We start from the raw sequence: 125,596 nt of genomic DNA, 5'->3' as shown, positions 1-125,596 counted from the left end.
AGCTTCTCCTCTGCTTTGAGGGCAATAAATGTCATTTGTGCCTACTCTGAAGCTCTCAGAGCTGTACACAGGCTCCCTGGTGTAAGCCAGACCCAGACCTTCACCCGGACAGTGGGGAAGGGTGACAGCAGACACAAAACTGGGTCATTGCTCACACCAGAAGGCACGATCAGATTCAGCCAAAATATGGGGCTTTTTTCATTTTGTCTTTCGCTTGAAATTCCACCAGTTTTTTGAGACTGATTAAAATAAAGCCACAGAAAAGAGCAGCAAAATGCATTACATTGGCAGGGGAAAGAGCCCCAGCTGCCCAGGAGGCTGGAGGAATAAGCAACACAAGTTCAAACCCTTCCTCTACCTTTTCTTAGGAGAGTGCCCATGTCATGGATCTGTCCAGCCTGTCACAGTTACTCTCTCTTTCTAGCCAAAAGGATAACTCAGCATCTGTTAGGGTGATGAAGCATCACCTTCCCCATGCCTCAGACTAAGACATCCTCCTGCAGACAATGAGTGCAAATCCCCCATGTAAAGGCAGGGGCTGAATCTAGGTCTTCCACATCCTGGGTGAACAACAAGCTACTGAATAGAAAAAAAAATATATAGAGAGCCAGTTACTCCTTCTCCATCAGGTTGGTGACCTCAATGCTTGGTTTCCCTGTTATGAACAGGTAAAGGTTTTGTATCTATGTGCGCGTGTGTGTGTGTGTATATTCGCTAAAGAAATATCTGACATATCTCTATGTCAAATATTATTCTTTGCCTGTCTCTAGAGGAGACTTTGCCAGCTCCTGCAGCCACTGACAGACAGTTTTGTAGCAGCAAGCCCTTCTGGAGGCGGGAGATGGAGACCTTTCCTTTCAAACACAGACCTTCCCACCATCAGACATCCCTCCAGCCTGTCCAGAACAGACCATTGTAACTAATACCCTCCCTGGAGAACATTAACACAGTCCTGCAAGGGTAGCACAGCCCTTCTTGCAGGAGCTTGCTAGCACAAGAGCTGAGCTTCAAGGATAGCCTGTATCTCTCTGGGGCGAGGTGGAGGCCCTGCTCCAGGACCAGCCCACTGTGAATACAATGTCTCTCCTGCCTCTTTACTGACTAGACTGTGATCGTAGGTCACAGAGCACAGCCTGGGAGAGCAAAGGGACACCTCGGGTCCAGGCTATTGCTGAGTACTTTCCAGTTATGACCCCTGAGGTCTTTGAAACTGGGGTAGCACATTGCCTGGGTGGAGGTGGGCAGCAAGGGGTTTGCTGTTGCTTTGATTTAGTGGTGGGCAAAGTTAATTTTTTACTTGCTTAATGGATATTTCAAGTTGGGTGAAATTATTTGTCGTCCCTAATAGGGCTGATTAACATAGCCTTCAGCAAAATTAATGTCTCACCTATTTGGGAATTCTAACTGCTGCAGGGTGTTCCTTGCTTCATTACTATGCATCTAATTAATTGCTAAGCTGCCTGAAACTTTTAACAACTTTAAACTTATTTTTTTCCTCTTAAAAACTGCAGTTAAGAAATTTAGATCCCACTGGGCTGTGGCAAGGAGATTTTATCGGCAAGCGTGTACTTGGGCTACTCATGATGGATTGCTACCAGCAAATAGTAGAGAACATTAGAGAAATAAGTGCCAGACACAGGCTGCTGGTCCCGGCACACCACCAAGGCACAGCACTATGGCAAAGAGTGAAAAGTGAGTAAACTTGGGTTTTATGAAGAAGAAAAAGCAAGCCACCTACGCATCAGGAAATCTCTCCTCTCTGTGTAGGTGGTGGAGGCCCCAAGATGAGTTATCTCTAAAGGGCGACTCTGGGGATACCTAGAGATCTTCATCAGCGTGGATTCAGCTTATGCAGAGGAGGAAATATCAGCTTTGCCAGCTGGGGTTTTTGAGTTTTGCATTTTTTTGTTGTTGTTTTTTTACAGCTTTTTTGGTAGCTCATTTTAAAAATCAATTAAAAAAAAAAACCTCCTCCTCCACCTCCCCCAGTCATTTTTATTGACTTATTCTCACAGCTGTCATTCTACCAGACCCCCTCTTGGGATAGGGCATGTTACAATAGGTGATTTTACCCTTTATCCCTCCCCTGCTTCTCCATAAGGCCTATTCATTGCTCTGAATTAACAGCAGGACCATGGGACTTCCGAAAATGGGGCAGCTTGCTTTTGCTGTGAGCGCGCTTGCCAGCTCCCCCTTGCACTCAGCAGCCTTTGGGGCATGGCTGGGCAGGGCTGGGCTGCAGGGATGCTCTGAAGCGCTACCCCATGCTTTGCCGGCTAAAGCCGCCTTTCACAGCATATCTAGCTGGAAGGCTGCCTGGTAATCTACCATGCTTGTTGTTTGCACCTGGTTTGTGAAAGGCAGAGGGTGCAAAGGCTCCTCCAGGGATCTGGCCTTTAACTGTCCTTGTGTCACTGAGTAACTGTCCCTTCTGCCAGCATCCACTCCAGCCTCCGATCTCTGCTCTACCAATTGCACCACACTCCCTGAAGACCGTCAGTATACCTGGGGGGTCTGCAGGGAGCGCAGCTGCAACAGCCCGGAGCGCAGCACAGCTGAACTGCCAAGCCTTGTGGGTGGGTTTTGCATCCTGCTTTGAGTTTGCAAGGTGGCCTGTTCCTGTTCGCCACGCCAGCATGCCCACACTGCTCCAGCAGAGTGGCAAGGCTGCAAGAGCAGGCTCAGCTTGCAGCACCTCAAGTACTGAAGCAGGCCCTTAGCCGCTGGGCTTACCTCAGCTCATGAGTTCAGTTTCGGAGAGGTCTGTTGGAGAGGCTGACTAGCACAGCACCTGACAGAGCACAAGGACTACATGATCTTTCACTGTCCTTTTGTCTAGGGTTTTCCAATACATAAACTCCTACTTCTTGCAGGTGCCTGTTAAGCCACAATCCACCACAGGCCAGTTCTTCTCTGTTATCACAGTATCAGTCTTTTTTTCCTCCTACCATCTTTGCCATCCACATGCATTTTTCCCTATCAAGAAAATGAAGGGAAGACAACAGGCTTTGAGGCTAGGAGCCCAGGGAGGTGCAGGGCCCACAGGGTCCAACAACTCCTCTTGTTGGCCGGTGGATCCAGCCACCTCTGCTGAACATGACACAAGATCTGCTGCAGTCTCCCCTGGGGCACATTCATCTTACAGTTCCTCTACCTGTGCCTTCATTTCCCAATGAAGAGATCTAACATCTAATGCAGGCAGGTGAATTTGTTAGCCCACACTCATGTCTTGCTGCTTACTAGAGCTTGAGCTCAGAGCTGCTTGAGCAAAATAGCTGACTTCACCCACTCACAAGTGGACAGAGATCTCGCCTGTTTCTCCTTCAGACACATCCCCTGACAGGGACAAACTCAGCTTTGAGCCATCCAGCCCTCTGTAAACAGAGGCCTTTGCTTTGTGTGTGTAGTGTCCCATATTCAAAGTGGAAACAGTTCCCAGGATCCCAAATTGCAACTGTTTTGCTTGGCTTTCTCCGTCTCATCAGATTTCTGCAAATCCCCTGGCTTCCTCTGACTCAGCTGCTATAATTACAGGCACTCCAGCCCTCCGTTTTCTGAGAAACAAAGTGACTGCAGGTGATAGACAATGCTTTATTGGTGCCATCCTGTCATTTCAGCAGGGGAAAGTACAGCTTAAAAGTCTAACTCTGCAGCTGTTGCTGGAAATAATGTTAAAACTTTAAAGCTGTTTCTCAGGGACCTTTTGGATGGAAGATACTGGAGACCAGCAGTCATAAGGCTAAACCCGTTCATGAACCTGGATAGAGATTGTCTTCAGCTGCCATAGCCCTATCAGCTATTGCTGCTTCCAATACTCTTCTCTACTTATACTGATCAGGGAAGGCATGACTACTGGCTTAGCCTTACTAATTTGTAGTAAGGCTGTCTCAAGGAAGCAGGAGTAAGAGCCCGGAATGATAAAAATCAAGGTGATTACAGATAAAAATCCCATATGCTGAGTCCTCACAGCTGTGCAGCATTGCTAGGAATCCCTGCCTGCAGGACGGACAAGGCTGGAGTTTGTTTTTAGCCAACACACCACATACCTACACTGACCCAGCCTCTCCTAGATTTGTGCTCAGCTTTCAAGTCATACATCTGAAAATGAGGAGGGTGAGGCTGTGTTTGCAGAGACATAGGAGGTTTGCCAAGCACCTTCTGCAACTGCAAGGAGGGATTTGCAGTGAATTTGAGTTACCGCCTATTGCCATATATAAAGATGTGAAACTCTTACACCCACACGCTCAGGCAGAACCTCTTTCTCTGCTTAAATGGTCTGACATTTGAGTTTTAGCGGCACTGGGTTACAGCTGTTGATCATAGGTGTACAGACTGCACCTGTATCCTCAGGGGAGTAGTGTGCAAATAAGATTTGTGTACCTTAAAAGCCAGGGGCCTTCTCAGGTCCTAAACTCTTCAGATTCGCATGGCATGAGCGCTCAACATCTTTGCTTGCGACTTGTTAGTTTGAGCCTCAGTTTCCCAGCACAAACGACCACATCCTAGAGTCTCCAAACCCCTCACCTCTCTCTCAGGGTATTTACGTTAGTGCTGGTCTCCACCTTATCAAAGCCTTATTTCTACTTGCTTAGCTTGAGCCCGATAAACCTTGCTTTTGTCCATTGCTGCTTGACACCTTTGGTCCTGCTGGACCAACTGCATTGTCTCAGCTCTTCCCAAGTCCTGATAACCTCACCATTTTCCTCAGTTGGTGTCTGTCCGTGACCCTACTCCAGTAACGGTCATCTTTTCCCCTGGAACTATTGCGACATAAGAGCGGGTCTGCCTTTTCCCTCTAAGTTTCCGCTTCCCTTTACAACATCTGTTTAAAAGCATCTCTTCTGTCTGTCTTGTTTCTTAGGAGGCAGCACTGCACAATGCCAGGCCAGTAGCACTGTTCCAGAACAAGTCCTGAGTTTGCTGAACTTGATCAGCGTAACAGCTAACTCTGCCAGTGGCAGGAAGAAAGCAGCCTTCTCACTTTCTTCTTTCTCACAAGCACGCATAGCTTACAGTGCCAACGCAGAGAACTATTTCTGTCTTTATGAGTTGCCCTTATTTCCCACAAGCCCTAACTCTGATGAGTTTTGAGCAATGCCTCCTGCACTCTGATTATTTTCTTTTTGCTCCTGGATTAGTGTGGGGCCCAGGAATTACTCTGAGCCCAATGAATACAAAAAAATTTCCCTATACTTGCCTAAACATGTGCCTCTGCACCATCCCTCCCTTGAATTTCAGTGACTGGGAAGCAAAACCATTTAAAAGGCACACAACATGTATTTGGGGACAACTTACTGAGGACAATATCCTTTCCTTTGCACAGTTACCTTTGCAAGTCACCCTTAGATGCTAAAATAAGTTGAAGTAAGCTCAAACTAAGGTGGAATAAGCCAGCGTAGGTAGGTTTACTGTGCAACACTAGCAGCTCCACTACCTACCTGTTAATGAGATGATCCATTGTGTATAGGGTTAAACACACAGGGTAAGACTTTGTCACACTGACGTTCAACCTTGTACTTTTCAGAATGTTTTATGAAGCTGCATTATGAGCTGAGGTACCAAATAGATACAACTCTCTCTCTCTATATATATATATATACATACACACAAATATATATATATATGTGCGTGTGTGTACATTAAAAACTTGAGCCTGGTAGGGATTTTTGCCTGGATGGGGAAGAGCTGACTTCAACCCAACTCATAAGAAAATTACAATAAGGAGGAGAAAAAACATATAGCATTTAATGTTTACATTTCCACCAGCTACAAGTAGGCTTCTCCAGCTGATCTGCTTCATGGTGCAACTTGCTACAGCTGACTTGTTAACCAGCTGTTTCATATCAAATCTGAAGGCTTTCCATATGACACACAAAGCCTAGACAACAGGCAAACCATACTGCATTAAAGGGTAATCTGAGAGTAATTTGTCATAAAAACATCCAGAAGAGCACCAGCTGCAGTTAGATGCTTCCTACAGAATCACAACACAGACTTCATGGTTCTTAAAGCAAACACCCTGCACTGCTGATTACTGAATGACATATAAAAAGTGCTCTGAAAACGAGGAAAGAGTGGCATTACTTGACAGATGGATACACTGCTGCTCTGTTCACACGAGGCTGCTGCTGGGGTTCCTGAAACACCAGGCAGGCTGATAGGCAGCTATCGAGCCAAGACATATAGCACTACTTCCTATGGGAAGAAATTAATCTTGGGCAAGTTTGCTCTTAAACAGCAGCCTCAGGGGGAAGACAACTTCTCAGAGAAGAGAAAAGCTAACCATTGCTACTGGCAAGAAAGTAATATTCTAGTGAGACCCCTCACGTGAATACCAGAGGAAAATATAAAGAGCTTGGCATTTCCATTCCTCATCCATGGCTGGTTTCCCTCTGAACACCCAGCTTTATTAACCTGTAAAGCGTGTCTTGCATGCTTTGAAAGGAGCAAAGTCACAGGAAGGAAGCCTAGGGACAGTCTTTGCTTTTACATTCAAAATCTGTAGCTATTAAAGGTAACATTCCCAGTAGCTTAAAAACGTGATACCTTCTTCCAGGAGAGGTTTCACCAGGTTTCTCCAGTCTTTCAGATAAAGATGGACTGATTTGACAGAAAGCTTGGGAGAAGCAAGTGTCAGGATGAGGAAGAAACATTCTCAAGCTTTGTCTGCTTTAAATTTAGACAGAGAGAGGGGAGACCAACTCAGCTATGCTTCATCTCTTGTTCTTTACAGAGGTCAACAGGCAGAAGCTTTCCTCCTCTATATCACCTCTCACAAGAGCAGCAAGGTAAAATTAGCAGTGCCAACAGGTGCGGTGCTGAGTTTCTGAAGAGACACTAAAATCAGTGGAAAAATGCTTCATTTAAAAGCCAACAACCCAAGCGGGTTGAAGATAAACAAACAGTGTAACAGTAAAGTACCGAGAATGACACATTTACTATGGTCAACCCTCCCTTTTCTAGTGTAACTTGATTTATAAAAACAACATAGCAAGCATTTCTCAGTATCTCCACATGCAAATCAGCTTACAATTTCAGCTTACTGTGAGGGTATTTTCCTTCTGTGGTCCCCAGGCCAACACACTTTCTCAGAATAGCAAACCATACGAAAAAACAAACTATACATCCATGTTTGTGGTAAGTCTCAGCTCTTTAACCAAATATCCCATTTCTCAGCATCTAGGCTGTGTATCAAATAGCTTGTAAAGTATTTAGTTTACTTATCCAACCGCCCGACATTTTTAAAGTTTAACAACTTAAAGCAGAACGTCTAACAACATAGACTTCCCAAATGCAACAGCAGGCATAGATTTATGAAAAAAACTGTTGTTTGCCACCCTCTTGTGGAGAGATGTACAAGTAAAAGTCATGTCTCTACCTTACTTGGGGTTTTTCACAGCTGATCTCAGTACCTTTTATAAAGAACTCATGAAGTGAGTCACTGAGGCCATGGGACACATCCTAATGAACTGACTCTCAGTGGCATCCAGGGCCAGTGGGGCACAGGGTCTGGTGGGCCCTGTGCCATCACCCACAAGGGCTGGGCCTGCAAGAGCTGGGAGATGTGGCAGAGATACCAGGCAGGGAGGCCCTCAGCAACGGAGTTGCTGCTTTCTACTTCAACAACACTTCCAAGTACAGCTAGCTGGAGATCTTCTGAAAAGCTTTAAGTATCCAGTTGAAGACATCTCAGATATAACGGTCCTTTGCCTCTCTCTACAAAGCCTTGTGGGGATACTTGGACAGTTAAACCCCATGGCTGGAGCCCTGAAGCCTCCTACCAGCCACTCTCACTTTTCTTGCTGCTCCTCTCACTTACGCAGCTATTTTCTGGGAAGCTTCTGTTTTACGAGAAAGCGTTCTTAAAACATTGCTTCTGTTCCCATTCAAAACAAAACAAACTACAAAAACCACACAGGCAGATCAGAAAGTTTTGTTTCCAGGCAGCTCTGTCTTTGAGCTGTTGGGGCCGTCACGAGAAGATGAGTGAGGGCCCAAGCTGAGCCCTCAAGATAAGACACAGTCCATAAAGGACAAACCAGAACACCCTTGCCCACCTTCCAATGTCGGAGCTCCTTCTTCCTGAAGGGCTCATCTTAGGCCTTCTCCAGCAGTGTCAGGCTTTCAGTTCCTGGGTCACCAAGAGAAGCTTCCCCGTGCTAAAAAGACATAAGCCTGTGGCTTTCAGCTAACAGGTGAAGCAGCCAAGATGCTATACACACCTGTACGCTCAGAAACCACCCTATGCATTTGCAGCCAAATTCTGAATAACGTGACTCTGAATTTCTGCACTCAGTCTTAGAGGACATTATTGTTTTAAAAAAGAAATGTAACTAAAATTAGTTTGAGGTAGCTGTAGTTAAGCTCCTGTGCTGTATGATTATCCCACTAAAAGGTAAACTTTGAGAAGAATGAGTAACGGGGAAATTACTAGTAAAAATGTGAAAACAGCCCAAAAGAATCAGAGGGAAGTCAAAATCTTTTGGAAATTAGGCATATTGGTCAAAATCGTATCTGCAGTAAAGCTGATGCCAGAAGCCTTTGATCAGCTGTGCCTGTATTTTGATAATATCCACAGCCAGTGTGTGTCTCTTTTTTTTTTTAACCTTAATTTTTTTAAACTTCTTCCCCTGACTGTTGAGGGGGACACAGCTGTGGGATGCTGCATAAAATACAGACAGATAACTAACTCTAAACTCTTCCTTCCTGACAAAAATTTATCCTTTCTTCTACCTCTCTTCTCCCTTCTACAGTCTACCAGAGCAAGGCATGGGCATAAAGGATTTTGTAGAACAAATCAGCAACAAAGCTGAAATGGTACTTCTCAGGGCAAATTGATGTATTAATTTTAATAAAAAATGAGTGTATATTTCCTGTGCAACAATAGATGTGTGTATGTATACATATAGAGGTGTGTATGTGTTTAGGTGTGCATGTACATATCTCAATCTACATTTTTCCTCAAGCTATTTTCGTTTCCACCTGCAACAGCGGTTACAGCCCTTGGATGTTGCTCCAATCACTCGATATAAAGGCATGGTAGGTGTTTGGGCACTGCAAGATGATACCGACAGTTCAGACTTGACAAAGGGAAAGTGCAACCCATGCTATTTTTTTAGGGTTTGAGGCTGGGAATTAATGTTCTTTTTACTATCGTTTTTACAGGTAGGATGCTGAGCTGCTCCCATCTATCCAAAAGTTTTAAAATAGCCTCCTCCCTGCTGATTAAACATCCCTTTTTTTTCCTTTCTTTTTCCTACTTTCTTTATAGGACTAACAGTCAGGACACCACATGAACATGATTATGCAGCAATATCAGAATAGTTGAATCTCATTGCTCTGGTACCGCAGTAAGCTCCACCTGAACTGACATTTCTGAGCCCCCTCCGGGAGAGCCAAGTGGTCTGTTACAGACTGCAGTCTCAGAGATGAGAATGACTATCAAGGCAATAAGACTTCAGGCAGAAACTGAGATCTCTATCCAAATTCTGCATAAAAGGATTAGATCCACACATCACTCTCACACAGCTTGAGTGAAAAGGAATTGGAGGCAACAAAGTCACACTAACAAAGTCTGAACGCTGCTGATTTCACATGCTGTGCACATGTGTGAGTACTAATTTCCCCAGAAGGTGGCATGTAGTGCTATGGGCTCTTGTATTTCCCATACTTTATCAGCCTTATTAATCACACCAGATACTGTAACTCCTGGTTACAGCTTCCCATTTGAGTCACACCCAGTAACAAGGCTTTAAGAGAAGCATCCTAGTGCCAGGGAGCGAATGCCCAGACAAGCCTCACTTCTCAACAGCAAGACGCATGTGATGCTATGAACAATCCATTATTCACGGATTGTAAGGCATTAACACAAAGCACTGCCAACTGTCTGCATACAAGGAACAAAGCCTGGTAAGTATTCACTCGTCAAGATCAATCAACAGCTACAAAAACTTGAACGAATGCAGTAACAAGCTGTGGTGTGCCTTTTAGGCAACCAGCCAAATTAGCACCTGCTCTAAGCAGATGTAGCTCCTCTGAACTCCCTCTAGCACACAGCCATTACCAGCTTGCGAGGGCTCTCCTTGCAAGCCACGAGGTGGTGCAGTTAATGCACTTTTGCCACTGAACGGGACTCCTGAAGAGGAGAGAGAAGGCAGGTCAAGACACTTGGATGATGACAGGCAAGAATCCAGCCAACAAACACTCAAAAGTGATAATAGCTTCTAGGCCCCAGAAAAAGGTTGCAGAGACTAGTTTTAGGTGCAAACCTCAGCTTAGCAAGGCTGTGCATGCCCAGGCTAAAGGATGCAGAGTAACAGAAAGAAGGCCACTCTGCAGGAAGGGGAGCTCTCTCAAGAGAGGTGCTGCCCATCTGTGCCATCACAAGCTACAGCCCATTTCTGCCTCTGCAGTGCCTGTAGACCGTGTTCAGCCCCAGCTCTTCCTGGTGTCCTTTTGTGCGTTCAACTGCAAGAACGAGTACGTTGAACAACTCTTAGAGAGGTGGCAAACAGAAAACCTCCACCTAAGATGTTTGCATAGCATGAGCAAATGCAGACACATTAATTCAAAGCAGCAATTATGCTCTTTGCTCCTCGGTTAAGAAGGAAAGCCCAACTCAGATGTCTCTGTGGAGCTGCTGGGTTTGAGCTGCCCGACAGATTTTTTGGGGGAATTTGTGCAGTTTAGGCAAAGGCTAAGTTGATTTCACATTTAGCATTTGATAAAATACCTATAAAAATCAAGCCAGCCCCATGCAAACATGAATGACTGACTTGCACGGCCAGTAACGATTCAGTATACTAGTGCATTAGCCACTGTAATTAAGAAACATGTAGAAATAGATTTTAAGAAAGGGGGAGGGGACACTTTTAAGGGATGCTTCTCTGGAGTTTTCCAGGGTGATGCGCCTGGATACCATAACACGATATTCTGCGACATTAAAGGAAAACTTCATGATGAGCAGAAAACAACCATTCAGATTACAGTAAGGAGAGATCTGCCTCTTGGTTTTGCCCATGTCTCTATAATAATTTTGGTGTGACTGGTCAGAAGTGAATTTAGCAAAAGTGGCAAGTGTGACTTAAGCTCTATCTAATCTAAATCTAATCTGCTAACCTCAGTTTCTTTCAACTTAGAAGTTCCTAAGAAAAAGAGTAGAGCAAAAGGGTTTTGAACGCATACGAGCCACAAACCTCAAAGATTTGCAGTGACAGCACTCCGAGTAGCATTGCTCATCTGCACTTTTGTCTTCTGAATGACTTGAAACAGCATTCCCCTCATATATTTATTAGTTACCTGCAGGTGGCTTGGATGGCTTTTTTGGTGAACAGGGACCACAAGACCGTTCTCTGTGACACTCCAGATAGCTGACTTGGTCTGATCTTTAGCAGAACCATTGATACAGCTTAAGTTCTAGCTGGATGCAAATAGTCAGCCAGTCTGCGTAGAGGTGGCCAGTACGTTTTGGTGTTTTAGCCACCTAATCAAACAAGAGAAGGGAGCACTCAGAGATCCTGGACTTCAGATACAGGGGGAGGTGTATACACATTCGTAGGTTCTGTGAACACAAAGGAACAAAGAAATCTCTACTGTTGCAACAATAGAAGTATTCTCTGCTAATGCAATCCCTCCTGACAATGAAAGATAGTACTCAGCTTTTCCAGTCTAGATGAGCTACTATTCTCCTTTCTACGTTAGTGCTAGGAGGAAGAAAAACAAACACAAAAATCAATCCTCCAAACCCAACAACACACACTATCATAAAACATCTTTCACCCAACACAGGTGTTAACAAACCTTATAGGTCCCGAGGAAGAACTTCCTACCAAGGGGTACGTTCCAAATAAATAAAATTTTAAAAATAGCTGAGGAAGGTTGTAAAGATTAGTGACAACTCATGTGGTCTCATAATGACAAGTCTGTCAGCCTCAGAAATCCACCTGAGGCAACCACAGATCGGGAGCTTCTTCCTTGTGTTAAAAATATTAATGCTATTTATACAAGGTCCCACACAACACCATGCAGAACAGTAGGGCAGGTGATTTGTATACATTCAGAAAGGATCTGCTAACACACAAAGGGCAGAGAAGGCTGTGACTGTGACCAGAGCAAACTGGCCCGCCTCAGGGTATAAATGAATCTGGAAAGCATGCCGTTTCTGCAGTCCTTGAGGCCATCTAGTTCTTCCTCTACAATATCCCAGCACTGGAAATAGTGCTTAGCTTCAATGATAGCATTTTCCGATGGCACACTATTCTTATTGGAGGCATAGCTCCTAAATACTAGGGAATCAAGCCCGGCACTGATTCCTAGCAGCTTTCTTCTAGCCCCAAACTTCTCCTATTAATTTCAGGGAATTCCTCTTACAGGGCAAGGAGGAAGAAGGGTTCCCTTTTGCTCTTCCTACAGGTCACCAATGCTTAGCTTTCATCATCATCTGCACTGATGGTAGAGTACCAGCAAGGGAGGGAAGCGCTGCTAGCGATAGTGGTTTGCTAAACACATCAGCCAGGTTCTCCCAAGCTCTAGTGCTCTTATGCTTGCTCTGCATTTAATATCTTTGTGGCTCTCCAAGCCCTGCAGGATTCACCTCCTTTTTCTGCCCTAGGGGCAGGAGAGCTCTGTTTTCAGGGAATTAGATAGTCATAGTAGCCCATCCAATAAAATAACATCTCTTTTTCTATTTAGACCTTTGGCAGATAAACTACTACTGATAAACACAATAAAGTCTAAGTGTTCTAGATTTAACAGAGTGTTAGAGCAAAATCCAGTACATGAAAACCCTCTACACCAAATTGTTTTGGTACCACAAAAGCCAGGATTACAGTGGCTGAGTTAAAAGTACCAAAGGAGATCTTTTTGCGGTGAAAGAGCCAGACTGGCTGACTCCAGTATAACACAGCCAATACAGACTCCAATATTAGCAGAAGTACAGGCATCAACCAGATACCTCTGATGTGCATGGCAGAGTCAAGCTGTAGGAACTTTGAGGCATCAGCCCTATCCAAGTCTTCCTCTCAGATGCTCCTGCAATCTTTTGGAGTCTGCAACACTGGTTTTAACAGTGGTGCTTTCCAGGTTGGAATTTGCACCGTTTTTCACTGCAAAAAAACATTCACATTAATCAAACATCTGCAACATCAACTAACTGAAGTGCAAGAATCCACTCAGAGCATGAATATGAGTTTCCTATTCATCCTATATAACTATTTTACGCACTGTTGAGCTCTCTGTATCACAGAATCCACGCTATTTTATTCAACTGCTGCTTTAATGAAAGCTGAACAGTTTGTTTCCCTTGCAGCATACCTTCCCAGAAGGCATCCAGCCTTGCTCTGAAGCAAGTTGATCCATCATTGTCCATTGTACCTTGTTCCAATAGTTAGGTCATCTGAAATGTCTGGCTTTAGTTTCTGGGTACTAGTTTATATTATAGTGTCCTTCACTAGATTAGGGAACAAGTAACTGCCTAGTATTTTCTTCTTATAAATGCACGCCAAGATCTTGGACATGAGTCAAAGAACAACAAAAAAAACAACAGTCCCCTCCCCCCCCCATCAGCCATCTAAACGGACACACTTCAGAGCCCAGACTGCAAAGCAAGTCTTTGTTGCAGGGGAAGGGAGGGAAATAAATTAAACACATGAAGCCTTGTCAGTCTGCAGCACTTAAAATTGCTTGAGAATTGGAGAACTTACCTTCTTTTCCAGCTTAAACTTCTTACCTGAATCTCTCATAGTAGCACTATTACTGATGCTGGAGTCAGATGTTAGAACATCTTTGTCCTTATGCTCGACATCAATTCTTTCTGCCACAGTAACGTAGCAAAAGCTAACGTTGAGCACCTGATTTAGCAAGGCCCTGCTAAAATTTACTCAAAGGCCTTTTTCTCCACCATACAAATCCTTCTCTCTGATTGTGGTCTAGATGCTTCATCACACGGCCTTGGGATAAGCAGAATGCTGAGCACGCTATACAGTCTGGTTTGCTCAATAACGCCAATGTTTTTGCCCAGGCTTTCATACGTGTTTTCACCGGGGAGCACGGGAGGAGGAGTGCAGAAAAGAAAAAAGGTCTATGCTGACCTTAGAATTGATCTATGGTAAAGTTCCTTTTACGATAAAAAAGGACCAAACAAAAAAACCCCCAATAATCAGTCATTAATTCCCTCACCACAATGTAACCTCTTAACTCCCCCCCCAAGTGCACTTTTCAACATGTACAAGTTTTTTTCTTTTTAATTGCTATGGCACACAAGCAGCTTAAAGACGACAAATCATTTAACTGGTTATAACCAAGAGACATGAAAAAGCCTTGTACTACATGACTTATTTTCCACTAAGTCATGCAGGTTAATCAAATAACATTGTAATCCAATAGCAATTTTACCATTTGTTGAATGGACTAACCCGACTACAATTACTCCAGTCTCTCCAAGAACGAGAAGTGCTGACTCAGCCTTTTGGTAGTGGCCAGCATGCCAGGATAAATCTGGTATAGTAACAGCTTTTCATCCAAATCTTCAGCAGTCTAAGTTTTTCTTTAAATCAGCCTGCTGATTTAAAATATGGAACATCCTCCATTACAAATGTAACTAGCAAGTCTGCCTGCTTCTTTCCTAATAAGAACAGTTATTAAATATGTCTTATCATTTTTACTGTTCTGTTTGAATTTCTCTTATTTCCTACAGAAAATCCATCCTCCTTGTGCCTACCAACCATAGATTTTTCCCTGACAAAGTCTAGAAAATTACATGAGTTCATTTTCTCTTAGCCTGTATTATACATCACTTCACTTTCAATTGCTGCTTTTACTTGCTCTCTTAGAACATATTCTAGAGTCTTCCATGATAGCATGATTTCAATTTCCTGGGGACTTTTGGAATTACATTCAAGTTTCCAATGACTTGCTCCTCCTAGAAGGCTCTGTTCACTATTCTTCACCTTGGGAAAATGTATCCTGAACACCTCACACGTTAAAGAGCAGCCTGCTCTTCGCTTCACTGGATTACATTTATACCTGTATGTTTGCTAGCGTCTATACAAGATCTAAGTATTGTCAACATATTTGGTCTGAACTCAGTTTTGATCTTGTTTGAGCAGGAGGTTGGACTAGATGACTTCTTGAGGTCCCTTCAACCTGAATGCTTCTAAGATAATTTTTTTTTTTTTTTTAAGATCAGAGATGAGGTTGAGAGCAATTATTTTATATGTACAATATTTTTCATCAATTTTTTATTATTTCTAAGAATATACAACATATTATTACAACTATAGACAATCTCTGAAAAGCCTCCATCTCCTCCTAATTTAACTTGCCTGAAGCTGGACAAGTTAAATTAACATTTCATCTAGTTTTCATAAAGTTACTTTACTTGTTTTTACGCAATTTTCTTCACGAAAGCATAGAAAGACTCAAGTTACTAGTCCTGACATTGACCCTAAGAACTTTTATTTTTAAAACAAGTGATTACAAAAAAGGTTCACATACATGAAATTCCACTCCTCAGTAGCATGGTGAACTATACGCTTATTTTCGTGACCGTTTGTGTTCTATAAGCAACACAACAAGTCTGTTCCGAAGGAATTTTATTTCCTTCGCATATGACCTGCAAAATAAGTCCTTCAGCTTTTTGCGCAAAACTCCCAAAGAAGGAAGGCTATGGCAGTTTGGTATGTTTAGGATGCTGTCAAAGAACTCTTTCCACAGTTCGGCATTGGCAACTCTACAAAGCAACAACAAAACAAAAATAAATGACTAAATTCAAACAGTTAAAACACTTTCCTCTATTTACCCTTTTACCCCCCAAGTTACAGATTGGAGGAACCGCAGAGCACACACCAGAACAAAATGCAGTTTCCTCTGTGGCATGCTGCTTAGTGAGCCAGTCCAGTTTTTCCTCACTAGCTGTAGTTTCCTACTTCCAGCTATCAAGAAAATAGGGATGCCCTCCAATTCACCATATCCACTGCTGAAACGCTTCCTGTACTTAAATCTGTGAAGTCTATGAAGTGGTTAACATGTATTAAACCCACAGTTTTTAGAGCATCAAAAAGGCAAGTGCAAGCAGTACGGAGAGCTATGTCAGAAACTAACCTCAAAACTGAAATTAATGATATATCTTTCTGTTAAAGGGAAGTTTCTGAAGAGATTTTTGACACCAACCTTCTGAATACTCCCTCAGGCTTCCAGATACCATTTTCATTCTTCACTTTCATGTAGGTACCAAACAGCATGCAGTAGACAGTTGCTGCAATGCCAAAGTAGTCTGTCTAAACAAAGCACACACAAGTTTCATATGAAAAACATGCATCCAGCCCACTAACAGTTACCCCCAAAAACTTCAAGGAGCCAACTGGGCAAGCTCCACAAGAAGGTTGAGGATCATTTCTTTAGAGCAAAGAGCATCAAGAGCTGAACTGTCACACTAGTGCAAAAGACTAATATTTCTATACTCCATCTATTCATGTCAGATGCACTTTTTTTAAGCTCCAAGAATTCAGACTGTCTGTACAATCACATACCTGGTAGTTCCATGGTTTCTGTGTCAGCATTTCAATACATTGAAACCCAGATGTTTCACATCTTGCAGTAAATGCAGTTCCTTCAGGAAAGAGTTTCATGTCTATACTCTGTCCCAAATCAATGAGCGTCAAGCCATGACAGAGACCATCTATATCACATGTATCATTGTCCAGAAACCTGCAACCAAGATAACAAGCAACCAGCACTTAAGCATCAAGATTGTGATACAATGATATGCCGGCACCTCAGGGAGTAAAGGGAAATACTTGCTTTTCTCCAAGTATGAAATTATCAGGTTTGATGTCACCATGAATGATCCTGCAGTTGTGGAGCTCTTCTACCATATAAAGAATTTTTACAGCAAAATAGATTACAAGTGCTTGAGGCATCACCTTTTCAGGAAGCTTTTTGTAAATGTTTATGGCATTCTGTGAACAAAAGGGAGATAGGGAAGAACTATCAGCTACACGGAAACAACTTAATATGGATTGCAGGTCCACGTTGCTAAGTGCAAAACATGTTCACAGTAAGGTTCTATAAAGCTGACTGTAGAAGAGATTTCTGAATATTGTGATATATAACAACACTCTAAGAGGTAAGAGCACAGATGTTTAGAGCAGAAGCTGAGCACGCTTACCAGCAACGTTCCATAGTTGTAGAGTTCACCAATCAAAATGCTTCCGTTTTGAAAGAAATGAGCAGAATAAAAGTGGATGTACAGATGGTGTATACTTGGATTAAGTCTTTCTACCAATTGCGTTGCTATATAGAACTCCCAACGACTGGCAGGTTTTTGGACCTGTAACCAAAAGGTTGACTTACTAGGTAAATCTATTGGCATTAAGGAAAGCAGAAGATCATCTCAGTGTTTTAAATGACAGACTCAAGTACTTCTCCTTTTAATCAAGTAGAATACTTACATCTACAGTGATTAACCTCAAAACAATGCACTCGGTGATTGATCCTCTTGAAATAAGATTTCAACCAAGGGCCACAATTCATTGCAGCTTCCTGTTAAAGTTTTTTTTTTTCTTCCCCCTGATGTCTCAGCCTCTTGCTGGCAACATTTGTTTTGTTTAAGAGAGACTGTTTATGACAACGAGGTCAAGACAGGAAAGCCTTTCTGATTCCCCCTACTATTTCCCCCCCACTACATTAAACATTGGATGTTCAAAAAGAAACGTCTTAAAACGGCCACCTTTACATACTGGAAAATTCCCAGCTAAGATGTTATACTAAAATGATTTCTTTGCTGAAAAATCAACTGTTGCAGGAGAGCTCCACAAAAAGATTCCAAAGGTAGGAAAAAAAAAAAAACTTGATGTGGAGAGCTTGAGGGGGGCACTCTGTCACACAGCCACATTTCAACTGAGCTATACTAACTATATGATCTAGTATAACCCTCTTGGACTAAGCTGACTTTGAAGTTACATACGCTTTCCTTTCAGAATTGGTCTTGGTTTAAACATCCTATCATCAGTTGTTTGTTCCTGCACTGTGAAGCAGCCTGGAAGACAACTGCAGAGCAGAGGTGGGAGCCGCTCAGTCTAGAACTGGCAGGTATGCTGCTATCAATAGGGCTATGAAAGCGCAAAAAAGCCAGTGGAAAGGTAGTGGGCACATATCTGCAAGAAGCACTGGCCCCTTCAGCGCGAGCTAATCATTTGAGCAACTTTATCGTCAACCCAAACAAATTTTCATTTGCAGTGGACTAAGAGCATGTGCACAAATAACTGCCTTTGTTCAGGTGAAAAAGAGCTTGCTGTAATTCTTAGTCTTTAGGATACTTATGACTACTTTTAAAGAGAAGATGAAGAGGTAAGTTGAGTCTGACGGTTAAATAACTTCCCAGGTGGAAAACGCATCAGATATCAAAGTGCTCAGATTGAACAAGGCTTTGAGGATAGACCAAAACGCCTTACTTGATATGCACAAACACGGAAACTCAGCAGAATCCATCCAGGGTGAGTGTCAGAAGGTGTCAGATTACTATAAGACTCCAGAATTTTCCATTTTTCTGAATCAACGCTACTTACCTTCAATATTACTTTCTGATTGTTTCTAGGGTTATTTGCATCCAGAATGGAAGCCTGATAGACTTGAGCAAAAGCTCCTTCTCCAAGCAAGCAGTCCACATGGAATGAGTTGGAACCTTTTGTAGGGGAAAAAGAGATAAATAGCATTACATGCCGCTTGCAAACTTCACAGAAGACATTACTACTCAGGAAATTAAAGTAGTAATTTGTATGCAGGCCTTTCACTGCAAGTCTCCTTGCTAGCCATCCCCTCCCATAAAAGGGGCCTGTAACCACTCTTGAGATAGAGAGTTCTGTGAAACTAAAAACACCACACAGTTTAGAGTCTGACTCCCCACAAGTAATGAAATTCCGAAGTGAATTCCTTAAAAAGTAAACACTAATGTTTAAGTCATGTAAGTATGCTGCAATTACTGTCATACAGATTTTGTTGAAACAGGACTGCTGCTGTTCTATGCAAAGCTTGGAGCTGTGTTACGTATTACTAGAAAAAGGTTTCTGTGTTCCCTTCTCAGAATAGCTAATCAAAAATTGTTATGCTTCAGCTACAGAAGACAAAAAAAAAACAGGTCTAATTTCAAAGCTGAGGTTTAGATAATCGGGAAGCTTTTTCTTGAGCACATTGTGAATATATGCATAAGTAAACTGGATTAGGAGAGTACTTTAAAGGTCCCCGGAAAAACTGCAACAAATGCTTCAAAGTGAAATGTTTGAAGTAGCTCTTACCCAGTGGGAGTTCAGCCTTCAGTTTGATGGATGGAAGAATAGAATCCCATTCAAAATAGTTGGCATAGGTACTGAGTGGTTTAGGAAGCTTTGATAAGAATCTGCAAATCAGTTCCTCATCCCAAGGGTTCTCAACAAGGACTTCATGGAAAGAAGACAGATATTTAAGCTATAAGCAAAATGTCATTTAAAAGAAGTAATACAAGCTTAAAAGATCAAAGAGGAATAAGTTATGTAGGCATTGCTTTTCATAATCGATTTTGTCAAATGAACAGGGAAGGTGTGGGTATAAATTTGTTCTGAATTTTTTTTAATCACAAGCTGAAAACACGTTTGTCAAGTAAAGTCTTTGAGCCTGAACTAGCAAAGAATCTTTAGGTATTCCTGAATACTCCTGCGCCTCAGAGTATCGTTGGCATCATATAATGCAGGTATTGCCCGCGCTTGTCCTTCCATATGAAATTATATCATTGTGCATAAACAGCAATTTCCTTGCAGGAGCCACAAGACACTGCTCACTTCAGCGACCACCTTCTCGTTCCATCAAACCACTGCTCCAAGAACGTGAAACTGCTCTCCAGTCTCTGACTTGAGAGAGGAAAACTGTAGCCAATGCTCTATACCTGAATTTCTAATGCTCCTGTCTGTCCTGCCCGGCCAAGTTTCAAATAGCTCTTCATGGGAAGTTTTGTCCACCCCAGCAGGCAAGGAATATTCAGTCCTATTAGTTGCAGTTTGCTCATGTAGTCTTTGAGAAACAATTGTAGAGATGGCATTTCCTTGAAGCTCTCCTTGTTCTGCAATGCGTTCAAGAGCAGGGCTACATACATAAAACAAAATATTGTTAATTGATAGTACTGCCATGGCATTTTTTGCATCTCTAGTAAGACAATAGTATGTCAAAAGTTGCTGCTTGCAAACTTGGCCGTAAAAGAAACTAAAATGAATATAGAGGACATTTCTTAGGAAAATAAGATATGGTCATATCCTGCTACTCATAGTCTAATAACTTTTCAGTTCATTGGCCAACAATTGAACAGTTTCCCATACTAAGACACTAAAACATTTTGGACAGTTAAAAACTGACCATGGCTGCTTCATGATTTTCTAAGATACGAAGCACAATAAATTTAACATCAGAAAAGCTTGCGTTAGGATTAAGGTACATCACGCAAGTGATATGAAACTTAAACTCTCCCCTTTTCAAACAATGCCCAAATCTATTAGCATTGTGAACCTCGAGAACGTGACCGTACTGTACATTTTTCCCAATACCAAACATCATTTTTTTGGACAGGAAAAAACCTCTGGGCATGGTTATTCATTAAAAACACACCAAAACCAAGAACATAACAACAACAACCACCACCCCACACAACCGAAACGCTCCACCTCTATCTACATCTTTTACTTCAAACGGTGAATCAATTTGTACAAAGGCAGAATCTACCAAACTAATCTTAATCAGCATTTCATGTTTGCTTCTAGGGTTCCTTTACATATTGCATTCATTAACTCCTCACCAATACCCACAGACTGTTTTCCACAAGAACTTCTGCGCCCGAACTATCCAAGAGCTCCACACTGAAGCTACTTCTCCGCTTACCTAGGAGCGGTTTGGCTCAGCCACTCCAACTAACCTCTGTATATCAATAATATACTGAATAACACATCTCGTGAGAGTGAAGAATGCTAACAGAACACTCGAGACGAATGCTGACTTTAAATTCACATAGCGTGTACTCGATTTGATCATGTCTCTGCTGAATCACTCAGAACAGCTCCTCTTCCACTTGGGTGTGAAACACGCACTACAGAAAAGGCACTGGCTGAGCCTCTCTGGGAAGCATTTATGAAGGGTGCTGCAAGCAAGTTCAAACTGGCACTGAGACTCACTAACTTTAGCCATCCAATTATTGCAAGTCAGACATCTGCTGAACCTCTCAGTTTCATCCACACCTTTTTGCAAACACTGCTTCCTCAAATGCAGCAGTGGTACTGTCAACTAGCTGTTATCACCACTGCCCCCAACATGCGATACATGTTTAGGGAATGAGCACAGCAGTTTGAGTCCTTGATGTTCGTACAAGGTGTCAGGCAACTTAAATCATAAGAGCATTTTTAATGTAATTATGCCCATACCCAGATTCAATTAACTCCACAAAGTGCTGTGATATTCTAAGCAGAGACAATCTAATAAAAATGTGCATCAGTTCCAGATTGCTCGGAAAATTGGCACCGGCCACAGCATAACAGACCTGACTACTCAGACATAATTCTGAACCTGCGTAGCAATCTAAAATCTTCAAAATCTTAGCAAGTAACGCCATACCTTAGCTTCTTAGTTTTTGCCTGCTTGTTTGGCGCTTCCGAAGGCTCCAAATCCATTTGCAGCAAGTCATCCCCAGAGGCTGTACAAAGAGAGCAACAATAATAATACATGCTTGTTTTTCCAAAAGGCAAGTACATTATCAAGTACTCATTTAGAGTATTCTTACCAAGAGAAGAAGGCAAAACACCACCACAACACAAAAAAACCAAAACAACCTCCCTCCACATGCATTGCACCTGCAAAACTTGCTAAGGTACCACAAGAACTACAACTGAACAAGCCTGTGTTAAAATACACAAGGAAAGACAATAGGTTGATTTATTTGGGGAAGAGTACTCCAAGCCTAAAAGAAAGGCACACAAGCATAAAGGTCCTCATAGAAGAGGGCGCTGGGGCTTAAGTCAATTGTTTGACTACCCATGGACTTCTGAGGACCTTTTGGAACAGTTCAGAACAACAGTTCCAACAGCACCATCTACAGCTCTCTTGCCACCTTCTCTTTTCCCCCCCAATTATTAATTCCTGGAAAGCTTACGTGTGGGGCAAGCACATGCTCCCACCTGCTTTTCTGTAAGGCATTTGCACTCAGAGGGGGCAACACTGGCAGCCACACCTATGACGTATTTAGCAAGCCCTGGGAAGTAACCAGGGCACAGAAATGGAGTTACACCGCATTTGATGAGAGGCACTGAACCTCAAGTATTCGTTATTTTACTGTGACCTTTTACCTTTTCCCTCCAAAGCTTGATGCGATTGTTTTGATTGGTAATTAAAAGGCGTTGATACAAACTGGGCAGCTCGTGCAAAGTCTCTTGTGTTGTTTGGACTCGAGGCCAAAGTTTTATTGCTGTACGGTGCATACCACACTGTATAATCATCCTTCAAGAACTCTGATGTCTGCGTTTCTTCCTAGACAGGAAAATAAATACATAGGTTTAAAACCAAGCCAATCAAAACTGTCCTGTCAGACCTGCACTATAACCCAGCAGCAGCCTCTACAGTCAGTCTCAATAATATAGAGTTTACGTGTACCAACTTAGAGTACTAGAGAAACAATTAAAAAAGGTAACCCAAATCACAGGTTTACATAGTTTGGTATCACACCTGTGTGTTGGCAACCATCAATTTCACAGCAAAATGGCAGACAGCAAAAAATTGCCATGGGAGTCTGGAAAAGCCTATTTAATTACTTAGTGATCACTTACATCTAAGCAGAACATAGTTTTATATATCTCCTTGGCTATGAAACCTATTAGGTGGTTAACAGAACATTAAGTGTCTCTTGCTCCCTGTCTTTCCTCTTCCAAGCAGCTGCCAAATCTACTCAACTGCAGTCAGATTTGTCTAGGGATAGAGGCCTCCACCACTAAGCTCCTTGAAATTTTATGAAAACTAGCAACCGAGAAAGTTCATCCCCTCGGCAGGAAAGGGCATCTAGACTTCAGCTAGATACAGTTTAAAAGAACGGTGGAAGACTGGGATAGAATGAAGATCGCTGCAGGACGCTACTAAACACAACCACCTCCAATACTCCTTTCTAACTACATAGCCCATTTCCAAAGCTAATTCTTACAGTAAGACCAAGCACTCACTTGTGTACGTGCTGTACAGTCAGTCAAGGGACGTTCTCCAGTAGTTCTGGGCTCTTCAGGCTTGTTTCTCTGCTGCGGGATCCTGACAAAACAAGCAGTTTAGAACAGCTTTTCCCCCAGAATCTTTCCAAGGCAGACTAACCATAACTACGAATTTTTAAGAACCATATCTGCCGAAAGAGAAATTTCGATAGCTCAAAGACAACAAGCTATTCACAGTATTATCCAGAAGATTAAGCATCTTAAGCACACTGTCCAAATGGGAAAGTTGTGCAATTCCAGATAGAAGCAACTAAAGCTTTCTCTCATGTCACCTCCCCACAGTTGCTGATCATTTTATTCAAGCCAATCTCAATACTGCAAACGCAGTCACAGAAAAATTACATGGCACAGAATCAAATCTATATGTAATTCTTAATAAAGAGAACTCAATTCGTTACTTGCTTCTCTTACCGGCTGTTCTCTTTTTCATTCTCATCTTCAAAGATAGAAAACACAGGCACAACAGGGGCAGGGTCATTAACTTTCAGGCTTCCATCTGGCTCTTGAAATAAGAGATCACTGATATTATCTTCACCCAATGAATATCGTACAAAAGAGCCACATTTTTACCCCAAACAGCTGATAGGATTGAAGATGTAGCTTTTCTTTTAGAAAACTGCATGCTTATTTTCTATATAGGGCACAGACATGCTGGAGTAACGCACCTTTTAGTATTGAAGGTTTCAAGCACTGAAGACGCTTGTTTTGAGGAAGGTCGCTGGTCTGACAAAGTGACTAGTTCTAGCACCAAAGGTCTTAAAACAGATTTAGTATTTTCTTTCCTTCTGAACCTCAGAGAGGCCTAACAAAATTGACCAAGAAAAGCAGACAGACTAGACAGACACAAAGACCTAGAGCGAAGCAAGGCAGGACAGGACAGGACAGGACAGATGCGTCCTCAGAATTGCCACTCAATTTATCTTCGCTATAAGCTCTTGAAAGTGAGGAAGATTTTTCCATCTCAGAAAAAAGAGTGGCCAAGAGTACAGAAATCTCCCTGCTGGCCTGCATCTGACCAGCTGTAACTGAGATATATCCGTGCCCACTGTAGGAAACCAGTGCTACTGCCTGACTTTCAGACCATCTTAGCTGTTACTGACAAGCCGGCAATTCAGACACTAACACCCAATCTGCAAGCGACCTGCTCTAGTTTGCCTCTGTATTCTCCTTTCTTGGCTCGCGCTGCTTGTGATGCTCAAGATTTACAAACAGTAGAGACAAATATTTCAGAAAAAAAGCTTTACTCATATGAAAGCACACTCAGATCAGCTCCGCCCTTTTCAAATTCAGGTTTTAAGTGCCAGAGAATTGTCTACAGAGAAGCAATTTGTTTACTATACATATTAATAGGCTTGCTAACAGTAAAGCACTTCTGCCTTTCTTAGGCTGAGCATCAGAATTTAGAACTTATCAGTAAATTAAATTCATTATCAGGAAAGAAGTTGCTTCTTCATTCCACACCTAGTCAAACAACTACCTGTTTCAAAATTACACAGGGACTGGCTGGGGAAGTAAAAGGGAAATAAAGTGAAGTCTTACAGACTGACATATCATGGACTGAAGAATAACAGTACATACCACTTTTTCTGCAAAAGGCTTCAAATTGCTCTTCGCTTTCCTCAAGAGGAGATGGTTCAGGCAAGATGGGTGTTTGAAACATATCCATTAGAAAGCCTTTAAAAACAAACAAAAAACTTCTCAGATTTCTCACCATGTAGGAGTCACTGATAAAACAAATCAAATGTTAGCCATCATGTTATTCCTTGACTTTGCATTTAAGCACTCCAGATAATTGAGTAAACACAGGAAGGTCAGAGACTTAACGAATATATACCTGCTGGTGCCATGACCTTGTTTTCATTTTCTTTTTTAAAAGTGAGATTTAAAAACTATGTCAAAGTCTCTGATTGTGGAGTAAATTTTCCTTTTTCTTTTGTAGACAGTTGCAAAACTAATGAACACCACAAGGTTTCTTTCTGTTTTCTTTTTGCAGATCTATATGCTGCTGCAGGATTTTGCTACGTGGTAGTGGTTAACAAGCTTAATATCAAAATAGAAGGATATGGCAGGTAGTAAAGCATACAGGAGGGATAAAACAGCATCACAATATTAGCGCTTCATGTCTGACATCAGAAGTGCAATTGCCATTTCCCTTTCTTTTAGCATTTTGAAAAAGCAACGCTTAGAATTGACAATCTCCATTTGATAATCACAAAGACCTTTAGCATAAGTCACTCTTGCTTCAGCTTTGGGGAAAGCTCAGCATCAGCAAAGCTGAGTTATTAACTTCCTATCATTCTGCCACGTTAGTCTGTGGTAGGTCATCACCTCAGAAACAGGAATCACCGAGTGACAGCGCAGACAAGAGCGGCTCAGAGAACACGTTGCCTAAAGAAGCCTAGTAGGTGTAACACCAGTGACTTCTCCAGGAATTTCCACTATGTGGCTGCTGGAATGTTAGCTTTAGAAATAGAAATTCTGCCAAGTTTTAATCCCACTGTTTTCAAAGAACATGATCAAAGTTTTGAGTCATCCAACTAACTGCAAAAGAAGAGTGCCAATACCATGAATTTTCTTTTCCTCTTTGACTAAATTGTGCATACACATATACACATATCACTAGGTAGCCTCAGGGAATATTCAGCTCCACTAAAATTACCAGGCAAGATCCTGTTAACTCCAGTGAAACTAGCACTTCATTCCAGATGCTTACCCAATGCTTCCTTTGTATGAACTGTAGGTGAAGGTTGCACTTTGAATGGCGTTGCCTGCATTGGTCCTCCCAGCGAAGTGTTTGGTGTAGCTTGAGAAGCATTTCCAGAAGCAAAGGAAGAATTTCCAACTCTAGATGCTAAAAAAAAAAATAAAAAATAAAAAATAAAAAAAAATAGTGCAATGACTACTAAAGCTTCTTCAAGTAGCCTGGGGATGTCTACTCATCTTTCAGTAGTTAGTGAAAAGTTACTGAGAGAAGTAAACAAGATGAGTAACAGAACCACAACCCTGAATTTCAAGAGAGCAGATTTTGACTTGTTCAGGGATCTGCTTGGCAGGTTTCCAAGGAAGACTGCCCTGAAGAGCAAAGGGGCCTCAGACATCTGAGTGGTCTTTGAGAACACCCTCCTCAATGCACAAGAATGGCCTGTTCTGACACGTAGGAAGTCTAGCAAAGGAGCAAGCAGGAAGCCAGTGCAGATGAACAGGGAACTCTTGACTAAGCTCACAGACCAAAAGGAAGCTCTCAGAAGGTGGAAAGAGGGACAGACGCTATCGAAAAATTAGAGAGCCCAGGCCTGTAAGGATGGAGCCAGGAAAGTCAAAAAGCTCAGATAGGACTGGAACTAGGAAGGGACAGGAGGGTCATCAGGAAGGGCTTCTTTAAGTACAGAAAACTAAGGAAACTCTGGGCATGCTGCTCAATTGGGCAGGGGACTTAGTAAGAGATGACATGAAAAATGGTGTTTTACTTTTGTTCTTACTTTAAATTCTGCCCCCAGGTCCCTGAGGCTTGTGGCAAAAAATAGGGGAAAGAAGCATTACCTCAGAGGCCTCAAGAGCTGGCTGTCAACCTAGATTAGTTAACAATTCTATTGAAATACAAACAGCCTGTAAGGGCTAACAATTCAGAACTGAAAGGTATTAGCAAATCACATAGTTTGTCTCTCTCTGGATAGGTCACCGTTTCAGCCACGTAACTCCTATATTATGTTTCAATATTTTGGTCTTATTTTTCTGTCACATTACCTTTACAGGTAAGTACAGGAAGACAAAAGATGCTCCCAGTAACTTTGTTAGCTTAACCTGAGAAAAATTCCCTTCCAAGGACAAACCAAGTCATCATTCAGCCACTTGAAAGATACTATCCCCCCAAAAAAATCTGCAAAAGGACCAACTTTCCTGGAGAGCACGGCTCCATCAGAACCATTGTCTACTGGTGGTAATTGGTCACGATTACTAGTGTTTGAGGAAAAGGCAAAGGAATCCACAGAAAATTTAATTAGTTATGTATTAAGATCCCTACAGAAATTTATCTGAATTTGAAAACATGAAATATATCGATCATCTTAATGCAAAAGTAGCATGCTGTAATGGAAGTTCAAGAAATCATATGATCCACTCTTTACTCTTAGATCTTACATACTCTATGTAATTTCAGATGTGAATTTTCTGGAAAACACATGTCATTTTCTGGAAATAATGAATGAAGAACCTGTAACATCTCTAGTCTACAGAATTTCTGCTAGAGATCAGATTAGGGGATCTCAGCTTAGAAAGTTTCTACTGTTCGTAGAACTCATTTGGGAAGAAGTTTCAATAGTTGAGTCACCTTTGTAGCTATGAGAAAAGTGAGTCCTATTTAAGATGCAACGGAAATAAAGATACTGGAAGTATGCCATTCCATGCATTTTATCCCAGGCTTCAGGCGTAAGTTAGAGAACTACATGGTAAAGCCCTCTACGTATTTATGTTGAATATTAGTAACTTTCAGGCATGACGTTCTAGATTCACCAATATTGAAAAGCCACATGCTATTCATTCCCAGTCAGTAGAAGTCATGACAATAGCATCAACCTTTGTCAAAACGTGGTTTATTACCTTCTTTCACGTCCACAGTAGCAGCTAGTCCAGTAGACCTCTTGTTAGAGTGCCTTCAAAGGAAAGATCAAGAATGTGAATGTGAAGTCAAAGCCATGTCTTAAATTCCAGCTTCAGTTCAAGTAACACACTTCAAAGAGTAAGGAGGTCCTTCCCAGTCTAGAACACAAGAAACATCCCTGGGAGACAACAACTAGCGATCCTATTTTTTTCCCCATGTGGGACTACCTTTTTTACTGCAGTTTATTTAGTGTGAACCATCTCTGTTTTAAAAATGCAATAAAGCTACCCTACCTGTGACAAGAGCGTGACAAGGAATACACATGAACAAGACTGAGACTTTGCAATGCTACCGCACCTGAGCGGCCCACGCTCCAAAAGTAGAACTAAAATCCGGTTCACAACGCAACATAGCAAACCAGAGCAGGCCATTAATCTCAGGCTATGGCTCACTCTCACATGAGACCAATCAAAAAAAATGAACTCAGTAAAACTGCCCAAACAGATCTTCTGCTTGGTTAGTGAGTTGAAGTGACTCACACACGGGTCTGACAAGCTCCAGAGCTGTAGTACAAGACTGGCTATACTGTACAGGCACAAATGAAACATTCTTCCTGTGCACAGCTGTCAGATTAACTCAGATGCTTGTCAATTTGTACTCTTACTGTCCCTAAGCATTACTATAACATAAACATTTGCAGCGTGAGCAGTTGCAAAGCACTAAGCTCTCATTTTCTGTTAGTCTGTTGCTTACGCACACCACGGAATTTGGTCAATCTAATCGCCGTTACAGCATTTGAACTACTCTTCATCTTAACATCATGCCTGTTATTATTTATTCATATAGATTACGTCAAAGACCCTTTAGAATACTATTAGAAAATGCCCAAGTTTCTCACACAGTTACCAACAGGCACAAATCCTAAAAAGGCAGGAGACAATCCTTTAAAAAGGGATAAAATGCAGGGATTAAATATTCTTCTTGGATTCAGTTTGCCTCCAAGTAACTCCATCATAGAAGTGATTGACAACTGTTTCTTTCCTCTATCTGGCCGAGTCTACTCGACCATGCTTATTTTTCTACTCAACCATGCCAACCTAGCTTATCCACACCTTCCCCCCAGTTCTGTGCCCTGTATTAGCTCAGTCACACAAGCCAAAGTACACATAAGTGCAATTTTTTTCCTCTTCCATGGACCTTCACTGGCAAGAGGCAACATGCAGGATTAGCATGAACTGAGCATATCCCCTTATTGTAGGCATATCAAGGAGCAAATGCTGAATAATCCCTTCAATGACACAGCGAACTGACCATAATACTTTAACCCTGTGTTTAAGTTGTAATAATTGAGATTAAAGGAATTTAAAATCCAAATTAGGACCTTCAGTTAGAGAAGTCTTATCTATGGCTGAACATCGTTATTTTGTTCTCATAGACTACTTTAACTAGTGAGACCCTTAATACCATCATATTAGTCTTTCATCCTGACCAAGAGAGGATCCTTGTGTTTAAAGGCAGAAAGCTTGGGCTGACACAGACCAGTTACACCACTAGAGGCTTTCCTTAGGAAGCCTAGCACAACCTCCTGTTGTGCTAATTGGCACAAACACTGTCGTTATTTTCCATAGGCTACTTCAAATTTCTTTTAGAAGAAGAAAAAAAGTATGCCTTTTTTAGTTAATTCTCAGCTACAGCGTAGATACTGAAGACTGCACGCTTGGCAGAACAGGAATTAGCCTGGTTATACATACTGTTCTCCAGTGTTCTGATTATGAGTCAAGTCCGGGTGGGCCCGTTCCTGAGCCGAAACATTACTGAATGGAGGGTGCAATAAACTGTTCTGGAGTCCTCCAAGCTCTAGCTGAGTTTTGATTGTATCCTTCTTATATGTTGCTTCCAACATGCAAGCTGATGTCATCTGGGGGCCAACTGGTTCAATAGACTGCGATGTAAGAACAGTAGATGATAAAGTACTTGACTGAGGCTGGTCAGACACCAGACCCTTGGGGGTTTGCAGATCTGAGCTTTGACAAGATGTTGTCCAGTTCTGCCACAGAGCTGCTCCGGGTGTCACATGTGCATGTACCTTTAGAGATAAGGAACATACTTTCTTTTACACATAAAAAATGCAAGAACAGATATAATTATTGCTCTTTTACCTTTTATTTCTGGATAACTAGAACAGTTTATCACGCATAAGAGACAGCTGTCACATGTAGCTAAAACTGAACTGTAGAGTAGCAAAATCAAACTTTTGGAATTAACAATTAAAATATATTTCACTATGTATTTAAAATTATGCCAGGTATCTATACTAGTTAGATATTGCAGTCTTTACTTCCAGATTTGGTTAATGCACTATTCTGGCTACAGTCTAAAGCATACTTAAATTTTACGAGGTTATGAGGGTCGTGCTACTACATACTTACCACTGTCTTATTTGGACCAGCGGACATTGAAGATGACTGTTCCAATCTAGTTTCCTCCAAGCTTCTGGTGAGCTGAGTGAGCTGTTCCAGCCTCTGCTGCAGAGCTTGCAGTTCAAGGAGAGCTGATTCTTTTCTCCTTACGGAGTCTCTCTCTTCTTCTTCTAAGGAAAAAACCATGATATTAAGTAAAACCAGTATCCTGGTTTTAAATTCCAGTATCCTCATATTAAGTAAAAGCAGTATCCTACTGAGTTTCTCAGCACAGACACTACAAGCTGCTTGAATGTAAAAGACATATAGTCTATATGACCACAGGAGGTACCCACTATCCCCCCCCCACGCTCTGGGGGGGATAAAGTTGGGAGAAGCAGAAATTTCTCAGGACTCACTATGTCTAACCTCTCAGTCCTGTTTGCTCAAGGGAGAGCTACACAACCTCATCTCAACACTAGCCGGGCAACCAGGGGCGGCCCTAGTGCTTTTTAGCAAGTGGTGACTGCCACAAACATGGTAGAATTCATAAACCCGTATACCACCAGGTTAGTGTGTACTTCCTGTGGTGCCAAGCTCAGTCCTGCTGCAAGCACATCAGTGGCATCCCTCCTTAGCACAGCGGGAAACTAACTCTGAAAGATTCTATCCTAATGACCTCTTGGTAAAGTCTGGGTAGGAACAGACCTTCCTGTCTCCAATGGAAGAGCTTCCCCTGCTGGGAATTACCATACATAACTACTGGATTGAAGAAAAAAAAAAAAAACAAAAAAAATCCAGACTCAGAAGCACTTTGTCTTCCCTCCCTCCACTCACTGAAACTTTCCCTGTTCCACTGACTCCTGTTTATCCATTTTCTCCTTTGTCAAATGAAATGATTACTTTTTTACTTCAGCAACATCCCCTCTATCCCAAGGATAACTACCTTTTTTTTTTTTTTTAAATGGTCAGATACATGACTAACTTGCTTCTGAGTGGCTGATCTTTATAGGCACTTAATGTTGGTTTTGCCTCTTTGAGATCTAAAGCAGAATTTGCCTATTTGAAAGCCTTTCTATTTTGCCTCTAAACTGTAATCATGCAACAAACAAAAGGTACCATCTCTATAAGCTTTGTCTTGTCTGCGCATTCAGACCACTGTTGCTATAACCACACCAGTGCTGAATATACAAGGGGCATCACAGTTGCATTTGCTAAGGCTAAGTAGTGAAAAAAATCAGATTACTTAGCTTTGTTCTACTGCCTATATGGTAATATGCACCAGTTTCTCAGTCAAGCCTGTTTAAAAATTACTCAGCAGCTGCCAGCCATTTTCACCCAGGTGACAAGTCTACTGAGGAAGAGGTTTGCCTAGCAGATGGCTACCTGGTTTAATTGAGGTGTGTTTTCTGCACATACACAGCTTTGTAAGGTGCATCACAAGACCAAGTGAAAATAAGAGTGCTGCCCCCTTTGCTGTGGAGTGCCTTTAATTTAGTTAGGCCAAGGATAACGTTTGGCATCATACATAACCATATAACAGGTTTTTTTCCCGAAATGTTCTCTGGGCTCTCTCCAATTACCAGCTACTGATGGGAACCAAGATACTTTCCATCTTGAACTGCAGGTATCCACAGGTAAGCACATAGATCCTTAGCTGGAACTTACCTCAAGGTCACTAGCACTACTAAGAGTTGCTCACACTTGCCTCCAGCTTCCTCAAAAAGGACAACACTATCTATGAAAATCTAGGTTCGAGAAGAAAAATCCTTACCTTAAACACTAAGTATCAACGTCCAGCCAGTTTTGGAATTCAATCCTTGTAGGGACTGAAGGTAACTGATGCCATTATAGAGCAGCCATCTGACATGTTACCTAATGCTTCCAAGCTCATCCCACCCAGTTTTGGTACTAAGATGCTCACTTGGGCTTTTGGAAAGTTTTCAAGACTTCAATATAGAGGTTGCAAAGAACACAACCCAATTTCTAAAGTAGCTAGATGGAAATAAAGAAGAATACCCCATTCTTTCTGTCTTCTGAGGCGCTCGTATTTCTTGAAGTATCTCTTGGCTCTTAGCTCCTCAAATGAAAGTTCAGAGCCTTCACAGACGAGCAGGCTTTTATCGTACATTGCAACCTGCTCACATTCAATGACAGTTGAAGACGACTTGGGAACAACTTCAGACTTGGAGATGTACGTAATGTACTTGCTGTAAGGAAAAGTAAAAATGTTCTGTTCAAGTTCATTACAAAAAATTAGCATGCTCCAAAAATAAATCCCATGTGACTATAGCCACATATTTTTTTTACTTACACTTCTGCTGTTCCACCAGAAGAACAGGACTGAGCACCATCAGAATCAGGACCCTACAGCAGGGAAGAAAAAAAGAAAAAAGTTTCTAATATTAGAGCTAACTACCCATTTTGACCAGATCAACAACAAGGAAGCCCACGATATTTAATTCTAATTGAAGAGACAACAATTTAGGCCACAAGCATGGCAAGAACAGATCAAAAAGAGAGGTACGCAAGTCATCAGAGCCTTAGAAAGTTCACTCTGAAGAATTAGCCATAGAACAGTTTGCTCTCATCTCCGAGAACTTTTGGGAGACAGGCAAGATCCCAGAGGACTAAAGACAGACAGACAGACATAGTTCTGGACAACCTCAGCCCTCAGAACGATTCCGGAACTAGTTTAACAACTAGTTTCTATTCCAAAAAGACAAGAGCGCAAGTTACGGACACATGGGTTTGTTAAGAACAGAATGTATGGCCCTACTGATTTCTTCCTTTTATGAGCTGCCCAGCCTCAGGGCTAAAGGGCAGGTAGCAGACGTGATAAGGTTTAAGCACTACTCCATCATCTAAGACAACCTTCAATATTTGCAGGTGATTCCAAACTGAAAGAGTCGCAGCCACCTTAGAAGACGGAACAAAGTAGACAAGAGAAAGGTTACATCAATTTCCTGTCTGCAGTCTTGAATTTCATCCTCCCATCCATTTTTCATTTATTACATCAGAATGGCTGTGAGGAGTTGTAACTAGCTTTACCAAGCTTCAGAAAAACACAAGTCCTGCATTCTGGTATTTATTATCTAAGAGGAGTTACAAATAGCACAGTTCCTTTCTTTTTCTTTTTTTTTTTTCCCTCCCTTTTTTTAATTTTTTTTTATTATGGGGACTGGGATGAGGGAAGACTACAGAGTGACAGGATTTGGACTCCACAAGATATATGGCTAGAACTTCAGCTGAAACTTTTTGCAGACTGACCTGGCAAACAAGAGCGCTCTATCAACATGCCCCTACAGCACGGCTCATCACCTGTGGGGATTAAGTCATCTCCTAATGATTTCCCAGATCAATAGATTGACTTTTATAGCAGCCACTAATCCACTGGGGACTAGTCTGGAAAAATCTCTTCTTCCTTTAGGATTATCTTTCACTTGTTCTTAAAGAAGGTATTTGAAAACTAAACCTGAGTTTCATGAAAATCCAGTGCAGGCAGTTTCCAGGAAGTATAACTGACTCATAATACTATTCCTCCAAGGAATGCGAACTAGCTAGATACATCACTCTTCACCTACAATTCTGGAGATGTGTTGAGTGACTAATAACTGTCTCCCAATCCTTCCCAAGTGAGATATTTCTGTGCAGATGTGATGCTTAAAGCATAAAAGTATGAGTAACATTTTCTGGAGATGGCAGATACTATTATCTTTTTCCTTAGTCAGTTATACTCATCAATCTAAACTTTATGTGAGAGCTATAGAGAACAAGGAATGATATCTCTCTCTCAATAAAGAAAATCCATCTAGTAAGTAGGCATGGAGAAAAATGTCGGTGCAAGTCATTCATTAAGAGTCAGTTACCTGATTTGCACAAGCACGTGCTGAATCCTTAAAGTCTGGAACATCTTTTCGAGGAGTCATTTGATTTTCAGCATGGGAAGTTTGAAGTGGTTTTATAACAGCAGCAACTGGGACAGAAAAACATAGATGTATATTAATGAGTGGGAATCATTTTCCTATTTATTTCTGTGAGTAACTTTAAACACAGGAAAACTAATAGCTCATTCTGAAAACACTCACCTTAAGAATTTTAAAGATACATTGAAAATAAAATTTTTTTTGAGTTCCTACAGCCAATTTCTTAGACTTCATAATTACTAAACCAACTCTGGAATTCAATTAAAGCTCTCAATTGAGTCTTCTAGAGCGCACATTATTACATACTTGAAGGAAAGCGGTGCTATAATTTCAGTAGCATTGATATAAGACATGAGTTCAGCTACCAGGTAAATCTACCAAGGGGCACACAATGGTCACTAAATGGAATTTTTAAGTTTTGCTATTAAAATACTATTGGTCAGGTTTCAGACTTGCATTCATTCCTGGTGTCACTTCAGAACCGTGGCTCAGCTTCTTTCTCATTTCCATTGTTCACTTTCCCAGCTATAAGAATGGCCCTTTTCTGTACATTTGTACAGTAATATTCTTATATTGAAGAGATCTCAGTCTTCAGCTGCTCTACTGAAATAAACCTCTAATGGATGCCTTAACACTTTAGCTAGAATAGAATCAGCGCAACAAGTTTCCCATACAAAGTTCTGTCAGCTAAAGAACTGAGGGAAAGGAAGCATGAAACAATGCTATTCACAGTAACAGAACTTACTGCTGAATAATATACACCATTAGAGTTAGGCAGAAAAGGAAAACAAGTAGCTAACAGAATCATGCACGTGCAACTTGTTTAGTAATCTTAAACATACCTCTTAAATATACCTCAGATGCAGTTTTTTTTGAAGACTATTTAGCAATTTAGTCAGATCTACAACTGAACGAGCTAAGCTACAGCTCACAGAAAGATCACCTTTAGCCTTACCTTGTGTCAGAGGAGGAGCCTGAGGCTCATAACTCTGCAGCCAGCTAAGTTGAAAGAAATGTCAGTTACTACCATCAAGTCTGTTGTCTGTCCTTTCCACTCCCCACCCCCCAAATCTGTCGTTTCCTTAGACAGTGATCATGCCTAGAAATGTGACATCAAAATACTCAGGTTAGTTACAGAACACTTATTACTGCGTATGGACATATCCTGTTTCCTTTACATACTCCCCCCCCCCCCCCAAAAAATAAGTAAATTCTGTAACAAGTGGCAAGAGATGGAAATCAGGTTCCCGCTTTATCATCACTGGAGGGGACGCATCTGATCATAAGTATCAACCCTAGTGCTTCCAATAGCTAAATACTGAACTCCAACAGATACCCACTCTCAGTATGTGACATGCACCACAAGAAACTGGATATAGGTATTATTGTCAATATAATCCCCTAAACTCTTAACCCCACATTTCCTTGAAAATTCAGCTCACAAAATCAGGAATTGACATATGATTTCACTGCAGTTCAGCTATGATTATAAACCAATGGCAGAGAAGGTCCAGCTGTAGCTGAGCTGCATATTCAGACGGCAGTGCCAGTAGAAGCACATGCACCTGCAGAGGTTGAGTGATATCCTGACACTGCAGCCAGTTCATACACTGTGTAAAGTATACAGACATCACTAAATGGAAAAGACAGCAATCATTAGCACGGCTAACTGCTTGAGTTTCCAAGGAATGAAGAGAATAGCCAGGAAATGATTTAACTAATTAAGGGATTTTCTTTCTGGGTTCTATTTCACTGAAGACATTGTGGTTCAGACTTTTCAATACACCCTCTGTAACAGCCCACAAGTGAAGATATTTTGAACAGTGAGGAAGCATCAACGTTAAGCTTGCACATACCCTTCACAAAAATAATCATTAGTCTACCTCTGCTATAGCACAGGGCACGTGTAGGCAAGAACGAAATTTAACTGAACACTATCCGAATAGCTCATCAAGTACAAGACATGTCAGAATTACCAATACAGCTGTTGCAAGTTCTCTCTTGGTTGCGCCTGGTTGCAAAGTCCTTTCTGAAGGACAGCTCGAGCACACTGCACATTGCCTTCATTTACAAGCTGCTGAGCCCAAGCAACATAGAACGTAGATGTCCTGGCACCAATTTCCTGTCCATAGAGGTAGTCAAAATATTGGCATGGAGAAGAGATGAACTCTCCCTGCATAAGATAAAGACGCATAACCCATTAATGCTTTCAAAAAACATCCAAGAAAGTTACAGGAAAAAAAAAAAATCTCTAGAAGAGCACTATTCTTTTCTAAACTTAAAAACAGGTAGTAGATAAAATACCTTTCATAAGCTAAACAGTTTAAAAAACAAACAAAAAAAAGCTTACCATTAAAAATTTACTCCCCTTCAGCAAGACTGAAAAAGCTCTCAGATTTCCTGAAGAGAATAACATATCTAAATTCTACGCTACAGCCTTGAGCACTCCCCCACCTCCCACCACCCTTGTCTAGACTCGGTCTCTTATAGGTCAACCTACATTAAGTGAGAAGGAGAGGGGGAGCCTGTAAAAACATTCCTATTAAAGGTGGCGGCTCCAATAGAATTAACTAGCTCAGAGGTAGCTGTAAATTTTTTGCATAGACAAAGATTTAACAAAAAGACATATGCTACTCTCCTCAATATTTAAAGGTACTGTACCTACCCCCCCGTATTTAAAAAAAACCACCACCAACAACAACACACTCCATCCTTCCCAATTAGGCACAAAGCCAGGGTACCCACCAGACAAGAACGCGACTGTTGCTTGCTGGGGGGTTTATTTCAGGAGACTGTGGAGAAACAGCAAAGGCTCACCAAGCCCTTGAACTCTTGCCCATCATTGCTCATGCCTGTGGGCACCAATTACTCTACTAAGGGAAAGCTTGGACAATTAAGTGCAGCTACAGAGCTCTGGGGTGAAGGGCAGGGGGAGCCAGGTGTTCTCCACCCTGTAGGTGAAGGGAAAAGGCTCACAGGCAAAAGCATTCTGTGAGTTAACACCCAACTACAAGGCTGGTATCATAGGCAGAGCTTGACCACAAAATCCTCTCTGAGGATTAAGAGCTGCTAGGGAAAGATGGGATCTGTTCAATACGTCACGGCAAAAGCACCTTTGCTAACGGGCTTGCCAACCTGGTGAGGAAGATTCTAAACTAGATGCGTTGAGGAACGGCGATGACAGCCCACAGTTAAGTGAGGCAACAGAGGACAGGGTGGGAGGTTTGTGGGGCAGGACAAGGGGTACAGGAGAAGCCTAGAAAAGAGGACCCACCTCAGGCATCTGTCCTCAAACATGCACAGCTTAGCAAACAAAGTAAAGGAGCTAAAACTCATTTGCAATCACAGAAGAAAAGCTTAATTCGTAAACACACGTATACCTACCAGTTTAATACAGTAGTTAATAAATCTTGGGTCCTTGTGGTACCTCTCGTCACTGAGGAACGTCTTCACAAGACGCTCCAGGATATGTGGCAAGCGGTTTTGCTTTTCTTGGTTGGGAAGACATCCTTCTGCCCACCGCACGTACCTGAAACACGATCAAGCGAGAGGTAGGGCCGCCTGACAGCGGAACACAGGCTAGCACCCAAGCCAGGAGGAGCACTGACCTGTCCCACGGCTCCAGCGGGTCGCTGCCTTGGTAGTTCTGGATCTGAGCCTCGTAACTCCTGCAGGACGAGCAGCAGGTCAGGCCGGGCTGAGGAGAGACCGCGACAGCGCAGGCACGAGCCCTCCCCCACCCCCTCTTTTCCCCTGCACGACGCGCGGCCCCTCGCCGTACCTGCTCCCCCCCTTCCCCACCACGACACGTCCCCAGAGCCCCCTCACAGGCCCCACGACACGTCCCCAGGTGCCCCCTACCCCCCCCCACAACGGCCCCCCCCAGCTCCCGGCGGGGTGGGGGTGGGGGAGGGGCGGGGGGCGCCGCTCACCGCGCCGCCACCTCCATCCTCCCGGCGCCGCCCGCGCCAACCGCTGCCGCCGATTCAAACCCGCCGCGCAAGCGCGCCGCGCCCGCGCGCCGCCTCCCTATTGGCTGCGCCGCTCCACCAATCCCGTCCGCCGCCGCCAGGCCCCGCCTCTCCGCCCTGCTCACCGGCCCGCCTCCCGCCGCGGGTGGGCGTGGCCTGCGCGCTCCGCCGCCACGCGCGCGGCCGGCCGAGGCCGAGGGGGCGCGGACCCGGCGCGGCGCCGCGGCCGCTGCTCCCGCCCGCCTCTCCCCGCAGAGCGGAGCCGCCAGACCGTTTCCCCCACGGTGCCGCTCACGTAGGGCGAGGGAGGAGGAGGAAAGAAAAAGGAGGGGGGGGGGAAAAAAAAACCCCACACCACCACAGCCACCAGCCGTCACGCAGCACAGGCATAAGGTCAGGTGCGGACACCAGCAGTCACCCCACCTTTGTCTCGATAAAGCAGAAGTACCCTGCGCCTCGCCCAGACCCCCTTCCTCAGGGGCGTCCACCCCAGCCATAAAGGTGCAAGGCACCCACAGTTGCCCCCTACTGTCCCAGGGTGGCATTGCCCTATCTTCCCCCCGCGGTTACACGGCCCCTAACTACCTCTTTAAAACGTGCAGCCCCGGGAAGCTCAAGTCAAGAGGGTCACAGCCACTAGTGCTGTAAGAACTCATTTTTCCAGAGAGCGCTCGACTTCAGCATACAAACATGTCACACTGTGCTGCAGGACTTGTTTATTTCAAGTTATACTTGTCCATATACACATATAAAAAGTGACTGTAGTAAAAGATTCCAGTTACAAGAAATAAGATATTTCATAACATATTGAATGCTAGTAGTGTTTACTGTGAGAGTTAGGCAGGACATACATGTCCACCAACTCTCCGCCCACTTTCCCTTTACAGTATTTCTAGTTTCAACATTTAAATGAGACTTCACATCAGATAAAGCTCATGCCACTATGACTCCAGCATTTCCAGCATCGGCTACCTCTTCCACTGCTTGATCTGACCAATACGCACGTGACTGCAGTTGCAGACTGACCAAAGGCAGCCTGAGAACATTCCTGAGACCTGGGGACAGCTGAGGATTAGCTCTTCCTTGTTGATTCCCACATTATGCAGCACCCTCAAAAGTAACATTGCTCAGTACAGAATCAGTAGGAGATAGGTTTAAGATCTCTTCAAATGAGGGGCCTTCATCCTCCGGGGGTATCTCTGCCTCAAACATGCGCTGAAGCAGAGCATCAACTGTTCTATACCCTGAAAGGGACAGGAAAAAAGAGTCACTTTAATCTCCATACCTAACTTTTACTGAGAAACAGAAAACGTCTCCCTTAGTGGGAACAGGATTTGAGTAGGAGCTCCATTATGTTTTACACAAAGCAGAAAACAAGCCAACAATATCCACAAATACCTGCAACTGCTGTCCCCTAATATTCAGGCTATCTACTTTTAAGCATCCTGAACACTTGAGAATAAGAGTGTTCAACTCTTAAAATAAAGGTCTTATCCTTTACAAGTGTTCCTTGAATGGATGTGATCTTTCCAGCTGTCGTGATGAAAAACATGGGCTTAAAGAGGATCCGTCTACAGGACGGCCAGAAGGTACTGCCAAGGCACAGCAAGAAAGTCAGGGGAAGGAAGAGTGTGAATTAAGCTAGGGGAATGGAGCATGTAGTTACCCAGTGATCCAAGTCAGGAGGAAAACAAAGTGCATACAGGGAGGAGAGATGAGTAGAGAACAGGCTTCTTAACAGCTGGACCTGAGCCACCAAGACAGTGTCTTTATGGAGCTGAGAGGTGTGCACCGAAGCATGCAGGTAGGAGAGCAGAAGAGCATTGCTACAGAAGTAAAAAGACACAGCACACATTACAGATTGTCCAGGCTTCTCTAAATGCCTCCAGCTGGGTTTCGGCTGCTTCTGTAGCTCAAACTCACAGCCAGCCTTCTGCCTAGGAAGCAGAAGTGCTCTGGGAACCTCCCCAGAGACAGGGCTACTGTCAGACACAGTTCAGAGCTCTGGCCTCTTGTAAAGCAATTGTTGGGCAGACCAGCAGCAAATTTACCATCTCCAAGAGAGTCTGTAGGGCCACACTTACGTTTGGAGGCAATTTTAAACATCAGCCCTTTAGCCTGTGGCTTTGTTCCACCTTCTCCCTCAAGGTCATGCTCAGCACTCTCCATATTATCAAGGAGTTTTTCATCCTGGAGCTCCTCCCTACAGAAGAGGGGATAGAAGTTATTCTGGGCAGGGAGCCACATGTACGCAGCAGCAGTGGATTCTCTCAGACAGGGCAAGTGCTGTGGTCACCCTGTAGGTCTCCAGCCTCTCTCCTGCCCCCTGGGCAACAGCCCTGGGCTGGAAGACCTCAGCAAGGCAGGCTCTGTACTGAACTTCCACCTGCAAGAACAAGACAAATGACTTTCTGCTACTGCCTAGACCAAGCCCCCACAGTTATGACAGATTAGAAAAAATTGTGGCTAAGAAGAGAAGTCCCAGCTGAAACCTGGGAACAGAGGAGGGCATTTTCCTGCCATCACACAGCCCAGCCATATCCATCATCACTCTCTAGGAGACTTACTCTTGGATTCCCATTCCCAGTTCCTGGATTTTCTGTTCAATGGCTGTTTCCACTTCACTCTTCTCTAGCGAGTACTCCACAAAGAAAGCCTCCAAAATGAATGACACAAAGATACTGAAAGAAACGATTAGCAGGATTACCTAGCAGCATTTAATCACTGGCATCCCCCATGCTCGTGGGCAAAAACCATTATCCCAACATTGCCAGGCTCATGCCCTTGGGTACCCAGGATTCAGGGTAATGTCTGCTGGAGATGGGGAGCTGTAAGTCAGAGCACCAAAGCAGCACCCAGTGGGAAGAGAATAGATGCAGCAGGCTCCCCTTCAACGAGGGTCTTGCTTGTCTCTTAGAACTGCCCCATGCATGACCCCGGGATCATCAACTGTACCCTGGCAGAGGGCAGAATTCCTTCTCTTTCACTTCCAAAAGAGATGAGAACAAACCAAAACTTACTTGACAATAATTATAACCATCACAATGTGGAAGGCAATGAAGTACAGCTTTGCAGGCTGAACAGTCACACTGGCAAATCCACTGGCAAAGAGTACAACAGAGGAGTTAAGGGGCAGAGTGCTAAGAGAGGAAAACATTTTGCTGCAGAGTAGCAAGCACTAAAGGGAGGAATCAGAGAATACTGCCTAGCAACAACCTTTCAAAAAAGATTCTGCAGGGATTATTTCTGTGTTGTGTGGCACTTTATACAGATGGGTATACACAAGACAGGGGGAGAGGTAGGAAGCAGGAGAAGAGCATGCTACCACAGAACTCTAGTTTGGACCTTCCACCACAAAGGATATCATGCCACTGATTGACTACAGTGAGCTCCAACAGGACTATGAAGGAAGAAGCAAAGTTATTGAAGTTGTTCTTGCAGTATTTCCCACGGGCAAACAGAGAGTCCTTGAGAGCTGGGTTTCCACACTCCAGGGCATGAGGAGCATTCGAGTTGGCAGGAAAGAACTGGATTTTCCCCTGGAATAACTCCATGCCAATGATAGCAAATACATAGTACACGACCTGGGAAGAGAAACTCCATCACTTGTTTCTCCAGTAAGCAGCAAGCCCCATGGCAAGTTTACAAGTACCAGCAGAAAGGGTTTTTTGTTTTGTTTTGGTTCTCTTACAGCCACTGCCAACTGCTGAGGAGTAATAGAGACAGAGACTCAACCCCTTCAAGGGCAATTCCCACCCAGGGATAACAAATAAGCCATAAACCAGCACCCAAGCACACGGAAAAGGGATATTCTCAAACTGTAAAAGAGCCTGTTTTTAGGAGCCAATTTATTAGGTTTCTCATTCAGCTTCTTGCCCAAGTCTCGTTTGATTCTTTATAGCGTCTGAAGCCCAGACTATACAGAGCACCTTCACTGCCCCATAGAGCAAAAAAGCATCTTGACCTCTGACTTGGCAACCAACAGGAACCCAACCTCTTTACACAATTTTACATGTGCAATAACCAAGAATCAAACAAACACTTACAGTTTTAAGGGCCCTCCACGCAGAGCTTTGCCTTTATTCACTTGGAAACAGCAGACTAAACATTCCTGCAAAACTGGAGTGCTTTGAGCTAAGATACTAGGGTTTCTTACCAGAGTCAGTCCACCAAACGTCAGCATTGTCGGTACGATGTTTATCAGTGTGTTCATGATGACCCGGAACCTATAGCAAATGATTCGTGACAAGACCTTCCATGAGGAGGCTCTGTTAAAGCCTAGGCTTCCTTATCTTCATAGCCCATCCAGCATGGGCTCCCCACATGTACCCATTTATTAAGAAAGTCTTCAGGGAGGCTGCAGCAACTGGGCTCATCCCAGACACGTGTGGACAACGTCTTGGGACACCTTGAGGAGCCACAGTCAATCCAAAGCAGCCCTGCAGGGCGCCTCAAGGAACTGTATCTCAGCCAGACTCTGAGAAGGCCTGTTCCACAAGTCTATCCCTCTCCCACGCTGTTCATTACCTTTGAATGCTGTCAACAATCCTTATGAGCCTGAGGACCCTTAATATGAAGACAATGTCCAGGATTTGTTGGCTGTTGTACTCTGTGGCTAAGAAAGGAGAAAAGATTGTTTTTCAGAAAAATAAGCAGAAAACTGTGGACTTAAAGCACATTGTTAAAGACTATCTACTCATAACAGGTAGCAATAAACCAGAAAACTCCCCCCCCCACACCCCAAACCCCCAAAGCCTAGCTTAGTTCTTAGAAACCGTATAGGAAATTCCTTGACCTTTCTAAAAGCTTCTCAAGCCCAAGACAACAGCAAGAGAGGACTCTTAAGACCACCAGGTCTCCCAAATGCATGCAGGTTGTTTAAACTGCACTTACTTGATTTTAGAGTGGTGTTGAGTATTGTTGCAGTCAAGGCAGCAAAGATGATGAGGGTATCGAACCTAGCGCAAGGGAAGGGCAGTGCTGTTGGATTTGTGGGCAACACAGGATTAACGTTTAGCTGCCACACAACAGACAAGTAGTGACCTTTCTCCCTCATATCTGCACACAGGACACATTCCTGCTTCATCTCAGATTTGCAAGGCAGGGAGATGGGAAAGCTTTTGTTTAGCAAGACGCTTGTCCCCCTGCCCAGCAGTGGGGAAGTGTCCTTTGCACACCACAAAGCCATCCTTGCTATGTTAGCAGATCCAGGCCTTTTTTGCCTAGGGCTCAGAGATGACAATGAAAAGTTCTGAGCCGGCAGAGGGACAGAGGTCCCCATTAGAGCCAGGAAAGAGCACGTTGTCAACTTGGGCTCACAATCATTTCAACTACACCCAGGCACATAAGTTAGTCGCAGTCAGCCAGTCTTGCTCAAGAGACTTTCAGTTCTTGAGAAGCAGAACACAAGGATCTCCTCATACTTTGGCACTACCTTCACAACAGCCATCTATCCCACTCACCAGTTCCAGAATTGGTTTTTGCCAAAGAACGTCCTTGGTTCGTAAGTATACACTTTCAGGAGTATCTCAATTATATACAAAGCAAGGAAGACCCACTCTGCATAGGAAATATAGGGGGTTTCCTCATCCAGAGCAATGAATACAGCATTTATTAGAATGATGACATCATAAGTCCAAACAAATCCCCTGCAAGAAGAGAAAGAAAGAGCAATCAGTTTGTCACTCCCAAGAAGGTTAAAGTTACAGTTACTTAAGGAGCTCTTTGCCTCGTCCCTCAAACATTGCCATTTAGAAAACTATCTTTACCAGTCCGTTATTCCTAAACCTGAGAGATTAGGAGAGTTGCTCTGGAGTTTAGCTTTGCTCTTGAGGTCTAACACTGAAGGCATGCGTTGTTTTTCAAGGTACGCCACTGTCTGTTTTCCTCAGTGTTAAGCACAAACTCTTAGATACTGACTGCAACTGAATTTCCACCCAGTCAAGCATTTTTCAAGTAGAAAGATTGGACAAGTAGAACAGAAGACTACACAAAACTGGGAGAAGTGGTTGATACACCAGATGTGCTGCCAACCAGAGAGATCCCAACAGGCTGGGGAAACAGGTAGACAAATCTCCTGAAGTTCAAAGGGAAATGCAAAGTCCTGTGCCTGGGGAGCAATAACCTCATGCACCAGTACAGGCTGGGGGCCTGGGAGTCCTGCTGGACAAGTTAAACATGAGCCAGCAATGCACCCTTGTGGCAAAGGGGGCCAACAGCATCCTGGGCTTCATTCAGAAGAGCATTGCCAGCAGGTCAAGAGAGACAGTCCTTCCCCCCTACTCAGCACTAAGGAGACCAAAGGAGACCTGGAAAAAGAAAGCTTAGGCAGCATCTTAGGGGGCAGGTATAAAACCTGAGGGGAGGAGGTAGAGAAGATGGAGTGAGACTCTTCTCAGTGGTATCCAGTGAAAGCACAAGAGGCAATGGGCACAAATCCAAATTCATGAAGTTCCATTTAAAACAAGTGTTTTTTTTTAAAAAAAAAAAACTGAGGGTAGTCAAGTGTTGTAGAGAGGTTAAAGTCTCCATCATTACAGATATTCAAAACCCAAGCAGACACAGCCCTGAATAACCTAATCTAGTTGATCCTACTTTGAACAAGGGAGTAGGACTAGATGATCTAGCACTTCTAGAGGTGCAGCATTTAGTAGTTGTTACCAGAACCAAGAAGAGCTGAACAAGTGGGACTGGAAGAGGTATGGACTCACAAGTAGTTTAGTCCAGTTTCTCCACATCAAAGGTAGACTAGGAGCATAGTTGGTCTACAGAATGTTTTTGGAAACAAGACCCCTAATATTTGCCTGGATGGAGTCTGCAGTTTCCAGCACGTCACCCAGAAGAGCATTTGCTTGCCATACCACTGCTCTGCAGTCCTTTGCATGTTGAGAGCTACTTGCTCCAACAGCACAGACTTACCTGTGTCTAACCATGCTGCGCAGGAATTGGCTTGCTGCTGAGTGGTAGACATGAGGTAGCCATTGCCCCAGCGGATGCCTGCGTATCTTCAGGGTAATCACCTGGATGTTGAGGAGATCTGCCAGGCGTACAAAGGACTTTTTGTCTGCAGTAGGGGAAAGCAGCGCATATCAGTCTGCTGTCATAACAAAAGTGACCGTACTCTGCAAATGCAAACCAGCCTGCACATGAGTTGCAGCAATTCAGACTCAATACCTGTGCACTGCAGCAGGCAAAGCACATGCTCTAAGTGGCATCCACTACAGACTGAACTCAATATTCAGCAGCTCCTCTGCCCTACTCCTGGCAGACTGGCTCAAGCCAGAGCCCAGCAGCCCACACAAGCCTTTCCTGATCAGGATGGGCAGGATCTAGCATCAGGAGACTGAGCCATCTCTCCTGATATCCTGTCTCCACCAGGAGCAGAGGAAGAGGCTCCAGAGGAATGTGTGGGACACCACATTGCTCAGAGGAATCTGCTAATAAGGGAGGCTCTCCCTGGCTTGTGCTGAAAACAGGAGCTGCCACACTCCATGGCCATCTGCTATTAGGTCAAGCTTGCCATGTGAAGAGTTGCCCACAGCATGCAGGACACTGTCTACAGCACAGTTTGTGTGAGGAAGCACAGGCAGAAAGAAGTCTTTCAGGACCTGAGCACCCAGGAGAGGGAAGCAGGACGAGAGCCCTCCTCTGGGTCCATTACAGACCACAGGTCCCTTTGCTAGAACCCTTGAAGCATCAGGCTCCTGACCCCAGGCTCCTCCCCAGCCTCCTTCCCATTTCCTCGAGCACAGCAGACCCCTGCTGCTCACCTATGAAGCCCTTCTGCTCATCATCTGATATGTGTAGCAGCAGCTCTCGGTGGGAGTTGCTGATATCAGGAGCCACCAGTTTGACAAGCTGCTTCCACTGGGCTTCTCTAACCACAAACTCTGCTCCCTCCTCTTCCTTCAGGAGGTTGAAGGCCTCTATCATCTTGCGGCGCTTCATGTAAGCAAGCTTGCGGATCTCGTTCTAGAAAGAATTTTGAGATTCAGACAACTTCAGTCCCTCTTTCCCCTCCTTTGCTTTTCATCTGTTTCCATGCACAGCAATGCAAGAGGAAGCTCAACTTTTAGAGTGATATTGGACACTAAGCACAGCATAATCAATGGGGTGAGGGGAAATGCTATTTAACCGGCAATCAGAGACCCTGTGCACAGCACTCTAGAGATCACTAGATCTCTTGCTGCTGGAAGATACATTAAAAACTGGAAGGAAAGACAAAGAATAGCGTCTATCAGAAAGGAGATATGGGGGAAGATTTTTCAAAGAAAAAAAGAGAAAAAAAGATGACAGGACCTGCACACCCTCAGATCACAGAAGCAGAGATGTTGTATCCACATATGCTACCCATCTGTAAGGGAATATTGGAATTTCCAGCTTTAAGCCTTTGGTCACAAGTACTGAACTGTACTCACTCACTTAGGGTTGAAGTGAGAATCCTGATTTATTCAGACCTCCCTTTACACTTCCTTTGCTTTAAGGGCATGCTCAACGGCAGAGAAGAGTGCTGTGTGCTTACAGCCAGCTGAAAGCAGTCTTCTGCATAGAGACACAGAGTGTTTTTGAGCTAAGACTAAACCTCTGAAGGACATAACGCACAAAGACATATGATCGCCATCTTTTGCAACATTTTGGGAGCGCAGCAGCATAGAACATGTTGTCATTAAGTGCTAACAGCAGAGCTCACAGCAATCTCCATGATATGAGAAGTGCGTCTGTGCTTATTTGCAGAACCCCAAAAGCCAGAAACTGTACATCCAGTCAATAGAAGCTGTTCCATACTTTCCAGAGGCAGAAGCTTTCCAACAGAAAGCCAGATGCCTCCATACTAAGATATACAAAAAAAGCAGGCAGTTGCTAGTAACTATTGACCCCTCCACATATTACCTTCAAGTGTTTTCTGTAGTTGTTGTACACAACAGCCAGGAAGACAGACATGAAGATATAGGTGTTGATGATGACATAGGTAATGAAGAATAGGGCATACCACCAGCTGAAGTCAAATGCTGGCATCCTAGAGAAGGGGAAAGAGATTACTTGTAGAGCAAACAAACAGAAATAAGAGTCACTCCAGGAAAACTGTCTTCCAGACAGATTTCAAAGTACTGTTTTGGATAGCCAGATACTGCCCCATCTCTGGATGAAAGAATCAGAGCGTTGGATGAGTTAGTTTTATTCTGCTAGGTCTTCATCCTGCATTCATTAGTTCCCTTTTGAGGGGATGGGGAAGGGAAGGCACCGAGGCTAAGCCTAGCCTGACAGAAGTTTAAGTGCAAGTACGGAAGTGAGGTCTTAGCCACAAGCTGGTGACTTACTGGCTTTGCAGACCCTCACTGCAACGTTACACTCAAACCTCCACTTCTATCCACTCCAAGACCACCAGCTGTGTGTCTCACCCTAAACACCCATGATACCTGGAACACCCTAGTTCTGTTCAGAACATCTCCAACACACAAATAAGTTGCTATTTTTCTTGAGGGCTCCTTCACAGTACAAACAAACAGGAACCAAGTTAGAACCAATAAGGATGGAAGGCTCAGGCCTTACATAAGTTGAACCTAACTGCAAGTTAAAAAAAGAACCTGCACAAGAACTCTGGCAAATATTATGACAGAAGACATATGCTCACTAGAAAATACCCTTCCTTTATTTAAAAAATAAAAAAAACACAAAACTTTAAATCAAAGCTTTTTTGTTTTGGCAGGAGGATTGTCCTTCAGGTTTGAGCCTTCATCAGCTCTTCATCATTGGGTGATTTGGAAAGCAGCGTTTTCAATGCATCCTTTTTAAAAGTTTTCCTAACCTCAGTTTCCAGTTCAGATTCCACCTATAGAGCAGAAAGCTGACAATTCATGAAGCCATTACAGGCCGGAAAACAAAACAAACATATTGCCAATCCTAAAGAAGTTGCTGTGCCAAACAACTGTTCTAACCAGAGACCCTGCCAGAACACAAAAGAGCCAATGCTCAGGTTGCTAAGCAAGCTCCACAAATGCTCCGGTTTATCTGTTGCATCAAGAGATCTCTCTCTGCCCTGGTTAACTCATGCCAAGAGAGCAGAAAGCTGAGGACAGTCCGGCAATAAAACAGGCAGAGTTTCATGTTTCATGTGCAGTCAGTGTTGGAAGATTCCCCCTTCCACCTCCCAACTATTTTTTAAATGCACATACTAAGTGATGTCAGCTGCTGCTGACGTTAAATACAACTCTGTGGTACTCTGCATACAGGGTCATGATTTCTCCACCCCTAGCAGCAGGTCATCAGCATTTATACACAATGGCTGCAAGCTCAGAAAACATACATGACATCCGGGCTGTTTGCTGTTGTCACCAGAACATACAGATCAAACACAATTTCCAGGTAGTTTGTAAAATACGGCAAGCCTTCTGCTGTCTGGAGATTCCTAGGAGGAAACGGACAGCCTCAGGTTAAGCACAGATGCCACATATCCCATCCCACAACTGTAGGAATCAGCAGTGTTCCTATTTACCAGTATAGCCTGGAGTTGCCAGACTTCCTCCCGCCCAAAAGCATCATACCCATTCTTCCCACCCCACTCTGAGCAGAAAAGTATTCATACCTCTCACCAAACAGCTTCAAGGCCATGAGGGAGAACATGAGAACACTGAACATGAAGAGCAAGAAAACATAGGTGATCTCTGGGAGCGTGTTGCGGATGCTGCGGAATGCTCTTCGAATCTACCAGGGGCAATGGAAGTGTTTAGAGGCAAAGCAGTACCTACTTTTCCCTCCCCAACCTATCAGGATGAAACACGTATACAGGGACAGATGGCAAAGTGGGACACAGGAATTCTTCATTGCCCGACAGGAGAGATTCTGAGCTGGACATGCCAGTTCTGTTCTGCAAAAGCTTTGTACAAGAATACTAAGCCTTTCCTTCTCATCCCCCACAGAGGAGAGGATGGAAGGAGAGTCCCGGTCTACATACCACTGTAAACTCTGCTAGCCAAGGGACAAAAAAGGCCTGGTGCCACTGCAGAGATGCTCAGGCTCCAGGGGACTGGACAGAGACAAGAACCTCCAAGGCCCCCAAACCCAAGCCCCGAGCATGACAGTTCAGCTTTTCCCTCCTCTAGGCCTCCACACCATGGTAGCTCATTCACTGCAAGTCAGGACCAGAATGGCCTGGAGCAGCAGGGCAAAGATCTCCCCATGACAAGAGAGATCAAAGTCTAGACAGACAATCTGTCTGGACTAGGAATTCAGTTTCTGAGCACAGCATGACATTTGTGCTTGTTTGCCTAGGAGAATTCCAGAAATAAGTAACCCGGCCCCTGTGTGGAGCAGGTTAAGGAGGCTGCATTCACCCTGAACATCCTAGAGATACGCTGGAGAAACAGTTTTCTTGTCTGCAGTGCTGCTCATGTTCACTTATCTCAAGGACAGGATCTAACTGTGCTTGCAAATGGAGGCTGCTCATCCACACAGGCTGAACAGGAAACATCCTTCCTTACAGGAAACACCCTTCCTTCTCTGTGCACTATTATGCTTCATTAAGCATGACCTTACCTAAATCATCACAGCAGCATGTTTGACAAGAAGCTCCAGTTCCAGCCTCAAGCACGGGGGGCTCCGGACAACAGTAAACCAGCCCACGAGTACAGGAGGAGCCTTGTGCTACTTTGCACAGAGGCCAAAACAGCACGAATGTGAATGCACGCAGCCCTTTTCTCCACCTCAAAGTCTTGCTTCAGGCCACCTCTGAGAGAAACTCAAGACTCAGAAGAACCCACAGTATGCCATTTCTGCCTAAAAGCCATTTTACTAAGCCTCTTGGATCTCAAAAAGTAGCAGGCCATCTAAGTAGCAGGGCCCCACACCACATACTTCCCATGAGAAGTGTTCCTTACCTGGCGACTCTCTGTAAAGTTGATCAGGAAGATAGGCCTCACTATTCTTGACCATCGAATGCTCCTCATGTTGTATATCCTGAGGGTCCCATAGATAGCCAAGTCTGTTAGAGACATCTGTAATAGAGAGGGGAGTAAAATTGCCAGGAGCTATTCTGGAAATGTGTCCAGATGGCGAAGACAGCAGGGTTAGCTGATATGAGATATGCACGTATGACAGGGCTGTATGAACAGGCCAAGCTGTAGGTTCAATCAGCTGTGGCTCTTGTAGAGTCCTTGTGCATCAGATCCACCTTACCAGGAAAGCAACAGGAAGAAAAAAGGCACCTCTACACTGGCCACTTCAACCTTAGAGGCTCCCCAGACCTAACTCACCAGGATTGCAACCATGATGCAGATATTCTTGGTATCCTTCCAAAATATGTTGCGAGGGGTGACTTTTGCAAAATGCATAAGTCGGCCAGAGAACACCAGAAGGCACAACACCTCAATCAGAGAAGTGGCCTACAGAGAAAGAGAGAGAGAGGGGAGAGGGATGTCTGAGTCAGGACAGCTGAGAGCAGTGCTATCCCTCTTCACACAAATGAGAATGCTGAGGCAGGTATACAGGCAAAGAAAAACAGGTAGAGCCACTAGAAAATGTTTTTCCAGTGGGATTTTCTGCTTTTTGTTTTACAGGCTCACAAATCTGGCACCGAACAATAGTTCCGGGCTTCCTTTGCTGAAACTCCCTGCTGAGGACAGCTTAGAGCTGCTAGATTTGTACACGCCTAGGAGTCAAGGTATATACCCGTCACAAGCACAGCACAATATAAATAAAGGCTGCAGAGAACTAGTCCGAAGGGCAATACACCACTTCAGCTTTGACACAGGAGGACTAGACTTGCATCATACAGAAGGCTGATGTTGTTTTCTAAGACATAGGTAGGGACATAGGTGGCTGCCATTACTGGCATCAGCCACTGCTGATGCGACCATGAGTGAAGTCGCATCGCGTTCCTGATTACTATGCCCATTCTTCCCCCCATTCCAGTAGATTAAAAGTATTAATGGGGGGGAGGAAAGGGAGGAAGAGACAGCATCAATCATCTCTTGACACCTCCAAGAGAAATCCTTAACTTGTTCCAACACACAAACTGGCAGTAGTTGAGTTCCTGCTTCTATACTGCCTGGAGGCTTACCAAGAAGGGGAGCGGATACACAGCAGGTTCTTCAAACACCACAAGGGAAAGGTTGAGAAAGATGAAGAAGTAGGTGGCTACTTGCATAATCCAATGGTTATAGAGATAGTAAAGCCTGTGGAAAGAAGGCAGTAGCATCATAAGTCAGAGCTTCAATGCACATACCCAAGGGCTTGGAAAATGCATCTTGGAAAAATAACCCAAATAGCAATGGAGGAAGAAGGGTACCAGTGCTGCAAGTGGAACAGGGAGGTGTTTGCAAATTTTTGCCAGCCAAGGACTATTGGGGGGAACCTTTACACTGTGCCTACAAAATCTCACGTTGACCGGACAGGTTTGCCAGACCACAGCCAGGGGCTGGGGCCCATTGTCCAGCCCAATTAGCATGTTTTCTCCTGGTCCTTCTTTCCACTCTCATAGCTGAGAGACCTTCATTCCCTTTCAGGGAGTAAAAAGGCCAGAAAGAAGAGACATAGGTGTTCCTCAGTTGAGTTTAAGATCTGAAACATGTAGATTTGGTAAAGTTACTTCCTTTGTGTAGTTACCTTGTTCTTTAGGGTACAAGCTTCTGCTAAGGTCAGATAGCCACATGATACACAAAATAAGTCTGATAAGAGAGCTAACCTCCTTTCTTCGCAGGTTAAAAAGCAAAGAGACAAGACAAGCTACCAGAGAAAAGCACAGAGTTGCAGAGTAAGCTGTTTTTAAATGTAGAAGTCAAGAAGCATTCAGCTCCCTAAGGCAGCAAAACCTCCAGTGAATGCTTACATTAACCATGAACACATCTAGTTCCAAATGTCCCACAGGTTTCACACTACGGCATGTGACAGTGCCTCCTTTGTTTGTGGAACAGTCCTACGGAGAGGGCATATAGTTCCCCTGCAAATATAAAGGCCACCAACATTGCCAGATAATCATCTCATCTTCCCAACAGCACCTCAAGTAAAGGATACAGGGCAGGATACATGAACGGATACATGAATGATGCGACATTCTGCCCTTGACCACACCATTATGGCAACACCATTTAGAAAGCCACTAATTTCTATGACTAGTGGTTAACATACTCAGATAGAACAAGACAAGTGTACAGTCTGCATTTTTCAGAAGCAGCCAGGCATTACAGCTACAGAATGGCATCTACCTGCTCAGTGCCTTTATAACAACTATGCTTACAGCTATTGTGCCTCCAAGACACCCTACAGTTCTACAAGCCTCACTAGTCTAGAGAAAGGAACTAAGTAAAAGGAAAGGGTTTTTTTTCATGGGGGTGGGAGGACAAAGAGGAGAGGTAGGGCTACAGGAGTCATTAATGCTTACACGCTGCTTTGCTAGCATTTGCATCATCTTTCCCTTCCAAACTAGCCACCTTGTCTTAAGTACTACACATAGAAATGGTTTGCTTAAAGCAGTCCAAGTCTCAAGGAAGGGTTACCTCTCTGATTAAAGTTACTTGGCCCCTTACCAGCAGCTGAAGGGGAGAAGAGCCACATTCCCACATCCCCTGCGGGACAGATGAAAACTGGCCAAGCTTCCCACATTCTCCCATTTCTGCAGAGCACTGATGCCACAAGTTCATTCTTGAAAGGTTTTTTTCTTTCTCTCTAGCAAGAGAGTGTTTTCCTTTCCCATCCTTAACACGTACACAATCTGAGCCTCGGTAAACCTACGTGCTTCAGCTTAAATCCCCGTCCCTGCCTCACACCCAGCCCTTCCTCACCAAGCCTGAGCTAAGGGAGTCCTGCACCTTCACCGGAGGCAAGGCGCAGGGGGCAGCGCTGCGGCCGGCTCCCCCGGCCTGGCGGTGGGCCCCGGCCCTGCTCCTTACCTGACCGCCTCAGCCGACGTCTCGAAGGGGATGTTCCTGTTGTACTGCGCGTCGGAGACGAACGCTGCTGCCAGCAGCAGGCTCTGGGGAACAGGGGAAAAACAAACATCACCGGCGCCGGGGGGCTGCGAGGGCCAACTGCCACCGCCAACCGGCGCCGGGGGACTGCGAGGGCCAACCGCCACCTGCCCCCCGCAGCGAGCCGGCACCTCCCGGGACCCCCCACCCCCAACTACCTGCGGGGTGGCCACCGCCATGGCTGAGGGGAGTGAAGTGCCGACTGCCTCCCCCGGCCGGCCCCGCCGCATTTAACGCGGCCCGCCCCCGCCGGCGGAAGCGGGGGGCGCGGCGACGAGGGTCCCGCCGGGCCGACCAGCCAGCCAGCCAGCGGGGCGGCCCCCAGGGGCGGGGCCGGGCGCTCGGGGCGTCCTGGACCGAGCCCCCGGGGAAGAGGGGGGTGTGGGAGGCGTTGAGCTGCCGAGCGCACGGCGGGAGGCGGGCACCGCGTGTCCGGCCAGCCCGGCACCGCGCCGACCGCCCCGCCGCAAACCCTCCCCCGTCTCTCCGCCGAGCTACTGGGGCCAACGGGCAGCCGACGGGCGCCCCCGCCTCCAGCTTCCCCCCCCCCCACACGCATGGTCTCGCCCAGCGGAGACTTTTGTCCCCCGCGCGCCGCCGTCGGCGGAGGTTTTCTTTCCTCGTCGTTGTCATGGTGCTGGAGGCGCTGCGGCCGCGGGCCGTGCGCCTGGCGCTGCTGGTCGCCTTCGCGGCCGGCGCGCTGGTGGGCTGGCAGGCCGGGCGCGCCCGCCGCCGCTTCCTGCAGTGGCGCAAGCGCCGGCTGCAGCAGCGCCTGGCGGCCGCGCAGGAGCAGCTGGAGCTGGCCTGAGCGCGGTGAGTGGGGCCGGGGGCGCCTGGAGGCTTCTCTTCCAACGGCCGCGCGGAAGGCCGCGTCTGAGCGTGCGGTTTGGCTGTTGTCGGGGTAACTTGGGCGCTAAGGCGAGCGCTTTTAAGTTGGGGAGACTCGGGCGCGCCTTGCCGCGTTTCCAGGCGCTGTCTTCCCGTGCGGCTGCCGCTTCGTTGTGAAGCAGCAGCGAGCGCCGCTGTTAAGCCTGCGGCGCAGCGTATCTCGGCGCTTTCCGCCTGGAAAAGCGTGCTGCTTCCTGTGCTTAGCGCGCGTCCTCCTCCTTTGGTTTCCTCTGTTGCCGCTGGCTGCTGTGGCTTGATGCGTTTTGGTTGTCTTTGCAGATTGTTTTAAAAGGTAAATGCAGCTCTGTTTTGTTTCCTTTAACAGCCTTGTGTTGATGGGAGTGGACGGCAAATGAACATAAATGGATTCATCTTGCGCCTCAGTCTAAACTGATTTAAAAAGAACTCTTATAGCAATCATGTTACAGTGCTGTTGGAAAAGAGAAGCATCCATAGAATAACGGGACCTATCTTTTCCGAATGACCGTCAGAGAAAAGATCTTCACCTCTGTGGGACTAATACATCTAGCAAAATGTTGAGAGGCAAATTAATTATGAATGACACCAAACATTTTTCCTTGTTTGGAAGGACTATCTCTGCTTGACCTTGCTTTGTGTTCCCTCAGTCTGCTACTGAGGTATGTTGTTATGCCCTTGCCAGGCAGTACTGCTGGTACATTAAACTAGCAAAAATCTTACATGGTATATCCTAGGTGTGTTTATTGCTCTGATAAATGAAAGCATAGCCTAACGGCGTTCATAATGAGGGACAAATCTTATTACAAAAATACACAAATGCAAAAGGCCTATGGAGCAATTAATTGATGATACACATACTGCTAGGATGAGTTAGTATGTTAAGTTAATAATGGTTGTGCTTTGGACAGTGAATTTCAGGCAACATAAGGTACTGGATTGTACGTCGTGTCGTGTTGTCACCATAAAGACTATACTGCTGTTCTAGACTTACTGCTTTGTACCATGGCCGCTTTCAGCAAACGGACATCATGACCTAAGATTCTTGATGGTTTTCCCTTGGACTTGTGCCTCATGCTGCAGATAGCAGTAGTGTGTTCCCTTCTGCTCCTCCAAGGGCGTTTCCTTGAGTCTCAGAGAAGCTGGTGCCCCTGGTTTGTGTCAGAGCATTGCAAGCTGTGCAGACTGCTGGTCTTAAACTTTATAATCTCAGTTGAATTATACCTGTTTTTTCTCCAGGCTTGTAGATTTTTTGTGAGTTTTTGTTTGGTTGGCTTCTTTTTTTCTTTAGCTTTGGTGTGTTTGCATAGGGGAAGTGTAATTCTTGTGGCTTGGGCACACCTGTTTCTGATGTGGTTTAATATGCTACGCTTGCCTTAAAAGGGAATCTTGAGGATTTACTTTAACAACACCTATTAGGATACTAACATTTATTCCTTCCTCCAAAAAAAAAAAGTTCTGTGCCTTTTGAGATCATAAAACGTTGACTTGTAACCAAACACGTAGTCTTGTGGCCTTTTGATAGAAACGGGCTGTGGACCTTTCCAAGTTTTGCTGATATAAATGCCTGAGTGTGCCGTACCAAACGGAGCTGAGGTCCTGTGTTCAGCCGAGATGCTAGTTCCCGGAGCGTACTGCTCAAACCACGTGCGCTCAGGTCTGGGTGCGCCTGTTTCAGCAGCGACGCGTTGGTACGTTTTTAGCGGCGGCCCTGGGAAGGGCCGCGCCGAGGTGCCCCGAGGCCTACAACTCCCAGCATGCCTCTCGCCCGGCGAGCCGTAGTTCCCGGCTAGGAGCGCGCAGGGGGCGCGCGCAGCGCACCGCCCCCTGGGAGTGACGCCATCTCTTCGCGCCGCGGCGCTCGTTGCCTAGCGACCATGGCGGGGCGGCGGGCCCGCGGCCCGCTGCAGCGGGTGCAGCGGCGGAGCCGGGAGCTGCAGGAGCAGGTACGGCGGGGCGGCGGCGCCGGGCGGGGCGGCGGGCGCCGGCTGGCGGCTGACGGTGGCTGTGGTGTGTTGCAGGTGGCGGCGCTGCGGGCGGAGAGCGCGGCCCTGGCCCCCGGGCAGCAGAAGGCCCTGTCGCAGAGGTGAGCCGGCGCCCTGGGCCCGGCAGGACCCTGGCCACCGGGGCTGCGGAGGCCCTGGCGACCTGGCATCGCTCCCTTCTTTCCCGCTGGGAACACAACGGACGCATCCGTTGCGGGAGGGGATGGAGGTTGTGTCCCGTCCTCAGCCTTTTGTTCAGCTTTTAACCCACACGAATTCAATTATTCGAGCCGTTAGCCCACATCGCCTTCGCCCTGGCCTTCGAGGGCTTTCATCGCACTGCCCTCTCCCTCCTCTGTTTGCTGAGTGTGGCCCTCACCTATGCCAGCATTGCGAGGAGAAGAGCAGAGATGACCTCCTCGCACTGCGTCTGGTTTGATGCTCACATAAACCTGTCTTTAAACCCCATGTTGGGAAGAGGTTTTGGAGCTCGTTTATTTCTTTGCCGTTAAAAGAGTCCGCAATTCCTAACTCAGACTCGATGGTGCATGAGTTCACGTAATCAGACATCTCGCTCTCTTTGTCCGTAGACAGGTGTGCATACTGTTCAGCTGCCCCATGCCTGTGCTGTGGAAGATCATCTGCTTATTTATATGTGGCACAGCTGGGAGCTGGTTTCTGTGCATAGTGTGAGCCTAGCTCAGTTGTTCCTCTGCATTCATAACTGTGTAGTTCTGCAGTCCTGAGTAGCCAGATCACGTCTACGTCTGTAGGACAAGAAATGACTATAAAGCCATACATGTCTGTGAACACTTGCAGAGTCAGATGCTTAATGGCCTAGCCACTGTTCCTTTGTTGACTGTGAGAGTACACGTAATAGTCCCACCTACGTGACTGTGCTATGTTTTACAGCTTACAGAACCCATCCATTTAGTCTCTTGCATTTTAGCAAGAGAAGACACAGAATGGGTTTTTAAACAGTAGGTGCTACGCTGGCAGCTGAAGGCTAGTCCTCGGCCCATCGGCTACTAGGCATCAATTTTCTGTGTTGCTGCAATATTGACATGACTTAGAGCGGTGAGATGTGAACCTACCCCAGCGGCTGTCAAGGTTTGGCAGCTCTGAATAACAAAGCCCTTTAATGTGTCAAGTAGTATGTGTAGCTGTAAGAAGTTCACCTAGGAGCCATTCTTTCTTTATTTAGATGTGTGTAAATGAGCAGATTACACTAGCAAGTTCCATTTTTCACTTCTGAAAAGAGTGTTCGGTGATGTCACTGTGATGCTGTGCTGTCTCTTCTTAGATTTGAATTCTGCATATGTGGAGAAAGCAACTTGTGCTGCTAGGCACTACCTACTGCTCTACTCTAATGCTGCTTAGAGCTCAGCAAAGCCTTCAGTTGTGCATGCATGCTAGTTGCTTTCTTATAGCTCTATGGTCTTGAAAAACGTTCTACATCAGCATGGCATCTCTCAGGATTGCTCAAGTGGGCAGCTGAAGATCTAATGTCAGCCCCCTGGAAAGGAGCGGACTTGAAAAAGTGCGTGATGATCCATGGCTTCCATATTCCCTGGGAAGGAAAAAAAAATATCTTGTAATTGTTAACTGGAAAACTTATCACTACAGACCTATTTTAAATCCACTTTATTTTAGTACTGCTAAACAAATATTTCTGACAGGTCTATAACGTGCAAGATTAAAAAGGCTTTGAAGAGGAAGCGTGGTAACGTCCATTTCCAAGTAAAGCCAGTATGATTGGTAGTAGGGTTGCTAACCTTGCCACGTCGTACAGCCCAGCCTTACATGGATGATTTTGGCTGGTTAAGTGAGGGGAGGAAAAAAACACAGAGCTGTAGCAGCATGTTGTAGATGTGCTTAGGGAAAGAGAAGCTTAAGTAAATGTGAGTTTTATGTGCACTGCAGTATCACCTGTGACGGGATTTGTTTTCCTCCCCCCTATGAAGGTGCAGTTTATTGAAGTTTCTCCGGCAAAAAAACTGATCAAATTGGCTGGCAGCGTGTGCTGTGAAGGGCAAGCGGGGTGCAGGCCTCTGGTCTCTTTTAGAAAGGATTTGTTGGTTTTGTTTTGCTTTTCAAATCTGTAGTCTCTTCTGCTGTGTCAGCTAGTGTTGGGTTTAGCAAGAGGAGTCACCAGAATCTCTTAGTAGGCTGCTGTTTACCTAGTGTTACAGCAACTATGGAACATTTCAGAAAAACACAAGTCCCACCCTGAGGAACTTGCAGGAGTAGCATGGTAGATTGCATGAACCCTAGCACCTTACCGTAGAGTCAGTACTGGATCAGTGCAACCATAATGAGCTAGGTCAGGAGTAGGCCTAGTACGGAGTTTGAGGTGTGATAGATGCCTATGAAAAAACGTTAAGTACAGGTGAGCGTGTAGGCAAACATCATAGAGATGCAACATACAGGTAAATACCTCCTGAATGTTCTCCCTGTGTCTGATCATCTCAGGTGTGGCTTTGGTTGTGCCACTGCACTCAGACATCCCAGTTGTGTCTGATATCTGTTGATTGATCTTTTTCTATGAATTTGTCAAATCCTTTTGTGAAGTCATGTTTTCAGTAGTGCCTAGTGGCAAGGAGTTGCAGGGCTTAACTACATGTTATGGAAAGAACCACCTCCTGGTGGTTTTGAGCCTAGCCCCTGTAGATTAACTCTGTCCTCTCATCCTTGCATTGGAGGAAGAAGCAGACAGTAGTTCCCTATCTGCCTTCTCCATTTTTCTCATAGTTGTACAGATCTCTGTCCTGCCCCTTCTCACTCATCTCTTTCGGGCTGAAACAACGCACTAGCTGCTTTCCAGTCCTCAGAGACAGAGGTAGTTTTAAGTGGGCGCTTGGACATTAAAGATAATAAACGGTTCAGCTATTTCATCCTTCAGTTCCTCAAGGATTCTTGTGTGACTATCTGATTGTCACCAAGAAATTTTCAGGGCCAGATGACAATTTCATTCTGTTTCTCTGTTCTGCAACATCTTTTACTGATGCTTTGATTTGAAATAGTTTTGTTAATATACTTCTTGTAAAGAAGCACTAAATTCTTGGCTGACGAGCTGCCACTTGGGCAAGTATTGGTATTTGTAAAGCTGTATGTGCACACAGTTGTGTGAAGGTCTGGGTATCTAAATCTACATGTAAATTTCAGTGATTATGCATGATTTGGGTTACTTTTTTTAATCAGAGATAAGAAAACAGTCTGTCTGTCTTGCTGTCAATACAGATGTATGCAGCTGAAGAAGTCGGTAGAGGAGAATACAAATGTACTTCAGAATTTGAAAAAGGTAAGTATATAGAGACTTTCCTCAAAATGCATCACACTGGTGTTCTCTGAACCTTTAATGTCCTTCGATTTTTGGATGCCTCAGGACAAGGGCAATGCCTAGCACCATGTAACCCCTGGCTGTGGTCTCTGAGAATCATTTAATACGAATATTATATAAAAGCATATTTTTTTTTGTGCTTCATTATGTATAAGCTCTGGACTTAACACATCTTATTGATAAACACTTTATATTGGGAGTGGAGAGTGCAGATTTGAAATTTAACATGAAATGTCATCTTGGCGGAGTAAGAGGACAAGAGAGATGTCACTGAACAGGGGGTGACAGCAGCCCAGGAGGGTGAAACCTGTTGAGGCATGTCTGGAAAACTAACTTTTGGGGGTGAATTTTAGCTTTATTTGATTCTTTGCGCAGTTTATTATGTTCTTCTTTCTCAGGCTGATGAACCTGCGCCTGTAGGGAACTATAATCAAAGGAAAGAAGAAGAAGCAAAATTATTGCAAAAACTCTCTCAGCAGCTGCAGAAACTTGCTCTGGTCTTGGATCAGGATAATGTGACAATGAATTACACTGTGTAAGTAGCTTAAACAAATATAATCTGCACTTTCATAGAACTGTACATGCGGGGCTGGAAAGGATACTGAAACGTTGTTAGTTCATCCCCTTTGTTATCTTAACGTATAGCGAAAAAATGATGGACAGTGTTTTCTGTGTGTAGCCATAAACGTGTGCATACTTTTCAGTGGACTATCGCTAGGCGTTGCCTACTTTGAGGGACATTAAGTTAAGATCTTCCCATGTATTGAAGTAAGGCCTAATGCTTGTGTCTCTTCTCTGGAAAACTTTCTCCTCTTGATGCATTTCTCTTCTCTATTTGGTGCTACCTATATTTTCTCATAGCTGAATGACAGAGAACATAGCAGGATGCAAAACATAGAAGCACCAGCGGTGCAATGAAAGGTGCTACACCAGAAACTTGTGCCACAAAAGTGAGCTTTCACCAAGATCTCTGGAGGTTGGAGCCATTTTGCCACTGAGGAAAAAGATGAAGAGAAAGAGTAGTAGGGCTATAAAATCAAGAAATGCAAAGTCAGACCTTCTCAAAAGACTGGGAGAAACAGAGTAGAGTATTCCATAAGCAAAAGTGCATTTGACTGTTCAAGAGCAAAAGTGCTGAAGAGCAGGTTCACGTGAGGCTTGCTTTATTGGTGCAGTCAAGAATGACCTGCTCGATGTTTCTAAGGATGGTGGTTAACGACTGAAAATAAATGTCTCCATTGAGAGGAGTGAATGCACTGTGGGGTCTACTTTTAGGGTTGAAATACCATTGGGATTTTAGAGTTTCTTCAGATCAGCCTGGAGAGTAAAATACAGGAATGAAAATTCTGTATCTGGATAATGTACTTGTAGAGAAACCCATATTGCAAGCTTTTTAGAGAAACTTTGAGAAGTTCTATAAAAATTGTAATAATTTGATGTGTTTTTTATTTTGGATAGAGATGGGTTTGAGCACCAGAAGGATGCTCAAACACAAGATGAAAATGAAGAGAATGATAGTGATGAAGATGAAGAAAGTAGTGAGGAAGAAGACAGTGATGAAGCAGATGATGAAGATAAGTTGTTGGATGATCCAGATGTTAAAGAATGTATTGCAGTGGGAAGCTTTAATGCACAGCAAGAAGGGGACCTCACATTTAAAGTAAGTATATCTCTGAAAGTCTTTCACTGTTCTGTTACTGCAGATAGTCCTGTACTAAGCAGTAACTATAATTAAATCCAATGCTTCTGGGATTCAGCTGTTTGCTTGCAGGATTTGGGGAGAAATGGCTTTTTTCAATATACAATTGGCCTAGTGGAGCCCAGTGTCCTTTTTGCCGTTTTCTGTAATGGCAGAGTCTGTAGTGGTAGTCTGTGATCTCTTGTTATGGGAAGAATTTGAATAACAATCATGCCTGAGACCTTTTTGAAATACTTGGATTTAAACCTATTGTTATCTTCCGTCTCTCCTTCCGATGGTGAAGAGAGGTGAAGTCCTGCTTATACAAGACAAGAAGGCCGACGGCTGGTGGATAGCTGAAAATTCAAAAGGGGAGAGAGGCCTTGTTCCTAAAACCTATCTTGTGGTTAGTGCGCGGTCACCTTATTCCATTAGCGAATGATCTCTGTTATGTACATATTATTGATAAAATAGCTGTATAAAATTGATCATAATGCTTTCGTGGTTACACAACGATGTTTCGCTAGTTATTTGCAAATAACACCATGTATGTATGTGTATGGAGGTAGTTAGCAAAAACAGTATTTTTGCGCCTTGTAAAGATTTGACGTGACGCGGTTTTTGACATGATGCGGTTTTTGACGTGACGCTTCTTAAATATGGAAATCGATCTTTGTCATTAAAGATCAACTCTGAGGACTCTAAGCTGCTATGGAAAAACTCACGCTTTTCATGATTCATATGAAATGTGAATTCATAATGAAAGGTGGAGTATTTTGTAATTTGACACAAAACAACCTTTTCAAAAATAGATTTTTAAAAATCTGTAATAACTTTTTTTTATTAAGAGTAGCTTACACACATTAATATGTGTATTTGTACACATACATCCACTGTATAGTTGTGACAAACGTTTAAATGTGGGCAAACGGTTTGGATTGATTGAGTCCTGCTAGTCTGACTGTTACATCATGGAACAGAGCTTTTCAGAATGTAACTAAAGATGGTTTTGGGCAGCTAACTTTGTATTTCATGATCCTGATGCTCTTTCTCTTTAAAGAGTGTGCTTTGTAAATGCATTCTCTTGTTCAACCTGCCCTTGCAAGAATACTCTGGTCCCTTGCTGTAGCTGCAGAACTAAGGCATCTATTCTACAGTTACAGTGCTCTGGAGTGGTAGGTCATTTCAGACAGGAAAAGCTCCTCTTCTAAACTATGAAGGCAAGCTATGGTGGGAGAATGTTTGTTTGTTTGTTTTTTTAAAAAAAAAAGCGAACTGAACTATGAAGAAAGCGAACACCTTCCGTTTCTGAATCTGAGTTACAGGTCTATGGTAAAGATGACGAAAGCCAAGAGGAAAGTGAAGAGCAGATAGAGGTGGTAGATGAAACAGCAGACAGAACCAAAATTAAAAAAAGGTAAATATAGTGATGCAAAAGCAAATGTATGTAAAGCTATTCTCCCTGTCTTCTCCCCAAATATGGCATTACACTACTTACAGTGAGAATACCTTGCCAGTGTATTTGGTTCTTTGACTGTGTTTTCAGTGAAGATGACACTTAGATTTTTCTCTATTCTACTAACTTCAGTTTGGAGACATAGTTTTCTAGGTTTTGGGGAAAATTTTGCTTTGGCTTGCTTTTTTTGTCTCCTATAATCAAAGAATAACTGGGTCATGTACTGGGTCAGGGTACAGCTCATGAGCCACTCTACCAGTTAGTATCAGTAGCTGGAAATACGTCATTACTAATAACTGTCTCTCTGAGATACTAAGCTTCTGATATTTGAAGACAAACACATGCATTCAGTTTTTAAATTTTTGTCCACATGAGAGTGATACATTTATAAAAGAGTAATACTATTTTTCTTCCAGGACAGATTCTCACTGGAGTGCCTTAAGAAAAGCTGTTACAGAGGTAGGCATATTTCTTTTATAGTAACTTAATCTGCCATAATATTAATTATTGTGTAGGATAAGAAGGGTATTTTACCAAATGCTTTATCTAAAAGTACAGAGGAGTGTTTTTTAATTAGCATCTCTAGCTTGTTTTCTCTAGCAAGAGAAGTTAAGGTTCTCTAATGCTTTAGATATAGGCTGCAGCCCAGCCTGTGTGTCTGACTGAAGACATAAATGAGGTAGCCAGAGTAGTGCCTCACCAGTCCTTGTTTCAAGGGTGTGTTTTTGTTCTGTAACTGGCTGCTATGGTGCTTCTCTGAAACGGAAGTGGGATTTAGCAAAGTGGGAATCTGCCTAGGGTTATACACAAAACAAAGTAAAAGGTGTTTCTGGGAATGGACCAAACTAGCTTCAAGTTAGAAGAAGTGACTGATGCCCCAGGCTTCTCGTGTTGGCTGCGTGAGAGCTGTAAATTGGGACAGAGTTAGCTGTTTAATAGCAGGAATACCAATATCAACATTTCTTTGAGTAGAATGACACAGTAGAGGTATTGGCAACCATGGGAGCTGTTCCTGCAGGATTCCGCCTATCCACACTTTTCCAGCTCTTAGAAGAAGGTAAGGTTTTCTCATAATTGCAGTGCAGGGTTCTCAAGCATCTGCGGTGAGTGTTTTTTTGTTTTTTTTTTTTTTTGGCCGTTACTTTTAGTCAAGTAATCTGGAAACACTCTCCCTTCACCCCTTTTCTCCATTTCAGTCTTTATCTATCTGGGTGAGATCCTGGCCATGCAAAGGCAATAACAAATTTCTTAACTTCAAAGATTTTCCTCTTTGGAGGATACTTCCTGTTGGCACTGCAGAGATGTGTTTTTTTTTTTTTTTTAATAATGTTTTCCTCCCTTCTTCTCTGGAGCTCTTTGAAGTATTTTCACAGAATTTATTGTATGTACATCTCATGTTGTCTTTCTATTCGTTTAAAACTATCTCAAATTGATAACTTTTTCTTGATTTTTATTACTGTGCTTCTGGAATGAAATGCAGGAAGCGTACAGATTGTTTTGCCCTTTCTAAAGGGCACTTTTAGGAGATGCCTTCATAGTTCTGTTTGGACCAGTCAAATATTCTAATGGACTTTAGCTACATTTGAATTGTAGACATCACTCACTTTGCGACAGTAAAGATCATAAAAATTTTAAGAATTTTAAAAGTTCCTTTTGTTGTGAGAATTACATTGGGAGAGATGTTGTCTATTCCTTTGTGATGAAATTTAAAAATCAAATCCCTTTAGGATGAAGGAATTGGGGAGGGAGTGCAAATAACAGAATAAAATGTTGTCACCTTGTAGGTAATCAGTTTCGAGCAAGTTACTTTATACAGCCTGAACTTACTCCTTCCCAGCTGGCTTTCAAAGACTTGGTGTGGAACTCTGAAAAAGATACTGTGAGTATTACTAGTGAGAAGGCTATGATGCTATTGTGTTATGAGGGAAATAACAATCTGTAAGTGTGAATTACTAGCAGCCTAAAAAAAAAATGTCGCATTAGTAGGTAGATATTCCTGTGAAACAGATGCTAGATTTCTTTAATGTCAGTCTAGGCTCCCTAGGCAGTAGATGTTATCACACTGTAATAGGCAAAAAATCAAGAGAAGTTGTCATGTTGAGTCTTAGTTTGAGTTTCATCTTGAGCTTGTGGGTTTCTTTCCTGTCTGGGGGTGAAACTGAAGAGGTGATCTCATCAATGTGTGCAAGTATCTGGAGGGAGGGTTTCGAGAGGATGGGGCCAGACTCTTCTCCGTGGTGCCCAGTGGCAGGACAAGAGGCAACAGGCACAAACCGAACCACAGTAAGTTCCATCTGAACCTGAGGAAAAACTTCTTTCCTGTGAGGGTGACAGAGCACTGGCACAGGTTGCCCGGAGAGGTTGTGGAGCCTCCTTCCCTGGAGATATTCAGAACCTGCCTGCATGTGATCCTGGGAAACATGCCTCTAGAGGACCCTGCTTGAGCAGGGAGGTTGGACTAGCTGATCTCCAGATGTCCCTTCCAACCTCAGCCATTCTGTGATTCTGTGAAACAGAGCTACATGGCTGACAAGTCTGAATTCTTAAAGCCTGAACTCCTGTAAGTTGCTGTGAAATCACTCATTTCATTTGGCTTCTTTCGTTCTGACTCATGATTACATCTTGATTTACACCATTGTTAGACTACTACAAAATAATTCTGGAAAAACAACAGCTCAGAAATTGTAATTGCTGATAAGTCCTGAAATACTTGGGAAAGAAACTGATGGCAATATTCCCTTTCTTTCTTATCTGCCGCACTGAATATCTGAAGCGCTTTAGAGAGCTGAAGGCTTATGAAGAAATTTTGCTGCTAGTGCTATACCGGCTTTGTGGGTAGAAGAATCCAGTCTAGCAAACACTACGCTTACTCTTCTTAATAAACAAACACAAAATGATAACACATACAGGAAGAGTGTGTAGATTTAATCTTTCTTCTGTTGCCTGTATTTCAGATCCATCGAAGAACAGCTCGAGTATCCATGATTGTAACTTTATGGAGCTGTAAAATGATTCCTCTCCCAGGAGTCAGCCTACAGGTTCTCAGTAGGCATGTTCGACTTTGTCTATTTGATGGCAATCGAGTAAGTTGCTTGACTACCAAAAATAAAGTCTTGATCAGGTGTAATGCTTTAGGATCTTTTAGGAGTTCCTTAGGAACTGCAGTCTCAATAAAAGTCAAAGAGCCCTAAGTTCTCTGGCTGCTTTTGAAAATACTGTGAACGTGCTGATAACCTGATCTAGTTAGTAAGGCTGTGGTGTTTTTCAGCTCATTTCTTGGAGTGTAATACTTTAAACTTTTTTCTTTTTTTGAGAAACAATGTTCACACATTGTTCATAACTATGTAAAATCCAAACAGCTTCTTTAAAAATGTGTGGCATATAGTAAAGAAGTTAACAATATAAATTAACGATGTTTGTGTAAAGGCAGTTTCAAAGTTCTAACTGTTAAGGGTTGCTAAATCTGGTAGCCTATTGGAGGCTAGGCTGAAACAGCTCCATGCCCCCCAGGTCAATGAGTAGCAAGGCTGAGCATGCACATCCGATAGGCGCACACACGCACGCACACACGCACGCACACACGCACACACTTATATACCCATATATGTATGCACAGGCCAGTCACACAGATCAGCATAGACAGAAACACTCAGCTTGTACACAACCATAGATAGCGCCAGCAACCTCATCCTGCTCCCATCTCTGGCTGTTCAGGATGCAGTTCGGTTAGTGGGAAATATATGAATGCATACAGCGTGGATCCCTCCAGTACGCTGTGCTTAGACACTCAGTCCCTGGACCCCCAGTACCCCAGTCGTTGGTACCTGGACATACGAGCCCCCAAGGCCTGCAGCCCCACTCCAGCTGCTAGTACAGATCTCCTCACCCATACACAAGAACACATGTGCAACCCAGCCAGGCACAGGGGGTAGCTGGCCCCCGAGTCCTTGCTCCCCCTAGTTTCCTCACTTAGAGACCCACAGGTGTGGGTCTCAGTTGACCCTCATGCCCCACAGTCTCTCCAGTGGTTGTCTTAAACCCTCTGGTCTCTCTAGTAGTCAGCTCCGCTGAGGACTCCAACATCTCTAGGGACACACACATATGCATGCACACATGGCTCTTAAGGCCCCTTCACCAGCTAGTCTGGCTTGATATTTGCTCGCGATCACACGCTGACACACACATCTTTCCTTGGTCCAGTTCCTGGCACCGCAGACACACAGGACCCTGTGACTCATGGTCTGACTCCACTTGCTGGCAATTAGGCCTCCATATGCACACACACACTTGCACACAGAATAGAGAGCCCCTCGCCCAGGAAAATAATTAGAAATGGAGTTTAGAGGACAGGACAGACTACTGATCCGGCTGAGGGTATGGCCAGACAAGCATACTGACCAGTACCTGTTTAAAGACAACTGGCCCCTTTTATCACCTTATCCCTCTGTTTTTCCACTCTTGATCCTCCCTGAACCACCTTGATCCCTCTCTTTTCCCCACCTTTAGTTACTCCCATAAAGATTCCATAGTAAGTCTTATGCAGTCTCTAAATGCGCTTCCTTTGCATGCCACAATGTGTCCCTTACCCTTAGGACCCTTGTCTGCAAGGTGATCCAGAGAGCCTCTCCCGTTGACTCATCATGGTGGGTGGCACACCCAGCCCATGGGACTGATGGCTCTTCTGTGACTGCTCTGGCAGCTCCATTTCTCTTGAGTGTGTAATTGGGGTTCCCACACCTGCTGTTGTGCCTCAGTGTTTGTAGAGAAGAGCCTTTGATGTGCTGATTCTCTCCTGTGATGGACCTGGGAGTAGCTGGATCAGGGTATTCAGGTTCCCCGCCTGCTAGTGTTCCTCTCTGCACATTTGTGTGTGTGGAGATTTTTTTTTTTTTTCTTTTAATCACAAAACCTACTACTAGCAATCTGGTAGTTTAGCTGTTCTGTTCCATTGAATGCTCCTGGGGGAAGAGAGACTGTATTAATGGACTTCACGAGGCAGGAATCGTTGGGAAGTATTCTGCTGGTGATTCTGCGTGTGGCTTCAAGGAGTACTTCCTCTGTAGTCCTTTAAATTGAAACTAGCTGATGAAGCTGAAGGGCAAGTGTTATTTTATCTCTGTTGTATGCAGATGGTTGGATTCATCTTGGATAATAGCGCATTTTCTTAAAGCTGCACAGCTTTCCAGGAAAACTGGTCTTAGTGTTCTTCCCTGCTCCCATGTTGTAGGTGCTCAGTAACATTCATACAGTGAGAGCTACATGGCAACCTAAAAATCCCCAAACATGGACCTTTTCTCCGAGGGTGAGTATCTAGCTCAGGAAGTGACATAGCCAGTAACGATCTATTTATAGGTTCTTATTTGCAGATGTCTATTACTTCTCGCATTCTTGCTGAAATGAAATGTATTACAAGGAATTCTCAGTGGGTCAGTACTGCACCTGAGCATTTGACTTTCAATAGCTAATTGTCTTACCATGAATATACTGGCTTAGCCCGTGAATAACTGTGGAGAGCAGATGCAAATCCCAATTCATGGCACCGTTTGCTTGTCCCTAAAACGGGAGCTTCCTTGGCTTGATTAAAGCAACAGTCGTTTCTCTCCTGAATCAAGGGATTCTGGGGGAAGAAACTGCTGACATACCTACAACTGATCATCTCTAGATCTCAAGCCTTTTAATCAAGGGACTAAGCACTGTTGTTTTTCCCAGAATTGCAATGAACATCTAGAAGAGAAAAGACTTCAAGTGTGTGAATTCAGACCAACTGAAATAACATTTTTAGGGTAACTGAAGTGCTAGTGTCTTCCTTGCTTGTAGCCACGACACCCTGAATGATGGTTGAACAAACAGATTTTTTTTTTTTTTTTTTAACACACTCTGGAGAAAAGGGTAGATAGAAGAAAAAGCAGCAGGAGGGCCTGATGATCCAGCAGATGGCACTGGTTAAGTATGAATTGATATTAGGCTCACACTAAATGGTGTTCATGGAGAAGGGAAGAGACTGGCAGCTTGACGTGAGCTTTTGCTTTGATTTCATAAATAAAGCATGTGCCCTGTCCCACAGCTAGGTGTTGTGTAAGATCACAGTCACACCTATCAGAGTTACCATGTCTTACCCCAGTTGTGGCTGTGTTTTTAGAAGGAGTTAAATGCTTTTTGACATCTAAAGTTCTTTGATAGCTTATCATCAAAAAAAGTACCTTACTAGCATAGCTGTGCTTCTTGGCAAGATAAAGGGGAGCGGGGGGTTCATCTGAAATTGGTTCTAAACTCATCACTTTTTTCTATATATCATGGAATTGGGTCTAAGATCTTATATGAAAGGCTTATGTGAATCAGAATTCTTTTATTATGTTCCTTCACTTTCTTCCCTCCTCTATTAGGTAACAGGCATTTTACCCAGCTTACTGGATGGTGACTGTTTTGTCAGGTCCAATTCTTCATCTTCAGACATCGGTATATTATTTGAACTTGGCATCACTTATATTCGCAATGTAAGTGTGTAAAGTTGCAGAATAAATCATTGCAGGTAGGTGTTTATGAAGTGAATCTGCTGTCCTAAATTCTGCTTTAAGCTGCACCATCTCAATTGTGAGACCCACATGGGAGTGTAGCTGAAGTATCTCTAGCTTACTACAAGATTATCTTTGTTTTGACTTTTGGGAAAGAGGAGAGAAATGTTGATTTCTGAAGAGTGTTAGCTCTGGTGAATATTGGGAAAATAAAAGACTTTCTGATTAGTGGGCGTGCATGTATTTTCACTTACTTAGAAGTAATTTCTGTTAGTCTGTCAAAGATCTTAGGTAGTACGATCACAATCAATGTTCTCATTCCCTCATTGCTTTTTCTGTCTTTTGTGTTCCAATTTAATGACTTGCAATGTGATTCATTTCAGACTGCTCTGCTATAAAACTAAACTAAAATGTTAACTGTTTAGGTAGTATAGACAATGGTTTCTAGCTACAGTTGGTACAGATAAGGATAGTGTGTGCTCCTGAAAAGTACAATGGTTAGTGATTTGTTGGATAATGAAGCACCTTTTTCCATAAGAGTTAATAGAATAGAGAGCAGATGTGTGCAAGAGTGTAAGAAATAGAGGAGACACTAGCTTTTTATGGCTGACCTTTCAGAACTGATCACTGTTTTGAAATATCTCAGCCACTTTTTTTACAAGACTGACTGGAGTGTTCTTGCTGCCTCTTTCCAAACACTTCAGTTTTCGTTATTGTCGTCGTCTTCCTCAGGTGAATCTTGCTAATCAAGTCAATCATGGATGAAGGATGGAAAAGGGGGTAATGAGGTTAGCAAGCAGGGTATTAAATGGTGGGCAGTGGAATTCTGAAAAGATGGAGAAGTTGCAAATAATGGGGTACAATGTATTATCTTGTTTCATTCATACCTATAGTTAAGGATGAGGAATAGAGGTCAATGTATAGAGAGCTCATGGCAATATTGAGAGGCTTAGAGCTCAAAAGCAATACTGATTGTAGGGAGGGCTTCTAGTCAACAGGGAAGATTTCCCTCCTGCTTCTGGTCTACACAGCTCAGTGGGGAGTTCCAGTGCCTTGTTCTTGTTCCCTTTCTGACTATGGCTCTCTGGGTCAGGGGCAGAGTGCAGAGCTTAACAGCGCAAGGAGAAAGAGAAAGCCCTGAATAGCTTTTGAAGGTAAGGGCTAATTTCAGCTAAACCGGACAAAAGGTTAGAGGCTTCAAAGATACAGAGGTCACATGTGAAAATCAGGGGCTGGGCAGAGGGGAAGCCTCAATGAGATTTCAGTAATGATTTGCTCTCTTTGGTCTACGACGTGTTCTGATCTGCTTGTCTGCTTGGAACCAGCTGTAACTCATGCTCCTGTCTGCCTGCTGGGTAGGAGATACAGGAAGGAGCTGGGGTTACTGTGGGGTAGTTAACAAGCTTTGGGGAAATGGAAGGAAAGGGGTGCATGCAAACCAGGCATAGAGAGAACGTTGGGGCGCAAAAGTGCGGTGCTGGTCACAATGTGGACTAGAGACATGCAGATAGGGTGGTGGGGATGTGGAATTGTTGCAGAGGGGGATAAATGAAATGTAAATCTGTAGCTAACTGGGCTATGTAAGTTCTGATGAACAACATGACAGTAATTGATGATTGACAGAGACTTAATGGGCCGTAATGGCCCTTCTCTGCTAATCTGAGTAGTCAAGATTATGTGAAGTTGTTGCCTCTGTTTACAGAATGCAGTCCAACGAAGGCTGGAGGGCATACAGGTTCCTAGCTGTTGTTAGTGCTTCTGGGTCCTAATCTCTCTGCTTGGTCTATCAGGTTGCCTTAAAAGTAAATGAACAGTCTTTACCTCCACTTTATATATGTTGAAGCTGGGGTTTTGAAAGGTGGAGTGGTAGTTCTCAGGTTCATACAGCAGAGCTGTTACAGAGGCTGGAAATGGAGTTGATCCTGCGTACTAGCCCAGCCATTTCCCAGGCACTGTCTCTCTGGTACTGTGATTAAAGCTCTCTAATGCACAGGGTCACTGACTGGGAAATTGTTGGCTCTGGAATCAAACAGCTAAGTCATTTGGTGTTTTTGTTTGTTTGTTTTCCTTCCTTTTTTTTCTTTAGAACATCACTGCTGGTTTTGGAGGTTTCACCTTTATATCTGTGCATTTCTTTATTTTCAGGAGTTTGATATACTTAAGATAAACCTAAGTGTGTACTTCCTGTCTTTATAAATCCTGATCTCTTAAGTAGGTTTATTAATGATCACCTTCAGCATAACTGCATTTGCTGTTTGGTAAAATATCTTCAAAAGCCTGTGAATGTGACATTGTCAGCATTTGCTTACCGTGAGTCTGGGGCTTTTACAGCTTTAAGGGAAATTCTTTCTGGGAATATTCCAAATAGTTATTTGTGGTCCAGTTACTCATTCTGTTTTAGCTGCTCAAGTTAGTTGCTCTTTTATTTTCTAGTCAACAGGTGAAAGAGGAGAGTTAAGCTGTGGCTGGGCGTTCCTGAAGCTTTTTACTACTGATGGAGTGCCTGTTCCTTCCAAGTGAGTTGGTTTTGATTTTCCCATCTCGTTCCACCTCATTCTCCTTCTCTCTGTTTATATTGTTTTCTTGCTTATTTTTAATATAAATACTTGTTAGGCTAGGAGCAAAGTTCGTATTTCAATTCTTACACATTGATATGGGCAGGTATAATAATCTAGTCTAACATGCAGGTTATACTGAATCTCCCGTTGAGAATGCTGGTTCTGTTTCCATGTGCAATGTACCTTCAGGCAAACTTAATTAATATTAAAAATGCTCCACACTTCAAAACTAAGATTGGCTAGCTCTCTCACCTTGCAAAATACATTTCAGTGACTAAAAGTTCCATCCTTAAGTGTGGTAACCATTAGCTCCTAGGAGTTAAACTAGGCAAAAAGGTTGCGTTTGTTACATCAGCATCTTTTGTCCACCTGCTTTTCCAGTACAGTAACCCTAGAGTGTAAACCCTAGAGTGACACACAGGATATGAAATCCGTTTTAATCTATGTCTTTCTCTAACGCGCTGCCTGGTATAAGTTCAATCTTGCATCTTTTTGCAGAAGGGAAGCAAGACAACAGCCTTACGTTTGCTAGTCCTTGGATTTCCTTTCTTTTCATGCTATATCCTTTTATTTCAAGTTTAGGTAATCTTTGGTCCTTTTATAGCAGAGTATATGTATGAAACAAGGAGAGAATTGAAACTAAAACAGTTTGTTACATGTTCCCTCTATCTTTAAGTGTGCATGTGGTAATATACAGTGAGTTATTTTGTGTATAGCTTACGCTAACATAATTCAAATGAGTGTCTCAGCTGCTTTCAAAACAATTCTTCTTTATGTATACTTTGCTGTATATCCCTTTCCCAATTAATAAAATCTTATATTTAGGAGATTGGTTCTAAGACTGGGGAGAAATGAAATGAATAGGTAACAAGAATTGTTATGAATGAATCTCTTCCCATTCGCTTTGAAAAAATGAATAAGCTTATGTTTTGCAGCTGATTTTGGATTAGTTGATGCATCCAATGATCTTTAAAAAAACAAATCATAAAATGTACGTATTCCAATCTTATTACATGTAGGAAAACTTTCCACTAATTTACAGAAATGATTCATGGTAGGTCAGACTTGTCATACTTGATTTTTACCAGGAAAATATATGTGTATTGCAAATATTTGGATTACAGGATTTAAAAAAAAAATGCAGGAGACTTCTAGTGTCCTATAAACCTCTAAATATCTTTAGATCTAATCTCTAGCATTGGTTTTCTATTCCATTAAGTTAAACATAATATATAGTGAGTGAAGTTGCATACTTGCTTCAACAGTGACTTACTCTTGATGAATCTGGGAATAAATTCTTGCTCGATGTTTTAAATTTTCTGTATCTAAAACTTGATCCTGAAGCTGTGACTCCTCAGCAATACTTTAGTGAAACTATTGCTAAATTTCAAACAAGAAAAATATTGTAGTTGCATGAGAGAGAATGATTTTTGCTAATTTTCTTAAGTAATTGACTACTTTCCCAATATAAAGTCAAATTCAGATTTGTCGTTTGAATTTTGGTTACTCCGTGATTGGGCTTAATGAGTTCATTATAAAATATTAGTCTTAACTGCAAGCACCCTGTCTGTTTTCTTTGAGATAGCAGATTGGTTTCTTTCTCAGAGAACAGCGTGGTGCATTTCTCATATATTTTTTTTTTTAGTTTAACTCTGCTGCTGCCCTTTCACAGGACGTATGAGCTGCTACTAAATGGTGGTACTCCCTATGAGAGAGGTGTTGAGGTTGACCCGTCAATTTCAAGAAGAGGTATGGTTTCTCCTAAACGTTTCATAAATGAAGTGATACAACAAACGTTTTACCTATTTTACAGCATGCGGTACTCAGCTGGGGCTCTCATTAGCAGGTGTTTAATACAGCCTGGTTTTGTGTTATGTGTTGCCATTTTGTCAGTTTGCGTAGGAGATAATTTATTGTTAGGGCTGGTGGCTGTCAGAACTGTCTGTCAGTGTCAATGTTTCTCTAATTTCCAGTGTTTGTAGGTTGAGGATTACTTCTCGTATGTGTGTTCAATTCTTTATTTAATCACACCTAATAATTCTTGACCGTTGGATGGTAGTACAAGGTTTAGCAATAATATTGGTCTACAGAGTTCCCCAAGCCAGCCCAGCTTATTTTTATTCCTGTTGTACAGTGCTTGGCATGATGGGGGACAGACATAGCAAGTTATGGGCTATGCTGTGACCTGCAAGCAGGGAGCTGAGCTAGCTGGCAAGAGCTCACCAAAAAGCTCACCTCAAGAGGTGATGATTGCAGCGTAGGGTCTGAACAAGCAAGCAGGAAGGGGCTCCTCAGCCCTGCATTGCTACTCAAGCCCCATATCATTAACTGAGTGAATGTGTATGTTCCATATGTGCATCAAAATGCTACAGGGCATTTGCACTGGTTCTTCCCTGTTGTGTTGAATGAAACTTTGCTAAGAATTCATTCAGATGATAGACTGCTTGTGCTACCACGTGGGGTGGGGTGCCATGGCTTTTCTGTGGAAGCTGTAATGCCATCTGTTTGCCAGTGACACAAGTTGCTGCAAGTTATAGAAGGCCTTGCTCCATGTGCATTATAGTGAATCCACTCTTTCTAGAGAGAAGCAATAGCTTATGTTAGACCAAATGTTGATATAGCTGGAAAATACAGAAAAGCTTTCAGGTGCTCCATTCCTCATCCTGGTCTTTAGACTATCCTTAAACCAATGTAATTTCAGTAAAACATTTATTACCAAATTTAAATGTCCATTCTTGTTATATATTTCTTAATGTTCTTTCAAAATGACTGATTTGCTAATGCTTTGCTCTTTATTTCTCAAGCAAGTGGTAGTGTTTTTCATCAAATTATAACACTCAAAAAGCAGCCGGCACTTCTAGTGAAACTGAGGTCATTAAGCACGCAGTCGAAAGACGTCCTGAAGTAAGTATTCGTTTATGCTGCAATAAAATGAAAAAGTATTTCTGATAATTTAGAATGGTCCCAGAGATCCCTGGAACACTGGCTATGGAGGACTCTGAGGTTTGCGTCACCTGCACGTTGTAGTCAACCTCTGAGGCTTAGAGCTGTTGTTTGGGGGGGTGCGGGGGAAGCCTTGAAAAGTGAAGGGGAAATCCTTTTAAAAAAAAAAAAAAAAAAAAGGGGGGGCGAGGGGATGGAAAACTGCAGCAGCAGTAGTCTGGCCCAGGCTCTGAAAATCAGGAAAATGCTTTCAGTGCTTTCATGTTAAGTTAGTATGTATGTGTTTAAAAGAAACCTTCAGAGAATTGTTGTAAACCTCAGAACTTGCATGGAAGTGAGCATATATAGCTTTGTAAGCTAATTTACAGTTTAGGAATTGATCCTGCCTTATTGCAATCTTTGTGTTCCCTAAAACTTGATGTTACAGCTGTATCAATGTATACCTTCAAAAGTTGTGAGCTAATACAGGTGTCTTCACAAATCTGTCGTTACTCTCAAGTTTTGGAGAGCAATGCTTTGCAGGAACCGTTTTGAATAAAAATCTCAACTTCATATTCTTTTTTTCCCTCTCAACAGTTTGCTGCCAGAAACATTAATTGGTAGTATGTGCTACATCCATCTCTTGATATTTTATCGACAAATACTTGGTGATGTACTCCTAAAAGACAGAATAAGCATGCAAAGTGCCGGTAAGAATGGCTGCTGTGGAGAAGAACTTTAGCATAGAGAGCATGTTGACTTCAACAGCAGAAAGATCAGGTTCTTGCAAAGAATTATTCTCTCCAAAGTTTCCCTTTCATAAGACTAAACAGGAGCCTGCAGGGGAAACTCTCACAGATATGGGGTACTCCTAGAATTGTGTCCCCTAGTAGTGCTGGCATTGAGGTCTGACCATCTCACGTGGTTGGGTAGACACACTCCCTGTGTAGAGGGTCTTAGCATTGTATCTTTCAGTCTTGCAGGTGCAGGTGGGGACAAAATGAAACCTCTTGTCCCTGTTGATAAAAGAGAGAAACCTGTGGCTACCACCACAGACTACCATCAATGTATTTGCATTTCAAACTAGTAATATTTTGACTTGCACCTAATGAGTTACTCTGTTTGACTTCAGTTCCCACAGCAGAATGCACAAACTGCAAAAATAGTCTTGTTTTCTGTGAAGTATGAATGAAGTGTTTTCAATGAAACTCGCATCAAAAAAAAAAAACACCCCTATGTGAATAGGTAAAGGGATTATCTGGAAGAGAAATGATTCGTTGCATAGGTAGTGAAAAGGAAAAAGTAAGCCTATGTAAATGCCTAATCTCTCATTTCTAGCGTATGTTTGCTCTCATGAGTTGTGGAAGAGATTAGGCAAAGTTTTTCTGTCATTAGGGCCAACTCCTCCTTATTTTTCAATGGAGGAGGAAGAAGCAGGAGAAGTGGAAGAGCTCTGATTCATGACTCTTGTCTTATTCCTTCCGCTTCTTTCTTTCCATAAAAGTATAATAGTGTATAGTCTTTATTCTAAAATTGTATTCGAAATACAGCAAACTTACACTTTTTAACTGTACTATAGGTGAATTATATTAATACTGTGAAGTAATTCTTTAATGTGTTTTCTCTTCTGTCTCTTCTCCAGACTGCATTATGTATCAGCTATTCCTGAGGCAGAAATTTACATGTGCACTTACTAACTATTTAAACCTAGCCATATTTAGGTATCTAAATTTTTGGTTCATCTTTCAAAGGGGCTTAGAAGCTAACTCCTATCCTGATTTTCATGAACTTTATATACATCCCAAGTGCTATCTGAAACATCAGACCCTTTAATAGATAAATATTGTGTTTAATAAGCTCATCACAGAGAAACTGAAAATGCTTAGTTTTTAAAGGGCTATTGAGAACCACCGTGCTTACTTAATTACATCATTATAATGCAGGCCAATAAATAAAGGTGATGACCTCTGGAGTTATGTTGCATCTATTTTGATTCGGTCTTGATTTGAAATGGTGGAAGCTTTATTCCAGTACTTCAGAAGTTGTTCCAATAGGTGACCGTCATCACTATTTTCTACTTTTTTCTGGTGTAACAAAAGATTGCTCCTGTTATTTAAAAATCAACTAAAACTTTGGAGATAGGCAATTTAAAGTCACTGCTATGTTCTGCAAAAAGCAATGAGTTCTGCCTTAATTCTTTGAAATGTTTTGTTACTAGTAAACGCTTTTTTTACTTAACTTTTGATCACCTTCAACATGAAGAAACAACAGTGTACCTTAAATAGTTAAAATCACAAGAGAAAGAAAACGTTTTGACCAAAATTCCTCTGTATGTCACCTGTAGTACTGTTATAATCTTATTCAGTCTCACTCACTAAAATATGATAGGCCCACAGGGCCACTGAGTTTTAAGCACGTGTTCCTGTGTCTTGTTTTGTAACAGAGTACCTTGCTGATTCCTGCCAGTCACAGGGAGATAGATCTGCCCTTCCTGATTTTTGATACAGCCTGCTTGTTAAGCTGAAATGGCATCCACGTATTATCCTACGGGTAGTCTGGAGGGCATACAGGAGACCTACAGAGTTTGTTAATGTACCCTATTCGGTAAATTTACTAGGCCACTTGTTATCTGGTTATCTTAAAATCGCACACAACCTGAGTCAGATTAAGGTAAAATGGAAGAGTGTTTATTCATAACATCCAAAACAGGCAGCACAATGTCAGATGTTTATAAGAAAAAGACAGGTGCAGGAATAAAGGGAGAAAAGATCACCTTAAACTACCCTTAGGTTAAATCAGTGAGGTCTCTTGCTCACCGCAAGTCCTCATAAACTGGCAATGAGCTTCTGTGCGCATCTTCTCTCTGATTGTAGCCATTGGACAGCTTGCCACCGAAAGCGCTCATTATAGAATGCAGTTCTGAAAGAGCTCTTCTACCTTCCTTGTTGCTGTGGAGTACTGTTATAGCTAATTTACCTCTGAAGTCTTCTAGGGAGGAGGTGTCTAGGGAGAGCTGGTGTTCTATCTTGAAATGCATTCTTTTTCTTCCTCATCGTTGAATGTGCTTGTTTTATGTTTCAGATTTAATCTGCAATCCTATTTTAGCAACTTTCCCCCAACTCATGGATCAACCAGACCTAATGGATGCACTTCGGGTATGTTATCTACATAAGGTTCAATACCTCTGACACATCAGGACTTCAAGGTAGTTTGCAAAATCTGAGCTTTTTTTATCCTGTGAAGTGATAAATGGAAAAGCCACACAGTACAAAAGTTAGGATTATTTGAAGTATATGCAGATCTCTTGTGCCTTAGCGCCTTCAAAATTGCAAGAGGATGTGTGAATGCCTTTAGAAGGGATGCAAAGACATGAATTGGTTAATTTGAGCACTGCCAGCCATGTAGCTGCAGCAACACATTGCTCAGGTGGATTAGCTGTCTGAGTGTTTGTCCAGCTTCTAAGATAGTCCTGCGTTCATGACAGGTAAGAGCCGACTTAGCTTCTGACTGGCAGTTGCACAGCAATGCTCACTGTATTTACGCTGCAGTTCCTTGCAGGTGTCAGTGCTAGAAAACAACAGCTGAGTTATTTCTGCTCAAAGGACATTAGTGTTAAAGCTTGTCAGTATTTGGAGCTAGGCTATATTTTTTTCCTCTAGAAGTATTTAGTCAAGGAAGTTTATTTGTTGTGCATGAAATCACATATTGTTTGATAATGCTTAGTTAATTCCCATTCTTTTTGGATAGCAATCAAATAAAGATTTTTGAGTTCTACACAGGTTTTGATCATTTGCCTATTTTTTTTTCCATGGTGCATTGCATTCAGAAGGTTGGAGATTTAAAAAATAAAACATATGCTTATTGGGTAGAGAAAGCCAACCAGGGTTATGATGGATTTTTCTAAAAAGCAGATCCCCTTCATTGCATTTATATAGCTCTGATGATTTGAAATCTCAAAATGCGTGCATCTGTAAAATCAGGTGGAGTGGCCGTTTGCCTAAATTACCCAAAATGACACAAGGGAGGAATGAGGAGTGCAAGGCCAGTGGGATGGCAACAGCAGCATATACTGCTGTGGGACTGCAATAGGAGAGGTTTTTGCAGCTAAGAATGGAACTTCTCTAAATCTCCACAATCTGTCTGATGTAACATTTTACATTGCATTTCAGAGCGCTTGGGCGGATAAAGAAAGAACTCTGAAGAGATCAGAGAAGGTAACATATTACAGGTGGTTCTTTGACATATATTAAATCCAATTCAAACTAGGAGCTCTCCGTCAGTGTTATTGCTAGTTAACTATTACTCTCACCATAGATATACTTAGAAAATATAGGTATGCTAAATGCAGTTCTTCAGATTTCTTACCCATATTTATAACAGCAAGCTAGAAAAGAAGGAATATGAAATTAACTTGTAACTTCTTGTCCTACTGTTTTTATACGTTTGTTAATGAGGAAGCTATCATAGCTCCATAAGCAAAATATGGCTCTGTTTCATGATGTGCTTCCAAGAGTTGGCTGGTGAAAGCTTTCCACTCATGCAAAAGGAGCTATGCATGTCCACAAAACAATCTTTCCTTCTCCAGTCTCTGAGGCCTAGTCCCCCGACATTCTCGTGGGAGAAAGGCCCCCAAATTCTATAATCTCCCTACTTCAAACAGTTGTAATCTCCCATTTTGGCAGGTAGGTAGCTGTAGAAGAACTGAATTGACCGTGTCACAAGGGCTACCTGTGTGTAGTCTTATCTCCTATTCACTGAACAAAGAGAAGTCATACACAAGAGAAAGGCATTGGCTGTTGATGCTAGACATTTCACTTCTTGGGAGCAACAGAAGGGTGTTTTATTCATTGTGCATGCTAGTGAATAGATACACAAGAAGAGCTCTCCATTTATGCAAAAATATAAAACAAAAAGCCCTTGAGTCAGAACAGCTTTTTTCAAAACCATTCATCTGACACGAAAGCTGATCTGCTCAAAGAACTAGTAGCTCCTCAGAATCCTGGAACTATCCAGTTTTACCTGATTTGTGATGTGCCACTCCCAAGACAGGATTGCTGCCTGGCATGACAGCTAGTTCTTTTTCCTCCTTGCCTACTGATATGACACACAGCTGCTAAATCACCTGCTGAGATGTGAACAATTCATCCTCCTAGGGGTAGCAAAGAGATGTCAGTGTCAGTCATATTGCTCATGCTTCTGGAACATTGCCGCAAGAGTATTAGCGGACAATGAGTTTTCCAGGGGGTAGTACTTTGTGTGTGCCCTTCTTGCACGGAAGGGGGTTTCTGAGTGTGTTTGGAAAACAAGGCATGCAAATTGTGCTTGTTTTAAAGTAAAGTAGTCAAGGTTCTTCCAGTGTTTGATACTTGATGACTGATTCTTAGTCTCTGGGTTTTACAAACTGGTTGTTCCATGGGAGGCTATCGTTCTCACCAGATACAGAATGACCTCTCAAAATGTGAAATAACAGTACTTGCAGCATGGCCTTATTTCCTGCTAAGAGCCACACTGCTGAGAGAAGTGTGGGATTGTTGCAACTCTCTGCCTAGGGCAGTAGAGAAACAAGTGGAGTTTGAGCCTCCAAGGCAGAGAGGATATGTGTGCTTCCCCTGGGGCCACTGCAAACACAGTCTCTTAACTTGTGTATGCAGAGGATACAGGAAGAAGTCAATGTACACTAATATTTGATGAAGAAATATACATACACCCTGAGCAAAGGGCTTTCAGTAACCATTGTACAGATTGCTATTTTATAGAAACATTTGCAGCGCAAGCCACTTCATGCAAAGCAGCTAAAAAGCACAAAGAGCACCTTTAGATTTGCAAAGGCTTGAACGAAAATAATTCGGAAAGCAAGGAGGTTTTGAGGTGAATTTGATGTATCAGAGGCCTCAGGTTTTCCATAGTAATACATCTTCCTCAAAAAAAAAAGATATATATATATTTCTAGTGCAAAAATTTAACTAGGGAGGGGTGTAGGGGAGTTGTCATTAAGACTACTTTGATTAATCCTAAAATATTAAATATTTAAACATTAATAAAAGAAGAAAAGGGTATTCACACTTTACTTTTTCTTTACTGTTCCAGCATTCCAGTGTGCTGTTTCCTCCATTCACCCAACCCAAATGAAGAGTCTTTTACAAGGGGCTTATTTGGATGAAGTTAGCTTTAGCGGGATGATTGCTTTGTAAAAGATAACTGGCACTGTTGGGCCAACTGGCACTGTTGTGAAAACGTCAAGGCTGACCACTTGCAGTACGCCTAAGCCAAGCTTAAGTACAGTTCAGAAACCATTTATCTTAGTGTACGTGAGTTATGTCATTTAGCTAACTGAGAGGATGTTGGATGCTGTGTCTTGGAGTTTAATGGGGTATTGGAGCAGGAGGATGTTACAGGTAGTTAGCCCCTGCGGGCCAAGAAGGAGCCTGGTAGTTGAGACCTCTTGAACATAGCTGGATCATTAAGATGAAGACCGAGAAGGGTTGTAGAAGGTTGCAAAGCTGAGATTTCTCTTAAGTCAAGATTTTTAATATCAGACTAGGCAGCAGTGCTGCCTCAGGCAAATTTCGGTGACAGATTATATCTGTTCCCCCCCCCCCCCCCCCCCCCCCCCCCGGTGCGTGAAAGCCTTTGTAACTGACAAGGGAAGCGGCATTTCAGTTTTCTCTTGAGCAGATACAATGGCATCTGAAGATTTGTGTGTATATCACTCTTTAGTGTTTGGAAAAAGCAAGTGGATTGGAGGGTAGATTTGTTAATCTGCAGGCTTTATATAGTTCTGGGGGTGAGTTTCAGGCTCGTCTGGACGAATTGACGTTTATTTAGCAATGTTGAATCTCCTCCCATTGTTATTCTGGGAATTGGGGGTTAGCTGAATGCTTTTTTGGATTTTAGTGGTGTGGGATTCTTTGTGTTTTGTTTTGTTTTGTTACCTGTGTGCCTATAAATCTCTGCAGAAGCACTGCATATTTGCACTGAAATAACCTTAAATGTTTTTCTTCTTCACAGAGAGACCAAGAATTTCTGAAGTCTCTGTTTGTCCTGGTGTACCATGACTCTGTCTTTCCTCTTCTCCAGTCCACTTTCCTCCCCAGCTATAAGTGGGCTGAAGAAGAGTCTGAAGCATGTCGCTGGAAGGTGATTGCTGATTTCTTGAAAAAGAGCCGCGAGAATGATGGTGCGCTTCAGTCTCTGCTGTCATCAGAAAGCACTCACAAAGCCTTTGATATCTCTGAGTTGACTTATGATTTCTTAGGAGAAACAAGGAAAAATAATCCTGTAGCATGAATGGATTACAGAAGAACAATACAGGGTATAAAAGAAATGAGTAACGATATGCATGAATTCTTACTGCAGAGAAATTGTGCCTGTGCAAAACAGATTTTTTAAAAATTTTTTTAATATACTATCTGAAGTGTAATGAATATTCTAATGCATGTTAACGCTAACATTTAGCAAGAGTCTAAAAATATGTTATCACTTTAGGTAGTGGAAGCTATATTTTAAACTTTCCACTTTGAAGTGTTAGGCAAGGCTACGGTTGTCAGTTACTACATGTGCCTGGTGTAGCCAAGTTGGGTGTTGCAGTGCACCTAAGCTGAACTAATGCTGAGGCAGCACTTCTCATGCAGTTTCCAGTTAATTTCCAATTAAGTTTCAGTCAGTGAGAGTCCTGAACAGAAGACTGTCACAGCGCCCAACTAGTAGTAGTTAGGCAAGGAAAATAGCAGTGACTTTAAGAATGTTGTTGAGCAAGGTCATCCAGTGAGTAAAAAATTAATCTCTCGCCCAATCAGTGGACAGTAGGTTGCTCTTTATTTAGACTGTGTACTGTTTTCCGTTCCCAATCAGAAAAGGTTGGGTTATTCATAGGAATGTGCTTGACCCACCTACTACAAGTAGAAGCTGGCGGGAATTCAGGGCATGCTGCATTTCCCTGATGCATGGCAATGCCTCCTGTCCAGCGAGTGCCGGGGGGGATGCATGTAGGAGCTTGAAGTCGGAACACAAAGGGGAGGAGGCAAGAAGAATAGAGGGGAAACTATGCGGGGCTTGAAAGAGACGGACAAAATTTGATTGCAGGAAATGTTTCTTCCCCAGCATGTTGTAGGATTGGCCATGGAAGGTCTCCTTTTTTTCTTCCCTCCCCCTTACCCCCTCCCCCCTTCCAAACTCTGAATTGATCTTGTGGCTCGTGCTATCTGTCTATGGCAGTGTTGGCACAGCTCAGATCCTTGCTGCTTCCTTGGCCCGTGTCAGTGCCGAGGAACGTAAGGTGGGTCAAGATAACTGGAGGGTTGCTGAGGACCCCTTCAGCTCAAGGAAGTGGTGGCATACCAGGCTGGGCTAGTCTCTATGGTTATGTCCATGGGGGTGTGTCAGTTTAAACCTAGCGTGGGAGTGGTGTGGCACAGACAAATACAGGCATAACAGAGCAACTGTAGCGTCAGCTGAGAAGAAATGGCATCAGCAGGTCCCACTCCAACCACCGCTTCAGCACAGCCCGACCTGCCGACTGGAACAGCCGTGTTTAAAACAATCCCCTATGTGTTCATGCTACCTGAGATAGTGAGTATGCTGAGCTTTGCTTTGTTTTAGCACCCAGCTAATGGGGTTAAAAACCTGGGAGTAGCCCCAAAAGATCCTAAATAGTGGTATGGGAAACTACATCTTTTTTTTTTTTTTTTTTTTTTAAAGCTTATTTTGAACTCATAAAGGTGGTCTTGGGGCTCGCAGCAACATGAGGATGAGATGAGCTCCAGCACCATTCCAGAGCCTGCATAGAGCAGTCACAGAGCTGACAGAGAATTAGGAAAGCCTGAAGAGAGCTGTCTGCACCTTTGCAGAGCCGAAGCAGTTCTAGTTGTAAAATAGAAATTGGAAACTACTTGCAAATTAAGGAAATTTTATTCTCTATATTAAAAAGTCTCCTGAGGGCTTAAAGAATGTAGGCAGGTGGGATTTTTGTTATGTGTGAGATCTTGTAATTTTTTTAAACACTTCTGAGTCCAGAGGGCATCCCATGTGACCAGTTAAGGTAATTGCTGTTGTACTTTGATATGTAGTTCATAGCTGCAACCCCAACTGCCGGCAGCCTGCACTACCCACGCTTTCTTGGGTGCGTTCACTGCAGCTATTTGGAAATCACACTGTTAAACTGTCTAAGCTGTTGCAATGATGAATTTAGGTTCCCTGCCTATCTAGAAGGGAAGGGTGGTTGAAGGAAAGCTCAGCCTGAAGGAAAGGTTTTTTCCAAAGACGCTTTAAGGCTGTGTATCCTGACTCAGATGTCACTGCTTTACCCCTGCTCTACGAGCTCAGTGGTGGTGCCTTTGCTGTCTCCTCGTGAAGCTGAGGCTCCCCTTTAGGAGTGTCTCCCAAAGTGGGCCATGGGAGAGAGGTGTTCTTGTTATAGCCTAGCAGCTGGACTTTGTTGCAGGCCTGCTCCTCTGTGCTGCCCAGTGCCTGTGACGGCCAGCAGTGACTTAAGTTGATGACAGCAGGCTCAGTTCTCCTAGCAGCAGTGTATGCTTGGGGGGGGACTTTCATCTGCAGGAGACGGAGCTGCATAGGGCAGAGTGAACTTACCTAGATAACCTAGATAACCTTCTGTGTATTATTTATGCACAGTAAATAGTTTAGGTGGATCCAGAACAGCGACTCATTCTGGGCTGGCACATTGAGTTAGGTGACAACTTCTTATGCTGTGATTGCATACTGAGGAGAGCTAATGCACGAGCAGGGCTGGGCTGAGATTCATGGTTAAAGTTGTCCAATACTTTCCCAGATAAGACCATGGTTTCTGTGTTCTTTGCCAAAGCCCTCAAATTGAGATTTTTCCTTCTGTCAAACATGGGAGGAATTCTTTTGTTTTCTTGGGAAATGACTTTATTTCTTAAGGAAAATATTCAAGGGAAGTAGTTTCAGCTCATGTTAAAAAAGCATGCTCTTTTGTCATGCTCTGGGAGGGTGGAGAGCAATGGATAGTTTTACTTTGGGGTATCGTCCACTTTTTAAATAGTCTGCAAAGCTGCCTTACACCCCTACCCCACACCTTGAGAAGGAGGAAATTTCTGACTGTTGTTTTACAGATGTGAGCTTGGATATAAAGGGATCAAAGGGCTTGCTGCTGGATTAGGAACTGATGTCAAATTGGGAGAACAGCTGATAGGCTGGAGAGCAGAGGTACTGTTGAGAGAGGCTGCGGGGTCTCCATCCTAGGAGATGTTCAAATCACACCTAGACAAAGTTGCCTTGAGCAGCCTGATCCAGCTTTGAGTCAGCCCTGATTTGAGTGGACGCCTAGACTAGAGACCTCTAAATGTCCCAGCCCACCTTAACCCGCTCACGAATCTCCGTATTTTCTACCCAGCCCCCCACACTGCTATGTTAAAAGAGCAACAATGATGTGCTGAGAGGGAAACCTGCAGTGTTTGTCTGTCATGCCATTGTCTTGATCAGACAGGCATTGAGAGTGCTTGAAGCAGGGCAGATGCGCTGTCTCAGGGTGAGTGGGTGTCTGTCAAGCGCAGTGCTGTGCGGGTCTTGCTACCCCATCTCCCTGTAAATCCCGTGTTGTGCCTGTGCCCTTGGCTTGGAGGAGGAGACGGGTGCTGCTGCCTTTGGGCAGAGAGTTTGGCCAGAGCTTGCTTGTTTATAGCTGTGGGCAGGTCTGGCAGCACCCCTGGTGGATATGGCTCTCCTTTATGCTACTGACCTCTGTGGTTTCTGTATGTGCAAACAAACACCCAAGGGCTGCAATGTTTCCAGTGCTGAGCAGCCAGAACTGATCTGAGCACTGGCTGCCAAGCTCTGGGAGGAGACATGGGTGTCTGATGCAGTCTGGCACTGCTCCAGAGCTGAAATCCCATTTTTGCTTCATGTCAGGGCCATCCCCTTCCCAGGCTATAAGGGATCAGGTCTCTAGGACGTGCCCTGGGCCACAATTACTCCGTGCCCTCAGGCAGAAACGTGCCTGGAGGCTTTATGAGGAAGCCACCAATGGAAGGAGAAGCTCAGACTAATCTGATTCCTGTCTGTTGCTGCTGGCAGGGTTTGGTGTCTGGGGTGCACATTACAGCTGATGGAGAGTTTGACTTGTTTTTGTCTGCCAGTCAGGTGCAGCGAGGGGATGGTGGGAGCTCAGGCATGGTGGGGCACGGGGGCTGAATGTGAGCTCAAGTTTCACAGGACGTTGCTGCCATATGAACTCCTTCCTGTTCCCTTGTGTGTCCCTGAGGGGAAATGCAGCCCCACTGCGTTTTTGGGTCGAGGGACAGGTTTTAGGCTCATACGTGATGGCTGGGTCAGATCTTCCCAGCAAGTTCTCCTGGGTTCAGGTTTTGTGACTCCAGTCTCATGCCTGGGGAGTGTGTTGCGGCTAGCATTGGACACTCACAGGAGACTCTGGCTTTGTGTGAATCCTGGTGTTGTTCACTCAGCAGCCCAAGGAGCGTTGCCAGCCCATGCTGTCCTGGCCTCCATGCTGTGCTGGCTAGCAAGAGCCAGCAGAGTGTGGCACAAGCAGTTTGGTGCTGGGTGGCACAAGGTGTGGAATGGGTGGTGGTGGGCACAGCTAGGAGCGGTCTAATGCTGGGTTATGCAGTGGCAGACAGCTCAGGGGCAGTGTCTCTTTGCAGCTCATACACAGACACGCACGCGCAGAATGGTTGAGGTTGGAAGGGACCTCTGGAGATCATCTAGTCCAACCCCTCTGCAAACACCTCCATGCACATAGCGCAGCCCAAAGACGAAGGTCGCATATTTTATCAGCATTTAGGATTGTCTTCCTAGAATTGCCTGTCATAAAGATGTTCCTGGCACCTCTTCCATGTATGAGAGCAACTGAGATTGGAGCTGGGCCCTCATGTGGCTCCTGTGGGCTTGTCCTGCCTGTTCTTGTATAGCACTTGTGTCCTTGCCATAGCCATGCCTAGCACTTCTTGGAGAGGTGCCCTTTGAAAGCACTCACCATGCAGGCATCTGGCCAATCAGGGTTAGCTTTGGCAGGCTGTTGGCTCATGGAGCTGTCAGGACAGCTTGGCAGGAAGTCTGATGGCTGGTCAGGCAGGAGATGCAAGCTGCTGGGAGGCCACCAGGCTGGTGCAAACAGCATCACCAGCCCTGGGCTGTCAGCCAGTGACTGCTCTGGGTGTTTAACAGTCCCTGGCGGGGGTTGCCCTCAGCTTTGGGGAAGATTCTTCAAAGGAAAATGCTTCTGCTCAGTGCTGAGCATGCTCCTCTGAGCACAGGCCACCCCAACACCACTGCTATGTGGCAGAGTAAATCGCAGCCTGCTCTTACTTGAGCTGGCAGAGCTCCTACTCCAAGGGAAGCGTCTGCAAGGACCTGACAGTGTTTGGAGCATGGCTGTGGCACTCCTCCAGCCCCATCCATGTTGGCTTTGCATTGCCTGCTGTCAGTCAGTCGCTGTCAACAGGCATCGTGGGACGGGCAGAGTCCAGCATGGGCTGTGGCTGAGTTGGGGCTGGGGGGAAGTGAGGGAAGGAGGGAGACGAGAAGGGATTCACAAGAGAGCAATTGGCTCTCCCCAACCCATGTTCACTGAAGATGGATGTTTTTGTCCCTGGCAGGTCTGTGGGGCCTGGGTCTGGATCCTCGTTGCTGCCACCTCCGTCTCTTTCCCACTGCTGCAGGGATGGGTGATGTACGTTTCCGTAACCTCCTGCCTCCTCTCCCTGCTGCTCCTTTTAAGTTACCTCTTTGGATTTCACAGAAACAATGAGAACTGGAGAGTGCTGGTAAGGATGGGCTTGGAAACTGGGCAGAAGTTGGCAGCAGCAGCTTGTAACAGCAGAGCGGGCACAAAGCTGCTGTGGTTTGAGTTGTGTTGGTTCCCAGATGATTCGCAGCCATTTTGCAGATGGATGTCCCTTCCCTCAATGGAGGCAGAGTCAGGCCTTGGTTGGAAGTGCTGGGGGGAAGGGGAGGTGGGTTGTGCCATGCCATTGTCTATGGACTGGACACCTGTCTGAGTCCTTTTTCAGGGGCAGGACAAAGGGGAAGGGCTCAGGGAGCAACAGGAGCAGTCCCCGCCTCCATCCCAGTCAACTCGCAAGCCTTTGGCTGGGCCTTGTGTTCCCTGCCTGGAAACTGGTTCCTGGGACTCCCCGTTATCTGGGAGCGACAGGATTTGACATCGAGCCTGAGGGTAATGCCTTGCCCCGGACCCTGCCATTGCGTGGTGCTGCTCTTCAAATCGCATGTGGTTTCTGAACGCTTCCCTGTGGACTCAGTCCAGGTGTCTGTGCTCCATTCCAGCACCTGTGCCTGCAGAAGGTGGACAGTGGCATCTCTTGTCCTTAGGGTGAACTGGAGAAGGATGACCCTGGCGTAGGTTTTAATCCATGCCACTCTTGGTTTTTCAGGACAGCTTGTACCACGGGGCCACAGCCATTTTGTATATGAGTGCTGCTGTCCTGCAAGCCAATGCAACCATCAACTCTGAGTCGCGCCTAGACTCACTGATCTACTACCAACTCAACAGTGCTGCATCGGTGAGTCGGGTGCTTCCAGGACAGAGAGGTTTTCTGCCCATGCCCACACTGCCATGCCCCATGGGGCTCCAATGGGGTAGCAGAAAACCTCAAGCAGGCCAAAACATCAACAATTTCTGCCTGGGGAGAAGCAAGGAGCAAATGTTTGAACTTCATTAGGGCCAGCCTGAACCAAGCCTTGTCCAGCCCAGCAGTGTGTCACACTTTGCAGCCAGACATTATGCTGCATGTCCATGAGCTCTGAATGTGCTTCCAAGGTTTGGCCCCTCTTCTCCATCACCTTAGGCAACTAGCATGGATTTCTCTGGGACAAGCAGCTCAGGGACAGCCTTGCATGGCTTCTTCCTGGGAACTGTTGAGGCATTGCCTCTCTTTTGAGGCTAGAGAGAGCTCTAGTCTGGGAGTTTTCCTCAAGCTATGGACTCCTTTCTCTCTTGCAGTTCTTCGCCTTCATCACAGCCTTCCTGTACATCCTTCATGCCTTCAGCATCTACTACCACTGAGCCCGGAGGAGACAACCACCTTTGCAACCGCAAAGCGGCAGCTTTCCAAGAGCGAGAAAAGCACCTGTTCTCAGCAAGGATTTCCCTGCCCTAACACTGTATTGTACCCCGTGGAGATGATGGTTGTTTTTGTCACTGCACAGAAGGAGGGATTTTTGTATGGTGGTGTCATGTCTGTGTGGTTATGGGGGACATTCTCACCTGGCCTGTGCACTCTGCCTCCTTGCAAGGGGAGATGTTCAGCTGCTCATGGCATGGCTGGTACCCTCTCTGATAGCTGCTACCCTTCCCTGGCCCAGAGCAGCTGTGAAACCAGCCCTGACAGACAGCGCTGGTCACACAGGATGCTGCCAGACACTATGGCTGGATAAGGGGAATTGGGTGTGTGCTCCGAGCTAGCTGCTGTCCCTGGTATCCCACTGAGCCCGACAAAGGCCAAGGAGATGCTTTCTTGGTGCTGGGTCAAGCCCCCCACTCTGATTCCAGGCCAGGATTAGGGCAGAAAATGCCCCATGCTGCCCACTGGGGCAGCACTGGGCTTCCCTACTCTGCCTTGGTCAGGTCCCTGTGCCTTGCCCTGCATCCCAGACCTGCTTCCCAGGCACCACAGCAACCTCGGGCAGGATCCTGGCAGATGCAGAGTAGAACTGTGTTGCTGCAGCAAACCTGGCCTCCTGCCAGCGCTAGTGTCATGTACAGAGCAAGTAAGTAATATATCTCCGTACAGCATTTATTCATTCTCACTATCAAATGCAGCCCTGCTGCCATCTAGAGGTCTGTGCATTGACTCTCTGGCTTAGAGAGCTTAATGCAGGCCCCTTTGAGCACCCTTGGGGCCTTTCTGACACATCCCATGGAGGCTGTGGAGGTCTTCTAAGCCCTGCAATGATCCTAATGCATCTCAGCGATGCTCATTGTTCAGACAGGTTTTCTGATCCTCAGAACTGTGCGGGCTCAGGCATGGGCCAGAGGCTCCCTTCTCCTTCAGGTCAAATACCTGTGGATGGATGTTGTATAAAATAGGGCACAGATGGCATGGGGCTAACCACCCCTGCCCCAAAGCAAGGGCTGTCTCTCACCTAACGTACTCAGGAGAAAGGTTTGTCTGACCCTGCAGCCTTCCCCAGGAACCTGCCCCACTGCTTCCTCCAAAACAAACAAAAAATTCCCATTGTCTTCCTTTCTTGCAGTTGATGCCCCAAATCTCTTCATGTCCCTTGGGGAAAGGGCAGCTCTTTATTCCCTACAGCATTCTCCTTGGTGCCTCCTGCAAAACTCACCCATCATGCTCCCAGCCTAAGGGATCTGCATCCAACCCTAAACGACCCTGTTAGGCCGAGGGTGCCGGCTTGTAGTGCCTTGCCATCGTGCCCGGTGCTGCCCAGGGTGCTTCGTCCTTGCTGTGGAGCCGGGGCACTGGCTGTGGGGAGTGGAACAGCAGGAAGGCTGATGGGAGGCTCTGGGTGAGAGCTGACAGGGTCAGTTCCCGTTATTGGAGCTGCACATGCTGTGCAGACAGGGCTGGGGAGAAGGCAGCTGCATCATCTGCTCCCAACACTGGGGCCAAGTCCTGAGGCTGGGGGCAGCTGTGGAGCCAGAAGTGCTGTATGTAGGGCCTGGCCAAAATGGGTGCTTCTTTCAGACAGTCACTGGTGTGCGGGGAGTTAACATGTATTGCTCATCTCTGGCCTTCAGACCCAGAATCCTGTAACTTCGCTGGGCATCTGAGTGAGTTCGTTAGAAAGAAACGTGTACTCCATATTATAGAGAAGGTAAATGACTCCTGTGGGGTCTAGGCTAGAAAAGCAAATAAAACAAAATGGCTTGGGAAATCTCATTATTTTAGACCATTTTTGTTATTCTGATGTACCTAACCTCTTTCCAAGATGCTAAGGATGAATGGCCAAGGGAATTTGACTGCCCCTGTTCGTCTTGGGACGTGTCTTCCTCTGTGAGAAATTTCCCAGCCCTACTGCTTGGTACATCCTGGCTTGCAGGAGCTGCTGGCTGCCCTTGTGCCCATTACTGAGCCCAGCTGGTGCAGGCAGGGAACACGCTGACATATTGTGCAGGTAAAGGGGATGAGAGGCTGCCCAGCAGCATTGGCATAGTTCACCTGAATTGCCCTCAGGTGTAAATCAGTGCTGCCCACTGCCACCCAGGACTTGGCCCTGCACACTGAATGCCTGCAGGAACAGCTCTGCTTAAAGTCCCTCAGGGCTGCCTGCCCCCCCCCACCCCCCACCCCAGAACCTCTCACGTGGCCCCGTTTGCCCCTTCCCGTGGAGGCTCTGAAGCCACCAAGAAATCCCTGGTCACAGGGTTTGGCCATACCAGTGACGTTTGTGGGTGCCTGTGGGTGCTGGCAGGAAGGAGGATGGCGAGGAAGGAGGGAGGTTGCATTTGGCAGCTACCCGCCTGCTGCAAGTCTCTCCATGGCGCAGCTCTTATTTCCTTTCAGCTGGTAAAAGCTCCTGCCAGCAGCGTCCTTTTCTCCTTCTCCAATTGCTTTGCCCTCCTTCATAGCTGCTTCCCTCTCTCCAGCTTGCTCTTCCCTTCCTATTAGCCAGAGTCCTACCAGCACAAGCCCAACTTGTTATAGCAATATATTCCATAGTCCTGGACCCTTCCAACCATTTCCGCTTGAGGTATGGCAGACAACGTCTTCTCAGGGAGGGGCAGAAGGAAATGTAGCAGCTGGAAAGACCGGGGTGACCCTGGAGCGACTAGGACCCCTCTGCACATCTCTGGGCTGCAAATCACTCCCTGGCATCCCATGATCTCAGTGTGTGGGACTCGAAGACCCCCACTGCCCTCAGTGAGAAGAATGCTCTCATTGCGGTCTCTGCCTCGTGCCTGCGGCTACATGCTTGCTCGGGTCCACAGGGTGCGGGCTCAGCACCTGGGGCCCCTCCAGGCCATCTTGCTGACTTTCTGCTACACTTTCTATGGTGCAGTATGTGCTGCAAGGAAAATAAACCATGCAGCTTAATTTCCCCCATCCTGCTTCGGTGCCCCTCCTGCCACCCTTGCTCTGGCCCCCACTCCGCAGTTGTCACTCTGGCATGTCTGGATCACCAGAGGATAGGGAAAATCTAGACTACAGTGGAGTCAATGAGCCAGGATGTAGTGCAGAGGTAAAATGCAATACACTACATGGGAGCGGGCCAGGGGAAGGAGCAGACTCGTACTGCAGGGCCTGGCATGCATTGCCACCCCTCTGCGTGAGGAAAGGAGCCAACCAGCGAGGCACTGGGGGCAAGAAGGTGCAATGTCGTTGATTCAGTTTTACAGAGGAGAAAAAGGAAATGCGGTAGAACTTGCTCCGAGGCACATCTAAAACGAAACATCAGGACTTGGATGGGTGCAGAAGAGACTCACAGGCATCCCTCCTAACCACCAGTCTTTGCTCCTTCACTCCAGGAAGTTCCACTTCTTGCCTCTTCAACATTGTGCAGCCAGTTCCACAGGTCAACTGCAGATGTGAAGAAACACATCTGTTTCTATTGAATCTGGCAACTGATAACTTCATGTAATGCACTCTATTCTTTGTGTTATGCAGTGTAAACAATAATTCGTTATTCTTTTCCTTGTCACTCATGATCTGAGAGATCTCTTTCAAACGGTATCTGAAGTCTCCTTCCGTAATACCTAAACTAAATTTCCTTTGCTGCCTTTAAAGCTCATTCCTCCTTATCCTGAACGTAGCGCACAGGGAGAAGTTTATTTCCTTTCTATTTGCGGCACCCTTTTACATGTTTGCAGACTGTTTCAGAGCAGCTTTCCATCAGCCATTAGTAGTTTGATGGAGATCAGCTTTCTTTAGCCTCCTTGTGGGAACATCAGGTGAGAGTGTGTTGGAGGCTTTCTGAAGTCAATATACAGGTATCTTCCCTATTGAGAAGGTGTTACACTGTCAGAGAAGGGAATTGATTTGTTGTTTGTTTCTGACGATCCCTTCTTTGTTGCTATTTTCTCCTGTTATTGCCTAAAGACTCATGAACTATAGTTCTTCTAATGTTTCTGTGGGAATTGATTGGTTAATATAACTTAAATTTTCATCAAATTAATTAATTACATTTAGTTTTTAATATATATTTTTTGCTCCTCCTCCCCCCCCCTTTTTTTTTTTTTTAAACCTGTAGGCATCACCTTCACCCTTCCCTGGTGCTCTGATACCAGACTGGTTTCTCTTCGGGAACTGAAAGAGAACTAGTAATGGCACTGAAGTTGCTTCAGTCACTTTAATACCCTGGGATGAATTTCACTAGGCACAAATATTTGAAAACCTCTTAACTTATCTCCTGCCAGTCTTTCCCTATTCTGGCCTGCCTGCTTATCATTTTGTTCCTAGGGTTAAATCTTTTGTAAAATTGGTGTTTCCCCCTGTTAGTCCTGTTGTGGCATCAGATGTGTGTTTTGACCAAAGCAGATTCTCATCCTATGGAAGGGTCCATAGGTGACAATGGGGGGACTTGTGCAGAATCGTGGAATCCTTAGAGGACTGCTATGCTGCCATGACAAACCTTGTCGCTTTGAGGACATGGTTGAGCCCCAAAGGTCCTGTGTCGTTGCTACACGTACTTTCTCTGCTTTCCTCCAGCTATGTGAACTTGGACTGCAGGTACACTTTCCTTTTTAGAAACCAGGTTGACTGATTGCATTAAGTAGCAACACTGATTTTCACTGATTACTGCAGCTTTTGTTGTGTCATATATCATCTGTGTTGAGGCAGGGCCATAGTTAGGAAAGTAGGATTTACCTCGGTTTATAGCGGTTCAGCAAGAAACAAATGCCTAACATCACAGATGGTAATTCATGTTTCAAATGACCTAACATTTGGGGTGCCTAGCTGTGGCTGATGTCCTGGATTGTCCTCTTGGAGCTGATTCTACCTTTCCTTTCCCCTTTCCTCTTCCGTTCTCCCCACCCTCGCAAGCTGCCTCCAGCAGAAAGGAGAAGGGGAGGGAGGTTGGTAGCGCGTTTCATGTCTTCCCAGTGGGACGAGGGCACTGCTAATTCCTTAAACTTTTCCTTCATGGAGATAGGTCTGAATCTCTCTCTCAGGGGGCTGGAAATGGGCCCCACTAAGCCCTTCAGGGTTTCGTAGCCTAGCTTTTAGCAAAATTAATCAGAAATTATTTTTGTACCCTCAAAATAAAAGCATATCTTTTACTTCCAGTTTACCTCCTTTCCCAGTTTGTAAGAAGCCTTTCTAGCCACACTGTTCTACCAAACTGTAGTTGTAGTACATACCTACCAAACTGTCAAGAAATTACCTCTTTGAAATCAGTAAGGAGAAGAGTATTTACTTTATGACAATTGGTAAGAAGTCTGCTTTTGCTCCAATATTTTCTTCAGGGCTGTTCTACACTTGATGGTAAATGGGGCTGCATACAATGTTGTCATGTGCATGCAGCTATTCCTTTTTTTCTTTTCTTCCGCATCTTTTTCCCCTCAATGCTTTAAGGAAGATCTAGTGAACAAATGACAATAACGGAGGGGGGAAAAAAAACCTTCTTAATTTTCTCTCTCTCCTATTTAAGTCACTGGAGAAACACCATCATTAGTACAATGTTTGCCTGCTCTTCCTGCAGCTGGGTTAATCCTCAAAATTGAAAGGAGGAAGATGGAACCTTTTTGGACCTGGCTCATATTTATAAGAACCATTAATCTTGAAGATGACATCTAAAAATTAATTGCACACTTAACATCTCAGCACTTCCAAAGAATATGTCTGTGGAATGAAAAATTAAAAATCGGGGAAAATAAGAACGTCAAAACTTTCCAGAGTTATTCAGGGACTACTACAAGAAGCTGAAGCAAAATCCACACGTGTCAGTGGAATTACTGAGTAATATTTTGCCCATGTCAGTGTTAAATGACTCAGACTTGTTCCTGTAAGAGTGATACGTTTAGCTTTTGTATTGTGATCAGCAGCTCTCAAAGCACTTGAGATTTTTCTGCCTGTGCTAAGCCCAAATGGTGTCTGGAAAAGGGAATAATAGATTTCAGTTTTCTTCTCAGCTATGTCATTTTTATGAATTTGTTCATCTGGGCTGTGTTTTTGTTGAAGTAAGTCAGCATCATGCCTTGGCTTTGCTGATGGTCACACAGAAGGTCAATACAGGGCTTCACTGAATTTTGCCCTTCATGGTGCTACGAGGATGACAGTGTCCTCTTGGTCAATGTAGGTCAATGGAGAGAAGGAATTTATTGTCATGGTGCCTCCTACAAGCTGTTTCTTCCAGCTTGCATGTTCCTAACCTTCCTTTGGCTTGGGCTGTGAAGAGCAGGTAACAACTGTTCCTTCAAGTTTTTTTTGACCTCTTAATCGGCTGTTTTTAGTAAAATACTCCCTTTAGAGAAAAGGTGACATAAAATTAAACACCCCATCAACTGGGCCGCCGCGTCGAGATGGAGCCCCAGCCTCCCCAGCCTGGCTGCGGGCAGGACTATGGTACGTGCAGCAGGGGTGCCACTTCTGCGATGAGCTGTGTGTGGCTTCAGCCCTCTGTGCCAGGCTCCTTCCTGCCACCCCATGCCCTCCCACTGCCCGAGGGGTTGTGCTAGGGAGAGCAGCGCTGGGCGGCCTGGCCCAGCCTGGCCGGGGCAGCCCCAGGGGAGTGGAGCAGAGGGCAATGTTGGGCCTGGGGCCTGCTGAGGCAGGCACTGCCTTCGTCTAGCAACAGGGTGGCAGGGTGCTTCCCATTGGCTATGCGGAGGGATACTGAGGTCCCCAGCCAATCAGGTGGCTCCTCAGGGTGTTGTGTCGTCACAATGGGGTAGCAGGCCTGGGGCAGGTGCTGCCTTCGCCTAGCAACGGGTTGGCAGGGCGCTTCCTATTAGCTATGCCAAGGGGTGCTGAGGCCCCCCCCCAGCCAATCAGGTGGTGCCTCAAGGTGTTGTGCCGTCATAATAGGGTAGCAGTGAGCTGTGGGGAGGTGCCGGTCTCAGCTTTGTGCCAGGTTGCTCCCACCATGGATGTCTGCCCTGGGGAGGGAAAAGGCCTCCTGCAGAGAAGCATCTGGCCTCCCTGCGGGTAGGTGAAGCCAGGGTGGCCTCTGTGCACTGTGGGAGCGTGGGGCTGGTGCAGAGAGCACACCTTTCACCAGCAGTGTCCCTGGCGGAGCCCGCTTGGGTTTGCCCTAGGAGCCAGGACAGAGCTCAGAGAGCGAGTCTGGAGGCTGCCCGTAATCCTGGGCCGACACCACTGAGGAACCAGCGTCGAGAGGCAGGTGAGCAGAAGCCCGTGGGTCGTGTTTGCTGTTCTTCTTTAAGCTGGAGGTCAAGCCTGGACTAGTCAGTCTGCAGTTCTCAGGCTAAGGCTGGGCTTCTCAGGGAAGCGTTGAAGTCAGGCACGAGTGTCCTCCTAAAGAGGACAGGGAGGCCTGCTAAGCAGTGCGGTTTATAGGGAAGGAGGCCTGTCAAAGGACCTGCAGGGGGTATTTTGATTTAGGCAGGGGTTTCCTCTGTGTGTGTGTTTGGTTTTGTTTTGTTTTTTTCCACGCTCTTTCTCTACGTGTTGTCAGTGGGGCTCTTCTTAATATTTACATGGGTGGGTTTTTACTTGGGTTTTTACTTAGCTTTTTACCCTCTCTGCTTCCATAACAGTTCTGAGTGAGGTGTTGGAGGTGTCCAAAGGGGTTTTTATTTTTAGTAAGCTCTGTTGCTTTGCTGTAGTTTGGGTTGTTGCGGGCTGCTTTTTCTTACCTTTCCCTAGCAATCAGGTGGTGGGAGGTGTCTCGTCTCGTCATGAGGGTGGTGTTTTCTTGTTCCTCTTTAACCTCCCAGAGCAGTAGTTCGTAGAGACTGGTTGCACATCTGTTCTGGGGGCTGGTCCCTGCTGGAAGCTGGGGCGGGTAATGGCTGCGGCAGGGACCCTTGTAACCTAGCAGAGTCCTAATACCGAGAAGATTGCTTCAGAGTAATGGTCCTTGACCTTCACCAACCTTTAGGCAAAACCTCCTTCTCTCTGCTGACAAGAAAGTGGTGAGGCAAAACGTTAGTGACAACCATGTGCGTTTCCTAACTCTGCAAGTGCGCAAAAAGTCCTTTAACATGCATGTGGGGATATGGGCTAGATCAGACTTGTGCAAATGCTCTTGAAGTTGTCAATTTCTCTTATTAAAGGGTTTGAGGCTGATAAATATTATCTTCAACATAGCTGAGGATGCAACTCTAAGGCTTTGCTTTAGAGTCTCCATTAGAGAAGCAGGCTGCAGAATGCAGTGCTCTGATTTCTTCTCACTTTGGGCCCTATGAGTCTGTCTAATAGCTAGGGATCCAAGCACTAGCTGAATGATAGGCTGAGACCAGCTGATTATGGTACTTATATGAGAAGATTGGGGGGTTGGGGGAGGAGCATGTGAGGACAAGTTTTCAGAGTATTTGGGAAAAGAAAAAAATCAAGATCAATGAAAATTTTCCTTGCTCTCCTCCTAGTGATGAGGAAATGAAAAGCTTGCATCTCAATGGGAGTAGAAGAAAGGTCAATGTGTTGTTTTTACTTATAAATGCAGACCTAATTCTATCTTTTCCTAATTAAAAAGTATTCATATAGATATTATTTTCAATGTGATCTTCCAAGCTGATGTGTGCTCAGACAACAACAACCTGAATTTTAAATGGACAGTCTTAGCAGTTCACTGTGGCTGTGGTTATAGAGAGGGCTGACATAGCAATATTTTTAAGTTCCTAAAGAAGAGATTTGTTTGACTTCTTGGAATGGAGTTTACAGCAAATACACTGTGTCATATCACCATTGAGAAAAGCTTTACGATACTTAGCATAGGTGGTCTATTCAAGCTGTTAACCACACTCCTAGTTCATATATGCTGTGGGCTTCCTTCCTCTGTACAATTACAATAGCACTTGGTAAGTTTACATAAATATAATACTGCTGCAACATCAGACTTGTAGGATTTCATAAATGCAAATGAAGCAAAACTTCTGTGCTAGAATTCTGCAACAAATTGAATACTTCTCCTAATTGCAGACAGTGCAGACACTGGAGGCAGTGCTGATTTTCCCCATCTTATTTTTCTGTCTGGAGTTATTCAATAAATGGTATAAGCAAAGCCAGTTGAGCTGAAGAACAACTTTAACTGCTGTAAATTAAAGGATTTGCTGCTTCCAATGGACAATTGTCACAAGAAGTTTTTCTTCCAGCAGGAGGCTTCCAAAAGCTACAAACACTGGGAATGAGCATGTGTGTATCCAGTAAGCAGCAAGGACTTGCAGATACGCTGAACAGGGGACACTGCTTTGTTTGGTATGTCTTGTTGTCATAGATTTCAGTTTGCAGTGGGCTTACAAGTATGTGTAAATGCTTTATTTACTCAGCTGGGTAAGTGTCTAGAAGTGATTATACCTGACTTCCTAGTCATAGGTCATAGTAATCACTGAATTGAATTTTTTTTTTTTTAATGCTTGCAAGTATGTGCCTGTGGCATAGCAACGCTGATATATCAAGTCACTTTTCTCCAATGGCAATATGTCAGTCTGTCAGTATTTCATTCTTTTCCCACCGGTTCAAGGTTAGGATTGTAGACCATTCAAAGTTTGTATGAATTCTTGACTAAAAATTGGCTGCTTCAGAAAGAAATTGAGTAGAAGTTCAAGCATGTAAAAAAGATGACACAAAAGTAAACAACTTCTTTCCTGAAACTTCTCAAATTTAAAAAAAACAGCTATTACTTCCTTTGCTCAGGAGTTTCTTAGTCTATACCTGACCTTGCCACCAGTATCCTATGGTATTGGGGAAGTAAGAGTTGTTAACTAACTACTGTCAGTTAACTGTTGCTGTTAACAGTATCTTGAAACGTTCAATCTGTCTGACCAGAGATCTTCGGATTTGTTTTATGAAGCTGTTGAGCATTCAAAACGATAATAGATATAACACATGTTCCAGAAAACCTAAAATGTATGTAATACTTAGTATTTTGAAGAGGAGGTCCTAGCAATTGGAAATTAGGCATTAAAATTAAAGATTGAGATATTGGTTGCTGCTTTCCATCCCCAAAGAGAAAGAAAACTATAGATCCTTACCCAGCACCACCCTCCCTGCAACCTTAGGCTTTTGGAAACTAAAGGAATCAAGTATATGATTGATGGCTTCATTACTTGAGTATATGCTTCCACTTTTTAATTCATAAAAAGATTCATGAGGAAACTATTCAGACCCTGCTTTGGAGACAGGATTACTGGTGTAAAATAATAAGACTGGAAACATACATTCAACAACAGGAAAAAATAGGTAAGAACTGAGCACCAAATGAGCTCCATTACTTCTGTGCTTAACATGGGAGAAGAATACTGGCAGGGAAAATGGATCTAATTGTAAATAAGCTGGAAGAGTAGGGAGATGAGTTATTTGGCACACCTGCACAGAGGAGGAGGAGAGAAGTTGAGCGCAATGGGCCAGAGGAGGAAAAGGAGGAGGAGCAGCTTGCCACTGCTGCCACGAGAATGAGGAGGAGAAGGAGGCGAAAGAGGAGGAGGAGCCCTTCGGCCTGCAGGAGGAGGAGGCGAAGCTGTTTGGCGCAGCAGCCCGGGGGAGGAGGAAGAAGCAGAGGAGGAGGAGGAGGAGGGGTTTGGCGCCCTGGGCCATAGGCGGAAGAGGAGAACTGTTTGCTTCCTGCCAAGAGACTGAGAAGTAAAAGAAGGAGAAGGAGGAGGCGTTTGCCCCGCAGGCCCAAAGGGGAAGGAGCTGCTTAATGCCTGTTTCCGGAGGAGGAGCTGGATCAGTTGTGCCCGTGGACAGTGAGGAGAAGGAGGACTGGGATGAACCGTCTGTGTTGCAGATGCAGAGAAGGAAGATTTGGAGGAGGTGTTTGTCACGGTGCCTTGGAGGAGGTGGAGGCAAGAAATGTGCTGCCTTGGAGGAGGAGGAGGGGTCTGGTGCGCTGGCCCGGCGGAGGAAGAAGAAGAGGTGGTGGAGGAGCGGTTTGGCGCACGGGCCTGCAGGAGGAGGAGGGGCTGTTTGGTGGCGCAGGCGCGGAGGAGGAAGAGGAGCGGTTTGTCCGTGCCGCCACAAGAACGAGAAGGAGGAGGTGGCGGAAGAGGAGAAGGAGGAGGAGGAGACGAAGCCGTTTGGCATAGCAGCCCGGGGGAGGAGGAAGAAGTGGAGGAGGAGCGGTTTGTCGCGCCATGCTGGAGGAGGAGGAGGAGGAGGAGTGGTTTGGCGCCCTGGGCCATAGGCGGAAGAGGAGAGCTGTTTGCTTCCTGCCAAGAGCCTGAGAAGTAAAAGAAGGAGAAGGAGGAGCCGTTTGCCCCGCAGGCCCAAAGGGGAAGGAGCTGCTTAACGGCTGTTTCCGGAGGAGGAGCTGGATCAGCTGCGTGCGTGGACAGTGAGGAGGAGGACGACTGGGATGAACCGTCTGTGTTGCAGATGCAGAGAAGGAAGATTTGGAGGAGCTGTTTGTCACGGTGCCTTGGAGGAGGTGGAGGCAAGAAATGTGCTGCCTTGGAGGAGGAGGAGGGGTCTGGTGCGCTGGCCCGGCGGAGGAAGAAGAAGAGGTGGTGGAGGAGCGGTTTGGCGCACGGGCCTGGAGGAGGCAGAGGGGCTGTTTGGTGGCACAGGCCTGGCGGAGGAGGAAGAGGAGCGGTTTGTCCGTGCCGCCACAAGAACGAGAAGGAGGAGGTGGCGGAAGAGGAGGAGGAGGAGAAGACGAAGCCGTTTGGCATAGCAGCCCGGGGGAGGAGGAGGAAGAAGCGGAGGAGGAGGAGGAGCGGTTTGTCGCGCCATGCTGGAGGAGGAGGAGTGTTTTGGCGCCCTGGGCCATAGGCGGAAGAGGAGAGCTGTTTGCTTCCTGCCAAGAGACTGAGAAATAAAAGAAGGAGAAGGAGGAGCCGTTTGCCCCGCAGGCCCAGAGGGGAAGGAGCTGCTTAACGGCTGTTTCCGGAGGAGGAGCTGGATCAGCTGCGTGCGTGGACAGTGAGGAGGAGGACTGGGATGAACCGTCTGTGTTGCAGATGCAGAGAAGGAAGATTTGGAGGAGGTGTTTGGCACAGTGCCTTGGAGGAGGTGGAGCCAAGAAATGTGCTGCCTTGGAGGAGGAGGAGGGGTCTGGTGCGCTGGCCCGGCGGAGGAAGAAGAAGAGGTGGTGGAGAAGCGGATTGGCGCACAGGCCTGGAGGAGGCGGAGGGGCTGTTTGTTGGCGCAGGCGCAGAGGAGGAAGAGGAGTGGTTTGTCCGTGCCGCCACAAGAATGAGAAGGAGGAGGTGGCGGAAGAGGAGAAGGAGGAGGAGGAGACGAAGCCGTTTGGCATAGCAGCCCGGGGGAGGAGGAAGAAGCGGAGGAGGAGGAGGAGGGGTTTGTCGCGCCATGCTGGAGGAGGAGGAGGAGGAGTGGTTTGGCGCCCTGGGCCATAGGCGGAAGAGGAGAGTTCTTTGCTTCCTGCCAAGAGCCTGAGAAGTAAAAGAAGGAGAAGGAGGAGCCGTTTTCCCCGGAGGCGCAAAGGGGAAGGAGCTGCTTAACGGCTGTTTCCGGAGGAGGAGCTGGATCAGTTGAGCGCGTGGACAGTGAGGAGGAGGAGGACTGGGATGAACCGTCTGTGTTGCAGATGCAGAGAAGGAAGATTTGGAGGAGCTGTTTGTCACGGTGCCTTGGAGGAGGTGGAGGCAAGAAATGTGCTGCCTTGGAGGAGGAGGAGGGGTCTGGTGCGCTGGCCCGGCGGAGGAAGAAGAAGAGGTGGTGGAGGAGCGATTTGGCGCACGGACCTGGAGGAGGCGGAGGGGCTGTTTGGTGGCACAGGCCCGGCGGAGGAGGAAGAGGGGTGGTTTGTCCGTGCCGCCACAAGAATGATGAGGAGAAGGAGGCGAAAGAGGAGGAGGAGCCCTTCGGCCCGCAGGAGGAGGAGGCATAGCCGTTTGGCGCAGCAGCCCGGGGGAGGAGGAAGAAGTGGAGGAGGAGGAAGAAGCGGAGAAGGAGGAGGAGGGGTTTGTCGCGCCATGCTGGAGGAGGAGGAGGAGGAGTGGTTTGGCGCCCTGGGCCATAGGCGGAAAAGGAGAGCTGTTTGCTTCCTGCCAAGAGACTGAGAAATAAAAGAAGGAGAAGGAGGAGCCGTTTTCCCCGGAGGCGCAAAGGGGAAGGAGCTGCTTAATGCCTGTTTCTGGAGGAGGAGCGGGATCAGTTGTGCCCGTGGACAGTGAGGAGGAGGAGGACTGGGATGAACCGTCTGTGTTGCAGATGCAGAGAAGGAAGATTTGGAGGAGGTGTTTGTCACGGTGCCTTGGAGGAGGTGGAGGCAAGAAATGTGCTGCCTTGGAGGAGGAGGAGGGGTCTGGTGCGCTGGCCCGGCGGAGGAAGAAGAAGAGGTGGTGGAGGAGCAGTTTGGCACACGGGCCTGGAGGAGGCGGAGGGGCTGTTTGGTGGCACAGGCGCGGAGGAGGAAGAGGAGTGGTTTGTCCGTGCCGCCACAAGAACGAGAAGGAGGAGGTGGCGGAAGAGGAGAAGGAGGAGGAGGAGACGAAGCCGTTTGGCATAGCAGCCCGGGGGAGGAGGAAGAAGCGGAGGAGGAGGGGTTTGTCGCGCCATGCTGGAGGAGGAGGAGTGGTTTGGCGCCCTGGGCCATAGGCGGAAGAGGAGAGCTGTTTGCTTCCTGCCAAGAGCCTGAGAAGTAAAAGAAGGAGAAGGAGGAGCCGTTTTCCCCGGAGGCGCAAAGGGGAAGGAGCTGCTTAACGGCTGTTTCCGGAGGAGGAGCTGGATCAGCTGGGCGCGTGGACAGTGAGGAGGAGGAGGAGGACTGGGATGAACCGTCTGTGTTGCAGATGCAGAGAAGGAAGATTTGGAGGAGGTGTTTGTCACGGTGCCTTGGAGGAGGTGGAGCCAAGAAATGTGCTGCCTTGGAGGAGGAGGAGGCGGAGCGGTCTGGTGCGCTGGCCCGGCGGAGGAAGAAGAAGAGGTGGTGGAGGAGTGGTTTGGCGCACGGGCCTGGAGGAGGCGGAGGGGCTGTTTGGTGGCGCAGGCGCGGAGGAGGAAGAGGAGTGGTTTGTCCGTGCCGCCACAAGAATGATGAGGAGAAGGAGGCGAAAGAGGAGGAGGAGCCCTTTGGCCTGCAGGAGGAGGAGGCGTAGCCATTTGGCGCAGCAGCCTTGGGAAGGAGGAAGAAGCGAAGGAGGAGGAGGAGGGGTTTGTTGCGCCATGCTGGAGGCGGAGGAGGAGGAGTGGTTTGGCGCCCTGGGCCATAGGCGGAAGAGGAGAGCTGTTTGCTTCCTGCCAAGAGACTGAGAAGTAAAAGAAGGAGAAGGAGGAGCCGTTTTCCCCGGAGGCGCAAAGGGGAAGGAGCTGCTTAACGGCTGTTTCCGGAGGAGGAGCTGGATCAGTTGAGCGCGTGGACAGTGAGGAGGAGGAGGACTGGGATGAACCGTCTGTGTTGCAGATGCAGAGAAGGAAGATTTGGAGGAGCTGTTTGTCACGGTGCCTTGGAGGAGGTGGAGCCAAGAAATGTGCTGCCTTGGAGGAGGAGGAGGCGGAGCGGTCTGGTGCGCTGGCCCGGCGGAGGAAGAAGAAGAGGTGGTGGAGGAGGGGTTTGGCGCACGGGCCTGGAGGAGGCGGAGGGGCTGTTTGGTGGCGCAGGCGCGGAGGAGGAAGAGGAGCGGTTTGTCCGTGCCGCCACAAGAACGAGAAGGAGGAGGTGGCAGAAGAGGAGAAGGAGGAGGAGGAGACGAAGCCGTTTGGCATAGCAGCCCAGGGGAGGAGGAAGAAGCGGAGGAGGAGGAGGAGCGGTTTGTCGCGCCATGCTGGAGGAGGAGGAGGAGGAGTGGTTTGGCGCCCTGGGCCGTAGGCGGAAGAGGAGAGCTGTTTGCTTCCTGCCAAGAGCCTGAGAAGTAAAAGAAGGAGAAGGAGGAGCCGTTTTCCCCGGAGGCGCAAAGGGGAAGGAGCTGCTTAACGGCTGTTTCCGGAGGAGGAGCTGGATCAGTTGAGCGCGTGGACAGTGAGGAGGAGGAGGAGGACTGGGATGAACCGTCTGTGTTGCAGATGCAGAGAAGGAAGATTTGGAGGAGCTGTTTGGCACGGTGCCTTGGAGGAGGTGGAGGCAAGAAATGTGCTGCCTTGGAGGAGGAGGAGGAGGAGGGGTCTGGTGCGCTGGCCCGGCGGAGGAAGAAGAAGAGGTGGTGGAGGAGTGGTTTGGCGCACGGGCCTGGAGGAGGCAGAGGGGCTGTTTGGTGGCACAGGCCCGGCGGAGGAGGAAGAGGAGCGGTTTGTCCGTGCCGCCACAAGAATGATGAGGAGAAGGAGGCGAAAGAGGAGGAGGAGCCCTTCGGCCCGCAGGAGGAGGAGGCGAAGCCGTTTGGTGCAGCAGCCCGGGGGAGGAGGAAGAAGCGGAGGTGGAGGAAGAAGCAGAGTAGGAGGAGGAGGGGTTTGTCGCGCCATGCTGGAGGAGGAGGAGGAGGAGTGGTTTGGCGCCCTGGGCCATAGGCGGAAGAGGAGAGCTGTTTGCTTCCTGCCAAGAGCCTGAGAAGTAAAAGAAGGAGAAGGAGGAGCCGTTTTCCCCGGAGGCGCAAAGGGGAAGGAGCTGCTTAATGCCTGTTTCCGGAGGAGGAGCTGGATCAGTTGAGCGCGTGGACACTGAGGAGGAGGAGGACTGGGATGAACCGTCTGTGTTGCAGATGCAGAGAAGGAAGATTTGGAGGAGCTGTTTGGCACGGTGCCGTGGAGGAGGTGGAGCCAAGAAATGTGCTGCCTTGGAGGAGGAGGAGGAGGGGTCTGGTGCGCTGGCCCGGCGGAGGAAGAAGAAGAGGTGGTGGAGGAGCGGTTTGGCGCACGGGCCTGGAGGAGGCGGAGGGGCTGTTTGGTGGCACAGGCGCGGAGGAGGAAGAGGAGCGGTTTGTCCGTGCTGCCACAAGAACGAGAAGGAGGAGGTGGCGGAAGAGGAGGAGGAGGAGGAGACGAAGCCGTTTGGCGCAGCAGCCCGGGGGAGGAGGAAGAAGCGGAGGAGGAGGAGGAGGGGTTTGTCGCGCCATGCTGGAGGAGGAGGAGGAGGAGTGGTTTGGCGCCCTGGGCCATAGGCGGAAGAGGAGAGCTGTTTGCTTCCTGCCAAGAGCCTGAGAAGTAAAAGAAGGAGAAGGAGGAGCCGTTTTCCCCGCAGGCGTAAAGGGGAAGGAGCTGCTTAACGGCTGTTTCCGGAGGAGGAGCTGGATCAGTTGAGCGCGTGGACAGTGAGGAGGAGGAGGAGGACTGGGATGAACCGTCTGTGTTGCAGATGCAGAGAAGGAAGATTTGGAGGAGCTGTTTGTCACGGTGCCGAGGAGGAGGAGGAGGCAAGAAATGTGCTGCCTTGGAGGAGGAGGAGGGGTCTGGTGTGCTGGCCCGGCGGAGGAAGAAGAAGAGGTGGTGGAGGAGCGGTTTGGCGCACGGGCCTGGAGGAGGCAGAGGGGCTTTTTAGTGGCACAGGCCTGGCGGAGGAGGAAGAGGAGCGGTTTGTCCGTGCCGCCACAAGAATGATGAGGAGAAGGAGGCGAAAGAGGAGGAGGAGCCCTTCGGCCCGCAGGAGGAGGAGGCATAGCCGTTTGGCGCAGCAGCCCGGGGGAGGAGGAAGAAGTGGAGGAGGAGGAAGAAGCGGAGAAGGAGGAGGAGGGGTTTGTCGCGCCATGCTGGAGGAGGAGGAGGAGGAGTGGTTTGGCGCCCTGGGCCATAGGCGGAAGAGGAGAGCTGTTTGCTTCCTGCCAAGAGACTGAGAAGTAAAAGAAGGAGAAGGAGGAGGCGTTTGCCCCGGAGGCGCAAAGGGGAAGGAGCTGCTTAATGCCTGTTTCTGGAGGAGGAGCGGGATCAGTTGTGCCCGTGGACAGTGAGGAGGAGGAGGACTGGGATGAACCGTCTGTGTTGCAGATGCAGAGAAGGAAGATTTGGAGGAGGTGTTTGTCACGGTGCCTTGGAGGAGGTGGAGGCAAGAAATGTGCTGCCTTGGAGGAGGAGGAGGGGTCTGGTGCGCTGGCCCGGCGGAGGAAGAAGAAGAGGTGGTGGAGGAGCGGATTGGCGCACGGGCCTGGAGGAGGCGGAGGGGCTGTTTGGTGGCACAGGCGCGGAGGAGGAAGAGGAGTGGTTTGTCCGTGCCGCCACAAGAACGAGAAGGAGGAGGTGGCAGAAGAGGAGAAGGAGGAGGAGGAGACGAAGCCGTTTGGCATAGCAGCCCGGGGGAGGAGGAAGAAGCGGAGGAGGAGGGGTTTGTCGCGCCATGCTGGAGGAGGAGGAGGAGGAGCGGTTTGGCGCCCTGGGCCATAGGCGGAAGAGGAGAGCTGTTTGCTTCCTGCCAAGAGCCTGAGAAGTAAAAAAAGGAGAAGGAGGAGCCGTTTGCCCCGCAGGCCCAAAGGGGAAGGAGCTGCTTAACGGCTGTTTCCGGAGGAGGAGCTGGATCAGTTGGGCGCGTGGACAGTGAGGAGGAGGAGGAGGACTGGGATGAACCGTCTGTGTTGCAGATGCAGAGAAGGAAGATTTGGAGGAGGTGTTTGGCACGGTGCCTTGGAGGAGGTGGAGCCAAGAAATGTGCTGCCTTGGAGGAGGAGGAGGCGGAGCGGTCTGGTGCGCTGGCCCGGCGGAGGAAGAAGAAGAGGTGGTGGAGGAGTGGTTTGGCGCACGGGCCTGGAGGAGGCGGAGGGGCTGTTTGGTGGCGCAGGCGCGGAGGAGGAAGAGGAGCGGTTTGTCCGTGCCGCCACAAGAATGATGAGGAGAAGGAGGCGAAAGAGGAGGAGGAGCCCTTTGGCCTGCAGGAGGAGGAGGCGTAGCCGTTTGGCGCAGCAGCCTTGGGAAGGAGGAAGAAGCGAAGGAGGAGGAGGAGGGGTTTGTTGCGCCATGCTGGAGGCGGAGGAGGAGGAGCGGTTTGGCGCCCTGGGCCATAGGCGGAAGAGGAGAGCTGTTTGCTTCCTGCCAAGAGACTGAGAAGTAAAAGAAGGAGAAGGAGGAGCCGTTTTCCCCGGAGGCGCAAAGGGGAAGGAGCTGCTTAACGGCTGTTTCCGGAGGAGGAGCTGGATCAGTTGAGCGCGTGGACAGTGAGGAGGAGGAGGAGGACTGGGATGAACCGTCTGTGTTGCAGATGCAGAGAAGGAAGATTTGGAGGAGGTGTTTGTCACGGTGCCTTGGAGGAGGTGGAGGCAAGAAATGTGCTGCCTTGGAGGAAGAGGAGGAGGAGGGGTCTGGTGCGCTGGCCCGGCGGAGGAAGAAGAAGAGGTGGTGGAGGAGCGGTTTGGCGCACGGGCCTGGAGGAGGCGGAGGGGCTGTTTGGTGGCACAGGCGCGGAGGAGGAAGAGGAGCGGTTTGTCCGTGCCGCCACAAGAACGAGAAGGAGGAGGTTGCGGAAGAGGAGGAGGAGGAGGAGACGAAGCCGTTTGGCGCAGCAGCCCGGGGGAGGAGGAAGAAGCGGAGGAGGAGGGGTTTGGCACACCATGCTGGAGGAGGAGGAGGAGGAGTGGTTTGGCGCCCTGGGCCATAGGCGGAAGAGGAGAGCTGTTTGCTTCCTGCCAAGAGCCTGAGAAGTAAAAGAAGGAGAAGGAGGAGCCGTTTTCCCCGGAGGCCCAAAGGGGAAGGAGCTGCTTAACGGCTGTTTCCGGAGGAGGAGCTGGATCAGCTGGGCGCGTGGACAGTGAGGAGGAGGAGGAGGACTGGGATGAACCGTCTGTGTTGCAGATGCAGAGAAGGAAGATTTGGAGGAGCTGTTTGTCACGGTGCCTTGGAGGAGGTGGAGGCAAGAAATGTGCTGCCTTGGAGGAAGAGGAGGAGGAGGGGTCTGGTGCGCTGGCCCGGCGGAGGAAGAAGAAGAGGTGGTGGAGGAGCGGTTTGGCGCACAGGCCTGGAGGAGGCGGAGGGGCTGTTTGGTGGCACAGGCCCGGCGGAGGAGGAAGAGGAGCGGTTTGTCCGTGCTGCCACAAGAATGATGAGGAGAAGGAGGCGGAAGAGGAGGAGGAGCCCTTCAGCCCGCAGGAGGAGGAGGCGTAGCCGTTTGGCGCAGCAGCCCGGGGGAGGAGGAAGAAGCGGAGGAGGAGGAGGAGGGGTTTGTCGCGCCATGCTGGAGGAGGAGGAGGAGGAGTGGTTTGGCGCCCTGGGCCATAGGCGGAAGAGGAGAGCTGTTTGCTTCCTGCCAAGAGACTGAGAAGTAAAAGAAGGAGAAGGAGGAGCCGTTTTCCCCGGAGGCGCAAAGGGGAAGGAGCTGCTTAACGGCTGTTTCCGGAGGAGGAGCTGGATCAGTTGAGCGCGTGGACAGTGAGGAGGAGGAGGAGGACTGGGATGAACCGTCTGTGTTGCAGATGCAGAGAAGGAAGATTTGGAGGAGGTGTTTGGCACGGTGCCTTGGAGGAGGTGGAGCCAAGAAATGTAATGCCTTGGAGGAGGAGGAGGCGGAGCGGTCTGGTGCGCTGGCCCGGCGGAGGAAGAAGAAGAGGTGGTGGAGGAGCGGATTGGCGCACGGGCCTGGAGGAGGCAGAGGGGCTGTTTGGTGGCACAGGCCTGGCGGAGGAGGAAGAGGAGCGGTTTGTCCGTGCCGCCACAAGAACGAGAAGGAGGAGGTGGCGGAAGAGGAGGAGGAGGAGAAGACGAAGCCGTTTGGCATAGCAGCCCGGGGGAGGAGGAAGAAGCGGAGGAGGAGGAGGAGGGGTTTGTCGCGCCATGCTGGAGGAGGAGGAGGAGGAGTGGTTTGGCGCCCTGGGCCATAGGCGGAAAAGGAGAGCTGTTTGCTTCCTGCCAAGAGCCTGAGAAGTAAAAGAAGGAGAAGGAGGAGGCGTTTTCCCCGGAGGCGCAAAGGGGAAGGAGCTGCTTAATGCCTGTTTCTGGAGGAGGAGCGGGATCAGTTGTGCCCGTGGACAGTGAGGAGGAGGAGGACTGGGATGAACCGTCTGTGTTGCAGATGCAGAGAAGGAAGATTTGGAGGAGGTGTTTGTCACGGTGCCGAGGAGGAGGTGGAGGGAAGAAATGTGCTGCCTTGGAGGAGGAGGAGGGGTCTGGTGCGCTGGCCCGGCGGAGGAAGAAGAAGAGGTGGTGGAGGAGCAGTTTGGCACACGGGCCTGGAGGAGGCGGAGGGGCTGTTTGGTGGCACAGGCGCGGAGGAGGAAGAGGAGTGGTTTGTCCGTGCCGCCACAAGAACGAGAAGGAGGAGGTGGCAGAAGAGGAGAAGGAGGAGGAGGAGACGAAGCCGTTTGGCATAGCAGCCCGGGGGAGGAGGAAGAAGCGGAGGAGGAGGGGTTTGTCGCGCCATGCTGGAGGAGGAGGAGGAGGAGTGGTTTGGCGCCCTGGGCCATAGGCAGAAGAGGAGAGCTGTTTGCTTCCTGCCAAGAGCCTGAGAAGTAAAAGAAGGAGAAGGAGGAGCCGTTTGCCCCGCAGGCGCAAAGGGGAAGGAGCTGCTTAACGGCTGTTTCCGGAGGAGGAGCTGGATCAGTTGGGCGCGTGGACAGTGAGGAGGAGGAGGAGGACTGGGATGAACCGTCTGTGTTGCAGATGCAGAGAAGGAAGATTTGGAGGAGGTGTTTGTCACGGTGCCTTGGCGGAGGTGGAGCCAAGAAATGTGCTGCCTTGGAGGAGGAGGAGGCGGAGCGGTCTGGTGCGCTGGCCCGGCGGAGGAAGAAGAAGAGGTGGTGGAGGAGTGGTTTGGCGCACGGGCCTGGAGGAGGCGGAGGGGCTGTTTGGTGGCGCAGGCGCGGAGGAGGAAGAGGAGTGGTTTGTCCGTGCCGCCACAAGAATGATGAGGAGAAGGAGGCGAAAGAGGAGGAGGAGCCCTTTGGCCTGCAGGAGGAGGAGGCGTAGCCGTTTGGCGCAGCAGCCTTGGGAAGGAGGAAGAAGCGAAGGAGGAGGAGGAGGGGTTTGTTGCGCCATGCTGGAGGCGGAGGAGGAGGAGCGGTTTGGCGCCCTGGGCCATAGGCGGAAGAGGAGAGCTGTTTGCTTCCTGCCAAGAGACTGAGAAGTAAAAGAAGGAGAAGGAGGAGCCGTTTTCCCCGGAGGCGCAAAGGGGAAGGAGCTGCTTAACGGCTGTTTCCGGAGGAGGAGCTGGATCAGTTGAGCGCGTGGACAGTGAGGAGGAGGAGGACTGGGATGAACCGTCTGTGTTGCAGATGCAGAGAAGGAAGATTTGGAGGAGGTGTTTGGCACGGTGCCTTGGAGGAGGTGGAGGCAAGAAATGTGCTGCCGAGAAGGAGGAGGAGGAGGAGCGGTCTGGTGCGCTGGCCCGGCGGAGGAAGAAGAAGAGGTGGTGGAGGAGCGGTTTGGCGCACGGGCCTGGAGGAGGCGGAGGGGCTGTTTGGTGGCGCAGGCGCGGAGGAGGAAGAAGAGCGGTTTGTCCGTGCCGCCACAAGAACGAGAAGGAGGAGGTGGCGGAAGAGGAGGAGGAGGAGACGAAGCCGTTTGGCATAGCAGCCCAGGGGAGGAGGAAGAAGCGGAGGAGGAGGAGGAGCGGTTTGTCGCGCCATGCTGGAGGAGGAGGAGGAGGAGTGGTTTGGCGCCCTGGGCCGTAGGCGGAAGAGGAGAGCTGTTTGCTTCCTGCCAAGAGCCTGAGAAGTAAAAGAAGGAGAAGGAGGAGCCGTTTTCCCCGGAGGCGCAAAGGGGAAGGAGCTGCTTAACGGCTGTTTCCGGAGGAGGAGCTGGATCAGTTGAGCGCGTGGACAGTGAGGAGGAGGAGGAGGACTGGGATGAACCGTCTGTGTTGCAGATGCAGAGAAGGAAGATTTGGAGGAGCTGTTTGGCACGGTGCCTTGGAGGAGGTGGAGGCAAGAAATGTGCTGCCTTGGAGGAGGAGGAGGAGGAGGGGTCTGGTGCGCTGGCCCGGCAGAGGAAGAAGAAGAGGTGGTGGAGGAGTGGTTTGGCGCACGGGCCTGGAGGAGGCAGAGGGGCTGTTTGGTGGCACAGGCCCGGCGGAGGAGGAAGAGGAGCGGTTTGTCTGTGCCGCCACAAGAATGATGAGGAGAAGGAGGCGAAAGAGGAGGAGGAGCCCTTCGGCCCGCAGGAGGAGGAGGCGAAGCCGTTTGGTGCAGCAGCCCGGGGGAGGAGGAAGAAGCGGAGGTGGAGGAAGAAGCAGAGTAGGAGGAGGAGGGGTTTGTCGCGCCATGCTGGAGGAGGAGGAGGAGGAGTGGTTTGGCGCCCTGGGCCATAGGCGGAAGAGGAGAGCTGTTTGCTTCCTGCCAAGAGCCTGAGAAGTAAAAGAAGGAGAAGGAGGAGCCGTTTTCCCCGGAGGCGCAAAGGGGAAGGAGCTGCTTAATGCCTGTTTCCGGAGGAGGAGCTGGATCAGTTGAGCGCGTGGACACTGAGGAGGAGGAGGACTGGGATGAACCGTCTGTGTTGCAGATGCAGAGAAGGAAGATTTGGAGGAGCTGTTTGGCACGGTGCCTTGGAGGAGGTGGAGCCAAGAAATGTGCTGCCTTGGAGGAGGAGGAGGAGGGGTCTGGTGCGCTGGCCCGGCGGAGGAAGAAGAAGAGGTGGTGGAGGAGCGGATTGGCGCACGGGCCTGGAGGAGGCGGAGGGGCTTTTTGGTGGCACAGGCGCGGAGGAGGAAGAGGAGCGGTTTGTCCGTGCTGCCACAAGAACGAGAAGGAGGAGGTGGCGGAAGAGGAGGAGGAGGAGGAGACGAAGCCGTTTGGCGCAGCAGCCCGGGGGAGGAGGAAGAAGCGGAGGAGGAGGAGGAGCGGTTTGTCGCGCCATGCTGGAGGAGGAGGAGGAGGAGTGGTTTGGCGCCCTGGGCCATAGGCGGAAGAGGAGAGCTGTTTGCTTCCTGCCAAGAGCCTGAGAAGTAAAAGAAGGAGAAGGAGGAGGCGTTTTCCCCGGAGGCGCAAAGGGGAAGGAGCTGCTTAACGGCTGTTTCCGGAGGAGGAGCTGGATCAGTTGAGCGCGTGGACAGTGAGGAGGAGGAGGAGGACTGGGATGAACCGTCTGTGTTGCAGATGCAGAGAAGGAAGATTTGGAGGAGCTGTTTGTCACGGTGCCTTGGAGGAGGTGGAGGCAAGAAATGTGCTGCCTTGGAGGAGGAGGAGGGGTCTGGTGCGCTGGCCCGGCGGAGGAAGAAGAAGAGGTGGTGGAGGAGCGATTTGGCGCACGGGCCTGGAGGAGGCGGAGGGGCTGTTTGGTGGCACAGGCCCGGCGGAGGAGGAAGAGGAGTGGTTTGTCCGTGCCGCCACAAGAATGATGAGGAGAAGGAGGCGAAAGAGGAGGAGGAGCCCTTCGGCCCGCAGGAGGAGGAGGCGTAGCCGTTTGGCGCAGCAGCCCGGGGGAGGAGGAAGAAGTGGAGGAGGAGGAAGAAGCGGAGAAGGAGGAGGAGGGGTTTGTCGCGCCATGCTGGAGGAGGAGGAGGAGGAGTGGTTTGGCGCCCTGGGCCATAGGCGGAAAAGGAGAGCTGTTTGCTTCCTGCCAAGAGCCTGAGAAGTAAAAGAAGGAGAAGGAGGAGCCGTTTTCCCCGGAGGCGCAAAGGGGAAGGAGCTGCTTAATGCCTGTTTCTGGAGGAGGAGCGGGATCAGTTGTGCCCGTGGACAGTGAGGAGGAGGAGGACTGGGATGAACCGTCTGTGTTGCAGATGCAGAGAAGGAAGATTTGGAGGAGGTGTTTGTCACGGTGCCTTGGAGGAGGTGGAGGGAAGAAATGTGCTGCCTTGGAGGAGGAGGAGGGGTCTGGTGCGCTGGCCCGGCGGAGGAAGAAGAAGAGGTGGTGGAGGAGCAGTTTGGCACACGGGCCTGGAGGAGGCGGAGGGGCTGTTTGGTGGCACAGGCGCGGAGGAGGAAGAGGAGTGGTTTGTCCGTGCCGCCACAAGAACGAGAAGGAGGAGGTGGCAGAAGAGGAGAAGGAGGAGGAGGAGACGAAGCCGTTTGGCATAGCAGCCCGGGGGAGGAGGAAGAAGCGGAGGAGGAGGGGTTTGTCGCGCCATGCTGGAGGAGGAGGAGGAGGAGTGGTTTGGCGCCCTGGGCCATAGGCGGAAGAGGAGAGCTGTTTGCTTCCTGCCAAGAGCCTGAGAAGTAAAAGAAGGAGAAGGAGGAGCCGTTTGCCCCGCAGGCCCAAAGGGGAAGGAGCTGCTTAACGGCTGTTTCCGGAGGAGGAGCTGGATCAGTTGGGCGCGTGGACAGTGAGGAGGAGGAGGAGGACTGGGATGAACCGTCTGTGTTGCAGATGCAGAGAAGGAAGATTTGGAGGAGGTGTTTGTCACGGTGCCTTGGAGGAGGTGGAGCCAAGAAATGTGCTGCCTTGGAGGAGGAGGAGGCGGAGCGGTCTGGTGCGCTGGCCCGGCGGAGGAAGAAGAAGAGGTGGTGGAGGAGTGGTTTGGCGCACGGGCCTGGAGGAGGCGGAGGGGCTGTTTGGTGGCGCAGGCGCGGAGGAGGAAGAGGAGTGGTTTGTCCGTGCCGCCACAAGAATGATGAGGAGAAGGAGGCGAAAGAGGAGGAGGAGCCCTTTGGCCTGCAGGAGGAGGAGGCGTAGCCGTTTGGCGCAGCAGCCTTGGGAAGGAGGAAGAAGCGAAGGAGGAGGAGGAGGGGTTTGTTGCGCCATGCTGGAGGCGGAGGAGGAGGAGCGGTTTGGCGCCCTGGGCCATAGGCGGAAGAGGAGAGCTGTTTGCTTCCTGCCAAGAGCCTGAGAAGTAAAAGAAGGAGAAGGAGGAGCCGTTTTCCCCGGAGGCGCAAAGGGGAAGGAGCTGCTTAACGGCTGTTTCCGGAGGAGGAGCTGGATCAGTTGAGCGCGTGGACAGTGAGGAGGAGGAGGACTGGGATGAACCGTCTGTGTTGCAGATGCAGAGAAGGAAGATTTGGAGGAGGTGTTTGTCACGGTGCCTTGGAGGAGGTGGAGGCAAGAAATGTGCTGCCTTGGAGGAGGAGGAGGGGTCTGGTGCGCTGGCCCGGCGGAGGAAGAAGAAGAGGTGGTGGAGGAGCCGTTTGGCACACGGGCCTGGAGGAGGCGGAGGGGCTGTTTGGTGGCACAGGCGCGGAGGAGGAAGAGGAGTGGTTTGTCCGTGCCGCCACAAGAACGAGAAGGAGGAGGTGGCAGAAGAGGAGAAGGAGGAGGAGGAGACGAAGCCGTTTGGCATAGCAGCCCGGGGGAGGAGGAAGAAGCGGAGGAGGAGGAGGAGCGGTTTGTCGCGCCATGCTGGAGGAGGAGGAGGAGGAGTGGTTTGGCGCCCTGGGCCATAGGCGGAAGAGGAGAGCTGTTTGCTTCCTGCCAAGAGCCTGAGAAGTAAAAGAAGGAGAAGGAGGAGGCGTTTTCCCCGGAGGCGCAAAGGGGAAGGAGCTGCTTAACGGCTGTTTCCGGAGGAGGAGCTGGATCAGTTGAGCGCGTGGACAGTGAGGAGGAGGAGGAGGACTGGGATGAACCGTCTGTGTTGCAGATGCAGAGAAGGAAGATTTGGAGGAGGTGTTTGTCACGGTGCCTTGGAGGAGGTGGAGGCAAGAAATGTGCTGCCTTGGAGGAGGAGGAGGGGTCTGGTGCGCTGGCCCGGCGGAGGAAGAAGAAGAGGTGGTGGAGGAGCGATTTGGCGCACGGGCCTGGAGGAGGCGGAGGGGCTGTTTGGTGGCACAGGCCCGGCGGAGGAGGAAGAGGGGTGGTTTGTCCGTGCCGCCACAAGAATGATGAGGAGAAGGAGGCGAAAGAGGAGGAGGAGCCCTTCGGCCCGCAGGAGGAGGAGGCGTAGCCGTTTGGCGCAGCAGCCCGGGGGAGGAGGAAGAAGTGGAGGAGGAGGAAGAAGCGGAGAAGGAGGAGGAGGGGTTTGTCGCGCCATGCTGGAGGAGGAGGAGGAGGAGTGGTTTGGCGCCCTGGGCCATAGGCGGAAAAGGAGAGCTGTTTGCTTCCTGCCAAGAGACTGAGAAGTAAAAGAAGGAGAAGGAGGAGGCGTTTGCCCCGGAGGCGCAAAGGGGAAGGAGCTGCTTAATGCCTGTTTCTGGAGGAGGAGCGGGATCAGTTGTGCCCGTGGACAGTGAGGAGGAGGAGGACTGGGATGAACCGTCTGTGTTGCAGATGCAGAGAAGGAAGATTTGGAGGAGGTGTTTGTCACGGTGCCTTGGAGGAGGTGGAGGCAAGAAATGTGCTGCCTTGGAGGAGGAGGAGGGGTCTGGTGCGCTGGCCCGGCGGAGGAAGAAGAAGAGGTGGTGGAGGAGCAGTTTGGCACACGGGCCTGGAGGAGGCGGAGGGGCTGTTTGGTGGCGCAGGCGCGGAGGAGGAAGAGGAGCGGTTTGTCCGTGCCGCCACAAGAATGATGAGGAGAAGGAGGCGAAAGAGGAGGAGGAGCCCTTTGGCCTGCAGGAGGAGGAGGCGTAGCCGTTTGGCGCAGCAGCCTTGGGAAGGAGGAAGAAGCGAAGGAGGAGGAGGAGGGGTTTGTTGCGCCATGCTGGAGGCGGAGGAGGAGGAGCGGTTTGGCGCCCTGGGCCATAGGCGGAAGAGGAGAGCTGTTTGCTTCCTGCCAAGAGACTGAGAAGTAAAAGAAGGAGAAGGAGGAGCCGTTTTCCCCGGAGGCGCAAAGGGGAAGGAGCTGCTTAACGGCTGTTTCCGGAGGAGGAGCTGGATCAGTTGAGCGCGTGGACAGTGAGGAGGAGGAGGACTGGGATGAACCGTCTGTGTTGCAGATGCAGAGAAGGAAGATTTGGAGGAGGTGTTTGGCACGGTGCCTTGGAGGAGGTGGAGCCAAGAAATGTGCTGCCTTGGAGGAGGAGGAGGAGGGGTCTGGTGCGCTGGCCCGGCGGAGGAAGAAGAAGAGGTGGTGGAGGAGGGGGTTGGCGCACGGGCCTGGAGGAGGCGGAGGGGCTGTTTGGTGGCGCAGGCGCGGAGGAGGAAGAGGAGCGGTTTGTCCGTGCCGCCACAAGAATGATGAGGAGAAGGAGGCGAAAGAGGAGGAGGAGCCCTTCGGCCCGCAGGAGGAGGAGGCGTAGCCGTTTGGCGCAGCAGCCTTGGGAAGGAGGAAGAAGCGAAGGAGGAGGAGGAGGGGTTTGTTGCGCCATGCTGGAGGAGGAGGAGGAGGAGTGGTTTGGCGCCCTGGGCCATAGGCAGAAGAGGAGATCTCTTTGCTTCCTGCCAAGAGCCTGAGAAGTAAAAGAAGGAGAAGGAGGAGGCTTTTGCCCCGCAGGCCCAAAGGGCAAGGAGCTGCTTAACGGCTGTTTCTGGAGGAGGAGCTGGATCAGCTGCGTGCGTGGACAGTGAGGAGGAGGAGGAGGACTGGGATGAACCGTCTGTGTTGCAGATGCAGAGAAGGAAGATTTGGAGGAGCTGTTTGTCACGGTGCCTTGGAGGAGGTGGAGGCAAGAAATGTGCTGCCTTGGAGGAAGAGGAGGAGGAGGGGTCTGGTGCGCTGGCCCGGCGGAGGAAGAAGAAGAGGTGGTGGAGGAGGGGTTTGGCGCACGGGCCTGGAGGAGGCGGAGGGGCTGTTTGGTGGCGCAGGCGCGGAGGAGGAAGAGGAGCGGTTTGTCCGTGCCGCCACAAGAACGAGAAGGAGGAGGTTGCGGAAGAGGAGGAGGAGGAGGAGACGAAGCCGTTTGGCGCAGCAGCCCGGGGGAGGAGGAAGAGGCGGAGGAGGAGGGGTTTGGCACACCATGCTGGAGGAGGAGGAGGAGGAGTGGTTTGGCGCCCTGGGCCATAGGCGGAAGAGGAGAGCTGTTTGCTTCCTGCCAAGAGACTGAGAAGTAAAAGAAGGAGAAGGAGGAGCCGTTTGCCCCGGAGGCGCAAAGGGGAAGGAGCTGTTTAACGGCTGTTTCCGGAGGAGGAGCTGGATCAGCTGGGCACGTGGACAGTGAGGAGGAGGAGGAGGACTGGGATGAACCGCCTGTGTTGCAGATGCAGAGAAGGAAGATTTGGAGGAGCTGTTTGTCACGGTGCCTTGGAGGAGGTGGAGGCAAGAAATGTGCTGCCTTGGAGGAGGAGGAGGAGGGGTCTGGTGCGCTGGCCCGGCGGAGGAAGAAGAAGAGGTGGTGGAGGAGCGGATTGGCGCACGGGCCTGGAGGAGGCGGAGGGGCTTTTTGGTGGCACAGGCGCGGAGGAGGAAGAGGAGCGGTTTGTCCGTGCTGCCACAAGAACGAGAAGGAGGAGGTGGCGGAAGAGGAGGAGGAGGAGGAGACGAAGCCGTTTGGCGCAGCAGCCCGGGGGAGGAGGAAGAAGCGGAGGAGGAGGAGGAGCGGTTTGTCGCGCCATGCTGGAGGAGGAGGAGGAGGAGTGGTTTGGCGCCCTGGGCCATAGGCGGAAGAGGAGAGCTGTTTGCTTCCTGCCAAGAGCCTGAGAAGTAAAAGAAGGAGAAGGAGGAGGCGTTTTCCCCGGAGGCGCAAAGGGGAAGGAGCTGCTTAACGGCTGTTTCCGGAGGAGGAGCTGGATCAGTTGAGCGCGTGGACAGTGAGGAGGAGGAGGAGGACTGGGATGAACCGTCTGTGTTGCAGATGCAGAGAAGGAAGATTTGGAGGAGCTGTTTGTCACGGTGCCTTGGAGGAGGTGGAGGCAAGAAATGTGCTGCCTTGGAGGAGGAGGAGGGGTCTGGTGCGCTGGCCCGGCGGAGGAAGAAGAAGAGGTGGTGGAGGAGCGATTTGGCGCACGGGCCTGGAGGAGGCGGAGGGGCTGTTTGGTGGCACAGGCCCGGCGGAGGAGGAAGAGGAGTGGTTTGTCCGTGCCGCCACAAGAATGATGAGGAGAAGGAGGCGAAAGAGGAGGAGGAGCCCTTCGGCCCGCAGGAGGAGGAGGCGTAGCCGTTTGGCGCAGCAGCCCGGGGGAGGAGGAAGAAGTGGAGGAGGAGGAAGAAGCGGAGAAGGAGGAGGAGGGGTTTGTCGCGCCATGCTGGAGGAGGAGGAGGAGGAGTGGTTTGGCGCCCTGGGCCATAGGCGGAAAAGGAGAGCTGTTTGCTTCCTGCCAAGAGCCTGAGAAGTAAAAGAAGGAGAAGGAGGAGCCGTTTTCCCCGGAGGCGCAAAGGGGAAGGAGCTGCTTAATGCCTGTTTCTGGAGGAGGAGCGGGATCAGTTGTGCCCGTGGACAGTGAGGAGGAGGAGGACTGGGATGAACCGTCTGTGTTGCAGATGCAGAGAAGGAAGATTTGGAGGAGGTGTTTGTCACGGTGCCTTGGAGGAGGTGGAGGGAAGAAATGTGCTGCCTTGGAGGAGGAGGAGGGGTCTGGTGCGCTGGCCCGGCGGAGGAAGAAGAAGAGGTGGTGGAGGAGCAGTTTGGCACACGGGCCTGGAGGAGGCGGAGGGGCTGTTTGGTGGCACAGGCGCGGAGGAGGAAGAGGAGTGGTTTGTCCGTGCCGCCACAAGAACGAGAAGGAGGAGGTGGCAGAAGAGGAGAAGGAGGAGGAGGAGACGAAGCCGTTTGGCATAGCAGCCCGGGGGAGGAGGAAGAAGCGGAGGAGGAGGGGTTTGTCGCGCCATGCTGGAGGAGGAGGAGGAGGAGTGGTTTGGCGCCCTGGGCCATAGGCGGAAGAGGAGAGCTGTTTGCTTCCTGCCAAGAGCCTGAGAAGTAAAAGAAGGAGAAGGAGGAGCCGTTTGCCCCGCAGGCCCAAAGGGGAAGGAGCTGCTTAACGGCTGTTTCCGGAGGAGGAGCTGGATCAGTTGGGCGCGTGGACAGTGAGGAGGAGGAGGAGGACTGGGATGAACCGTCTGTGTTGCAGATGCAGAGAAGGAAGATTTGGAGGAGGTGTTTGTCACGGTGCCTTGGAGGAGGTGGAGCCAAGAAATGTGCTGCCTTGGAGGAGGAGGAGGCGGAGCGGTCTGGTGCGCTGGCCCGGCGGAGGAAGAAGAAGAGGTGGTGGAGGAGTGGTTTGGCGCACGGGCCTGGAGGAGGCGGAGGGGCTGTTTGGTGGCGCAGGCGCGGAGGAGGAAGAGGAGTGGTTTGTCCGTGCCGCCACAAGAATGATGAGGAGAAGGAGGCGAAAGAGGAGGAGGAGCCCTTTGGCCTGCAGGAGGAGGAGGCGTAGCCGTTTGGCGCAGCAGCCTTGGGAAGGAGGAAGAAGCGAAGGAGGAGGAGGAGGGGTTTGTTGCGCCATGCTGGAGGCGGAGGAGGAGGAGCGGTTTGGCGCCCTGGGCCATAGGCGGAAGAGGAGAGCTGTTTGCTTCCTGCCAAGAGCCTGAGAAGTAAAAGAAGGAGAAGGAGGAGCCGTTTTCCCCGGAGGCGCAAAGGGGAAGGAGCTGCTTAACGGCTGTTTCCGGAGGAGGAGCTGGATCAGTTGAGCGCGTGGACAGTGAGGAGGAGGAGGACTGGGATGAACCGTCTGTGTTGCAGATGCAGAGAAGGAAGATTTGGAGGAGGTGTTTGTCACGGTGCCTTGGAGGAGGTGGAGGCAAGAAATGTGCTGCCTTGGAGGAGGAGGAGGGGTCTGGTGCGCTGGCCCGGCGGAGGAAGAAGAAGAGGTGGTGGAGGAGCCGTTTGGCACACGGGCCTGGAGGAGGCGGAGGGGCTGTTTGGTGGCACAGGCGCGGAGGAGGAAGAGGAGTGGTTTGTCCGTGCCGCCACAAGAACGAGAAGGAGGAGGTGGCAGAAGAGGAGAAGGAGGAGGAGGAGACGAAGCCGTTTGGCATAGCAGCCCGGGGGAGGAGGAAGAAGCGGAGGAGGAGGAGGAGCGGTTTGTCGCGCCATGCTGGAGGAGGAGGAGGAGGAGTGGTTTGGCGCCCTGGGCCATAGGCGGAAGAGGAGAGCTGTTTGCTTCCTGCCAAGAGCCTGAGAAGTAAAAGAAGGAGAAGGAGGAGGCGTTTTCCCCGGAGGCGCAAAGGGGAAGGAGCTGCTTAACGGCTGTTTCCGGAGGAGGAGCTGGATCAGTTGAGCGCGTGGACAGTGAGGAGGAGGAGGAGGACTGGGATGAACCGTCTGTGTTGCAGATGCAGAGAAGGAAGATTTGGAGGAGGTGTTTGTCACGGTGCCTTGGAGGAGGTGGAGGCAAGAAATGTGCTGCCTTGGAGGAGGAGGAGGGGTCTGGTGCGCTGGCCCGGCGGAGGAAGAAGAAGAGGTGGTGGAGGAGCGATTTGGCGCACGGGCCTGGAGGAGGCGGAGGGGCTGTTTGGTGGCACAGGCCCGGCGGAGGAGGAAGAGGGGTGGTTTGTCCGTGCCGCCACAAGAATGATGAGGAGAAGGAGGCGAAAGAGGAGGAGGAGCCCTTCGGCCCGCAGGAGGAGGAGGCGTAGCCGTTTGGCGCAGCAGCCCGGGGGAGGAGGAAGAAGTGGAGGAGGAGGAAGAAGCGGAGAAGGAGGAGGAGGGGTTTGTCGCGCCATGCTGGAGGAGGAGGAGGAGGAGTGGTTTGGCGCCCTGGGCCATAGGCGGAAAAGGAGAGCTGTTTGCTTCCTGCCAAGAGACTGAGAAGTAAAAGAAGGAGAAGGAGGAGGCGTTTGCCCCGGAGGCGCAAAGGGGAAGGAGCTGCTTAATGCCTGTTTCTGGAGGAGGAGCGGGATCAGTTGTGCCCGTGGACAGTGAGGAGGAGGAGGACTGGGATGAACCGTCTGTGTTGCAGATGCAGAGAAGGAAGATTTGGAGGAGGTGTTTGTCACGGTGCCTTGGAGGAGGTGGAGGCAAGAAATGTGCTGCCTTGGAGGAGGAGGAGGGGTCTGGTGCGCTGGCCCGGCGGAGGAAGAAGAAGAGGTGGTGGAGGAGCAGTTTGGCACACGGGCCTGGAGGAGGCGGAGGGGCTGTTTGGTGGCGCAGGCGCGGAGGAGGAAGAGGAGCGGTTTGTCCGTGCCGCCACAAGAATGATGAGGAGAAGGAGGCGAAAGAGGAGGAGGAGCCCTTTGGCCTGCAGGAGGAGGAGGCGTAGCCGTTTGGCGCAGCAGCCTTGGGAAGGAGGAAGAAGCGAAGGAGGAGGAGGAGGGGTTTGTTGCGCCATGCTGGAGGCGGAGGAGGAGGAGCGGTTTGGCGCCCTGGGCCATAGGCGGAAGAGGAGAGCTGTTTGCTTCCTGCCAAGAGACTGAGAAGTAAAAGAAGGAGAAGGAGGAGCCGTTTTCCCCGGAGGCGCAAAGGGGAAGGAGCTGCTTAACGGCTGTTTCCGGAGGAGGAGCTGGATCAGTTGAGCGCGTGGACAGTGAGGAGGAGGAGGACTGGGATGAACCGTCTGTGTTGCAGATGCAGAGAAGGAAGATTTGGAGGAGGTGTTTGGCACGGTGCCTTGGAGGAGGTGGAGCCAAGAAATGTGCTGCCTTGGAGGAGGAGGAGGAGGGGTCTGGTGCGCTGGCCCGGCGGAGGAAGAAGAAGAGGTGGTGGAGGAGGGGGTTGGCGCACGGGCCTGGAGGAGGCGGAGGGGCTGTTTGGTGGCGCAGGCGCGGAGGAGGAAGAGGAGCGGTTTGTCCGTGCCGCCACAAGAATGATGAGGAGAAGGAGGCGAAAGAGGAGGAGGAGCCCTTCGGCCCGCAGGAGGAGGAGGCGTAGCCGTTTGGCGCAGCAGCCTTGGGAAGGAGGAAGAAGCGAAGGAGGAGGAGGAGGGGTTTGTTGCGCCATGCTGGAGGAGGAGGAGGAGGAGTGGTTTGGCGCCCTGGGCCATAGGCAGAAGAGGAGATCTCTTTGCTTCCTGCCAAGAGCCTGAGAAGTAAAAGAAGGAGAAGGAGGAGGCTTTTGCCCCGCAGGCCCAAAGGGCAAGGAGCTGCTTAACGGCTGTTTCTGGAGGAGGAGCTGGATCAGCTGCGTGCGTGGACAGTGAGGAGGAGGAGGAGGACTGGGATGAACCGTCTGTGTTGCAGATGCAGAGAAGGAAGATTTGGAGGAGCTGTTTGTCACGGTGCCTTGGAGGAGGTGGAGGCAAGAAATGTGCTGCCTTGGAGGAAGAGGAGGAGGAGGGGTCTGGTGCGCTGGCCCGGCGGAGGAAGAAGAAGAGGTGGTGGAGGAGGGGTTTGGCGCACGGGCCTGGAGGAGGCGGAGGGGCTGTTTGGTGGCGCAGGCGCGGAGGAGGAAGAGGAGCGGTTTGTCCGTGCCGCCACAAGAACGAGAAGGAGGAGGTTGCGGAAGAGGAGGAGGAGGAGGAGACGAAGCCGTTTGGCGCAGCAGCCCGGGGGAGGAGGAAGAGGCGGAGGAGGAGGGGTTTGGCACACCATGCTGGAGGAGGAGGAGGAGGAGTGGTTTGGCGCCCTGGGCCATAGGCGGAAGAGGAGAGCTGTTTGCTTCCTGCCAAGAGACTGAGAAGTAAAAGAAGGAGAAGGAGGAGCCGTTTGCCCCGGAGGCGCAAAGGGGAAGGAGCTGTTTAACGGCTGTTTCCGGAGGAGGAGCTGGATCAGCTGGGCACGTGGACAGTGAGGAGGAGGAGGAGGACTGGGATGAACCGCCTGTGTTGCAGATGCAGAGAAGGAAGATTTGGAGGAGCTGTTTGTCACGGTGCCTTGGAGGAGGTGGAGGCAAGAAATGTGCTGCCTTGGAGGAGGAGGAGGAGGGGTCTGGTGCGCTGGCCCGGCGGAGGAAGAAGAAGAGGTGGTGGAGGAGGGGTTTGGCGCACGGGCCTGGAGGAGGCGGAGGGGCTGTTTGGTGGCACAGGCGCGGAGGAGGAAGAGGAGCGGTTTGTCCGTGCCGCCACAAGAATGATGAGGAGAAGGAGGCGAAAGAGGAGGAGGAGCCCTTCGGCCCGCAGGAGGAGGAGGCGTAGCCGTTTGGCGCAGCAGCCTTGGGAAGGAGGAAGAAGCGAAGGAGGAGGAGGAGGGGTTTGTTGCGCCATGCTGGAGGAGGAGGAGGAGGAGTGGTTTGGCGCCCTGGGCCATAGGCAGAAGAGGAGAGCTGTTTGCTTCCTGCCAAGAGACTGAGAAGTAAAAGAAGGAGAAGGAGGAGGCGTTTGCCCCGCAGGCCCAAAGGGGAAGGAGCTGCTTAACGGCTGTTTCTGGAGGAGGAGCTGGATCAGCTGGGTGCGTGGACAGTGAGGAGGAGGAGGAGGACTGGGATGAACCGTCTGTGTTGCAGATGCAGAGAAGGAAGATTTGGAGGAGCTGTTTGTCACGGTGCCTTGGAGGAGGTGGAGGCAAGAAATGTGCTGCCTTGGAGGAAGAGGAGGAGGAGGGGTCTGGTGCGCTGGCCCGGCGGAGGAAGAAGAAGAGGTGGTGGAGGAGGGGTTTGGCGCACGGGCCTGGAGGAGGCGGAGGGGCTGTTTGGTGGCGCAGGCGCGGAGGAGGAAGAGGAGCGGTTTGTCCGTGCCGCCACAAGAACGAGAAGGAGGAGGTTGCGGAAGAGGAGGAGGAGGAGGAGACGAAGCCGTTTGGCGCAGCAGCCCGGGGGAGGAGGAAGAAGCGGAGGAGGAGGGGTTTGGCACACCATGCTGGAGGAGGAGGAGGAGGAGTGGTTTGGCGCCCTGGGCCATAGGCGGAAGAGGAGAGCTGTTTGCTTCCTGCCAAGAGACTGAGAAGTAAAAGAAGGAGAAGGAGGAGCCGTTTGCCCCGGAGGCGCAAAGGGGAAGGAGCTGTTTAACGGCTGTTTCCGGAGGAGGAGCTGGATCAGCTGGGCACGTGGACAGTGAGGAGGAGGAGGAGGACTGGGATGAACCGCCTGTGTTGCAGATGCAGAGAAGGAAGATTTGGAGGAGCTGTTTGTCACGGTGCCTTGGAGGAGGTGGAGGCAAGAAATGTGCTGCCTTGGAGGAGGAGGAGGAGGGGTCTGGTGCGCTGGCCCGGCGGAGGAAGAAGAAGAGGTGGTGGAGGAGGGGGTTGGCGCACGGGCCTGGAGGAGGCGGAGGGGCTGTTTGGTGGCGCAGGCGCGGAGGAGGAAGAGGAGCGGTTTGTCCGTGCCGCCACAAGAATGATGAGGAGAAGGAGGCGAAAGAGGAGGAGGAGCCCTTCGGCCCGCAGGAGGAGGAGGCGTAGCCGTTTGGCGCAGCAGCCTTGGGAAGGAGGAAGAAGCGAAGGAGGAGGAGGAGGGGTTTGTTGCGCCATGCTGGAGGAGGAGGAGGAGGAGTGGTTTGGCGCCCTGGGCCATAGGCAGAAGAGGAGATCTCTTTGCTTCCTGCCAAGAGACTGAGAAGTAAAAGAAGGAGAAGGAGGAGGCGTTTGCCCCGCAGGCCCAAAGGGGAAGGAGCTGCTTAACGGCTGTTTCTGGAGGAGGAGCTGGATCAGCTGGGTGCGTGGACAGTGAGGAGGAGGAGGAGGACTGGGATGAACCGTCTGTGTTGCAGATGCAGAGAAGGAAGATTTGGAGGAGCTGTTTGTCACGGTGCCTTGGAGGAGGTGGAGGCAAGAAATGTGCTGCCTTGGAGGAAGAGGAGGTGGAGGGGTCTGGTGCGCTGGCCCGGCGGAGGAAGAAGAAGAGGTGGTGGAGGAGGGGTTTGGCGCACGGGCCTGGAGGAGGCGGAGGGGCTGTTTGGTGGCGCAGGCGCGGAGGAGGAAGAGGAGCGGTTTGTCCGTGCCGCCACAAGAACGAGAAGGAGGAGGTTGCGGAAGAGGAGGAGGAGGAGGAGACGAAGCCGTTTGGCGCAGCAGCCCGGGGGAGGAGGAAGAAGCGGAGGAGGAGGGGTTTGGCACACCATGCTGGAGGAGGAGGAGGAGGAGTGGTTTGGCGCCCTGGGCCATAGGCGGAAGAGGAGAGCTGTTTGCTTCCTGCCAAGAGACTGAGAAGTAAAAGAAGGAGAAGGAGGAGCCGTTTGCCCCGGAGGCGCAAAGGGGAAGGAGCTGTTTAACGGCTGTTTCCGGAGGAGGAGCTGGATCAGCTGGGCACGTGGACAGTGAGGAGGAGGAGGAGGACTGGGATGAACCGCCTGTGTTGCAGATGCAGAGAAGGAAGATTTGGAGGAGCTGTTTGTCACGGTGCCTTGGAGGAGGTGGAGCCAAGAAATGTGCTGCCTTGGAGGAGGAGGAGGCGGAGCGGTCTGGTGCGCTGGCCCGGCGGAGGAAGAAGAAGAGGTGGTGGAGGAGCGGTTTGGCGCACAGGCCTGGAGGAGGCGGAGGGGCTGTTTGTTGGCCCAGGCGCGGAGGAGGAAGAGGAGTGGTTTGTCCGTGCCGCCACAAGAACGAGAAGGAGGAGGTGGCGGAAGAGGAGAAGGAGGAGGAGGAGACGAAGCCGTTTGGCATAGCAGCCCGGGGGAGGAGGAAGAAGCGGAGGAGGAGGGGGAGGGGTTTGTCGCGCCATGCTGGAGGAGGAGGAGGAGGAGTGGTTTGGCGCCCTGGGCCATAGGCGGAAGAGGAGAGCTGTTTGCTTCCTGCCAAGAGCCTGAGAAGTAAAAGAAGGAGAAGGAGGAGCCGTTTTCCCCGGAGGCGCAAAGGGGAAGGAGCTGCTTAACGGCTGTTTCCGGAGGAGGAGCTGGATCAGCTGAGCGCGTGGACAGTGAGGAGGAGGAGGAGGACTGGGATGAACAGTCTGTGTTGCAGATGCAGAGAAGGAAGATTTGGAGGAGCTGTTTGGCACGGTGCCTTGGAGGAGGTGGAGCCAAGAAATGTGCTGCCTTGGAGGAGGAGGAGGCGGAGCGGTCTGGTGCGCTGGCCCGGCGGAGGAAGAAGAAGAGGTGGTGGAGGAGTGGTTTGGCGCACGGGCCTGGAGGAGGCGGAGGGGCTGTTTGGTGGCGCAGGCGCGGAGGAGGAAGAGGAGCGGTTTGTCCGTGCCACCACAAGAATGATGAGGAGAAGGAGGCGAAAGAGGAGGAGGAGCCCTTCGGCCCGCAGGAGGAGGAGGCGAAGCCGTTTGGCGCAGCAGCCCGGGGGAGGAGGAAGAAGCGGAGGAGGAGGAGGAGGGGTTTGTCGCGCCATGCTGGAGGAGGAGGAGGAGGAGTGGTTTGGCGCCCTGGGCCATAGGCGGAAGAGGAGAGCTGTTTGCTTCCTGCCAAGAGACTGAGAAGTAAAAGAAGGAGAAGGAGGAGCCGTTTTCCCCGGAGGCGCAAAGGGGAAGGAGCTGCTTAACGGCTGTTTCCGGAGGAGGAGCTGGATCAGTTGAGCGCGTGGACAGTGAGGAGGAGGAGGACTGGGATGAACCGTCTGTGTTGCAGATGCAGAGAAGGAAGATTTGGAGGAGGTGTTTGGCACGGTGCCTTGGAGGAGGTGGAGGCAAGAAATGTGCTGCCGAGGAGAAGGAGGAGGAGGAGGGGTCTGGTGCGCTGGCCCGGCGGAGGAAGAAGAAGAGGTGGTGGAGGAGGGGTTTGGCGCACGGGCCTGGAGGAGGCGGAGGGGCTGTTTGGTGGCACAGGCCTGGCGGAGGAGGAAGAGGAGCGGTTTGTCCGTGCCGCCACAAGAACGAGAAGGAGGAGGTGGCGGAAGAGGAGGAGGAGAAGACGAAGCCGTTTGGCATAGCAGCCCAGGGGAGGAGGAAGAAGCGGAGGAGGAGGGGTTTGGCGCGCCATGCTGGAGGAGGAGGAGTGGTTTGGCGCCCTGGGCCATAAGCGGAA

At 47.9% G+C, this 125,596-nt stretch overlaps 3 protein-coding genes across 20 annotated transcripts; 1 reads left to right on the top strand and 2 right to left on the bottom strand.

Annotated features, from left to right (window-relative positions):
• Window positions 1-14,241: 14,241 nt before the first annotated feature.
• BUB1 (BUB1 mitotic checkpoint serine/threonine kinase) lies at window positions 14,242-38,202 on the bottom strand. Its single transcript, XM_068940444.1, has 25 exons — window positions 38,110-38,202; window positions 37,786-37,845; window positions 37,562-37,706; window positions 36,154-36,350; window positions 35,133-35,176; window positions 34,121-34,227; window positions 32,566-32,618; window positions 32,271-32,461; window positions 30,282-30,442; window positions 29,604-29,938; window positions 27,852-27,904; window positions 25,969-26,106; window positions 24,834-24,929; window positions 23,667-23,757; window positions 23,214-23,295; window positions 22,350-22,530; window positions 21,622-21,700; window positions 19,913-20,109; window positions 19,290-19,430; window positions 18,564-18,679; window positions 17,165-17,326; window positions 16,798-16,955; window positions 16,527-16,704; window positions 16,168-16,274; window positions 14,242-15,727 (listed from the first exon to the last, which is right to left on the bottom strand). Exons 1-25 carry the CDS (start codon window positions 38,124-38,126, stop codon window positions 15,532-15,534), a joined length of 3,285 nt encoding a protein of 1,094 aa, XP_068796545.1. The 5' UTR covers window positions 38,127-38,202; the 3' UTR covers window positions 14,242-15,531.
• A 647-nt stretch (window positions 38,203-38,849) lies between these two features.
• Window positions 38,850-53,434, bottom strand: LOC104151807 (uncharacterized). 6 transcript variants are annotated; one of them, XR_011140548.1, is made up of 20 exons: window positions 53,267-53,431; window positions 53,031-53,113; window positions 51,203-51,317; window positions 50,397-50,525; window positions 50,022-50,138; window positions 48,731-48,849; window positions 48,452-48,553; window positions 47,038-47,164; window positions 45,918-46,119; window positions 45,067-45,211; window positions 43,611-43,796; window positions 43,042-43,106; window positions 42,676-42,763; window positions 42,305-42,374; window positions 41,513-41,732; window positions 41,169-41,259; window positions 40,716-40,829; window positions 40,233-40,351; window positions 39,815-39,974; window positions 38,850-39,392 (listed from the first exon to the last, which is right to left on the bottom strand). XR_011140548.1 is itself a non-coding variant. In XM_068940441.1 (19 exons), exons 1-19 carry the CDS (start codon window positions 53,336-53,338, stop codon window positions 39,247-39,249), a joined length of 2,310 nt encoding a protein of 769 aa, XP_068796542.1. In that variant the 5' UTR covers window positions 53,339-53,434; the 3' UTR covers window positions 38,850-39,246. The 6 variants fall into 6 exon arrangements, 3 of the variants coding, with proteins under 3 accessions (XP_068796542.1, XP_068796543.1, XP_068796544.1); XR_011140550.1 differs by having other exon boundaries at window positions 40,716-40,804; window positions 53,267-53,424; XR_011140549.1 differs by lacking the exon at window positions 39,815-39,974 and having other exon boundaries at window positions 40,716-40,804.
• A 154-nt stretch (window positions 53,435-53,588) lies between these two features.
• Window positions 53,589-90,283, top strand: NPHP1 (nephrocystin 1). Of its 13 annotated transcripts, none has more exons than XM_068940435.1 (23): window positions 53,589-53,921; window positions 54,322-54,634; window positions 59,198-59,258; window positions 59,696-59,832; window positions 60,756-60,957; window positions 61,280-61,381; window positions 62,301-62,392; window positions 62,848-62,890; window positions 63,404-63,488; window positions 64,216-64,310; window positions 65,386-65,514; window positions 67,659-67,733; window positions 68,815-68,925; window positions 71,377-71,459; window positions 73,174-73,250; window positions 74,306-74,405; window positions 75,021-75,133; window positions 77,505-77,578; window positions 78,593-78,637; window positions 81,432-81,560; window positions 87,017-87,184; window positions 87,812-87,940; window positions 88,381-90,283. In XM_068940435.1, the coding sequence occupies exons 2-23, from the start codon at window positions 54,555-54,557 to the stop codon at window positions 88,441-88,443; spliced, it is 2,193 nt and encodes a 730-aa protein (XP_068796536.1). In that variant the 5' UTR covers window positions 53,589-53,921; window positions 54,322-54,554; the 3' UTR covers window positions 88,444-90,283. The 13 variants fall into 13 exon arrangements, 10 of the variants coding, with proteins under 10 accessions (XP_068796536.1, XP_068796534.1, XP_068796538.1 ...); XM_068940433.1 differs by having other exon boundaries at window positions 73,147-73,250; XR_011140546.1 differs by lacking the exons at window positions 53,589-53,921; window positions 54,322-54,634 and adding exons at window positions 55,834-55,918; window positions 55,994-56,058 and having other exon boundaries at window positions 81,432-81,600.
• Window positions 90,284-125,596: the final 35,313 nt, after the last annotated feature.

The sequence above is a fragment of the Struthio camelus genome, chromosome 3, assembly GCF_040807025.1.
Source record: "Struthio camelus isolate bStrCam1 chromosome 3, bStrCam1.hap1, whole genome shotgun sequence".
Classification (NCBI taxonomy): Eukaryota; Metazoa; Chordata; class Aves; order Struthioniformes; family Struthionidae; genus Struthio; species Struthio camelus.
The sequence above is the reverse complement of the archived record's forward strand: the minus strand, read 5'-3'. Positions and strand labels throughout refer to the sequence as shown.

Coding starts and splice junctions, on each gene's coding strand:
- LOC104151807 (XM_068940441.1), bottom strand. CDS start 53,338: ATGCGGCGGGGCCGGCCGGGGGAGGCAGTCGGCACTTCACTCCCCTCA. Junction 50,526..51,202: donor TGTATCCGCTCCCCTTCTTG/GTAAGCCTCCAG, acceptor CTTTCTCTGTAG/GCCACTTCTCTGATTGAGGT. Junction 42,764..43,041: donor CAACACCACTCTAAAATCAA/GTAAGTGCAGTT, acceptor CTCCTTTCTTAG/CCACAGAGTACAACAGCCAA.
- BUB1 (XM_068940444.1), bottom strand. Junction 19,431..19,912: donor CAGGAGCATTAGAAATTCAG/GTATAGAGCATT, acceptor CTTTCCATGAAG/TCCTTGTTGAGAACCCTTGG. Junction 16,956..17,164: donor ACAACTATGGAACGTTGCTG/GTAAGCGTGCTC, acceptor TTTTGTTCACAG/AATGCCATAAACATTTACAA.
- NPHP1 (XM_068940431.1), top strand. CDS start 55,850: ATGGCGGGGCGGCGGGCCCGCGGCCCGCTGCAGCGGGTGCAGCGGCGG. Junction 59,833..60,755: donor GTGACAATGAATTACACTGT/GTAAGTAGCTTA, acceptor TATTTTGGATAG/AGATGGGTTTGAGCACCAGA. Junction 62,393..62,847: donor AGAACCAAAATTAAAAAAAG/GTAAATATAGTG, acceptor TTTTTCTTCCAG/GACAGATTCTCACTGGAGTG.